The sequence below is a fragment of the Ictidomys tridecemlineatus genome, chromosome 1, assembly GCF_052094955.1.
Source record: "Ictidomys tridecemlineatus isolate mIctTri1 chromosome 1, mIctTri1.hap1, whole genome shotgun sequence".
NCBI lineage: Eukaryota > Metazoa > Chordata > Mammalia > Rodentia > Sciuridae > Ictidomys > Ictidomys tridecemlineatus.
Genome location: NC_135477.1, coordinates 201,035,098 through 201,179,276, shown reverse-complemented (window position 1 = coordinate 201,179,276; position 144,179 = coordinate 201,035,098).

Here is a 144,179-nt window from a genome sequence, read left to right as displayed (position 1 = left end):
CAGACAGGATGTATACCCTGGCAGGCCTAATGGACTCTGAAGCTCTCCCACAGAAAACTGACTGCAAATGACCCCTTTCCTCTTGCTGCTTCACCCTCTGCCCTCTGCTGGCTGCCTGAGCACTCCAAGTCATTCCACATCTCACCTATCTTAGTGTGCTCAGTGCTATAACAAGATACCTCAGGCTGGGAATTTTTATTCACAGTTGCGGTGTCTGAAAGTCCAAAAACAAAGTGTCAATAGGCTCACTGTCTGGTGAGCCCATCTCTGACTCAAAAATGGCACCTTCCAAAGATATCTTCATGTGCTTGCAGGGTGAATACACTCCCTTGGGACTGCATTACATATGCACAAATATGCTCTTGTGGCCTAATTGCCTTCTAAGTACTCTACTTCTTTGTATCACAGCAATAGGAATTAGATTTCTACAAAGGAATTTTAGAGCAACATAAATAATCAAAACATCGCATCCTCTTGACATTAAATCAGAATCTAGGTGTATTCATCAACTTTCTGTCCCTGTAGTGAAATTCTGGAGCAATTAACCTATAAAGAGAACAAAGTCATTGTGGCTCCTAGTTTGGGAGGTTCTAGTACATGGTCAGGTGGCCCCATTATTCAGTTCCTCTGGTGAGGGCGCTGATGGTAATGACAGACTTTGCAAAATCTCATGAGCCCAGAAGCAAAAAATAAGACTGTAAGAGGAAGAGATTGGGGTCCTAATTCCCTTTTTGGGCAAATCCCCAAAGACCTAACACCTCCCACTAGTCCCTACCTCCTCTAGTTTCCATCATCTCCCAATAGTGCCAAACTGGGGACCGGTTCTTTTCCACATGGGCCTTTGAGGGACACTCCTTCAATTACAGCATCAGGCACTAATCTGATGTCCCACAGACTTTCTTTGTAACTAACCTATTTTACTTGATTTACTTATATTGATTACTCTCAGGTACTTTGGAAGTTCTGGGCTCTGTGTGTGTGTTACATCACAGAAGGCACAGAAGGAGGGAGGATTCAGGTTGTGGCTACAGGCTTTGTTGCTGTGTGACTGACACTCCTGCCAGTGGGAGGAGGGGGGCCGAGGGCAGCTGTCACTAGGCACTGTCAGGATGTCAAGTCCACACATTGCCTCATGGGTCAAAATGTGGACACTTGGAACAGGAAACATGGGCCACAAAACAATGGTCAGTAGAAACAGCATGAAGCTGAGATGTGGGAAAATAGGATACAATGAGCTCTAGAAAACGGAGTTCATTCAGGAGGGTAAACCGAATTAGGTCAACTGGGGGAAATCAAATTGCAGCAGCCCTGTGGCCAGACCCTGTGCTGAATAAACCACCTACATCACATGAAATCCTCAGAAACCCAATTTGCAGATGAGGAAAGAGCATCACAGGCTTTATGTGTCTTTCCCACATCACAGAGCTTGAGCCAGGATTGCAAGTCATGTGCATCTGGGTTCATCTGCCTCATGTGTTTCTGCAAATCATGGCATGGAAAGGGGTTCTTGTTTCTGCCAGTTTCCTTTTAATCAAGGAAGATCAGGCCTTGAATCTAGCCTTCAAACACAGTGATGTTTGTTTAGCACTTACCAGTTATGACAAGCCATTATGTGTTTGTTGGTATTCTGGAAACTGTTGGCTATTCTAGCCAGTCTTCTCTGGTATACTTGTTGAAATTTCAGCCCCTATTTGCCTTTCTCACATAATAATCTGGAATTGGAGAGAAATGGAAGTCACATGATTAATGTAGGAATTCTGATCTTATAGAAGATTAGCAGCATGTCCTTGGAAAAGTCATTTTTCTGCCTAGACGAAAAGTACCCAGGCATCAAGGAGCATGCCCAAGGATGCACACAGCAGCTCTGAATGATAGCAGGAAAAACTGAAGACCATCCAGGATAACAGCAATGAACCACAGTGACCTGAGTGGTAGCCATCCTCCAAGTTGGTGCCTAGCCACCCTCACCTCTGGTATTGCCCCAGGTGGTAAACCAAGGCCAATCTAAATAATCAATAGAACATGGCAAAAGGAAAGGCAGATCACATTGTCAAGACAAGGGCTTCCATCTTGGGATATTTTTCTCCTCCTTTCTCTTTGATCACTTGCTCTGGGGAAGCTGCCTTATCATGAGCAGTACTGGAGAGAGCCCATGTGGACAGAGCAGAGTCCACCTGCCACCAGCTATGAGAATGAGCCACATGGGAGCCAAAGTTCTACACAAGCCTCACAGTGACTGGAGCCTCTTCAGAAGACTCCAGCCCCAGCCCACAGCTCAGCTGCAACCTCACCAAAGGCACTGATCCAGAACCACAGGGACAAGCTGTTTCAGGTTATGGGCTCAGACATGGTGTGAGATAATACGTTTTTGTTGTTTTCAGCTGCTAACTTTTGAGGGGAAATTTGTTACACAGTAATAGGTCGCGAATATGCCACATGCTATAGAGCATTATGTAAAAGTGAAAACAGTGGGGGTAGGTCTGGTGTGCTGATAGGGACAAATGTTTTGTTAAGAGAAAGTAATAATTGCAGAAAAGCACATATAGCCATTAGTCTTATGGCAAATAACATCACCACAGACTGTGCCTTGTATTTATTTATATATGCATGTATACCACTCATTAATAACTCATTATGATACCCTGACTATTAATATTAGGTTAACTCAGTAAGGGAGTTGAATGAGGAAAGTGCAGAAGGGGATTTTCATTTTTATTCCCTATGGGAAACACCAGCCCTGCCCCTGTCTTTGGTCCCTTCCTTGCTTGGACCTTGACACCTGGCAGTAGACATGGGACTTGCACCAACCTAGCCCTGAAGAATCCCATCCATTCCTCCCCTACTCTCTCGCCATGCATGCTGTCTCAACACCAATACAGCTGTCCCTAACCCTGAACCATTGCACTCCAGTCCCTGGTCCTGGCCTCTTGCCTCAGCCCCTGACTGCTTTCCTCATGTTGAGTGGCGTAGTGTGGCATCCCTGTGTGTCTGGTCTGACCTGAGGGCCCCTTGCTTAGGTCCCCGGGCATGCTTTCCTCGGTGACCTTTGCACCTGCCTCTGTCTCCTGCTCCTCACGCAGCCCATTTCTCCCCTTCCCCTTGACCTTTCCTCTGGCACTCACAAACCTCCTCCTCCTTGGTCCCATATCTCAGTTTGTCAGTGTGTCCCTTGCCTGGAATCCTGGCTTGGATTCTGGCACTCGCCCCTCTCTGAACCCACCGTGAACCCCGGCCATGCCCTCCCGTTGCCCTCCTCCTGGCCCCCTTTTCTTGCTAGGCCTCCTTTGCCTGATCCCTGGCCCTGGATTCTCACCTGGGCCAGTTTGCCCTGTGAAAAACAGAGCCCTGCCCTCCGCCTGCACCCTGTGCTCTCCCTGGGGCCTTGGTCCTGCACTGGGAACCTTGAAATCTAGCAGTGGTCCTTGGCCTGGAGGCTGGCTCCCCCTGCTGGATCCCCTGCCTTCCCTCTCCAGGCTTGTCCACTTTTCTGAGCCCCCATGCTCAGCCCTGACCCTTGGCTCTCCATTCCCTGGCCTCGCTCCTCACTTGAGCCTCTGGTGGACATTCTTACTCCTTGAGTCCCTGGGCTTTGATTGCAGGCCCCTTACTGAGGCTGCTTCCCTGCTCTCCTTGGCTTCCCTGGAGTGCAGAACATTAGTGCCAGGCCACCTTCCGGGCCCCACCCTTCCCTGCTCTCCTCGGGCATGGGCCCTCCTCTAGTCCCTAACCTGGGCTCCTTGCTGGGTTCCTGGCTCCCACTTCTTCCACAGGGGCCTCTGGCCTTCCTGGCTGTGCCCTTCTTGGGCCCTCCTGTGTGTCCATGTCTCTGCTGGGCCCCTTTTCCGGAACCCCTTGCCAGGATGCTTACCTGAGCCAGAGCAGTAGACCTGCGCTCTTGGCCCTGGGGGCTCCCTTTGAGAAAACATAACCCTGCACTTTTCCTGGGCCGTTTTGTCTTCCTCACCCAAGCCCTGCTCCTGAACCCTGACACCCAACAGGGGACCTGTGCTTTGAGTCTTCCTCCCTCTGAGACCACCCATTCCCCTTTCTCCTCTCTCTTTCCTCTCTCCCCTCCCCAGCTCTGGCCCTTTTCATGCACCTTGGCCCAGACCCTCATACTTGGCTCTCCATTCCTGGCCATGGCTTCTTGCTTGAGCCTCTAGCTGCCCTTCTCCAGGATTCCGTCCCTATACCTTGACTTCAGGCCCATATTTTTGGCCCCTCCTCTGCCTTCCTTCTGTTCCCCTTATACTGTGGTATCCTGGTAGTACCTGGACCCTCCACTACACCTACCTTTTCTTACCCTGGGCTTCTCCAGTGGGTTCTGGCTCCCCACCGACCTGCCCTGCCCCCACTGCATGCCACGTAGCCCCTCAAAGTGCCCTCCTTTGGTCCTCCTTTGGTATAGGCTCCTTTCTAGGACCTGCTCACCTGAGGCAGAGGAGTGGAATTAGCTGGGCTTTGGCACTCAATGTTTCCTATGGGAAACACAGCCCTGCCCCTGGCCGGGGTCCCTAGGCTGCTGGAACCTTGATGGCTGGCAGTGAAAGTGGGTCCTGGGTAGACCTAGCCCTGTGCAATCCCCTCCCTTTCATCCTGTGCCCTTTGGCCTTGCATTCTGCCCCTCTTTCAAACCAGCCTTTTCAAACCCTGACCCTACCAGCTCTAGACCCCAGGCTTCTCTGCTCACCTGAATCCCAGACCGCGTTCCCCCTGTAGCGTGGCACAGATTGGGGTTCTTTGTATTGGGATTGACCTGGGGGCACCTTTCTAGGGTCTCCTAGGACAATCCCCTTTTCTACCTTTGCACCTCCTTCTTCCTCCTGGTCCTCATGTAGCCCCTTCCTCCCCTTCCTCTTGCACTTTCCCCTGTCGCTTGCTAGTCTCCTGCTCCTTAGATCCTTACCCTAGGTAGGTGAAATGGGTCCCTTGGTTGGGTTACTGGCTTGGGTCCTGGCTCTCGCCTCTCTCTGCACCCATCCGACACCCTGCCTTGACATCCCATTGCCTTACTCCTGAGCCTCTTTTCTTGCCAGGCCTCCTTTACCAGGTCCCTGGCCCAGGATTCTCACCTGGACTGGATGCCTTGGAAGAAACAGAGCCCTTTTCTTCTACTGGGCCCCTTGCTCTCCCTGGTCCCTTGGTCCTGCACCAGGAACCCTGACACTTGGCAGTGGTCCTTGGCATTGAAGCTAGATCCCCTGCCTTCCCTCTCCAGCATGTCCACTTTGCTGAGCCCCCTGGAACAGCCCTGGCCCTTGGCTCTCAAGTCACTGGCATGGCTCCATGTTTGAGCCTCTGGTAGGCCTTTTTGCTCCTTGAGTCCCTGCAATATGACTTTGGGCCCCTTGATGAGGCTGCATCCCTGCTCCCCTTGGCTTCCCTGGAGTGCACAACACTAGTGCCAGGCCTCCATCCTGGCCCTGCCCTTCCCTGCTTTTCGCAGGCATGGGCCCTCCTCTAGGTCCCTAACCTGGGCTCCTTGCTGGGTTCCTGGCCCCCACCCCACATACAGAGGCATCTGGCCCTTCAGGCTGTGCCCTGCTTGGGCCCTCCTGTGTGTCCCTGTGTCTGCCAGGCCCATTTTCCCAAACCCTTGCCAGGATGCTTACCTGGGACAGGGTACTGGACCTGGGCTCTTGGTGCTGTGGGCTCCCTTTGAGAAAAAGGAGCCCTTCTTCTTGACTGCGCCCTTTGGCCTCCCTCAACTTAGGCCCTGCTCCCGAACTCTGACACCCAGCACTGGACCTGGCCTTTGAGTCTTCCTCTCTCTGCACCACCCACTCCCCTTTCTCCACTCTCTCCCCTCCCCAGCCCTGGCCCTTTTCATGCACCTTGGCCCAGGCCCTAATGCTTGGCTCTCCAAGCATTTCTGGGCATGGCTCCTTGCTTGAGCCCCCATCTGCCCTTCTCAATGACCCTGTCCCTGTTCTTTGATTTCAGGCTCATTTATCCTCCCCTCCTCTGCCTCTACTCATTTCTCTTTGTGCTGTGGTATCCCTGCACTGCCTGGGGCCCCCACTACCCCTGCATCTCCTTAGCCTGGGCTACTACAATGAGTTCTCTCTTCCCACCAACCCCCCCCTCACCTCTGCATGCCAGGTAGCCCCTCACAATGCTCTCTTTTGGCCCTCCTTTGGTCCAGGTTCCTCTCTGAGAACTTGGTCCCCTGGTGCAAAGGAGTGGAATTGGCTGGCCTTTGCGCCCTCCATTTTCCCAGTGAGAAACCCAGCCCTGTCCCTGGCCTGGGTCCCCTAGGCCACTGGAAACTTGAAGCCTACAAGTAGAGGTGGGACTTGTGCCAACCTAGCCCTGAGTGATCCCTTTCATTCCCTCCTCTACCATCTGGCCTTGTATGCTGCCCCTCCTTCAACCCAACTTTTCTAACCCTGACCATTTCAGCTCTAGTCCCCAGGCCTGGCCTTTTGCCTGAGGCCACGACCACAATCCTAATATCATGTAGAAGAGCATGGGGTCACATTTTCTTGGTCCTGATCTGGTTGCCCTTAGCTGGGGCCTTGTACCGCTATCCCCCCAGTGACCTTTGCACCTCCTTCTTTCTCCCAGTCCTCATCCAGCCCCCTCTTCTCCTTCCTCTCACGCTTTCACCTGGCACTCGCCAGTCTCCTGCTCCTTGGGTTCTTCATCCTAGGTGGATCACATGGATCCCTTGCCTGAGTTACTGGCTTGGGTCCTGGCTCTCACCCCTCTCTGCACCCAACCTGACCCCTTGCTGTGCCCTCCTGATGCCCTACTCCTGAACCCCTTTATCTTGCCAGTACTCATTTATTGGTCCCTGGCCCTGGATTATCACCTGCACCAGGTTGCCCTGTGAGAAATAGAGCCCTGCTGTTCACCTTGGCTCCTTGACTTCCCTGGGCCCTTGGTCCTTCACTGGAAGCCCTGTCACCTGGCCGTGGCCCTGGGCCTGGAAGCTAACTCTCCCCTGCTGGGTCCCCTACTTTCCTGTTCCAGCCTTGACCACATTTCTGGGCCCCCAGACCTAGCCCTTGGCCCTTTGATTTCAGGCTCCTTGCTGGGGCCGCATCCCTGCTCCCCTTGGCTTCCCTGGAGTGCAGAACACTAGTGTCAGGCCACAGCTGGGCACTGCCCTTCCCTGCTCTCCCCAGGCATGGGCCCTCCTCTAGGTCTCTAACCTGGGCTCCTTGCTAGGTTCCTGGCTCCCACCCCTCCCACAGGGGCCTCTGGCTTTTCTGACTGTGCCCTTCTTGGGCCCTCCTGTGTGTTCCTGTCTCTGCTGGGCCCCTTTTCTGGAACCCCTTGCCAGGATGCTTACCTTGGCCAGGGGATTGGACCTGGCCTCTTGGTCATGTTGGCTCCCTTTGAGGAAATGGAGCCCTGCCCTTTGCCTGGGCCTTTTGCCCTCTCTCAGCGTGGGCCCTGGTCCTGATCCCTGAAATCCAGCAGTGGACCTGGGCCTTGAGTCTTCCTCCCTCTGAGCCACCTGCTCTCCTTTCTCCCCTCTCTCCCCTCCCCAGCCTGTCCCTTTACATGCATCTTGGCCTAGGCCCTCACATTGGCTCTGCATTCAATTGGCTCTACATTCCTTGGCATGGCTCCTTGCTTGAGCCTCTGGCCTCCCTTCTCCAGGATCCTGTTCCTATCCCTTGATTTCAGGCCCATTTTTTTGCCCTTCCTCTGCCTCCACTCTCTTCCCCTTGTGCTGTCGTATCCTGGCATGGTCTGGACCATCTGCTACCTCTGCCTCTCCTTAGCCTGGCCTCCTCCAATGGGTTCTTGCTCCCCACTGACCTTCCGCCCCCCTGCATGCCAGGTAGCCCCTCACGGTGCCCTCTTTTGGCCCACCTTTGGTCCAGGTTCCTCTCTGAGGATCTACTCACCTGGGACAGAGGAGTGGAATTATCTGGCCTTTTCACCCTTAATGCTCCCTATCAGTAACACAGCCCTGTCCCTGGCATGTGTCCCCTAGGCCCCTGGATCCTTGATTCCTTGCAGTGGAGGTGGGACTTCTACTGACCTAGCCCTGAGCCATCCCCTCCCTTTCCTCCTCTGCCCTCTGGCCTTCCATGCTGATACTCCTTCAACCCAGCCCTTTCTAACCTTGGCCCTTCCAGCTCTTGTCCCCAGGCCTTGCCACTCTCCTGAGGCCATGACTCAGTTTTCCCTGTTGTGTGGCACATCTTGGGATGCTTTGTGTCCTGTTTGACGGGAAGCCCTTGCTTGGCTTACCTAGAGTGATCCCTCAGGTGACCTTTCGCCTCCTTTTACCTCCTGGTCCTCATGCAGCCCACTCCTCCCCTTCCTCTCCCGCTTTACCCTGGCGCTCCCCTGTCTCCTGCTCCTTGGGTCCCTCAGCTTAGATGTCTCAGATGGGTCCCTTACCTGGGCTCTTGGCTTGGGTCCTTGCTCTGGCCCATCTCTGCACCCACACCGACCCCTTGCTATGCCCTCTCATCGTCCTACTCCAGACCTTCTTTTCTGGCCAGGCCTCTTTTGCCTGTCCCTGGCCCTGGATTCTCACCTGGGCCAGATTGCCTGGTGAGAAAAAGAGCCCCGCCCTTCATCTAAGCCCTGTGCTCTCCTTGGGCCCTTGGTCCTGCAGTGGGAACCTTGTCACCTGGCAGTGGCCCTGGGCCTGGATGCTAGCTGCCCACTGCTGGACACAATGCCTTCCCTCTCTAGCCTTGACTACTTTCCTGAGCCGCTACCCCAGCCCTGGAATTTGGCTCTCCATTCCCTGGCCTGGCTTCTGGATTAAGCCTCTGTGTCCCTTCTTGCTCCTTGAGTCCCTGGGCTTTGACTGCGGGCCTCTTGCTCGGCCACTTCCCTGCTCCTCTTGGTTTTCTTGTAGTGCAGAATTCTAGTGCCAGGCCACGTTCCGGGCCCCGCCCTTCCCTGCTCTCCTCAGGCATTGGCCCTCCTCTAGGTCCCTAACCAGGGCTCCTTGCTGGGTTCCTGGCCCTCACTCCACCCACACCTGGCCTCTGACCCTACAGTCTGTGTCCTACTTGGGCCCTCCTGTGTTTTCCTGTATCTGCTGATCCCTTTTATCTGAACCCCTTCCTAGGATGCTTATCCAGGCAAGGGAACTGGACCTGGGCTTTGGCCCTGCGGGCTCCTTTTGAGAAAATGTAGCCCTGCCCCTTCCCTGGGTCCTTTGGCGTCCCTCAACCCAGGCCCTGATCCAGAACCCTAACATCTGGCTAGGAACCTGGGCTTTTAACCTTCTTCCCACTGAACCACTGGCTCCCCTTTCTCCCCTCCCTCATCTCCGTCCCCTCCCCAACCCTGTTTGTTTTTATGAGCCTAGGCCCAGGCCCTTACATTTGGCTTTCCATTCTTGAGCCTGGCTCCTTGCTGGAGCCCCCGGGCTGCCCTTCTCGAGGACCTTGTCACTGTCCATTGATTTTGGGCCCCTTGAGCCTGCCATTCCTATGCCTCCCCTCTGTTTCCATTGCACGTGTTTTTCTGGCATTGCCTGGACCCTCCCTTCCCCCTGCTTCTCCCTAGCCTGGGTTCCTTCAATGGGTGATGGTTCCACACTGACACTCCCCCAATCTTGTACCAAAGTTATCCCTCAAAGTGCCTTTCTTGGGCACTTCTTTGGTCCTTTCTCTCTCTGAGGATCTACTCACCTGTGGCAGAGGAGTGGAAGTGGCTGGATTCTGGGCCCTGAAGTCTCCCTATGGGAAACACAGCCCTGCCCCTTGACTGGGTCCAACCTTGACACCTGGCAGTGGACATGACCCTAGAGATGACCCCCTAAGCCAACCCAGCCCTCCCTCACCCTGACCCTTTGCCCTTCAATCCCCAGGCCAGGTTGCTGGCCTGAGCCCCTTGCTGCATTCCTCGTGTGGCATTGCTTTGCATGGTGTCGCATCATGTAGGGTCTGAACTGGGAGCCTTTGCTTTAGCCTGCTAGCATGCTCCGTTCTGTGCCCTTTGCGTGGACCTCTGTCTCCTCATCCTAGCTAGCTGTGTCCTTTTCTCTCCTTCCCCTAGTGCATTTTGCTGGTGCGCGTGCCTCCTGCTTATTTGGTGTCTAATATCTTTTGGAATGGTCAGTCCCTTGACTGAGCTCCTTAATTGGGTCCTGGCTCTTGCTCCTCTCTGCACCCACGATGCCCTCCTGTCACACTCCTCCTGGCCCATGTCCCTTTCCAGGCATCCTTGGCCTGGTCCCTGGCCCTTGATTCTTATTTGGGCCAGGGTACCTTATGGGAATCAGTGTCCTGCCCCTCACCTGTGCCCTTGCTGTCCCTGAACCCGGAACCCTGACACCTGGCAGTGTCTCTGGGCTTAGAGTCTGCCTCCCTCTGTCTGGATGCCCTGTCTTCCCTCCCTAACCCTGTCCACTGTCCTGAGTCCCCTTCCAAGTGCTGGCCCTTGTCTCTCCATTCCCTAGCCTGGCTCCTCGCTTGAACCTCTGGGAGCCATTCTTGCTCCTGGCTTCCATGGGCTTTGATCGTGGGGCCCTTGTTGGGGCCACTTCCCTTCTCCCCTTGGGTTTCCTGAAGTGCAGAACACTAGTGTCACCCTCCTTCCCTTTTTCAGGCCCCTTTCTTCCCTGCTCTCCTTTGGCCTGGGCCCTCCTCTAGGTTTCCAGCCTGGGCTCCCTCCTGGGGTTTTGGCTCACACCCCACCAAAACCCTTCCTGTGGCCCTTCTTGCTGTGCCCTCCTTCAGCCCTCCTGTATCCCTGTGCCTGCTGGGTCCTTTTTCCAGATCCCTTTCCCAGGATGCTCACCATAGCCAGGAGATTGGAACTGGGCATTTATCCCTGCAGGCTCCCCTTTGGAAAAGGTAGCCCTGCCCCTTAAATGGGCCCTTTAGCCTCCCTCAGCTGGGGCCCTGCTCCTTAATTCTGACACCCAGCAGTGAACCTGGGCCTTGAGCTCTTCTCTCCCTGTGCCACTTGCTCCCCTTTCTTTCCTTATACCCATCAACAACCCTGTCTCTTTTCATGGGACCCAGGAGAGGTTCCTGTCACTTGGCTCTCCATTCTTGGTCCTGGCTCCTTGCTGTAGTCCCCAGCCATCCTTCTTCAGGACCCTAACTCTGTCCCTTGATTTCAGGCCCCATGCTCAGGCCAATAGCCTAGGTTCCTCGAATGGGTCCTGGCTGAACACTCACCCCACCATCCCTGTCCTAAAATATCCCCTCACAATGCCCTCCTTTGGCCCTCATGTTGTCCACGACTCTCTCTGAGAATCTAGCCCCTGGGTCAGAGGAATGTCATTGACTTGCCTAGGTTCCCTGTAGACTTCCTATGGGAAACAAAGCCATGCCCCACACTTGGGCCCCTTGCTATCCCTGGGCCCTTGGTCCAGCACCCAGAACCCTGCCACCTGGCAGTGGTGCTGGGCCTCAAGCCTTACTCCCCCTGCTGGATCTCCTGCCTTTCCACCCCAGCCCAGTCTACTTTTCTAAACCCCTGCCCCAGCACTTGTCTTAGGCTCTCCATTCTCTAGCCTTAATCCATGCTTGAGCCTCTGGGGCCCTTTCTTGCTCTGTGCTATCTCGAGTTTGGACTGCAAGCCCCTAGCCTTAGTTACTTTTCCACTCCCCTTGGCTTCCCTGCACCTCAGAACCCTAGTGCCTCCCATGTACCGGCCCACCCTTCTTTGCTCTCCCCTCTCCTGGGCCCTCCTCTAGGTTTCTAGCCTGGGCTTCTTTCTGGGCTCCTGGCCCACACCCCACCAATACTCTTCCTGGGCCCTTCATGCTGTGCCCTCTTTTGGCCCTCCTGTCATCCCTGTCCCTGCTGAGCCCCCTTTCAAGATCCCTTTGTCAGCATGCTCACCAGGGCCAAGGGACTGGACCTGGACATTTGGCCTTATGGGCTTCCTTTGGAAAAAGGTAGCCCTGGCTCTTGCCTGGGCCATTTGGCCTTCCTCAGCCCAGGTCCTGCACTCCAAACCTGACGCCCAGCAGTGAACCTGGGCCATGAGACCTCTCCCTGCACCAACCATTCTACTTTCTCCATTCCCTTCTCTCCCCAGTCCTGTTTAATTTATGGGACCCAGGAGTCCTGGCACTTGGCTCTCCATTTTTGGGAATTGCTCCTTGCTGGAGCCCCAGGCATTCTTTCTCCAGGACCCTGTTTCTGTCCCTTGATTTCAGGCCCTTTTCTCGCCCCCCTTTCCTACTCTCTGTTTCCCTTCTACTGTGATATCATGGCACTGCCCAGACCCTCCCTTCCTCTTGCTTGTTTCTAGCCTGGGCTCCTAGATTGGGTCCTGGCTGCCCACTGACCCTTCCCAATCCAGGGCCAAAAGTATTCCCTCACAGGGCCCTCCTTTGGTCCTTCTCTCTCTCTGAGGACCTACTCATTTGGGACAGAAGACTGGAATTGGCTGGCTCTGTGCCCTGAACCCTTCCTATAGGAAACACAACTATGCCTCTGGCCTGGACCCCCTTCACTGCCCAAACTTGACACGTGGCAGTGGACATAGGCCTAGCGTCACCTTGCCCTGGGTGATCCCCTTCCTTTCCTCCCCTGTATTCTAGCCTTGCATGCTGCCCTTACCCCAACTAAGCTCTCCTGAAACCTGACTCTTCGCCCTCCAGTCCTGGGGCCTGGCTGCCCACTGGATCCCCTAGCCCAGTTCCTTGTGACGTGTGGCTTCATGTGGTGTTTCTATGTGTTGGGTCTTACCTGGGGGCCCCTTGCTTTGGCCCCCTATGTTCCTCCTCTCAGTACCCTTTATGGTACCCTCTGTCTCCTTATCCTAGCTCTGCCCCTTCCTCGCCTTGCTTTAGCACTTTCCCTGTGGGAGCGGCCACTGGTGGGCCTCATGCACTTAGGGTCACTTGCCTGGGCTCCTTGCTTGGGTCCTGGCTCCCAGCCCTCTCCACACTCACCGTGACACCGTGCCATGCCAACTCGTCCTCCTCCTCCTCCTGGTCCCCGTCCCTTGCCAGGCACCCTTTTCCAAGTCCCTTGCCAAGGATTTTCATCTGAATCAGGGTGCCTTATCAGAAATAGAGCCCTGCCCTTCGCCTGGGCCCCTTGCTCTTTCTGGGCCCTTGGTCCTTCACCCTGAACTCTGATATTTGGCAGTGGCAGTGGGTCTCAAGTTTGTCTTCTTCTTGCTGGGTCCCCTGCCTCTCTCCTCAGCCCTGTCCACTGTCCTGAGTCCTCTTCCCTAGACACACTCTTCTCTCTCCATTCTGTGGCTGGGCTTCTATCTTGAGCCTCTGGTAGCCCTTGTTGCCCAGTGCATCGTTGTGTATTGACTGCGGTCCCCTTTCTTTGGCCATTTTTCTGCTCCCCTTGGTGTCCCTGCACTGCAGTCCACTAGTGACACCAGTCTCCCCAGCCCTGCCCTTCCCTGATGTTCCTTGGCATGGTCCCTCCCCTAAGTCCCTAGCCTGGGCTCCTTGCTAGGGTCCTGGCCCCCACCCACCCAGCACCATTCCTTTGACCCTTCCCACTATGGGAAAAAGGTACACTCCTACACTGCTGATGGGACTGCAAGTTGGTGCAGCCAATATGTAAAGCAGTATGGAGATTTTTTTGGAAAATTGGGAATGGCACCACCATTTGCCCCAGCTATCCCTCTCCTCTGTCTATACCCAAAAGACTTAAAAAATAGCATACTGCTGGGACACAACCACATTAGTGTTCATAGCAGCAGAATTTACAAGAGCTAAAGTGTGGAACCAACCTAGATGTTCTTCAATAGACGAATGGATAAAACAAATGTGGCATATATACACAATGGAGTTTTACTCAGCAATAAAAGACAATAAAATCATGGCATTTGCAGGTAAATGGATGGAGTTGGAGAATATAATGCTAAGTGAAGTTAGTCAATCCCAAGAAACCAAATGCTGAATGTTTTCTTTGACATAAGAAGGCTGCTTCAGTGTGGAATAGGGAGTGGGAGCATGAGAGGAATAGACAAACTCTAGATAGGGAAGAGGGGTGGGAGGGGAAAGGAGGAGGCATGGGGTAATTAATGATGATTGAATGTGATGATCAGTATTATCCAAAGTACATGTATGAAGACAGGTGTGAGTATACTATGTATACAACCAGAGATATGAAAAATTGTGTTGTATATATTTAATAAAAATTATAATGCACTCTGCTCTTATATATAAATAACAAACAAACAACAACAACAAAAAGAAAAATTAGAGCAAAAAGGCTGTAAGGGTACAGGCCAAAGGCAAAAAGATGAGTTTCTTCAGAGAAGAGTCGAGAGAATATAATTGAGGGATTAATTAAAAGGACTTAACTTTTAGTTGTAATATTTTAATTTGATTAAATAGAGATAGATCACTAGTGAGCACTATGTGAGGAATGTATTGAAGATTCATGTGTCATTTAAAGTTAATTTAGAAATAGCCACATGTCCACATCAAGAGCTTGGCGGGATGGACACCTGCTGGCATTCTGAGGGCAGCATAGCTCAATAATAAATGGCTGTGCACTAGAATTTCCAGTGCTTCAGGTGCCAGTCTTGCCTCCAGCAGGAACTCTCATATGACTGGTGTTGTGGCACTGAACTTGGTGACTTTCTAAGGCTTTCTAGATGATTTGAGCAAACAGCTAGGGCTGAGATCCATGCTGGGACTGAACAAAACTGAAGTGATGGTCAAAATGGAGGTTGCAGAATGTTGTGGTACCCTGGGCTGGACGCTCGAACAGAATGAGTGGCCCATCCCTGCAGCAACCTCTTGGTTTGAGAAGTGTGTGGTCAGGGAAGATGTGACAAGGTTGTGGCAGCTGATGAACAACACAGGGCCTCTAACCTATTTCCACAACTTTGTTGTAGATCTTGTTATTTCCAGATGAAATGCTTCAGAGCTTTACACATTTGGGGTAATTTTCCAGGTTGTATTTGAATTATCTTGAAACAGACTTTGGAAAGTCTTTTGTGCTTTGAATTTTGTATTTTAAAATGTTGGGGTTGGATGGTGGTCCTTACTGGGAAACCTCCTGGACAGCAGGAGCTGGAGCTCACCTGGGGGTAGGAGTGCTCGGTGGAGATGGACACTCTTCATGGTCACAAGCTGGCAATACAGTACAATGAGCTAAGTTCAGACTCTAAGGAAAGCATTGCCTTCAGGCTCAGGGGTGAGAACTGGCAGAGAAGCTTGCTGTTTGTTCTGGAACCAAGGAGTAAAAGAGAAGGGCCTGTCCCTGGGAAAAGTCATGGAATCTTGGAGCTGGGGAATTCAGTGCTCATAGGTCTGGTGCACTCATTTCACAGTTTGGCAGAAAAGAGGCCAGGGAGATGGGGAGGCCAGGTTAGGCTTTACGCCCAGCTCTCTTGATCCCCAATTGTAGGACTCTTTCTTCTATTTTGCTTTATCCCTATCCTCGCCAAAGAGATGTCTGTGTTGAGGAAAATTAACCTCTGGGTTTCAGAGTGCCCAGAATTGAAATCATGGCTTCTTGAATCTCTCTTTGTCTTTGCTGTGGGAAATTTCTTATTTTCTATTAGGTAAAAGCTCTGTGAGAGGGCTTGCTCCAGTTTTCCAGCTGCTAACACTTAACAAAACAAAATCATTCTGATGAATGTATGATTTCTTTAATGCCTTCCACCCCTGAGGGCTGGTGCCCAGTCCTACCTCACTTATTGCATGTTGGTGGCTATCTCCTGCTTCTTGGGAAGGGAAGTATGGGCCACTCTCACCTTACTGGGGTGTCCAGCTGAGATGAATGGGGTGTATTGCCATGAAATTTACCTAGAGTTGGTGTCACACCCCATTCTGATGCCAGAACCTATAGGGGTCTAAGGATCGCCCTGTCCAACCATGTACATTTTGGGTTGGTCATAAAAAAAATGGCCTGCAGAAAAATGACCATGTATAAAATCCAATATGACGGTCCCTGATAAGAAGAGGAAACATGGACACATGGGCCTGTGTCCTCACAACCTAGGGAGAAGGCAGCCCATCTCAAGCTGAGTAGAGGCCTCAGGTCCCTTGACCTCAGACTTTCACCCTTCATTTCTGAAAAAAAAAAAATCCCCCTTATTTGTTTAACTCTATCTGTCTGATTATTTGTTAAGCTTCTGTGATTTAATAAACCCCACTGGTGGCACTTTGTTATGGCAACTGGAGCTTGGACACTTCCCCAGCTAGATGCTTTCTAAGGCCCTGTCACTTGATATCCTGTGATTTTTTGTGTGTGTTTGTGTCCTCTCAGTTAATTATCAAAAATAGTTTCTGGAACTTAGGAAACTCTTAAAGGGTTGGCTGGGGCTGATGTTGGGAGTCCACCTCCCCCAGGCTCAGGGCCTGGGAAGAATGGGGAAGTAGCTGCTTTTCCAGAAGTGGTGTTGGGTTGGCCTCTTCATCTCAAAGCTGTCTTGATGAGCTGGCTCTGCAAGTTAAAAAGAAATGTTTCACATCCTACAGCAGGCAGAGAGGGGATGCTGCCAGGTCATCCAGGCAGACACTGCTTCCCACCCATGGATAAAGGGTCAGACTAGCCTCTGTGATTCTGTATTACCAGCCAACTTCACCGTGTAGGTGTTTCTTCAAGTCCACTCAGCAGCATGCTGGGGGCACAGTGGGCCCTGTGCTGGCCATGTACTGGCCATGAGTTTGCATAGAGGTCAGCCCCACCATTTTTCCCCATATCCCACCAAGTGCATTTGTTGTCAGTATCCTTGCAATTGCAAATCATAGAAAATCAAACTAGCATGTCCAGTGAAAAAGGGGTATATCAATTCTCATAACTAGTGAATTAATAACTAGCTGACTCCTATAACTAGAAAGTCTGAAAGGGTACAACTGGTTGAAGACTTGATTGGATTCAAGGGTCCAAAAGACACCATCAACAACACATTTATTTATCCTTATCTCCTCCTCACCTGCTTTCCCCATCTGTGATTTTATCCTCCAGTACACTTTCCCTGACTTATGGCAAAGGGGCTATGAGGAGCTCTAGGCTGATATCTGAATAAGCTCAATGAGATGATTTGGTGTAAACAGTTTGGCTCTGCTTGGATCATGTGCCAACTTATGAACATTAGTAATATTTGTAATATTTAGAAATAATTATACTATTATCAAAATGGCAGGGAGGATACACTGGCTGGGCCAGAGTCCAGAGTTGCATGAGCCTTATAGGAGGAAGGAAGGGGATAACCATATGGAATGGACTCCCACTTTCAAGGAAGGATTTCTGTTGAGACAGACAAAATAAACAAATGAATAAATAAAAAAAAATTGTAGTGGTAGGAAGTCTTTTGTCCAGTGAAACCTCATGCTGTTTGTGTATTTAGTGTTGAGTTTTTTGAGTTCTTTACATATCCTGGAGATTATTGCTCTATCTGACATGTGTGTGGCAAAAATTGGCTCCCAAATTGTAGGTTCCCTCTTCACCTCATTGATTCTTTCTTTTGCTTTGAAGCAGCTTTTCAGTTTGAGACCCTCCCATTTATTGATCCTTGAATTTCTTTCTTTCACTTTAGAAGTCTTGTAAGAAAGTCGAGGCCTAATTGGCATGATGGAGATTTGGGCCAATTTTTTCTCTATTAGGTGGAGTGGCTCTGGTCTAATTCCTAGGTCCTTGATCCACTTTGAATTGAGTACTGTGCATGGTGAGAAAGAGGGGTTTATTTTCATTTTGTTGCATATGGATATCCAGTTCACCCAGCACCATTTGTTGAATAGGCAATCCTTTCTCCAAAGTATGTTTTTGGCACCTTTGTCTACTATGAGATTACTGTATTTATGTGGGTTTGTCTGTGTCTTCTATTTTGTACCATTGGTCTACATGTCTATTTTGGTGCGAATACCATGCCATTTTTGTTCCTGTAGCTTTGTCGTATAGTTGAAGGTCTGGTATTGTGATACCTCCTGCTTCACTCTTGTTGCTAAGGATTTCTTTTGCTATTTTGAGTCTCTTATTTATCCAAATGGATTTCATTATTGCGTTTTCTATTACTAAAATAAATGATGATGGAATTTTAATTGGATTTCCTTTGAATCTCTGTAGCACTTTAAGTAGTATCACCATTTTGACATTATTCATTTTGCCTATCCAAGAGCATGGGAGATCTGTCCATCTTCTAATGTCTTATTCAATTTATTTCTTTTGTATTCCACAGTTTTTATTTTAGAGGTCTTTCATCTCTTTTATAAAGTTGATTCCCAAGTATTTTATTTTATTTGAGGCTATTGTGAGTGGGGGAGTTTTACTAATTCTCTTTCAGAGGATTCATCATTGAGATGTAGAAATAAATTTGATTTTGATAAATTCAAGCAACAAATATTGAAGAAATGTTCAACATCTGTTGTAATTAGATAAATGGAAATCAAACATACTCTAAGATTTCATCACATGCCAGTCAGAATGGCAGTTATCAAGAATATAGACAATGTTGGTGAGGATATGTGGGGAAAGGCACACTTATTCATTACAGATGGGACTTCAAATTGGTGCAACCAATCTGGAAAGCAGTATGGAGAATTTTTAGAAAACTTAGAATAGAGCCACCCTTTGACCCAGCTATTTCATTGCTTGGTCTATACCCAAAGGACTTAAAAGTAGCATACTACAGGAACACAGCTACATTAATATTTATAGCAGCTCAATTCACAATAACTAAACTGTGGAAACAATCTGGATGTCCTTCATCATTAAAAGAGAATAAAATTATTCTCAGCATTAAAAGAGAATAAAATTATGACATGTGCAGATAAATGGATGAAATTAGAGAATATTATGCTAAGTGAAGTAAGCCCATCTCCCAACACCAAAGGTCGAATGTTCTCTCTCTTATAATTGGATACTGATCCATAATGAGGGTGGGGGGCATAGGATAATTGGAAGAACTTTAGTGGGGCAAAGTGGAGGCAGAGGTGAGGATGGGACATATTGTTAGAAATGATGGTGCAATGAGATGGAAATCATTACCATAAGGAGATGTATTACTGCACATATGGTGTGATGCTATATCCTATACAACCATAGAAATGTTAAGTTGTGCTACAATTGTGCATGATTAATTAAAATGCATTCTTCTGTCTTATATACCTAATTTAAAAAAAACAAACAAACAAAAAAAAAAAAAACTAAGGCTTGCATGATCTGCCCAAAGCTCAATAAAACTGATTAGTATGATTCTAATACCACTTCTGACCTTCTTCCATGACCCAATGAATATGATTCCTCCTTCCTGTGCTATAACAGAAATCAACATAAAAATTGATGGTAGACTATGGCCTTAACATTACTGCATCTCAGTAGAAACCCAACTGGCCGACAGAAATTTGAAAAAGAGGCTCAACATTCCTAATCATTACAGAAATGAGAATTAAACCCAAAATGAGACACCATCTCATACCTATTAGAATGGATATTATTAAATGGACAAAAGAAGCAGGCTTGGTGGCACATGCCTTTAATCCAAGTAACTCAGGAGGCTGAGGCAAAAGGATTACAAATTCAAGGAAAACCTCAGCAACTTAGTGAGACCTGGTCTCGGAATAAAAAAATAAAAAGGGTTACAGGTGTATCACAGGGGTAAAGTACCCCTGGGTTCAACACCCAGTTAATATAAAAGAAAAAGAAAGAAAGACAAAAGAATATTGAGGTCTGGTCAGGATGTGGAGGAATTGGAATTCATGTACAATGTTTGAGGGAATGTAAATTAACACAGCCATTATGAAAATCAGTATGGGAAGTTTCTTTAAAAATTACAAATAGAGCTCAGATGTTAGAGTGCTTGCCTTGCATGCACAAGGCCCTGGGTTTGATCCCTAGCACAAAAACAAAACAAAACAAAACAAAAAACAAAATAAAACAAAACAAACAAACAAAAAAAAACCCAACTACCCTATGGTGCAACAATCTCTCTACTTGGTATATATCCAAAGAAATGGAATCAGTGTGTTAAAAGACATGTGCACCCCATGTTCATTTCAACACTATTCTCATAACCAAGATATGGAAAAAGCTGTGTTGGATGAATGGACACCGAAAATATGGTTTAGAAACATAAAGGAACACTACTCAGTCTTTACACAAATAAGGAATTCCTGTCATTTGTGTTAAATGAATGAGCCCAAATGACATTTTACTAGGCGATATCAGGTAAGCACAGGAAAAATATCTCATGAACTCAGCTACATGTGGGATCTAGAAAAGTTGAACTCATAGGACTTAAAAATAAAAAAAGCATACTACAGAGTCACAGCAACATCATTGTTTACAACCGCACAATTCACAATAACTAAACTGTGAAACCAACCTAGATGCTCTTCAGAAAAGAATGGATAAAAAAATATGGCAAATATACCCAATTGAATATTACTCAGCAATAAAAGCGATTAAAATTATGGCATTTGCAGATAAATGTGTGGAATTGGAGAAGATAATGCTAAGAGAAGTGAGCCAATCCCCCCCCCCCAAAAAATAAAACAAATGCTGAATGTTTTCTCTGATATAAGGAGGCTGACTCATAGTTGCATAGGGAGGGGGAGCATGGGAGGAAGAGACAAACTTTAAATAAGGCAGAGGGGTGGGACAGGAAGGGAGTGGGCAGAAGGTGACTCGACAGGAAGGGAGTGGGCAGAAGGTTAGCAATGATGGTGGAATGTGGTGGACATCATTATCTAATGTGTATATATGAAGTCATGATTTGGTGTGAACATAGTATATATAAAACCAGAGGTATGAAAAATTGTGCTCTATATGTGTAATATAAATTATAATGCATTTTGCTATAATTTATTTAAAAAAAATAAAAAAGAAAGAAAAAAATAACAGAATAATGACTGCCAAAGGCCCAGGAGTGGCTGGCCTTGGACAGGGGAGATGCTGATCACAGGAGATAAAATTATACTTAGATGGGAAGGAGACAATTAAGGGATCTACTGTGCAATATAATGAATAACATTAATAAAAACATACAAAAATGACTACAGTTGGCAATGTTATATACACTTGAAAATGACTCAGAGACTCGATTATAAGGGTTCTCACGACAAATAATTATATGAAAGAATGAATCTGTTCAATAGCTTGACTCAGCCATTCTTCAGTGAATATGTTTCAAGATATGGTGTATGCCATAATCATGTACAAGTTACCATCATCATCATCATCATCATCAGGGATTGATCCCAGGGTTTCTTAACCATTGAGTCACATCCCGAACATATTTTATGTTTTATTTTCAGACAGAATTGTGTTATAAAGCCCACCTTGTTAATGAGGGAAACTGGGAAGTTATTTAGTTGTGTAGATTGCTACCTCCTTCCCCAAACTGGAACTCCATTAAAAGAAAGAGAAAGAAACAGAGATAGGATGAGCAGTGAGCACTGGGCCTGAGAGTGGATAACCATCACCAAACTTCTCCCCATGCCATCTCTCCAGGAACCATTGCTCTATTTCTATGCTTTTCTGAATATAACTTGGTTTCAAAGCCAAATCAGAGCATTATTACAATTAAATAATTTCTTAGAAAGTCTTTATGGGAGTATAATTGAAATACCATAAACTGCACTTAAAGTACATGTCCTCATATATATGAAACCATTATCACAAACATGGTAATGAAACGGTCCAGTCTAAAAATTTCCTCCTGCCTCTTTACAACTCCTCCTGCTCACACATCCCCTCCTCCATTCCTGTATACAGGCAGCCAGGGATCTGCTTTCTGTCAGTACAGATCAGTTTGCATTTTCTGGTATAAATGGAATTATAAATATATGCCTTTCACCTCCTCTAGCTTCTTTCACTCAGCAATTATTTTGAGATTTATCATTATTGGTGTATCAACACATTAATTCCTTTTCTTTAAAAAATAGAAAACAGGGCTGAGTTGTGGCTCAGCAGTGGAGCACTTACCTACTACGTGTGAGGCTCTGGGTTCAATCCTCAGCACCACATAAAAATAAATAAGTAAAATAAAGGTATTGTGTCCAACTACACCTAAAAAGTAAATATTAAAAAAGGGAAACAGCCCTTATTGAAATATTATTTACCTTCCATAAAATTCATCCAATTTAAGTGAATGATCCAATGGTTTTCAGTATATGTACAGAGCTATGCATACATCACTAATGTTCTAATTTTAGAACATTTCCATCATTTGCAAAGACAACTGATACCTGTTTGAAATCATACATTTCCATTCTGATCCCTAGGCAACCACTTTTGTACTGTCTGTACAGGTTTGCCTATTCTTAACTTTTAATATAGTTGAATGATACAAAATGTGTATGTACATAAAATACATAATACATATAACACAATGCATTCAACACAATATAAAACATATTTCATGTAGTTGAATGATATACAATACAATATTTCTTGAATGCTTCACTTTTTTGGTGACTGAACAGTATTCCATTATGTGGGTATACCAAATTTATCCATTTATAAAAATTTTGGTTACTTTCACAAATAAGGCCACTCTAGATATTTAAATACAAATTTTTGTGTAGACATATTTTTCATTTCTCTCAGATATATACCTGGGAATAAAATTGCTGGGCCACAGTGTAACTCCTTGCTTGATATTCCAAGAAACAGCCAAACTATTTTTCGAAGTAGCAGAACCATTTTGTATTCCCTCCAGCAAAGTGTAGCATTCCAATTTCTCTGTCTTCTTGTTAGCACGTGCTGTTGTCTGTCTTTTCTATTATAGCCATTTCAGTGAGTCTGTAGTTGTATCTCCTCATACTACTCTTTTAAATGTGTATTTTCCTAATGATCAATAATGAGTATCTTTTTGCTTATAGGCCATTCAAATATCTTTGAAGAAATGTCTGTTTAAATCCTTTGTTTCTTTTAAATTGGGCTATTTTGTTTTCCTATGATTGAGTTGTAAAAGAAACTGTGATAATAAGCATTTACTGTTTTAAGCTACTAAGGTTCAGGGAAATTATTACTGAAACTAATTATTTTTATTAATGAATTCACTATATTTATAGATGTGGATAATAAATACATACACATATAGGGGGTGAGGGGTAGTTGGCAGCTGGGACCTGGCTCAGGGATGTGCCCTACCTTCATTCTCCAGATAAGACTCTTCAGGAAACCCCATGAGACTCCTCTTCTGGGCTCTCATCCAGTCCAGTGGTCCCTTACTCCAGCAGCAAATAGTGAGAAGAGTAAAACGACTGTCTTTTTGAGAGGTCTGCAAGGGAGGCTTGGAGGGATGGAGGGAGCTGTGTCCTGTATCACCCCCTGTGGAAACCAGAGGGGCTGAGCCTCCAGGGTTCAATGGCCTCAGTGTCCCAGACATTGCAGGGGTTGTCAGGGACCACAGAGCTCCCTGCTGGGAGGCTTTGGTGGTGATCCTGGCCTGGCTCTGAGGCCTGGCTTAGCCTGGAACCCCCACAGCCCAGGTGTGCAGGATGGGAACTGAGAGGCCTACAGGCAGCTGGCACCTTAAGCTGAGGTGATCACCTGAAACTGGGGCTGCTGTCCCACTCTCCTGCTGGGCCCTGAAGGGAAGAGGGAGGGGTGGGGCTGCAGGTCAGGACACAAGAGGCTCTCAGACACTTGACTGAACTATGTAAGGGGTCATCTAGGCAACGCTGCCCCCACTCCAGGGTTAGTCTAAGCCTGGAAAAAAAAAGGATACTCTGAGCTCCATCAAGACCCAGATCCCACCTCCCAGTGTCAGTGCTGCCTGTGACAGGGGAGAGAAAGAAGAAGACCCATGTTGTATAGTAATGGAGGAACTGGGTTTCCTCAGCTCCTAGTGCCTCAGGTGAGGATGGGGACAACTGGGGCACCCACAAGAACCTCAGGTTTGTAGAACTGAATTTTCCTTCTCCTTAGAGGGAGATGGAAAACTTTACACCCTAACACAGTGTATACTTATAATTACATTTATGAAATTAAACCAACAGCCTCCTGGATGATATTTACCCTTAGTGTGATGGCCTCATCTGTCCTTCCCACCCCACCCCCATGTGTTCTGCTCTACTCTAGAGGCAAAGCAGGTGAAGCTCTGTGGGCATGTGTGAGGGGTCACCAGAGTTCTTCTAGGGTGAGTCCCAAACTGCAGCTGCTTTGGGTGTCTTCTCCTATTGCCCTGGGCTCTGGGCAGCAGAGAAAATGCCCTATTCACTCTCTATCCTGATGGATCCTGGAAGAAACTTGGAATTCTTAGAATCTGCAAAACTTGGAGAAGATCCTGGGGACAAATTCTGGTTTATGGGGAGGAAGGTTCGGCTCACATGCATCCAGCCAGCTATGGTAATTGACCTGTGGGGACTTCTCAGTGCACAAATTGGGGTCAGGGGACTATGTTCCTTCCTTACTCTGACCCTTCCAGTTTCAGCTCCCAGGGCTCCCTTTTGCTCTAGTTTAAATCACTTGCACATTTAATTCATTCCTGGTTCATGGCCCTGGGCTCTGCAGACCTGAGTTTTTGGTATTAAGTCTTAGATTCTAAAGAGCTGGCACAGAGACACAACACAGAATCTCAGACTCAGGGTCTGACCAGTCATGGGCATGAGTGTAAATGAACAGAGAAGAGGCCCACTGCCCACTCCCAATTGCCCACTGGTGAAATAAAGGGCTTTGGTGCCAGCCAGACCTTAGTGTGTTTCTGCCTTTGCCATCACAAGCTGTGATTTGGGGTATGCTCCTTTGCCACTATATACACTTTTCCTTATTTCTTTTTTTTATTTGTAGATAGACACAATATCTTTATTTATTTATCTTTATATGGAACTGAGGATCAAACTCAGGGCCTCACATGTGCTAGGCAAGTGCTCTACTACTGAGCCAAAATCCTAGTCCATGTTTCCTTATTTCTAAAATGGGGCTAATACTGCCTATTTTGTAGAGGTAGTGTGAGGAATAGGAAAAAATATATCTAATGTACAATTCTATTGAATTGATGTGAACTCAAAAATGGCACCTCCTATGATTATTGTTAATAGTAATCACAATGATTCTAACTGGTGGGTCTCAAAACAACTCTGGATAACTCTCTGTGATAGCTTTGGAGGGGATTTGGCTGCCATTTTTTGCATCATCCCAAGCAAAAAAAAAAAAAAAAAAAACTTTCGTAAAAACTTCGGGGAGGAAGCAGATTATGTTTGTGAACAGGTTGAATAATAAAAGGAGAGGAAAAACACACATGAAACCAAGCAGAGGACACAAGCCCATGCCAAGCCTTTTCTTTGGTTACAAGTGATAGCTGCATTCTTGGAAAATGAACAGAAAGACTCTGGTTCCAGCCAAAGCCCCCTGGTATGCTGAGAGGATATAATCCTGGCCTCTGAGCCACTCCCAGTCCATGCACCAGAATAAATACAGTATGTTGGGACAGAAGGATAAGAGGAATGGGAAAGGTGGGGGGAAAATCCATGCGAGTGATGGGAAGCCCTGTTCTTCCCCTCAGAGGCAAACACAGAAAATAATTTAGGAAATCATTTGGGGGGGGGCTTAGCATTTAAAACCTAGCAGTCATTTTTGTTTAAATAATTGAATATGTGAAAATATTCAGAATAAAAATGGAGTCTTTTTGTCAAGCCCTAACAATAAGAATATAACCATGCCAGGCAGTTATAAAGAAGGGGTCTCATACATGTGTGATGGTCACAAGAACTATTATTCAGAAAAGACTGTGCCAGAACCCAAATCTCACAAAAAGGCCACCACAACCTTACACAGAAAATTGTGTAAACTCTGTTTACCTTGGACTGACACCACCCTTTCATTGATCCTTGTATCTAAATATTATTGTTTCAAAATATCTTATTTATTAAAAAAAATACTTCCTCTTGCCTCAATCTTTTTGAATACACCCATATTTTCCCCTGGAATAGGTCTGCTTAACTTCAGTAAACTTTATTAATCTTTAGAGAATCTCTGATTGTTATTTAGGTTCACAAGTGAAATACCTTCATGAGCGAACATAACATAGGATTTCAATTTTCTGGATCAGAAAACACATATTTGGTGAATTACAGATTTTGAAAACAAAATTATGACATGATTGCCAATTTTACTCTAAATTTGGCATTTCTTTTTATGTTTGCTAGATGGTGGAATGGGACCACGCAGGTCTCCCAGTTCAGTGTCAGCTCTTCTCACAAAGGTTTAAAATGAGGAAATTGGGTTCCATCCAAGATTTTTCTTTTCCCTCCAGAAAGAAAGGTCAAGAATTTATGCACAGTTTTCCAAGGACCCTCTATAACACACAGAGGTTTTCCATTTCCCTGTCTGAAGGTCTGAACCTAAAGCATTTCTTATTTTGGAGAAAGGAACATTATGAGAGAAAATTGACACTAACCAGGTGCTATTCTGTGAACTTCATTTATTTATTCTGCACAGGAAACTCTAAAGTGTCACTTCTGTTTTGATTAAAAAGTATCATCATTTTGTTGCCTGGACATTCTCTAGGCATATGTATTTCAGATGTAACTACCAGGCTCAAATGAAGGATCAGCCTGGGAGAGTAAATCTAGTGACACTAGAAAGAGACCTCTTTGGAGGTGCTCAACTTTTCATTCCTGGCAGTGAGAACTAATGTGATAGAGTTCCATACTTCTTGAGCAAAGAGGCAGATAACTTCTGGATAATTGACTTAACACACAGCCTTATCCAGAAAAAAAAAGCCAGAGCTGTGGGAGCCAGGGATCACATAAGCCATTGGCCAAGGCCTTTTTCCGTCCAATCTGGTGATCTGGCTTCCAAGTAACACAGCAGCAGGAGGGCCACTAAATCAGCATCTGCCAGGTTCCTCTCCTGGATGTAAGCCTCATTGACTCCTAACAGCCATGCTTTGATGCAGGGTGCACAAGGCAATTGCACTGAATCACTGAGGTTATTTATTCAGGCCTTATCTCTGCACCAACATTCTGTTAAGGGAAGTGGAGACTAATACAGAAATATAAACCTTAGTGCTTTGCCTCTATAGAATTTGTGATAAAAAAGAACTTCCATTGCTGAATTTACCCAAACTGGTTCCAGAGAAGAAAACTAGTTTTTTCAGCATGAGTATTCAGACTTTGCAGCCGGTTGCTGATCAGTCAGGATTAAATGGGATTCAAATGCCTTCCTGTTATGTATTGAATTCAATAGAAAAAAGTCTTTCCACATGTGGAGGGATTTAAATTTATTCTGGCTGAAAGCTATTAGAACAGTCTCTGAAAGTGCCATCTCCTTACTGCGCCCCGCCCCCAACCCCCAGATCTCCATCCTGTGATTTACCCAAACCATGAATTTTTGAGCACACACAACGGAGATAAAATTGATTTTTGAATCAGAAGAGAATCTCCCTTAGGTTTTTCACTCATAAATTCATCCATTCAGGTTTAACTACTTCCTATTCCAAAACCAGGTTAAACTTGGACTTCGTGATCCTCTACAGACTTTAAATCAAATCAGGGCATTTTTCTGTTCAAACCCAAAACTTTTTAATGATTCACTATTTTGCTAAAGTCGAGTTCTCAAGAAGAAAAAAACAAAACCTATAGAATTTTTTTTGAGACAGAGAGAGAGAAAGAGAGAGAGAGAGAGAGAGAGAGAGAGAGAGAGAGAGAGAGAGAGAGAGAGAAAGAGAATTGTTTTAATATTTATTTTTTAGTTTTCGGCAGACACAACATCTTTGTTTGTATGTGGTGCTGAGGATCAAACCTGGGCCACACACATGCCAGGTGAGTGCACTACTGCTTGAACCATGTCCCCAGCCTCCCTATAGAATCTTATACAGCCCCATTTCTCATTATTTATCTCTCTAATGTCATCTAATTTCTTCCTTTTCTTTTTTCTTTTTCCAAGCATTGTTTCTGCCCTTTGCAGCACCCAAATCACTCCAACTTTCTTTCTGTTTTTTTTTTTTCCTATCATGTCTCAACAAATATAACTTTCAGATCAAATGCTGGTTTTTTATGGTACACAGCTGAAAATAGTATTTGCATTTTAAGTGGTTGAAAAATTCAGAAAATGAATACTCTTTTGTGACACATGAAAAGTAAATGAAATTTAAATTTCATTGATCATAAACAAAGTTTTATGAGAATAGCCATGGACACTGTTTCCCTGTTGTCTATGACTGATTTTTTTCTACCAGGACACAGTTGAGTAATTGTGATGAAACCATGTGATGCATAAACCTGAAGTATTTACCAGCCCTACCTGTCAAGGTGGCACACACCTGTAATCCCAGCAGCTTGGAAGGCTGAGGCAGGAGGATTGCCAATTCATAACTAGCCTAAGCAACTTAATAAGGTTTTAAGCAACTCTGTGAGACCCTGTGTCTAGATAAAAAAAAAGGGGGGGTTCTGGGGATGTGGCTTAGTAGTTAAGTGCCACTGAGTTTAATTACTGGGCATACACACACACACACACACACACACACACACACACACATACAAAAATGTATTCATGATCTGGCCCTTTTCAGAAAAATTTTTTGATCCCTGAGTAAGGTCAGTATTATATCACTGTCTTTCACATCTCTCCAATTCTACCCACCCTTGAAAATTCAGTTCCAATAATCCTCTTTCAAAAGTTACATCTTTAACAGATTCAGCCAAAATCAATACCACAGCCTTGATTTATTTCCCAACCTAGAATTACTATTAAATCAATTCACTGAATGCTTATTGCCTTTCTGCAATAAGCCCAGGCATAATAATTGGTACTTAGGATAGAAGTACTCTTGTGAATTGTGCTAAAAGTACTAGCACAATTCACAATAACTAAACTGTGGAACCAACCTAAATGCTCTTCAGTAGATGAATGGACAAAAAAAAATGTGTCTTATACACAATTGAATATTACTTAGCAATAAAAGAGAATAAAATCTTGGCATTTGAGGTAAATTAATGGAGTTGGATAAGATAATACTAAGTTAAGTAAGCCAATTCCCAAAATGCAAATGCCAAATGTTTTCTTTGATATAAGGTGACTGACTCATAGTGGGGTGCGGGTGAGAGAGCATGGGAGGAATAGACAAACTCTAGATAAGGCAGAGTAGTGGGATGGGAAGAGAAGAAGCAGAGGGTTAGAATTGATGGCGAAATGTGATGGACATCATTATCCAAAGTACATGTATGAAGATACGAATTGGTGTGAAAATACTTTCTATACAACCAGAGGTATAAAAATTGTGCTCTATATGTATAATATAATTGTAATGTATTCTGCAGTAATTTATTTAAAAAATCAGAAAAAGAAGAAGTAGCAGAGTAATGACTGCCAGGGGCCCAGGGGTGGTTGGGCTGTGGACTGGTAAGGTGCTGGTAACAGGAGACCAAATTACACTTAGATGAGAGGGTTGAGTTTAAAGGGTGTACTATCCAATGTAATGACTACAGTTAACAACATACAACAGAATGACTACAGTTGGTAATGTTATATACACGTGAAAATGAATCAGAGTTAATTTTAAGGGTTCTCATCACAAATAAGTAATGAAAGAATGTATGTGTTCAATAGCTTGACTCAGCCATTCTTCAGTGAATATGTTTCAAGATATGTTGTATGCCATAATCATGTTCAAGTTATCATCATCATCATCATCATCAACATCATCATCATCAGGGATTGGTCCCAGAATTGCTTAACCATTGAGTCACATCCTCAACATACTTTATTTTTTATTTTGATCAGAATTCTGTCATAAATCCCAACCTGTTAATGAGGGAAGCTGGGAGATTATTTAGTTGTGTAGATTGCTACCTTCTTCCCCAAACTGGAACTCTGTTAACAGAAAGAGAAACAAATAGAGATAGGATCAGCAACCTGCACTGCCTGGTTCAATTCGCACTGGGCCTGAGAGTGGATAACCATCACCAAACTTCTCCCCATGCCATCTCCCCAGGAACCATATTATATTGTCTCTGTATTAGCGTGATTTCTGTGACTCTAACAAATTACCCAAGAATGGGTACTTTATTAAGAGATGTGGTTTATTTAGCTCAGAGTCCAACATTTGGCAGCACCTGTGACTGAACTTCAGTGAGAGTGCTCACAAAATGGTGAATGGCATCATGGTGGGAGGACATGCAAGGGGTCCAGACTTCATGGCCAGAAACTGCGGAGGATGATTCTTGTTCTTTTTAGAACAAGCCTCTCTCACAGGAACTAATGGGGGCCATTAAGAATTTCATTACTCTCTTCCAAAGGCCTCATCCCCAGTGGCACAATTACTTCCCTCTAGGCCCCACCTTTTAAAGATGCTATCAGCTCAACACTGCCACACTCAGGACCAAGCCTCCAGCCTAAGAACTTTTGAGGGACAAACCACATTGCAACCTCACCAGCTACAACAAAGCCACCATTGTAAGAGTAGGATGTCCCAGTCTATAGGTGTGTATGTGAGGGCAGGGGAGGGTTGCTCTCAGAGGGCACTGGAAGCAGCCAGAGAACCCATTCTGGAACCTCTCTGATGTCACACTTGTAGTCATGGTACTCTGGGTGCCAAGCCAGGAGAAGGAGCGGTTGGCTCTCATTTGTTTGAGAGCAGGCTCAGCATGAGTATCTCAAATGCTTTCTGGTCCCCACCCAGACCCCCAGCCAGATCCTGGCTTTTCTCGAGCCTTTGGACTTGTTTGACTATGGCAGCACTGGTCTCTCTAAGCCTAGTGTTCTTCACATTTCCGTGAGTCTCCATGCCAGCAGTTGGGTTTCTCTCCAAGAGACAGATGGGAAATAGACAGGGAGAGTGCAGAGGCAGGGAAGTGGAGGGAGGCCAGGAGGGGAAGTAGGATATTTAGTGAGAAGCACAGAGATGTGGGGAGTCTATCAGGAAACTATGGGAGGCTGGTAATCGTGGTGACATTTGGTGGAGGGAATGGGGTCTGTCTCTAGCCTGGATATTCAGATCTGCCCTTAAGGTGAGTAAGTCTGATCTCAGGTGAGCTGGGCCTCATGGGGGCTCTGGATTGCCCCAGAGTAGAACAGAGTCTGGCCCTGATTTCAGATGCCAAGCACTGGCCCAAAATGGAGTGTGGGCTTTCCCATGGCCACAGGGCTTCTTCGCCTCCTCACTATGTACATCCTCATTTGTATGAATGCTTCAGACTCAGGCATCTTACACAGAGGTCAGGCCTCAGACCTGTGAGAGAGGAAGGTGGCACCCCAAGGGCTGGTGCCTACAGGGGGCATTTCTAAAGAACTGAGGCCCCCTGTGGCCTCATGATCCCTTCTTACTCTGTCATCATTATTTGGGCCCTGGCACTTCATTTCCCAAGCCACTGAATTGTGAAAAAACAGAATCCTGGAGGTTTCCCAGTTGCTTTAGAAGAGAGGCCTGAGCAGACTTGCACGGGAGGCCAATAGGCTCTTCCAAAACCACGCAGTTCACTCTTCCTCCTTCCCAATTTACACATGACTCCAAGCACTGATCACTATTCCAAAGCGGGGAGCTTTTTGGCTGGAAAGATCTCTTGTGGCTGGAAAGTCCTTCTCTGACTGCCCGTACATCTGAGTGGTCAGTTTGTTCAACAGGGTCCAGGATTTCTCTGCCCACCTCCTCCCCATCTTCTTGTTGCCCAGTGATACTATGGGTTGCCCTGAGCAGCAGAGTGATAAAAGGGCCTCTTCAACTGCCCAAAGCTCTTCCCCTGCCAGGTGCCTTCAAGCAGGACCCTGAGGCTCTCTACATGCCACATGTGAATGGCAGGTTATACAAAATGCCATGGTGACCCACCTGTTATTTTCACCGCCTGCCCCGAACCTTCCACTGCAAAAACTATGACATCTGTGTGGAGGTGAGTGCTCCTCCTTTCTGTCCACTCACCAACCTATCTCCAGGCACCTGGCCAGGACCAGAAACCTCACATCATGAGTAGGCCAGGTGGGGGTATCAGACCATGTTCCCAGAGTGCTTCAAGTGGCTCTCAGCTACTGCTGGTCACTTATATATGTCATCACCTCTGTGTGTGCACCTGTCCAGGGATGCTTGCCTTGTTTGCACAGGTGTTGATATGCAAAGGTCATCACAACTCTGCTGAGCCTGTGGAGTCAGTGGGAGGAAAATCAGTGACTGTCCCCTCCCCTGGCTTGTTGATAGTAAATCCCCAGCCCTTTAGGCTTACTGCTACCATGTCCTGGGGATCTTTGGCTATCTTGGTCTGGGTGTCCCAGTTGGAGGGTTTCCTGGATTCTGAGAACCTTTCTCTGATGTGCAAACCCTACTCGGGTTCACAAGTGCAGACGGCAGGTTGGTGAAGCGTGTTTTTTCATCCTCATTCAATGTCTGAAAAAACGGAGACTCAGAGATGTTCAATCTTGCTCCAAGTGATACCAGGCAGGTCTTGTCTCTAAAGACCTCACTCAGGACAGGTGAACTGATGAGCTATTGGGCTAACTATGCTCTAACCATGGAAATGCCAGGTTCTCCTTGAGATTGGAACCTGTGTGTAGGGCCAAGAGAAGGCAGCCTAGAGGACTGAATTGGAAGATGCCTCAGGATTAGGGGGTAATGAAGGCCAATCCAGAAAGATCTGCAGTCCTACTTCCTCTTCCCTAGGAGTTCAACCACTATTGCAGGTGGGTGAATAACTGTGTGGGGCACCGAAACATCTGGCTCTTCCTGCTACTCTTCCTGTGTCTGTGCCTCTACCTGGGTGCCATGCTGACCACCTGCGAGGGTTTCTTCATGCACAGAAGGCACATGGCATTCCTGGACTATACTATGACTTATCCACACAGTCCCAAGTGCCCACCCTAAGAAGAGCTGGTTCTGGTGGAGAGGGAGGGGCAAACAGCCAAGAAGGGACAGAGGATACCAAAGGAAGGGCTAGAGGGAGAAGTCACTTGGAGGGACATGTGAAGGAGATGTGGAAGTCCAGTGGGGTCAGTGACATGGGCTGGGTAAAATGCCTGTGGAGTTAAGAATCTAGGGGGGCCACAGAATAGGGTAATGAAATTTGAAAAGGGACATGTAGGCAGACTGTTTGATGGAGTGAGGTTTTACTTGGGTGTACTGGACTAACTGTCTGGTCCAGGGAGGGAGAGTGTTTGGGCGGTGCTAGCTGGGGTGGGAGGAGTAAGGGAGGTGTTGGGTAGAAAAGCGGAGCCAGGGAAGAGCTATTCCATGGTTTCACTTTTGAACCTGTGCATAGCATCCTAGTGGCTGTACCTTTGGGGCCCTCCTGCTACCCCTTATCCTGCAGTTGTTCATCAAGGGAGTGGCCATGGGCACTGCCAGGTGACCCTACAAGGACCAGGTAAGTGGTCTGTGTGTATGTGTCCCTGACTGTGTGGAGGCATCTTGCATCTCTGCAATTAGGCACTTTGTGTGTTTTCTCCACTGCCCTTGGCCCTGATGTTGCTTTATGAGTCCTTCCAGACACACCTCTGAAAATGCAACTCAGATATCTCTATACCCTGGAGCTTGGTGGCCATTCTCCCTCCTAGGTTCATTGCATTGAAGCCTACTGTGTGCTTGGTGGCAGTTATTTGAGGGATGGGTGTAGAGATGAGTAATTATGTCATGCACAAGTGTGTTGATCAGTAACCGGCAATCAGAATAACACCGGGAGACACCCAGGAACACTGTGAAAAGATTGGTCAGTCCAGAGTGGTGTAACAGGATGGAAAAGACTGGGAGTTTGGCAAAGCCCACGCTGTAGAATAAACATGCCACTCTCTGTGTCCTGTGTGCTTTGGAGAGGAGACAGGAGGGCATTGACTGTGAGAGGTGCAATTTTTCAGAAAGGCCCAGAAAACTGAAAGTAGGGTATTAACAGAATGATGAAGAAACGGATCTAGTTCAAGCACAAGGTGGCATGACATTGACCCCAAGGGGGTCAAGATTAAAAAGACCCAGAATGTCAAGTGTGGAATGTAGTTTTCAAGTAGTGGAAACCTGGGAGCCATGGTAAAATTTTGTAAAAATGTCAATTATTGAGGGTAATTAAAAACAGTAAAATTCACCCATTTTAATCTATAGTTAGGGATTTTGACTAATGTCATCATGTACTCTCCACCAAGATCAAGGTTAACCAGTTTCATTACCCCAGAAAATCCTTTAATCTCTTGTAGTCATGTTCTCTCCCCGAGTCCTTGTGGTGTTTCTCTTTCCAGAATCATGCATAAATAGTGTTGTGGGCTTTATAGTGTGGCTTCATTCACTGAGCACAACACATTTGAGATTCATCTATGTAGTTGCTCATATCAGTAGTTTATTTTCTTTTGTTTCTGTGTAGTATTGTGTTTCCCCACAGATTATTTATACATTTACAAATTGAAGGATTTTTTACTTTGCATCCAGTTTTTGGCAGTGTCTTTGTTTGTCTATTTTGTTTTGTTTTTGTACCAATGATTGAATCCAGATGTGCTTAACCACTGAGCAACATTCCCAGACCCCTCCACCCCCCCATGCCCCGCACCCTTATGTTTTCTTTTTGAAAAATTTTTAAAATTCTGAGAAAGGTTCTTACTATGTTGCTTAAGGCCTTGTTAAGTTACTAAGTTTCTGAGGCTTTGAACTTGCCACTCTCTTGCCTTTGCCTCCCAAGCCACTGAAACTACAGGCACAGGCCACTGTGCCCAGCCAGTTTGGGGCAGATACAAATAAAGCTGCTACAATATCTATTGGTGCACAGACATGCGGACATAAGTTTACATTTCTGTTAGATAAATTGTTAAGGGTGGCATTGCTGAGTCATAAGGTAAACATATGTGGGACTTTCTGGGAAAAACAACTGTACCATTTCTACTTTCTACCAGCAATGAATGAGAATTCCAGTTGCTCCACAACCTCACTAGCTTTTGACACTGTCATTTGTTACTATTTTATCTTGTTTTCGAATTGTAGCCTGTCTAATAAATGAGTAATGGTACCTCACTAGGGCTCCAGTCTGTATTTTCCTAATGACTAATGATGTTCAGCATATTTTCATGTTGTGTTCTTATTAGGTTTCAGGAGTTCTTTATACTGAATTCAGATCTATGTTTTGCAAATCTTTTCGTGCAATTTATGGCTTGTCATTTCATGTTCTTCATAGCATCTTCCAAAAAGCAGGAGTCCTTAGTGTTGCTGTTTTTCCAGCACTGGGGATTGAGACTGGGTGCTGGACCACTGTGATTCTTCCCCAGCATTCCTTGTTGTTCATTCTTAATGGAACCTCATGTCCTGTGTGAGGAACATTTTCATTGCTTTCTTCCCCATCTGTGTGTCTTTATTGCTTTTTCTTTGAGCTTTGACTAGGAATGATAGGAGTGGGTATCTCTGCCATGGGATTCCTTTATTATGGCAATCACTTGACTAAAGACTCTTTTAGGAAGACTGGTGGGCAGCATCAGTGAGCAAGGGGAAGCTGAAGACTCCAAGACAGCTGAACAGACAGAGGAGCTTGTCTGCTCATCACCTCCCATCCTTTTATTCAGCACCCCACCACTGCCATATGTGGTTCCCTCCCACCTGTGACTCTTGTGCTTGGCCCTTATTCCTTAGCCCTGTTGTCTGCCTTTCTTCTCCTCTCTCCAGCTTCTAGTATCACCATTGAATTTTCCTGGCAGATTTTACCCTTCCCCCATCCTGTGTTTCTTCCAGCCCCAGGTTAAGCCATACGCCATTGCCCTTCTTCTTCTTCATCTGCTCAGAGTGAGGCCCTCCAAGTCTAGGGTCCCCAAGGCTCAAGGAACCTAAATGCAGTCTGCACTCTGGGATTCTTCAGACAGGGCTTTTTTCAGTTACCTGCAGCACCCATTTCAGGCATTCAACCCATGCTCCAACTTTCACTCCCACCATACTCCATTCCCTGACTGCAACTCCTTCTGGAGTCACTTGTTTGGTGGTTGGTGGCAAAGACTCTGGCAAAGACCACATAAGTTAAAATCCCAGCTGTAGAACTGACCATCAGGGATACCTTGGGTATGCTACTTTGCCCCTAGTCACTCAATTTTCCTAGCTGTAAATTAGGAAATTGTGGATTAATTCATGAGCTGTGAGTTGGGTTGCCTACATGGTTTCCATGATACCCTCTCTCTGCTCTACCTGGCCACTCCCTATGGTGCTCAGAGCCTTGTGTTGCAGCTGCCCTCACCACTGAAAGGAGGCTGCCCATGCTGTATGCAGGGTGCTTTCCATCCCCAGTGCAGTGACTGGGTTTTATTTTTTTGCTACTAGGTAATGAACCCTGGGGCACTTTACCAATGAGCTACATCCCCAGTCCCTGCTACTTTTTATTGTAAATCAGGGTCTTGCTAATTTGCTGAGGCTGGTCTCAAACCTGCCTCAGTGTCCCAAGTCATTGGGATTACAGGTGTGTGCCACCATGCCTGGTTGGACAGAAGCATTTTTGAGGCCCTAAAATATTTCTGATGGGGGTGCATCCTAGTGGTAGAGTGTGTGCTTAGCATGTGCAAGGCCCTGAATTCTTCAATTTGCAGCACAGATTGAGAAGACCTCTGAATCAATGAGTGAAGCTACAAACATAAGAATCAATATTTGGGAATAGAAGGAAAGAGAGAAAGGAACAGAGAGAGGCCTGGTGCCCTGATCCCCCAGGATAAGGGAAAGAAGAAGAGGCAGCAGGAAGTTGGTCAGAAAATAGGGCAAGAAGATGATGCCACTGGATTTTGGTCCTGTGGAGTGTGAGGGTGTTTGAGACACGCAATTGGAGCAGGAGTCCCAGGAGTGGAGCCAACGGGAGAGGCTGGTCTGGGTGCCTCAGAGCTGTTGGATTCCAATTGTGTGTGATAGGGTTCCATGTGGGGAGAAGAATGTATTCAAATTTACTGCTCAGTTCTTAGAAATTTATTAATTATCATTCCTTAAGCATTTTGGTCTAAGGACTTTATGTTTAGGTTAGGTGCTATGACGGTATGAAGGTTAGTATGTCTTGGTTACTTTGGAAGATTGCTCTACTGAAGGGGGATATTACCAGGCTATTGGATCAGGGTTTTTGGTAATAGCTAGGTATTTAGGAGCCCTATAGACAGCCTTGAAACAATCACCTATTTGCATTTAGACAATTACAGGTAATTGGGATGAAAGTTGAAGGGAAGGGTAAAGGAAGGTGCTCTTAAAAAGAAAGAGTGTGTGAGAGAGATAGATAGAATAGAGGAGAATGGAAAGAACAATAAAACTTGAAAAGGGAAAGAAAGAAGGAAAAAAAGGGGAGAAAAACTAATAAAATAGAAATTTTAAAAGAAATGAAGTCTTAGAGATCCATTTTCTTCTCTTCCAGTAGGCGGAGCTGTGCCCTCTGAGCAGTGCTTCTTCCCTCTGTGCAGGCAGCAATCCCTGTAAGGCGGCTCCTGGGATTCTCTCAATCCTGTTAGTACAGAGCCATTTCTCTTGACCAGCCCCTCCCCCCATTCCTCCTGCCAGTCAGCCTGGCCCGGCCCGCTCACCGGAGGTGCTCTCCAAGGATCTGGTTACTCTTGCAGCCCCACTGCATGCCCTAATTCCCAAACAACTGAGGACTCTCTCTGTCATTCATCCAAGCTCTAGTGCTGTGGAGCGGTGATCTGGGAACCGACAGTTTAATTTTTCCGGACCCCTTTGGTGGACACGCCCCCTGGAACTGGTGGCTAAGACCTTGGGTGTTGCCACTGGTGGTAAGGGGAGTTGGGGATCGAGAATCCCCTCTGCTTCCCTAGGCCCCTACAGACATGCTCACGGGGCTCTGGGTTGAGTTTTTCTGGCTGTATGTATCTGGTGGGGGTGGGGGTGGGAGACACACACCTGCTAAAGCCTATTCCCCTGGGAAGGAATTCTGTCAGCTGAATTCTGATGACATCACCTCTCTGCTATGGCGGGCCCCAGGCTCCTTGCCAGAGTATCCAAAGGGAGGGGTGGGTCTGGCCTGTCTCTGGTCTGACCCAGTCTCAGTTGGTTTTGGTTCCGGTTCGCTATTTCATGAAGGCTTGGTTAGAGACCTCTTCATAGAGTCCCTGTGCCGCACCTGTTGAACTGCCCCAGAGGCTGGTCCCTGCGCAGCAGCGGTGGGTGGCAGGTATGGACCTCCACGCCGCGTTGCAGAGATTCACTCCTCTGGGGCAAACTTCACCTCTAATAATCCTACAAATTCACCAACAGATCTCACTTCATCAGAATTTTGCTAGAAGTTTCTTAGCAGGTAGAATCTGCACGTATTAATGCGACTTTCTGACATTGTTATTGAGGAGGTACTGAAAGCGCTGCCTCCCCGCCCGCCGCCATTTTGGCTCCCTTAAGCATTTTGTATGCCTTATGTACAATCAATATTTCCTATGCATGATATGTATCTAATCAAACATTCTTTCTCTAAATTTAAAAATTCTGCAACTTTTTAATACTCTGACATTAATTCATTTATTCTGGTAGTAGGGATTGAACTCAGGGGTGCTTTACCACCAAAGCTGCATCCCTAATCCTTAGTATATTTTGTTTTGAGATAGAGTGTCACTAAATTGTTTAGTGCCTTGCTAAGTTGTTGAGGCTAGCCTTGAACTTGCGATCTGATCCTTCAGCCTCAGAATCCCAAGTCTATGGGATTCTGTTTGCACCACTGCACCTGGTGGTATATTCGTTTCTTAAGTGCTGTGAACACCTTATAGGAGGCAGAACATCATAGAAGACAATGATTCATATTGCTTTTTGGACATATTCCAGAGCTATTCTGATGTGGAATCAACTTTCCTTCAGTGGAGAAGAGTGTTGGATAGAGGTGCTGGATAAAGGTGGATAGAGGTGCTGCTGGGCCACCTGCCATTATAACAGAGTATTTGCTACCTAAAGGTCATGAAGTTGGATTGAAACTCCACCTTGTATGGAAGGAGGAGGGGTCAAGGGTGATGGATGAAATCAGGGAAAAGAGAAATAGAATAAGGGAGAGAAGACAGTCAGTATCCAGGGAAGAACATGACCTTTGAGCTTGACCTTTCCTGCTTTGTGTACTGAAGGTCTTCATCTTATATTTTCCTGGAAAATTTTATTTTTGATTAGGGAAATGTCTGGGCATTCCCTTCTGCTACTAGTCTCCCAGATAGTTAAATTCAATGAAGTAGATTTTTAGAAAAAAAAATTGAGATAAAAGAGTAAATTGGGAGAAGAATGGTGACACCATCTTTGAATCAGTTGAGAAAAACAGCACTAGAAAAATCTTAAAAGGTACCTGGAAAGATGAGGTGAGAGGACAAGTGTGGCCAATGGAGACAGAGCAAGGATTCTCCAAAGGAAAGCACAAGGGGATGAGGAATCCTGAGAAGGCAGGAGAGGTGGGTGCTTGGCCACCACTGTCTGGGGAGAGCTGCTCACAAGTGCGTCGAAAGAGGTAACTCTTCCTTGGAGCCTGGAAAGGCAGGAAACCCTGGTCACTCTTGGAGCCTTGCCATGTTGAGCCCTGGTTTAACAGACCAACTTAGCGAGGGTTACTGAGAGATGGCCTCGCCCAGTCCTGCTGATTCTGAGCTGCTCTTCCTTTCCTCCAGCATGATAACCCATATGATGCGGGCTGCAGAAGAAACTGTTTCATCATTCTCTGTGCACCCTTGGGACCCAAGTGACTTGGTAATCCAAGGGCTCTAGTGGGGCTGGTGGTATGGTATGATACTGGGTCTATTTCCCTGGTCCCTGTCCCCAGCTCCCAGGCCTTAACACTTCCTGTTCCTGTGCTTTGGGCTTTTCTCCAGGGCACTCTGGGAGTTTCTGGGAATTTCATTCTTCCCTGGTGTTTAAGGTTCTTGCCCAAAGAAATGTGGTAGATGGGAATGGCAGACTGGATAAAGCTCCTGGATGAGAGCCCTGGGCTCTGTGCTTTCCCAGCTGAGGGGTGAGAGTGGTCAGCGAGACCAGACCAAGGTGGGTAGTGACTTCTTGCATTTGGCGTGTTGCTTCCCAGGTACATGTCAGAGGCTCTGTGCCTTCAGGTGGAGCAGGGCACCACCTGGGGGCCAACATTACATCTTAAAAGATTTCCTTGGGCCCAAGTCTGCAACTCAGGCACTCCAAAGGTGTGGCAGGTCTGCACCCTTACAGGAGGTAAGGAGTATCGATTGAGCTTTGAAACATGGGAGTCTGTGGTTACACATATTTTGGGGGAAGACCCCGATGTCAAGCTGGCCCTTAAGCTGAAGCCCTTGGAGACTAAGAAGTGGGATTATGGACCTGGAGGATATAGGGTCCAGGTCAAAGGGCTTCAGAGCACACCCAGTTGTCCCTGGATAGACAAAGAGAAAAGACTGCACTGCTAACTAGCTGGTTAGCCTGGGACAGTCCCTTACCCTCCTCAACCACTAATGAGGTCTGAGATTAGTCCAGTAGTTTCTAATGTTTAAAAGTAAATTTTTTTAATTGGAAATTTTTACTCAGTCCCATATGAATCAGATGGAGTAGAGTATTAGGAGTGCAGTGGGGTGGGTAACACCCAATGCCCCCCAAGGGCCCTTGCAATGACTTGTGGTGCCAGCCCTCTCCTTTTTCCTGCCTTCAGAAGATGAGGGACTTGACTGTGAGCAGTGGGGTGGAGGTTAGGGAGAGCCCCCATGTCCTGACTCTGTGTTTATCTTTTCATCAGGCCAGTGCTGCAACATCCTACCCAGTGATGCCAGGATGTGAGCCCTACATCAAGGTCTCTTTGGCCTGAGCCCTCACTAAATCCCCTGTTGGGGCTGCCATGGCCTCCACAGTTATATAATCCTTATAAAATATATTTTTGTTGGTTTTTATCACTTCTCTCTCTCTGTTTGTTCTATGTTCGGAGAAGCAAGTTTCCTGTGGGTGAGGGGAGATTATGAGGGGCTGGACAGAGCCCTCCTGGAAGGGAAGATCTTTGCTCTCTGGAGACCCAAGCTCAGGAACCAACACTGTCTTGCTTTTTGACCTTGGGAAGACACTTAGCATTTCTCTCATCCTTTAAATATGGCAACAGTAATAATCACAGTGACTAAACTGTCTGGCTTCCTGGCAAGGGCTGGAAATGAGAGGAGAGAAAACTGACTTACCTGTAAAATACCAGTTCACCACAAACTACTACTCCACAAAATAGAAATGGAACTTATCTATTAGTAGCTCCAATGTGTGTGCACATGTGTGTACTCTTTAGGAGTGTGTGTGTGTGTGTGTGTGTGTGTGTGTGTGTGTGTGTATGTGTGTTTGAGAGAGAGAGAGAGAGAGAGAGAGAGAGAGAGAGAGAGAGAGAGAGAGAGAGGAGAGAGAGAGAGAGAGAGACTGTGTGTGGCACTGGGGATCAAATCAAACCCAGGGCTTTATGCAAGGTAGGCAAGAGCTTCACTACTGAGTTACATCCCCAGCCCTTTTTCATTTTTAGACATGCTCTCACTAAATTGGCCAGGCTGGTCTCCAACTTGTGGTCCCCTGTCTCAACCTTCCCCATAGGCTCCCAAGTTACAGGAGTTACCTGCCATGAGTCTCTTAGGGTTTTCTATGTGCAAGATCTTGCCACCTGCAAACAGATAGTTTTTCTTCTATCTTTCTCACCTGGATATTAATATTTTTCTTGCCTAATTTCTGTGTCTCTATTTAATAAATATAATGAAATATTTTTCATAAATGTCCTTTATAAGTTTGAGAAAGTTACCTTTTATCTGTGTGTGTGTGTGTGTGTGTCTTTTTTAATTATGAAAAGTATTAGATTTTGTCAAATGCTTTTTCTGTACCAAATGATCATGTATGATATTTTTTCTCCACTATTAATGTGGTGTACTGCATAATTGACAATTTCTTCAAGTTTTTGTGTTTAATAATTAATAGCTTGACAGATCAGATCCAAGACACAAAGATACTATGTTCAAGAAACTGGGGGAAAATTACTCTATAAACTATCTACATAGTATGTGATAAGAATGAGCATTATAATATAAAACCTTTCAGCACATAGTAGTTAGCTGCAGGAAACCATTTTCAGCTTAGGAAAATGGTATTCTAAGTTTCAGGGTAAACTACTAGCAAACTTCAACTCTTTTGTATGAAAACTTTCTTATTTCTGTTTTCAAACTCTTCCATCCCAGCATGAGTTATAATGTCTGGAGTGCTTTTTTCCCCAATCATAAGTGTGATTACCAATATTGTCAATTTTTATAATCATCTGATAAGACATGGTCTGACATGTATCTTGCATTCATTGCAAGAGCACCACTTAGGTGATCCTTCATGATGTTGAAGTCAGGGCCATCTCCCCAGTTCCCTGTTTGGTGATGATGTCTCAGACTATCACCTATACAACAATTTTTGGGGGGTATTTACTAGGGATTTAACCAGGAGACGATTTATCACTGAGATTTGTCCCCAGTCCTATTTATTTTTCATTGAGTCTGGGTGGGTCTCATTAAGTTGCTGAGGACCTGACTAAGTTGCTGAGCCTGGGTTCCAATTATGATCTTCCTGTCTCAGCCTCCAGAGTTGCTGGAATTATAGACATGTGCCACCATGCCCAGCTATACTCCATTTCTTCCACCGGAAACACTTTGTTCGGAAACATAAAACCTACTATTCTGTTTATATCCTTTAAGGATTTCTCTGGGGATCCAGTTTCCTCTAGAAAATGATTTCAGATGAAAAAAAGGGTCCTCCCCTTACTCCCACTTCCCTGTGTGAGAGTACATGTGTGGGCCTCAGGGGGAGCATTCTGGGTCATTCTTGTTGTCTGCAGCTCTCATCTATATGCTGTTTGTCTTCTCTTCCACAAAAAGCCCAACATCCTTTCAACAATCTCCTGACTTACTCTGAGAGTGTTTATTTATGTGATTGATTTATTATACGTAAGATTATGTTGGTTTTAAATTTTGAATGAGTGACTATTAGTCCACAAGTAATTGGGGTGGGGTCCTATGTATTTTTGCAGGTACAATTCAGACATGGGAACTTAAGTGAGTAGTACCTGAGAGGAAGATAAACTTGTGTGGGCATTTGAGCATACAATATATTCAGTATTCCAAATATAGGCTGCTTCTGTCAGCACTGATATTTGAAGTGGATGGAGAAAAAGAGCAGATGAGATTTGTCCTCTATTCAACAATGAATTACATGAGTATTGATTAATGCTGGTGGTTTTATAACAAGTTGTAGATATAAATTATAAATTAGTACTCTTTATGGTTCGATGGGCAAATAATGTTTTATACTTTGAGGCAATAAACTCTACACTTTGCACTGAAAGTAAATAATACTGAGTGCTGAGCCATGCCCCTGTGTGGGATCTACAATAAAAATGGAAGTATTGAAAAATCATGTTGCGGTGCTCTATGAAAGCAATCACGCCAGGCACCTGGCACATGTCTATAATCCCAGTGACTCTGGAGGCTGAGGCAGGAGGATCTTAAGTTCAACAACAACCTCAGCAATTTAGCGAGGTCCTAAACAACTCAGTGAAACCCTATCTCTAAATAAAATATAAAAAAGAGCTGGGGATGTGGATCAGTGGTTAAGCACCTCTGGTTTCTAATAAAGCAAAATTTTCTGGGGTAGAAAGAGACATGTCTCTAACTGTACGGCAGCATATAAGTTCATTAAGATAAATTTTCTCTTAAGACACACTCTCTGATAGATAGGCTATGCTTTATGCTATGCTTTTCTCTCCTCCTACTCTTCCTGTTCTCTTTCTCCTAACTCCCCTCATGCCTGAGAGCAGCAGCAAGTGCCACTCTCGGTCCTTTTCCTGGGTCATCCAACTTTCTCCCTGGGGAAATCTTTATAGAGTGGCTTTTATTGAGTGGAGTTACTTAAAAATGTTAAGGTGGAGGATTAGGAAAAGGATACATTATGAAGAAAATGAAGACAGGTGCTAACAAAATGAGGTGGTGGTGAAGCATAAATGAATGCAAACTTTAGACAGAGAAGGAAATTATTTGACTTTAAGGATCTGGGCTCTTGACACTGCCCCACCCACTTCTCTGCCTTCCCATCTTGATGGGAACTGCAGGAGGAGCTGTGCCAGGAAGGCCAGTGAGCACCTTGGGGACTGATGGGAGCAGTTCTGTGCTCTGAACTGCCACAGGGTCCCAAACTGATGGAGGTGACATAGATAATCAGGTACCTTTGTGTTTCCATTTCTTCTGTAAAATGGGGAGATCATTTCTCCCTCATAATTTGTTGGGAGGCTTGAAGAATTACCAGGGATATGAAGTACTTGGAACAGTGCCTGGCGTGCAGTACACACGGGGAAAGAACCTGCCAAAGGAGACCTTTGTTTCCTAAGGGGCCAAGAAAAACACTGACAAGATAAGAATGGCATTTAGAATAACAAGCAGTCCCATCAGCAAGAAAACTGTCTCAAGAGCGCTGACTCAGGAGCCATAGAAAAAAGCAAGAGTCTGAACTTTCTGAGACCTGTTTTATATATCTGCACAAACTAGGTCCTAAGAATTTTAATGGGTTTTAACATAACTCCTTTAAAATACATTGACATTCTATAATCCTTTATTAAAAACTAAATATTCGGTTTTATGTCTATTTGTTCATTTGGCTGTTTCCTGTCTTTATTCCTTCACACCAATGAACAGAATTGTACACTCCTGCTTAACTCTGACCAAACACATAAACTAGTTTATGTAGCTGGGGATCTTGTCACCGAATTGACAGAGTAGGTTTTAAGTTGCCAACAGAGAGATGGCAACAGAACCCAAGTTTTCCCTTTGCCCAGCATTCACACAAAATTGCAATTTAGTCTTTGGGCTAAAATTGATCAAGAATTAATTCTTGTAGTTGTTGTTGTTGTTGTTGTTGTTGTTGTTGTTGTGTGTGTGTGTGTGTGTGTGTGTGTGTGTGAAAAATCCCTCATCTTTGCCTATGACCTCAGCCAGTCATGGCTAGTCACAGTCATCAAACACCCAAAGACAGCTATTGAGTAAAATTTTATCTTCTCTAGAGGAGCCAAGCAAATTGGAAGACTTCAAATTTGAATTAATAAATGGTATAACAACTGGATACAGAACTTTTCGACACTTAAAATGTGGTTTATAAATTTGATCTTCAGGTTGGTTGCTCCCTTCTTAGGCAGATAGGATAAGTAATTACTACTAAATAGTAGTTATTCACACTTCCCAGTATCAATGGATTTACTGAGAAATTCATGGAGTTGAAATTACAAGTTTTCCAGTCAACTCTGAATGATTTGTGACAGCAGTTTGGCTCCTGGACTGGTTTTAACAGGAACAAATTGCTTTAGTCAGAAATATATCACCACAAGAAGGTAGGGAAAAATAGAATGTAGAAACTGATATAACATAAATAATTTACAGATAATTCAATCTTTCTTTACTAGGCCATCCCTGGACAAGAACCAAGAATCACCCTACTATGGGATTTAAAAAGCAAAAGTAAAAGGCATAATGACAGATTTTTACTGTAGCTTCTTAGAGGAATTTTATCAGTTATGTTCAAAACTTAAACTCATCAGTTTTATGGGGTATTTTGAATCTTGGACTGATTATTTAGTTAGAACAGTAGTCCAGTTTCCTAATACAGATCAGACTGTGTATTCAGACTAGAATAAGAGACCTAAATTTGAGTGCATTTACATTGAGGAGCTAAAGATACATTTAAATAAGCACATTTCATTACACTTCCCTAAAAAGGAGAAATCTGGAGTCACATTGGATGATTAAATGACATAGATTTTTTTTGATAGTCATATAATATCCCCCAATTATAATCCACTAGTCATGCTTTTGGATTATATCACCTACTTATCTGGAATTTGGGGATTTACTTTTGTTTTGCCAAGTATCAAGTAAAGGATAGAACTGTGGATCTCTCTACTGGTGTTTTCTTAAAATTACAGGTCTTGACAAATTAATTGTTCATGGCATCCACATAGTGAGTTTCCCCCAGAATTGGGGGGTGGGGGAGGGATACTGGAAACTATATAGGATAAATAGTAATGATAAATATTGTTTGGTAAAACTGTTTCAGATGTAGCTATGAATGCACAATCAAGATCATCTACTAGTTAGAAGCACTCAGTAAGTACTCAGGTAGAGCTACAATAATTGGGATAGAGAGAGGGCTGTGTACATGCATAATTGGACTCTGCCTTATTTAAAATGCTGATAATTTTTACAATTAACTTCAATTAAAAGTACTATATTTAAATAATACATTGAGAATTATGTTCTTTCATGCTTTTTTATAAAAAGACTTTTTTCAAAACTTTTTTTTTTAGTTGTCAATGGATCTTTATTTTATTCATTTATGCGTGGTGCTAAGGATCAAACCCAGTGCCTCACACGTGCTAGGCAAGCACTCTACCACTGAACTACAAGTGCTTTGCTTGCCTCCTCCAGTCCTGTATCAAAACAGCATGTTTTTCAGAAAGAATGAGGGCACAGAGAATGCACAGGAGCACATGTGGGGATGAGGAGGAGATGAGTGTCCCATGTCTTCTCGCTTATCTAGGAAGCAGGAGGTGGAGTGATTAGATCCAGGGGCCAGGCCTGAGCAGGGGAGAGTCAGTGTGGCTACTGAAGAGACTGGGAGAGAAAGAAAGAACCACCTTCTTTGTTTCTATGAAACTTCTAATAAAATTGAAGAAAACCAAAGATTGTTGTTATTTTATCTAAACATAAGCATCTTCACTCTTGTGCGCATGTATTTGGCAGACAGCGCATGTAATTTTGGCAAACACTGTTCTGTCTATAAACTTTTTTACAAATAAAATGAAAAGATCTTACCTGCTAAAAATCCTGCATAGCATGTATAAAACACTGCTCCAAAAGGTAGGTTTTGCTAGCTGTGATATTGAAGGTTTTCATAATGAAAGCTTTGGTCATTTTTCAGTTTTCTCACAATGTGCAGAAATATTGAATTAAAATTTGACTTTACAGAAATGTGCATCTCCTTAGATGTGCATCTTGTAATATGGCCATTATTTTTTCTGGTCAAATATCAAGAGGAACAACAAACTCCTGGGCTCCCCAAACAAACCTGTAGGTACTAGGTGCATGGGCACTGCTTTGGTGTTGGAAATTTCAAACATCTAAAGGCAAAAATGTCTGCTCTTCCAACTACTCCATGCTCAAACACTTTCTGAGAAGATATTTAGCTTGATGTCATCACATTAAACTGGTTTGGGAAGAGCAGAGGTATAAGCCAAAGTAAATTTTATATTTGGGTGTCTTTAGCTTTACCATTACATGAAAGGAAAGAAGGATGTCCTAAAGGTTGAAGGGAGTTTTGAGAAATAATATTGGAAAAAAAAACCACAGGAAACATATAAAATATATTATTGGGTCATAAGGGACAGAAAGAAGAATGTTATTTTTAATGAACACAGGTAACTATTCAACTGGTCCAATTGTATTTATGTTCTCTTTTTCTTTTCTTTTATGTTTTTAGTTGTGCTAGAGATTAAACCCAGGGCCTTGTGAATGTGAGACAAGCACTCTACCAACTGAGCTATATTCCCACCTGCTATGTTCCCCTTTTTTAAATTCCTTCATCTTCAGAATATATTATTATGGTCAGTAACATTTAAATATCCTATTTCATACACAGAGTTAATTAGTGTATTAGAGAATAGAAATATCCTAAGAATGCTATATTATTCTCACACACATTGATTGTTACTATGAATTACTACTAATTGCCACTGTTTATCTTGTTGTTCTTTTGCTTAACTAATAACATTTTGCAACAGAAAAGCAAATAATATAGAGTATTAAATAATTTCAAATAAACATCTATTTTCTCTTTTTATATTGAAGTAATAATGTTTATATTATGTTATGTTACTTTTGTCTGGTATGACTGTGGCCTGGGTTGATTTTCTAAGAAACTGGTCACCCTAACTAATTTTCTAACACTGGCCAAGCTTGAGCAAGTTAGGGAACTCACAGGAAGCAGTCAGTTAAAACAATTGCAACTTTTTGATAAGTTTGAGTTTTTCCAGGCAAATCAAATAGGAAAAGTCATTTTGTTCAGTAAAGGGGCTTAGCATTTTCAAATACACAAATGAAAAAAAGTGCTTGGCAAACTGTACTATGGCTCTTTGAACTAATTGGCAGTCATTCTGTTTTATATATAACAGTTCAGGCAGAAAGGCCATGAATTTGGACTGGTTCTCTTTCTATCATATATCTATTTATCTACAATCTACTTATAAAATGTTTTTAAAATATGTGTGTGAACTTCTTATGTTGGGCCTTTAAAAATAATGGTAAAACTTTTTTCAAAGAATCCTGTAAAAAGTCTACATTATAAAGTTATTGGATTAGTACAGAGTTCAATTCAAAATAATGCACAATGCATTTCTTAAAAAAATATATTCTCAGATTCATGCATTCAAGAGGTCTATGTAAGTAAGGTCTCTCCACATAGTAATGTGTATGTACAAACATACAAGCATATTTTGTCAAAGGTTACATATAAATAAGACTTGGGCCCTGATGGTACAAACCATTTATTCAAGGAATGAGTTGGAGAAAAAGGAATGAGTCCAAGCCTGGGTGCTCCCTTGTTACCCCTCCGAAGAACCCCTCTACTTGGAGAGGAAGGAAGGAAGGAAATAGAAAAAAGATGTTATGACATTGAAGGGATTGTTAAAAGCAAATCTGATGATGGCTCAAAAGAAAAGTGGAGAACTGCAGAGAAGGAGTGGTCTTAGAGAATACTTAAGAAACCATGAGAAAATCTGCGCAGTAGACACCTCTGAAAAGATCTCAGATGCAAATGAGGAATATGTTATTGGAAACATGGACAGGTAATCTTGTTATACAGTGGCAATATTATAAATCATGTTTGTATCTTAGTGTTTGGTGGAAGGTAGAACTGAGAGCAATAAAGTTAGATACTTGGTTGAGAAAATTGCTAAGCAAAGTGTTGAAGGAATGGTCTGGCCCTTTTATTGGCTAATAGTAAAATGCCATGAGAAAAATAATTTAAGGGCAGAATTGTTAAACAAAAAAAGAGCAGAACTTATTAATTCACAGTCTCTCCACAAGGTGGAAAATGGAACCTTAAGGGTGTGGCCAATGTACCATTTGATAGGGAGCTTTGTTTGATGTGAATCACAAATGTATTCAGTTATCCTAGGTGGGAAACTGCTGCTTGAACTGAAGGGGAAGGAGATGGGAAGAAATGAAGGCAGTTAGTGGTCAGCTTTGGATTTTATAGAAATATTTTGATGAAGAATGTACACTATTATTCAGGAAAAAGAAAAAACAGTCTTCAAGGCAATTCAGAGACCCTCAGGGCTGCCTCCACAGTCTCAAATAGAGGGATCACTGCCTTGCTTTCAACAGGCAATTTGAATTCTGTCCAAAGCTGTGGGCTACTGTTCTGAGCTAAAGAAGCAAAACCTCATACACAGGACATTTTCACCGTTTTTTCCCCGTTGGTAAAATCAGTCTCTTAAGGTGTGGTCCTATAGTTTCTGTTTCCTTTTGGAGACAAATTTTCATTACTCCTGTTGGTAATCAGGTGAGGTTGGATGTGAGACATTTTCTTTATCCAAATGTGAAAATTAGGTCATTTCCTGGGCCTGGCAGCAGAAGAAAATGAGGCACTTGTTGAGCATCCAGCTCCCAGAGCCTCCAGTGTCTAGTAGTTTCCAACCCTGCTTTTGGAGGAAACATAACTCGGGCACCCAGGCCAGAGAAAAGTCATGTTTTTTCTTTAAAAACATCTCTCAATGAGCTTCTGATGGGCAGCAAAACTGTCTCTCACCACTTGGTTCTGCCAAATCTATTGCTCACATCATTTGGCCGAATGAACAAGGGTCTTTGTTTTTGCTTTATGCCAAGACCCTGGAGAGTTCAGACTTAGAATCATGACTGACCTCTCCTGTCACTATAAATGTCCAAATGTGATAACCCACTGGAGAAAATGACCCTTGTGGTACATATTTCTCTACTAAAGGAATCTCTGGAGGGTAAGGAGGACAGCTAATGGTTGTTAGATGCTTAACGTTTGCAAAAGGGGTGAATTGAAAATGCCTCCCTTGTGCAGTCAAAGAAACTCAATGGAGAACAGAAACAACAGTAGGTAGAATCCTTACAGGTTATAAAGGCTTTATAAGCAAACAAAGAGAACCCAGTCATTTCCTGAGGAACCACTGCAGGTAATGCCCCTCTCTCAATGGGTAGAGTTTGGTCAGAGAGGGAAGAGGAATGCTCAGAAGGAATGAATGTGGTAGAGTAGAGTTTGGTTCATTCTGAAGTGTGTCACTGGGGCTTTTTCAGAGCATCTTTTCATGCATTAGTCGCCACAGGATACCCCAAAATGGGATTGGAACCGGAGCTGGGCGAGAAACCTTTTAGTTTCACTGGGAAGTGACCCTAGCCAGAATCTCGCATTTGTCCCAACCAAAAGATACGAAAAATGACAGCCCCCAAGACAATGTGACCTGGGAGGAAAGAGGGAGGTGTTGTAGAGAGGTTGAAATAAATTACTGAATGGATCTTAAAACATCTTCATTCATCAACTGGCCGTCTGGATCTACCAGTGCTGGGTGAAAAGCCACATTGCAAATCTATACCCTTTGACCCCCTCCAGGGGTTTGAGTATACTTTTTATACCATAAATATACCAGGCCAGTACATTAATCATAAGTGGCTGTAGCTATGATTCAAAATCATAAACAAACATCATGATATCTAAAAGCATAAGTAGAAGGGGACCCTGGTTGGGTACAAGTGAAAAATGGTTACTAATGTCTAGACAAGCATTCTCTGAGAGGGTAGATTGTCCACAAAAAATGGGAACCCAAAGGAGAACAATTTGACATTGCCTAAGAACAGAAATATTTGTGTTTCTAAGCAAGATATGCTACAGGATCAAGATAGCAGAGGTGGAGTTTTCTCATGGGAGAAGCACTTCTTTCATGACATGGAGTCTCAGGGTAAAATGGAGTCTGTTTGGTCACAGCCCATATACCCTGGCCCATAACTTTGGAAGAAAGCAAAACATTCATCCCTTCCCAGTGACAATGGGTCTTTAAGAGAGGAGGTGGATATGTGACAACACTCTGGACTGCCACATTCTTGCTGGGCACAATTCAGAAGCCACTTGTCAAGCAGGAATAAACTTTATTTTTAGCACCAATGCCAAATGGGAGCTCTCCAGGAATTCCTGAGAGCCCAACCGCCACCTGCGGCACTTCCAGCAAGCACACTAAATGGGAACTCTTAGGTCATTTTCAATTTTCTCCCTCTTGAGGCAGATTGGCTGGGTCCCATGGGTGGAGCCAAAATAGTCCCCCAATGAGCAGCTCCGTGGTCTGAAAGGGCGGGGAAGATCAATGAAGATCACCTCAGAGGAGCCAATCAGCTAAGCAGGTGGAGCCTGGCCCCTCTATCTTGCCTCCTCAGAGTGATTTGCTCCTTGCTCCGCCACCTGTGGACAAGGCCCGCTCTTGCCTCAGCCCGGCCACAGAGGAGGCGTAGTGGGCAGCGTGGATTCCCGGCCTGCTGGCAGGCGGCACTGGACCGGCCAAGAAGGCCACCGCCGCTGGGGCTGCAGAGGGAAGTGGAGACAAGGCAGGCCACCGAGAGAGAAGGCAGGAACACGGAGGAGGACGTGGGAGCCCCGGAGCAGCCGCCACCAGGGTGCGCAGCCCTCAGTACTTTCACCCTTTCCTATTGCTGATGAGTCCTATTTGTGAAGGAGAAAAACAAATAGTGAAGCTCTGAGTTAACAATAGGCCTCAGAGAAATAAGCCAGATATGAATCCTTTCTCAGTGACAGTACAGTGATTCCCTGGGGGAAAAGATCAACTCTGGGCCTTCCCCCCTTGCCCAATAAAAACAAATTTCAAATTTTTTCAATCTCCTTTCTGAATGCCCAAAGTGACACATTCTGTTGAAAAGATAAGTCATTTGTCAGTGCAACATACAAAAATCCCACATTCCTTCTGTAACTGAGGTTCCATTTTCTACTCAGAAATTGGGCTTCTCTGATGCCTGACTCTGCTACTGAATAAAAGGCATAACTAATCCATGAAGTCTGTGCCTGCCCCAGTAATTTGTGCTTTAATTAAAGTGGCAAACCGTTTGGTTATTTTTGCTTACCCCAGCCCTTTGTTCAGCTCCATAAGATCCAAAAGCAGATGAGATTAGAGACACTGTATACTCATACCACACATGTTACAAGCCTGGGTACAATGATGAGAAATGGCTTTGCCATAAGCCAACATGCCTGACAGGACAGGTGGTTAGGAGCCACATAGGTCATGAATCCTTTCACCTGAGTCTGGCTTGCAATAACTGCATTTAATTAGCTGACATGTGCCTATTATTGTCTTCCAGAAAGAAAGAAAGGTGCGTCTCTGAAAAAAGTGGGGTGAGAAGGAGCTTATCCTGGTGATAATCCCTGCAGAGTGCCAATCTGAAACCAGAAAATCAGGATCAAGTTCTGTTCCTCCCAGTGTTGAAGATTAACACCCAAGAAACACTAAGGCAAGAGTAAAAAGTTTTATTTAAAGGATAGGACACACACACACACACACACACACACACACACACACACACGAGAGAGAGAGAGAGAGAGAGAGAGAGAGAGAGAGAGAGAGAGAGAGAGAGAGAGATTGAGTTTTCTGGAGAGGAGGGAATCCAGAGTTGGTACTCAAGGGAATGGGGATGTCTTGCACCTTTAATAGATTTCAGATTTTTCTTTCTTGTCAAATCCCTCTACTTCCATCCTGCCTATGTGGCCAAAAGGTGGGAAGGGAGCCATCCAGCTGGTACCTCCTAACTGTTTTACATATGTCAGGAAAGGAACAACTGAGCGGGTACTCATTAACAACTCCTTTCTGGGATAAACAATTCCCTGGATGCAGGTAACTTTGACAACAGGTTGGAGAAGAAGGAAGTGCTCTGGAGATATTTGAATTTTATTTCATTTTTAAAAGAGTCTCCATCTTTCTGACCCAATCCTTCTCTATCTACACTGACTGTACTTTTGCTCTGGTCTCAATTCCACCAGCCCTGCTCTATCTTTCATCAATTTAATTTTTCTTGGCCAGGCACTGTGGTGGCACATCGCTCTAAACCCACAGGCTTGGGAGGCTGAGGCAGGAGGATTGGAAGTTGAAAGCCAGCTTCAGCAATGTTTTGAGACCCTGTCTCAAAATATAAAGGTCTGCAGATGTAGCTCAGTGGCCCTGGGTCCAATTTTTATCCAGAAAAATGGAGTCACTACATATGGGCTTTAGACAACTGTGCAGTTGCTGCATCTCAGCACAGACTTCTCAGTCAGTTGGTGGTAGCAGTTTTAGAGTGAAATTGATGTCACCCGATCACAGGTTTCTGTAATCATTTTGAGAAGAAAACCAGAAGTATATGGCCATTTTCAGCTCCACTTTGGATGAAAAGATGATTTCTGTCCCTCACCAAGTCTTATGGTGGGAAGAATCTGCCAAACACAGAGGTTTAGGTGCTCCATGGCCAATACAATGACACATGTCAGTATAAAAGAAACACAATTATTTTCCCATAATATGCAGCTCATGAGGAGACAGTTGAGGGACAGGACAGGGACTCAACAATATCCCAAGGAGTGTCTGGGTAGCATGACTTGTTGCCTCAAGGATGGCACTCTTGGTCGCACTTCCAAGTGGCACTCCAGTCAGCCGGTCTAGCCTCAAGACAGAAGGAAAAGGGGGCACATCTCTGCCAACTGCATCATCTTCCCTTTTATTGAAAATGCAAAAGCTTCTCTAAAAGTCCTCAATAGACATTTGCACACATTCTTTTCACCAGAATTGTGAAATTCTGAAATTGTGATAGTTTTCCACCCCAGAAATGAGGGAAACTAAGATATTTACTAGGTAGATTGCTAACTCCTTCCCCAAACTGGAACTCTGTCAGAACAAAAAGGAAGAAGGGGAGATGAGATGAGCAATGAGCACTGCCTGCTTCAATTATCACTGGGCCCAAAAGGGGGATAAGAATCAGCTGACTCCTCTCCATGACATCTCCCCAGAGATTCTGTATTAGTCAGCTTTCTATTGCTCTAACAAAATAACCAGGCATGGGTATTCTGTAAAGAGATGAGGTTTATTTAGCTCAGAATCCAACATTTGGCAGCCCTTGCAACTGAACGTTGATGAGGATCATCACAACGTGGTGAATGGCAACATGGTGGGAGGACTGCATAGCCAGAAACTGGGCCAGAAACTGGGGAGGATGAGTCTGTTCTTTTTAGAAAAACTCCCTCTCACAGAAACTAATGGGGGCCCATGAGAAGTCCATTACTCCCTCCAAGGGCCTCATCCCCAGTGGCACAATTACCTCCTACTAGGCCCCACCTCTTGTAGATTCTACCCCCTCAACACTGCCACACTGAGAACCAAGCCTCTAGCCTATGAACCTTTGTGAGATAAACCACATCACATCCTCACCAGCTGCAACAAAACCACCATTGTGAGAGCAGGATGTCCAAGTCTACAAGTGTGTATGTGAGGGCAGGGGAGGGTTGATATCAGAGGGCACAGGAAGCAGCCAGAGCCCCCATTTTGGAAACTCTGTGATGTTCCTTTGATACTTTTTTCCTTTCCTGCTGTTGTCACAGTACTCTGAGTGGCAACTCAGAAGAAGTCACTGGTGGCTTTATTTTGCTGGGAAAAGGAGGCCAAGCCATGGAGTTTTCCAATTACTTGAAGTCCCCAACCCAACATCCAGTTGGATATGCTTGGTTCATACCCAGTTTTTGTGCCATGTTCAATGTGGTGCTGCTGTTGAATGTCAGTGGAGTGTTTTTTGCCTTCCTCTGAGTCTCCATGCAAGCTGTCAAGTTGCTTACAAAGACATAGAAAGGAGATAATGCAGAAGCAGGAAAGTGGACATGGTCAGGAGTGGGGAGAAGGATCTATAGTTAGAAGCACAGAGGTTTAGAGTACCTGATGCATTTATGGAACTGTGGGAGGCTGGTAAAGCTGGGGACATTTGGGGGAGTTTCTGTGTTCTGTATCTTGCCTAGATATTTAGATCTGTCCTTAAGGTCTGTGAATCTGACCTAAGGTAAGCCAGGCCTCATAGGGAGCTCTGGGTTGCTCTAGACTGAGTCTGGCTATGGTTTCATGTGCAGGTGGATGACACTGAGTGGGAAGTGGAACTTTTTCCTGGTTACTGGCCTCTTCTTTCTGGTAACCTTCAGCAACCTTGTGTCTCTGAACTTCTCTGACACTGGCATTTTACATTGAGGTGAGGCCTCAGACCACTGAGAAAAGGAGGTGGCAACCCAAGGGCTGATGCCTGCAGAAATAATTTCTAAAATGCTAACACCACCTATGGTTCAGGGTCCATTCTTCCCATGTCATCATTACTTAGGTTGTGGCATTTTGTTTTCCAAGGTACTGAGGTGTGTAAAAACAGAATCCTGGAGGGTTTCCAGTTGCTTTGGAAGGGAGGGATGGGCAGTCTGGACAGAGGGACCAGCAGGCTCTTCCAAACCACATTAGTCCTTCCACACTCACCTCTTCCCATTTCACACATGACTTCAAGCACTGATCACTATTCCAAAGGGGGAAGCTCTATACAGAGCTACTGTGGCTAGAAACCCCCTTCTCTTAGACTGCCAACCCATCAGAGTGGTTAGCTTGCTCAACCACTGGGATTTCCCTGCCCACCTCTTTCCAATCCTTCTTGTGGCCTAGAAAAGCTATGGGGCTGCCTCTAGCAGCTACATGATGGAAGGGCCTCCTGCCACTGCCCAAACCTCTTCCCATGCCAGGCTACATTGAGCAGGATCCTGAGGCAGCATACATCACTTGGATGTATCGAAGGGTATTTAAAATACACAGGTGCTCCCATTGCTTCTTCCACCACCCACCCAGGATCTTCCACTGTGAATATTGTAATATTTGTGTGGAGCTGAGCACCCCTCTTCCCTGTGCCCTCACCAATACATCACTGGGCACCTGGCCAGGACCAGGAACCTCACAGCATAAGGAGTGGGTATGAGACTATCTTCCCACACTGCTTAAAAGTGGATTTCAGCCACTCTTGATCACTTACATTTCTTATTGCCTCTGTGTCTGCACTTGTCCTGAGAGGGTGGCCCTTTACACAGGAACTGACATGCAGTGGGCATCACATCTGTGCTGAGCCAGGTGGAGTCAGAGAGAAAAGGCAGCACCTGTCCCATCCCCTAGGTTGTTGATACTAGATACCTAGACACTTAGGCCAGTGGCCCTCTTCTGGGGATCCTTTCCTGTCCTCGTCTGGGTGTCCAAGTTGGAGGGTTTCCTGGGTTCTGAGTTCTCTTCTCTCATAAGCACACCTTGCAAAGTTTTCCAAGTGCAGAAGCCTGGCTGAGGAAGAGTGTTCTTTATGTCCTTATCTTGTATCTGAGAAAACATAGGCCCAGAGTTTTTTATATCCTGTTCCAGGTGACACCAGGCAGTCTAGTCTTTAAAGACCTCACCCATGATGGGTGACCGGATGAGCCATGGCATCTTAACTGTGCTCTAACAGTGGAAATGCCAGGTTTTCCCTGAGATGGGAGCCCATATGTGAGGCCAAGAACAGGCAGCCTAGAGGGTTGGGTTGGGCAAGGCTTGATCATTTGAGGGTGATGGAGGCCAGGCTAGATAGAACCTCAAAGTCTGCCTCCTCTCCCCAGAGGAGTCTGACCACCACTGTAGGTGGGTGAACAACTGCATGTTGCATGGTAATATCAGGCAGATCCTGCTGCTGCTTGAGTCTCTTTGTCTGTACCTGGGTGTCCTGCTGGTGACATGTGTCATATTCCTTGTGCACCCCAGAGATATGCCGTTGTCCTTGGACAAGGCCATGACTTGTCCATGCACTCCCCAGGACCCACATTGGAAACAGCAGCAGTTTGTAGAGGGAGGGGCAGGAAGCCAAGGGGTGGGATAACAGAGGGCTGGACTGATGTGGGCGGGTCTAGAGGGAAAAGTCCCTTGGAAGGACTTGTCCAGGACGAGTTGAAGGTGAGTGGAGTCAGGGAGCTAGGTGGGGTAGGATATATTGTGGATTTGAGAATCTAGGTGGCCAGAGAGATCGGTAATGAAGATAAGAAAGGGAGAAGTAGGAAGACAGTGTGGTACAGTGAGGTTTCCATTGGTGTACTGGAGTAACTGTCCAGTGCAGGGAGGTAGAGTAGGTGGGTGGGGCCATATGAGGGAAGGGCCATAGAGGGCAGAGTCTCACCAAGGGGTGGGGCCAGTGAGCAACTGTCCCCAGGGTTGGCTTCTTAGCTTCTGCACAGATTTCTAGGAGCTGTACCCGCCACAGCCATCCTGCTGCCATTCATTTGGAGGCTGTTGATCCAGGCTGTAGCTGTGAGCACACCCAGGTACAGACAAAGAGACCCAAGCAGCAGCAGGATCTGCCTGATATGCCTCAGAGGGACATATAAATGGGGCACAGGGACGATGTCAGGATACCTGTCTGTGCAGAGTGAAGTTGCACTTCTGCCACCCGCTACTTTCTATGCTTTCTCAACTTCCCTTGGCCTCATTAGTTCTTCCACACCTACCTCTTCAGATGCAGCTCAGACCTCTCGTCCACTTGGAGCTCGCTGGTCCTTCTCCCTCCTGGGTGCATTGCTTCCAGAGCCTACTGTGTGCTAGGTGTGCTAGGCTGTGGGTTTTTTGAGCGATGGGTAGAGAGGTGAGTAAGTACATGGTGCACTTCTGTTGATGAGCAACCTGCAATCACAATAACACCGGAGACACCCAGGAACACTGTGAGCAGGGTTGGTCCTCAGTGGTGCAGCCGAGTGAAAGGAGCTGAGAGCGTGGCGAGGCCGTACTCCCTATCCTAGGTGTGATTGCAGAGAGGCAGAGGACAGGAGGGCATGGCCTGTGAGCGACACACCAGTGATAAGAGGCACAGAATCCCAAAAGTAGGATGTTAAGGGAATGATGAGGATATGGCTCTAATTGAAGCCCAAGGTTGCATGGGTAGTGAAGTTGACCCCCTGGGGGTCAGGATTAAAAAGGTGCAGAAAGTCAAGAGTGGAATTCAGTTTAGATTCAGTAAAATGATGGGAGCAATGGAAGAAATTTTTTTTTTAAGTTGTTACTTGAGGAATAATTTACACACAGTACAATTTACCCTTTTTCATCTATGGTTAAGGACTTTGACAAATGGATACTGTCCTGCACTCTCCACCAGGATCAAGGTTAGCCGCACTATTCACAATAGCTAAACTGTGGAACTAATCTAGATGCCCTTCAGTAGATGAATGGACAAAAAAATGTGTCATATACAAAATTGAATATTAATCAGCAATAAAAGAGAATAAAACCTTGGCATTTGAGTAAATAAATGGAGTTGGAGAAAAAGAAATAATACCAATTGAAGTAAGCCAATTCCCAAAAAACAAATGCCAAATTTTTTCTCTGATATAAGGTTACTGATTTATAGTGGGATGGGAGTGGGGGAGCATGGGAGGAATAGACAAACTCTAGGTAAGGCAGAGTAGTGAGATGGGAAAAGAGCAGGCAGGGGGTTAGAAATGATGGTGGAATGTGATGGACATCATTATCCAAAGTACATGTATGAAGATAAGAATTGGTGTGAACATATTTTCTATACAACCAGAGGTATAAAAATTGTGCTCTATATGTGTAATATAATTGTAATGTATTCTGCAGTAATTTATTTAAAAAATCAGAAAAAAAATAGCAGAATAATGACTGCCAGGGGCCCAGGGGTGGTTGGGCTATGAACTGGTAAGGTGCTGGTCACAGGAGACCAAATTACACTTAGATGGGAGGGTTGAGTTTAAACGGTCTACTACCCAATATAATGACTACAGTTAACAACATACAACAGAATGACTAGAGTTATTAATGTTTTATACACCTGAAAATGACTCAGTCTATTTTAAGGGTTCTCATCACAGATAAATAATGGAAGAGTGTATATGTTCAATAGCTCGACTGAGCCATTCTTCAGTGAATATGTTTCAAGATATGTTGTATGCCATAATCATGTACAAGTTATCATCATCATCATCATCATCATTGTCATCATCATCAGGGATTGATTCCAGGGTTGCTTAACCATTGAGTCACAACCCCAACATATTTTATTTTTTTATTTTGAGACAGAATTGTGCCATAAAGCCTGCCCTGTTAATGAGGGAAACTGGGAGATTATTTAGTTCTGTAGATTTCCCAACTCCTCCCCACCTTCCTGTTATCCAGTGACACTATTTCTTTCTCTCTCTTAACAGAAAGAGAAAGAAATAGAGATAGAATAAGCAACCAGCACTGCCTGGTTCAATTAGCACTGGGCCTGAGAGTGGATAACCATCACCAAACTTCTCCCCATGCCATCTTCCCAGGATCCATATTATATGGTCTCTGTATTAGCCTGATTTCTCTGGCTCTAACAAATTACCCAAGAATGGTTACTTTATTAAGAGATGAGGTTTACTTAGCTGAAGTCCAACATTTGGCAGTCCCTGTGACTAACCTTTGGTGAGAGTGCTCACAAAATGGTGAATGGCATCATGATGGGAGGACATGCAAGGGGTTGAGACTTATGGCCAGAAACTGAGGAGGATGAGTCTTGTTCTTCTTAGAACAAGCCTCTCTCACAGGAACTAACAGGGGCCCATGAGAATTTCATTACTCCCTTCCAAAGACCTCATCCCCAGTGGCACAATTACTTCCCTCTAGGCCCTACTTCTTGCAGGTGCTACGAGCTCAACAGTGCCACACCCAGGACCAAGCCTCCAGCCTATGAACCTTTGAGGGACGAATCATATCCCATTCTCACCATCCCCAATAAAGCCACCATTGTAAGAGCAGGATGTCCCAGTCTATTAGTGTGTATGTGAGGGCAGGGGAGGGTTGCTCTCAGAGGGCACTGGAAGCAGCTAGAGCCCCCATTCCAGATCCTCCCTTATGTCACACTTGTAGTCATGGTACTCTGGGTGCCAAGCCAGGAGAAGGAGCAGTTGGCTCTCATTTGTTTGAAAGCAGGCAGTGAAGCATGACTATCTCAAATGCTTTCTGGTCCCCACCCAGAAACCCAGCCAGATCCTGGCTTTTCTGGAGCCTTTGGGCTTGTTTGACTATGGCAGCACTGGTCTCTCTAAGCCTAGTGTTCTTTACGTTTCCGTGAGTCTCCATGCTAGCTGTCAGTTTTCTCTCCAAGAGACAGATGGGAAATAGACAGTGAGAGTGCAGAGGCAGGGAAGTGGAGGGAGGTCAAGAGGGGAAGGAGGATATTTAGTGAGAAGCACTGATATGGGAGTCTGGTAATCCTATGACATTTAGTGGAGGGAATGGGGTCTGTCTCTAGCCTGGATATTCAGATCTGCCCTTAAAGTGGGTAAGTCTTATCTCAGGTGAGCTGGGCCTCATGGGGGCTCTGGGTTGCCCCAGATGAGAACTGAGTCTGGCCCTGATTTCAGGTGCCAATCACTGGCTCAAGATGGAGAGTGGGTCTTTCCTGTGGCCATGGGGCTTCTCTGACTCTTCACTATATACAGCCTCATTTCTATGAATGCTTCAGACCCAGGCATTTTACACAGAGGCAAGGCTCAGACCTGTGGGAGAGGGAGGTGGCACCCCAAGGGCTGGTATCTACAGGGGTCATTTCTAAAGGTCTGAGCCCCCCTTGGCCTAAGGGTCCCTTCTTACCCTGTCATCATTACTTGGGCCCTGGCACTTCATTTCCCAAGCCACTGTATTGTGAAAAAAGAGAACACTGGAGGTTTCCCGGTTGCCTTAGAAGAGAGGCCTGGGCAGACTAGCACAAGAGGCCAAAAGGCTCTTTTAAAACCATGCACTTCACTCTTCCTCATTCCCATTTCACACATGACTCCAAGCACTGGTCACTATTTCAATGGGGGGAGCTCCATGTAGATATCTTGTGGCTGGAAAGTCCTTCTCTCTGACTGCCCGTTCATCTGAGTGTTCAGTTTGCTCAACAGGGACCAGGATTCTCCTGCCCACCTCCTCCCCATCTTCTTGTTGCCCAGTGATACTATGGGTTGCCCTGAGCAGCAGAGTAATAAAAGGGCCTCCTCCACTGCCCAAACCTCTTTCCCTGCCAGACGCCTTTGAGCAGAACCCTGAGGCTCCCTACATAGCACGAGTGAATGGCAGGTTATACGAAATGCCGTGGTGTCCCACCTGTTATTTTTCACATCCTGCCCACTACGAAAGCTGTGACATCTGTGTGGAGGTGATTGCTACTCCTCCCTGTCCACTCACCAACCTATCTACTGGCACCTGACCAAGACCAGGAACCTCACATCATGAGTAGGACAGGTGGGGGTATCAAACCATGTCCCCAGAGTGCTTCAAGTGGCTCTCAGCCACTGTTGGGCACTTATATATGTCATCCCCTCTGTGTCTGCACCTGTCCAGGGAGGCTGGCGTTGTTTGCACAGGTGTTGATATGCGAAGGGCATCACAACTGGGCTGGGCCTTGTGGAGTCAGGGAGAGGAAAAGCAGTGACTGTTCCCTCACCTGGCTTTTTGGTAGTAGATCTTCAGCCCTTTAGGCTGATTGCTGCCATGTCCTGGGGATCTTTGCCTGTCTTGGTCTGGGTGTCCCAGTTGGAGAGTTTCCTGGATTCTGAGTGCCTTTCTCTGATGTGCACACCCTGCTGGGCTTCACAAGTGCAGATGGCTGGTTGAGCAAGGGTGTTTTTTCATCCTCATCTACTGTCTGAGAAAACAGAGAACCAGAGATGTTCTATACTGCTCCAAGTGATACCAGGCAGGTCTTGTCTCTAAATACCTCACTCAGGACAGGTGAACAAATGAGCTATGAGGCTAACTGTGCTCTAACCATGGAAATGCCAGGTTCTCCCTGAGATTGGAACCTGTGTATAGGGCCAAGAGCAGGTGGCCTAGAGGGTTGATTTGGCATATGCCTCAAGATTAGGGGGTGATGGAGGCCAATCCAGACAAATCCTCAGTCCTGCCTCCTCTCCTCTAAAAGTTCGACCAACACTGCAGGTGGCCTAGAGGGTTGATTTGGCATATGCCTCAAGATTAGGGGGTGATGGAGGCAAATCCAGACAAATCCCAGCTGCCTCCTCTACCCTAGGAGTTCGACCACCACTGCAGGTGTGTGAATATCTGTGTGGGGCACCGAAACATCGGGCTCTTCCTACTCCTCCTCCTGTGCCTGTTCCTCTACTTTGGTGCCATGCTGACCACCTGCGTGGTTTTCATCATGCACAGGAGGCACATGGAATTCCTGGACTATACCAAGACGTATCCACACAGTCCCAAGGGCCCACCGTGAGAAGAGCTGCTTGTGGTGGAGAGGGAGGGGCAAACAGCCAAGGAGGGACAGAGGAGACCAAGGGCAGGGCTAGAGGGAGAAGTCATGTGGGAGGACTTGTGAAGGAGATGTGGAAGGCCAGTGGGGTCAGTGATATTTGCTGGGTTGGATGCCTGTGGAGGTAAGAATCTAGGGGGGTCACAGAATAGTGTAATAAAAGTTGAAAAGGGACATGTGGGTGGACAGTGTGGTGGAGTAAGGTTTTACTTAAGTTTAGCATCATTTGTTGAATAGGCTATCTTTTCTCCAGTGAATGTTTTTGGCACCCTTGTCTAGTATGTGATAACTGTATTTATGTGGAATTGTCTCTGTGTCCTCTATTGTGTACCATTGATCTACAAGTTTATTCTGGTGCTATTACCATGACATTTTAAGTACTAAAGCTCTGTAGTATAGTTTAAAGTCTGGTATTGTATGCCTCCTACTTCACTTTTATTGCTAAGGATTGCTTTATCTATTCTTTGTCTCTCATTTTTCTAAATAAATTTTATGATTGCTTTTTCTATTTCTATGAAGAATGTCATTGGGATTTTCATAGGAATTGCATTAAATCTGTATAACATTTTTGGTAGTATGGCCATTTTGACAATATTAATTCTGCCTATAAAGGAGTATGGAGGATCTTTCCATCTTCTGAGATTTTTTCAATTTCTTTCTTTAGTGTTTTGTAGTTTTCATTGTAGAGGTCTTTCACCTCTTTCGTTAGATTGATTCCCAGGTATTTTATTTTTTGAGACTATTGTGAAATGGAGTAGTTTTTTCTAATTTCTCCTTCAGTGAACTCATTGTTTACCTATAACAATGCATTTGATTTATGGGTGTTGATTTGATATCCTGCTACTTGGCTGAATTCATTTATTAGTTCTAGCAGTTGTCTGTTGGAATTTTTTGGATCTTCTAGATATAGAATCATGTTATCAGCAAATAGTGATAGTTTGAGTTTTTTTTTCTATTTGTATCCCTTCAATTTATCTCTTTTGTTAATTTCTCTGGCTAGAGTTTCAAAGATGATATTGAATAGAAGTGGTAAAATAGAACATTGTTGTTCCAGTTTTTAGCAGGAATATTTTCAATTTTTCTCCATTTAGAATGATGTTGGTCTTGGGTTTAGCATATATAGCTTTTACAATGTTGAAGTGTGTTCCTACTATCCCTGGGTTTTCTAGCATTTTGAACATGAAGGTATGCTGTATTTTGTCAAATCTTTTTTCCCATTGCATTTTTAGACAGTGCTCCTGTGAAATAATATGCATTCAATGAATGATGGGATTCTAATTTGTAATACCCATATAAGTGTATTACCCAATGCTGATAATCTCATTTGACAGTTGATCTAGATGTCTCCTCCACTAGACTGTAAATGATGAGAGACTAAACTTATTTTCAACTCACCATTTTAGTGAAATGGACCTAGCACCCTGTCTGGATCTGGTGTTTCCTTCATATTTGTTCAACAGATAATGTTGCTTAATTTTGCCTTTTATTTACATTTTAGCAATAAATGTAAAATCATGAAAATATCTGTAGACCCAGGTTAAAGATGTAATCCTCCTGTGCCTCAGCTTTCTAATTCTTACCTAGGGGATTTAAGGGTTAATCATTCATGACACTTTCACCAACTGGTTGAAATAATCTGGGGTATGTGGGCTAAGGATTTTGAAATTAAGCATGTGCTCTTAAGGAAAGAGTCAAGTGCAGAGTGGCTATATCCATACTGATCACATATACTCCCATGGTAACCCAGCTGACAGGAAGGGGGACCAAGGCAAAATCACACATCTCCAATGTTTTACATGAATGTCTTTTTTAAAGTATATCTTTGAAAGAGGGTCTCAGTGTATTGCTCAGACTTGCCTCCAACTTCTAAACTCAAGTGATCTTCCTGCCTTAACTTCCAAAGTAACTGAGACTACAGGTATGTGGACCTGCATATCCAGCTTCTCACAACTATTTTTTGAGCTCACAAGCTGTGTAAGTCCAATACAACTCACGCAATTTATTTATAAATAATTGCTTTCCTCTTGCACTTAAAGATTTTTCAATTAAATTCAGCAGCATATACAGAACACTTACAACCTTAAGAACATGCTTGTTGTGCTCAGTACACAGGTGTTTTGTTCACCACTCACTGTTTTCACTTTTGCTGCTGGGATTGAACACAGAACCTCTTGCATGATAGGCAAGCACTCTGCCACTGAGCTACATCTCTGCACACGTGCGCGCATGCACACACACACACACACACACACACAGAAACACACACAGTTTCTTTTTCTTTCTTTGGGGGGGGCTAAATTGGATCTCTACTCTTTGTCTTTACAATGGCTGTATGATCAATTAATTAATTAGTAATAGTATAATAATTAAAAACTGTTTCCACATATAAGTGTATTACTCATAGAAAAAAAAACACTAAAGTGCTAAGCTTCACAAAACATTACTGAACTGTTGAATTTTTTTAACTTCTAGCAGCTATACAGCCTCTCAAAAGTCATTAGTGTTAAGGAGGGATTACAATAAATCACTGAGTCAATCTTAAACCAGGAGATGGAAACTTTATTCACCAGCCAGCATTCCGGATCCACCATCTGGTGGGCCAAAAGGTACGCTGCATGTCTACACAATTTGACCCCTTCCCAGGGTTTTAGTACACTATTTTATAGACCAAAACCATATTAAGGCATAAGTGGCTGTTGCTATGATCCAAAACCATAAACTAATGTCATGAGATCTAAAATCACAAGCAGAAAAGGGAGTGGGCCAAAACATCCCTAGGTGAGTAAAATTTAAAGAATGGTTACTAACATCTACCCAATCAATCTCAGATATTGTCCAAGAAAAAATAGAAACCAAAGAGAGAACACTTTTACATTGTATAAGAATTTCAATTTTGTGTTGCCAAATATGCTATGCTCAGCAACTGTTGATGGGTGCAGAGGCTGCCTTTCCATGGGAAAAGCATTTCTTACATGATGTGGTGTCTCAGGGCAAGATGGAGTCTGTTTGGTCATTGCCCAGATAGCCTGGCTCATAATATTAGGAGCCAGAGTTAAATTTTGAAATCCCAAAATGGTCAATGGTAGATAAATGACTTAGTGCACAGTTGCCAAACAGAACTAGATCTTCTTTGTAGGAGACAAGTGAGGATTTTTCATGTCTTTATTATGCTCAGGTCAGTGAGGATGGGTAAAAATTACTAATGCTTATCACCAAACTAGTCAAGTATGCATGTGTGTGTGTCCAGGGGATTACATAAAATATTTCTATGAAGCCACTCCAATACCTATACTTTAGGTACAGAAATATCTGATTAACTTTAAAAAGACAAAAGTAAAACAGAAATTAAAACACCAGTGTCTGATATCAGTCAGTTCGGACCACACCTCTTTCCTGTACTGTCACCACAGACAGTTCACCAGCTAGGTAATGAAGCTGCAAAGCAGATAGTCGTGTTTTAAGCTGTGCCCTGCTGTTGTGCAGGGACTCTGACCCAGGAAACAGATTTAGGGTATAGGCTCAAGTTCATAAACATGAACTTGTGAGCATGTATGTTGGAACCTTTCACCTCCTTTGGGACTGCGGCCATTATTGGGTGTTGGCTGAGGTGGCCTCATGGGTTCCTCCAGGGCATTTCCCTATAAGTGACCTAGCTGGATTGGCAAACACAGGCTTTTACCCCGCACGTGCGGGCTTTTGACCTTAGCCCCACCTGTTTAACCTGAAATCTGCCTAGGCCTCTAGTGTTAATAACCTAACTGCCCCCTATTGGTTCTTGATACTTTCTCTCTTTACTCCCTCCTTCTATCACTATATAACCTTGTCCCTGACACAATAAAGTTGAGATTTGCTGTGCTTTCATGGCAGACATAACTCCTGGCTCAGTGTGGTTTCTTCCCAATCTTGGGGTGGGGACTGGGCTTTGACCCTTACCCTGTTGCTCAGCCCCTTGGAGATGACAGGCTGGTCTTGCCTGTCTCCCATGTACCTTTGTTGCAGGGAGCAACACATGTACCCCCAACCCCTTATGTAACCTGTTAGCAGTGTGACTACTTTGTTTGAAGTGCATATAAAAAGGGCCTATGGAAATAGTTGTGAGGAGGGGCTAAAATGGAACTGGCTTGGGGCTGAAGCTGAAGCTAGCTAATGGCTATGGCTGCCTGTGAATAAAGAATGACCAATATTCCCACCATGACTTACATCTTCTTCTACCTGCTAAACCTGTTTCCTGGATCTGAGCCCCCACATGATAATTGGCATAGTTGGCAGGATGTTTCACAGGTGAGAGATGCTTTAACCCTGCTGGACAGGAGGGACCTGTGGCTAATGAGCACCTTGTAGCACTCAGTTGCCATGGTCATATTAGCAAAAATTCCTGTGTAGATTTGAAATATGGTGAATAGGTCCCTTGCGAGCATAGAGAAGACTTCTGATTTCCCTGAAGTGAATGTGGACCTGCTAGAGCAGACTGTGAACTGAGCAGTCATACCCAGGTGCCAGCACATGGCCAAGGATAAAGATGGCAGTGGTGGTGCCAGTGAGACAGAGTAACACACTAAGGAGCTGCATGCACAGTTTATGAGGCCATGGGGTTACTGTGTCTTACAACTCTGAGAGCAAACACTCATGCAGCTTTACCAGAGACTGCCAAGAACAAGTCACAAGTTAAGGAAAAAGCCTTGAGAACCAGAGTATGGTTACCAGAAGAGGATCTGCATACCTTGAAAATACTCCTCAGCCTCCCCCATCATGCTGATGGAGTCCCAGTAAGAGGAGAAAGGTTAACCAATGCCTGCAAGCCCAGCCAGTGGTCAAGGAGAAAAATCAAACAGTGCAGCCGATGGCTCTGATAGGCAGCTGCCAGCAGGGCTGGCCTAGTAGTCAAGTTCACCTCATTCTACCAGTAGTAGAGTTGGAGATGGTGGACTTGAGAAAATAATCTGGACAGAGGCCAAGAGAGCCCCTGGCCAATTTGTTGTTATGTATGTGAGATTTAAAGGTTCTCCTGGCCAAGAGGGGCAAGACACCCCATGTGCTACATGTTATGGATCCTGCACAAACTTCTGACTTAGATGTACTGGAGGCTAGCAGGAGCCAGGAGAGTACTGTATACTAGAAGCTGACAGGCACCATAGAACCCAAAGGTGTCAGAAGCCAGCAAGTGCCAAGAGAGCCCAAGTGTATTAGGAGCTGGCATGAGCCAAAAAAGAGAGAGGTGCTAGGGCCTATTACCTATGTAGGTAAACCAGAAACAAGCCCATACCTCAGAAGTAAGGCATCCATACTCTTCAGTGTTTTTTACACTAATGATTCCAGTAGTGGACAATTGCCCATGTGGCTGGCAGTGGCTCTGAAGTCAGAAACAAGCACTGTTGGGTTTGATATAGGTATAAGACAAGAAAGCCAGTTAGCTGAACTAAATGGTGATAGCAAATGGAGAATTCCCCATAGTGATATGTTTGATAGTTGTGCTGTGTATTGGGGAAAAGTTCTGTGTCAAGAGCCTTGGGAGCTAAGCCTCCAAGAATAGGTAACTGTGGGGCATGTTATGGACCATTGCCCCCCATGACTAGCCCAGGGAATGATGAAGCAGATGCTTTGGCTAGGGTGCAGTAATCAGAGTGGGTGCCTCCCACCAAAGTGGTGGCTTAGTTGCACTGCTGCCTTCAAAATGCAGGTATGAAGATGATGTGGAATGTAGTCAAAGAGTGAGGTTTGACTTTAATATGGGATGTCCTGGTAGAGGCTTACCAGGCATGTGTGGTTTGGGCTCCAGAGTGTACACACCCACCATGCTTTGGATTTCCAGATTGCCAGGTAATGTGGAAACACATCATTTTTACACAATTGTAGGTTGACAATCACCCTGTATTGTTCACCTTGACAGCAGTGGATATGACCACAGGCTTGTTGTTTGCCTGACCTAGTGGTCAAACAACTCAAAGCACTATGATTTCACCCTGTGTTGTCAGCCTTGTATAACCAGCACATCACAATAGAAAGTGACTAAGGTACACATTTTACAGGTCAGGATGTATAGTGATCAGCAATTCAGATTCAATGGAAGCTGTGTGTTCTATGTTACCCACAGGCTGCAGGCACGATAGAGAGATATAATGGGTTGCTTAAGCAAAGACTTAGGTCTGCAGCCAACACACCTTCCACAAAGAGGGTGGGCACAGTGCCTATGGTTAGCTGTGAAAACTCTGAATATGGGTCCCCAGTGAGAAGGAACAGCTACTGTAGAAGCTTTGCTGTGTCACAGAGCAACACCAATATGCATCCAGGTGACACAAAAGGATGATGAACTTAAGACTGCGTTTGGGAAATGAGGGAATGTTTTTTTTGCCTGCTCCCACTGGAATGCCTAGGGATCAGACTGTGGATTGGACATGACTCTGGACAGAAAAGTTTTCCTACTTTCACTAGGTAGCCCTGTTAGCCCCACAGAGAATATATTTGGAGTGTGATATTTTTGTAATGCCATGGATAACTAATGAAGCCCCTCCCCCTGGATGACTGGGCCCAGGTACCACAGATGGGACACAAATTCTAAAGTGCACATTTGTTATTTCCGTTTGACCCATTGAGAGTTTCCTGGTGCTGGTGCACACTGAGCTTGCTGGGGTACACGACCAAGCTGTACAACTGTGATATCATCATAAGGGAAACTGCCACAGGCAGCCACTGTGCTTTCCCAGGACTGAAAGCTGCCATGGATTTTCCCAAATGCATGTGATTTGCCTGTGCTAATACTTGTAACTGCTTTGTTCTTTCATCTGTAGGTGTGACCTCACAAACACCATTGGGAACTGTACACACACCTATACCAGACATTCCTTCTGGGTATGCACTGAAATGCTTGTAAGCTTTGCTGAACAACCCTGGTGAATCAAGTGTATTCTTGAACAATTGAACATGGCTGGAAAGACTTTAATTGCCATCTCAGTATGGGATGAAATTGACAATTACTTTTAGTAATCATAAGGGATGGGGCTTGTCTTTAAGTTGTATATTGTTGCAGCTCATGTTGTTATGAATACAAGGCTCTTCTTTCCTTACAAAGGGATCATTGCAGAAGACTTCAGATGTGTAGATTATACTGTAAGGAATCCTAAAGAGGTAGATTTGGGGGCAAGCTCGAAATGACTATATTTAGGCTGCCTCACTGAGAATTCTGGTGGGCTATGTTATATATCCAGAGCTAGGAATTGGCTCTTACGGTCAGTCAAAGTCAGAAACACAGTAATTCACCATATAGACTCAAGGGCATAAACATGAACTTTGAAGCATCCCCTGCCCACCCCATGTAACCTGTTGGCAGTGTGCCTTCTTTGTTTCGACTGAATATAAAAAGAACCTATTGACACAATAGCAAGACTGTGGAACCAACCTAGATGCCCTTCAATAGATGAATGGATAAAAAAATGTGGCATTTATACACAATGGAGTATTACTCTGCATTCAAAAATGACAAAATCATAGAATTTGGAGGGAAATGGATGGCATTAGAGCAGATTATGCTAAGTGAAGCTAGCCAATCCCTAAAAAACAAATGCCAAATGTCTTCTTTGATATAAGGAGAGTAACTAAGAACAGAGTAGGGACGAAGAGCATGAGAAGAAGATTAACATTAAACAGGGATAAGAGGTGGGAGGGAAAGGGAGAGAGAAGGGAAAATGCATGAAAATGGAAGGAGACCCTCAGGGTTATACAAAATTACATACAAGAGGAAGTGAAGGGAAAGGGAAAAAATAATACAAGGGGGAGAAATGAATTACAGTAGAGGGGGTAGAGAGAGAAGAGAGGAGGAGAGGGGAGGGGAGGGGGGATAGTAGAGTATAGGAAAGGCAGCAGAATACAACAGACACTAGTATGGCAATATGTAAATCAATGGAAGTGTAACTGATGTGATTCTGCAATCTGTATACGTGGTAAAAATGGGAGTTTATAACCCACTTGAATCAAAGTGTGAAATATGATATATCAAAAACTATGTAATGTTTTGAACAACCAACAATAAAAAAAGAGCCTATGGAAATGGATGTGAGGAGGAGCTAAAATGAAACTGGCTAGAAGCTGAAGCTGAAGGGACAAGGAGACTGGCTAATTGCTATGGCTGCCTCTGAATATTTCCGTATTTCCACCATATTTTGAATTTTTCTCTACTTACTGAACCCTGAATCTGAGCTTAATGGGATATAGAACCAAGCTGTACAAGTTGATATCACCATTCAGGGAAGCTGCCACAGGTGACCACTGTGCTTTCCCAGGATGCAAACCTGGCAAGGAATTTCACAGCCTCTGTTCAACACTTGGTATAATTAAAACCAGGTCAGTGCACAATTTTTTTCTCTATATGAGCTTATACTAGGACCTGGATGTCTCTGAAATAGAATTAATACACACATGTAAGAATTAAAGCCTGATGTATTCTATACTCTCTGTGAATACATGGCATAAAAAAAGTTCCAGATGATATTTAAGGCAGGAATAAGCTCAAGAAAATCTTTCTCATTAAGATAAGATGGGAGGAAAGGTTTCTAAAACCCACTTTTCTGAAGGTGAAAAGATTCAGACACTTGAGCCCTGGGTCAAACTGTTGGTGTGTGTGGCTTTGCTGACCTGGCTCACATTCCCTCCGAGGCACTGCATGGAGAGAAGACCTTGAGAACAATTACTTGAGTAGGGTAAAAAGTTAAGATTGGAACTAAAGAATATGCATGCCTTAATTATATATAATTGAGGCTAGGTTCATTTTTTTAACAATTTTCTTTTATTATAAACAAAGTTACAATGAAAAAACTTGAACATGTATTTTCAAGATATTGTGTGAAGGTGACTTTAGATGAATAGACTTGCTGAATAGAAGGAAGGGCACAGGTAGCTAGTAAAAGTCTCTCAAATCATAGCCAAAAATTTCTAACAAATTCATTTCAGAATATGTGCAAGTTTTCTACATCTTACATAACAATAATTATTTTTCTACTTGAATTACACGATTAGGCAAAAGTACAAGACTGAGGCCAAAAAACATTTATTGTGTAAATTAGCTGCGTAATTGAAATCAATATTAAGATGCTGACAAGTCTTGATTGTATCCTTCTATGGCTCATTTTGGATATTTTAGTTTTTTCCATCCACACTGTTTTCATACTCTATAAAAAAATGTAGTTCTAATAGGGACTATGCCCATTAAGTTAAATTTAATCAAAAATTAAGCAAAACTTGTAGACAAATAATATGCACATTAACTAAAATAAATTTGTTATATTATAGATTAAACTTCAGAGTGAGATCAGAATAACAATGATTTTCCAAATTGTTTGAAGAAATATAAATTTAAGGCCCTTCTGGAAAAAATTATCCTTGGATCCTTTATATAAAATGAATATACAGTTTTTATATATTATTGTTTCAAATTTAATTTTACCTCATTAATATTACTAAGTTGTTTTATTCCTTTAAGCTCAGGTAGATGTTTGTAAGCTACCTGTTACACAATAACAATGCTAGTATTTCTCAGAATTTAATAATATATTTAAAAATACACAACAGGTATGGGCAGGAGGTCTGAGCAGAAAGATTATTGTAGGACAGATAAATCCTGCTTCAGGGACTAGCTTGAGGCTGGAGAAATAAAAAGAAAACAATTTTTAATAATACTACTTTCAATATAACAATTATGCACATCTTCATAAGAAAAGATATAAAAATTGTCATATGCTTACTCAGATAATGAAAATATTGGATGTGAGACAAGTAAGAATGTTAGAAGCTATTCCATATACAAAAGACAAAATATAAGGAAGGGTGCCAGTGAATGATAGAACTAAAGCTAGTATACTCAATGTATGTCTACACCATTCAAATGATTCTTAATGTGTAAGTCAGAGTTGTTATCTAGACTCAGAAAATGATAAAAATCTAATGATTTCACCTACATAAATATCAACCAGATATGGTGGTGCAGGAGGTTAAGGCAAGAGAATCCCTAGATCATGCCAGCTTTAGCAAATTAACGAGGCCATAAGCAACTTACCAAGACTGTGTCTCAAAATAAAAAAAAATAAAATAAAAAGGACTGGGAATGTGGCTCAGTAGTTAAAAGACCCTGGGTTCAATCTCTGGTACCAAAAGAAAAAAAAAAAAAAACAATTCAGCAGTATGTTCCTTTGGCAACCTCAGATATTATGATAACCATAAACTGCTCCTGCAAGTTTCTAAGCTCTCTCTGGAGGGCAGTATTGTCCCCACAGAAACACTGACCTAGAGCCCCTCTGCAGAATTAACTTGATGTCTTTGCCTCTTTACCACTCTAGGCTAGCAGGAGCAGGAAAAAGGCCTAGAGACATTGTCTTGCCTCTTTTCAGCCAGTTTTGTCTTACAGTGTTCTTGCACCTGAGGAGAAAGTCTGAGTTCAATTTCAAGATTCTAATTAGGTATATACTATAATAAAAACAAACACATTTCAACTGACCCTGGCTCTAGTACCTAAGAAGAAGAGTCATCAAATGCTTTGATTGTTTAAATAATCTACTCAAGAGCAATGAGTTGACTCTTTTATAACCTGCTAGAAAACTTTTATTTTTCCATCAATTATAGCCCAAATAAAAATAAACTGTGTCAACACTGTGGTATGCATTGTGTCCAGAGGAAAACAAGTAAATCATGTAACATTAGAAGATCATCTGTTAGAACCATATGACTTGGAATACCAAAATGGAAGTAGCATTCTGGAATTCTGTTTATCCAGTCTTTAAGGGATTGACATGCTGCTAGTCAAGTGAGTTCTTCATGGCTATGCATATAATTTTGAGGACCAGATAGTAAAAAGCCTTTCAAGCCAGTAAGTATTCCAGGCCATGAGACATTCTCTAGTACTTTTTCCTGTTCTCCTGCAAGCCTAGGGTGGTAACTCAGAATACATGTCTTTGTCATGGGTGATGCACTTTTTACTGAGGAAAAAAAGAACCTTACAACTCTTTTAGACCCTGTTTGTAGAAAACTGAGTACTGGGACTGGGGCTGTAGTTCAGTGAAAGAGCATTGTCTCACACATGTGAGGTACTGGATTTGATCCTTAACACCACATGAAAATAAGGAAATAAATTAATAAAGATAAAAAAAGAAAGAAAACTTAAAAACAAGAAAGAAAACTGAGTACATATTTGGTTCTGAAAACAACATACTGTTGATTGAACCTTGTTCATGTTTGCCTTGAGACTAAGCATATGGCATGGAAAAGACACCTTGGAGTGTAATTAGGTTCTAAAAAATCCTCTTAGAATTTGAAAGTAAAAAGTGAATTCTTTACTTTGGATTTTTGGCAGGAACCTTCACACTGTGCCATAATTAATGACCTGATTATGATTCCTGAAACATAATATAAATTTTATTAACATATGATGGTATCCCAGCTATGAGCTTATCAAAATCTCAAAAACAAAGTATAAGGAAGAATCCCATTTGAAAGAATTAGAAACTATTAGGATTTAGTACAAGTTTTGGTTCAGTAGATATTTTTGAATGAGTGAATATTTTTGCAAATGAATAAACACATGGACAGATAAATGATAGATTACTATATAATTCTTGATTAGCTAGACAAGATACTAGACTCCTCAATTCATAAAAATGAAATTCTATGAAATTGAGCCCTTTTATCATTGTCCCTTAGCCATTTAAGAAATAGAGCAGTTGTATCACTGTCAGAAGTTTCTGAGTCATAATCCTCTTGACTCTGTTATGCTGAGTAACGAGGTTTCCTAGTGCAAGTAGATAAGTCTGAAATTCATTCTAACCCTGACTTTCTGCAATCATTCCTTGTGACATAGTTTACTTCAGAACTTTTGAGTGCAGATAGCTTACATTATTTGAGAATATGGCCTCATTAGGGAACTGTTAATGTTTTCTTCTTGGAGGTGGGAGACTCAGTCTTCATTGTACAAGGATGGGATAGGTTTCTGACAACAAAATGTTAAATCACATATTTGGAAAAGATTTTCAGGGTGCATCTTCATCCACTGAGTGAGTAAAAGTTTCCATGAAAATTAAATGTGGCCTTTCTAAGATCATCCACTCTGGAGTCAGTTCTCTTTCAATGCCAGCTCTAATACATGCTTTCATAAGCCACTTAAACCTTCATTGCTCAGTGTTTAATCTGTAATATTGGGGTAATAAAGGCACCTTAATCATAAATTAAATGCTTAAGCATGTCAAAAGCCTAAGAATTATGCCTTGCACATATTGAACATCATTTTTATTATTGTTTCTTCTAAGAAATTAAACCACCTCAGGTCCTCCATCCTCTTAATTGGCATTTGATTTGTGCTCTAGAGGGTTTGAACTGACTCAATAATGCTGTTTCATCCCAGGATATTTGGGAGGAAGTTAGGGTTAGTTAGGGCTGTTTTTGCTGACCAGGAAGCTGAGAAAACTTACTGTGAAACTTGATGGATTATATCAGGTCTTACCTGTTCCCTGATGCTTTCTCTCACAGCTGACTCCTGTCAAGAGGCTCTGTATTATTCCAGGAATGATGCTGTTCCTGGGCAAAATGAACTTGACCAGCTCTTGTCTGAACTGCTATTCACGAATAAGTCATCTCACAGATAACCTGTCCTGACTATCTACGCTTGTGCTCTGTTGCTCATGTCTGTGATCTTCCCAGAGCTTGGTTATTCCATCCCAGTTCCTGATTTACCCTGTTCCTATTCCCCATTCCTACTCCTAATCTTCCTAAATACCTATTGGGTCATTGGGACTCCACTTGTAATGATTGATTCCCCAAACTCTTCCTTCCTTTATGCCTGAAACTCTGAGCACTTTGCTCATAGGTTTTAATATCACTGTGACCATCCTGTCCTTTGTACACTTTCCTTTTTCTATAAGCCTGCCTACTTTGCCTAATCTGTGGACTATCTTGTCTGTCTATGACATTGGACTTTATCTTGGTGTTTAAAGCAGTGTTTCTTTTTTCTTTTTTTTTCCTCCAGCTGCTTCCTGATACTGTTGTTTCATTTAAGTGGGTAGAGATGCTATGTGTTAAGAAAAACTCATTTCTTCTGCCTTGTGAGTGTAGAGTTAGACTACATGTTCTAACTTTCCTTACAGTTAGATTTGGTCACGTCACTGAAATCCAACTAAAGGAAGGAGGGCAGAAATGATGTCCTTCCTTTTTTTGACCCAAAACCTTCTCTCTCTTCCTCTATGGATTGTCTAGATACAGGGTTCTAACAGAGGGCTCCAAGGCCATACAAGAAGACAGAGGCAGGATGCAAGGAGCCTTGTTCTCTGAATGATGGCAGACAAGACTGCCTACTGACTAGAAATTGCCAAACTGATCTTTATGTGAATGAGAAATAAACTTTTATTTTGCCAAGTAACTTTTAATGTTTTTAGATATTCTATATAATTGAATGTTACCCTATTTTATATGGTGGGCCTGTCTGAATACAATTCTCAGCTATTCTTCAGTTTTCCTGTCTAGTTTTGCTATAACTCTCCAGGCAGACCTGACTTGGTTCTCTTCCAAAGGAAAATACTTCAAAGGCACATCTGTAGTTTCATGATCCTCAAGCTTCAGCTGACATGGGTTTATTCAACTTTTCCATACCCCTTAAATAATCTTATAATCATGAATCTTAGACCCCTTGGGAAACCCACAGGTTAACTCCCCCCCCAATAAAAAGGAAAGAAATTAAAAAAAGCCCATAAACACAAACCACATGTGTAAATTGCCTGAGAGTTCAGAGATTTCTGAAGTCTACAGAGCCCATATTCCAGGTGGAAAAAATGACAAAAGTCAGTTTTATACCAGTTCTCTCACACTGGGTTACCCTGTCTTCAGAATTAGATAAAAGCATTTGAGAGTCAGAGTCTTTATAAATTGCCCAGGCTGGGCTTGAACTTGCTATCCTCCTGCCTTAACCTCCAGAGTCACTGTTACTACAGATGTGCACCTTCATGCCCAGCTCATGTATCTATTTCATTAGTGAGGTTGAACCTTTAAAGGCTGATAATCAAGTCATTTGAATTTTCCCCCTTTTTGAATTGCCTGTTCACTTTTTGCCCATGTTTATATTCTGGTATTTGTCTTCTTTTTTTTAAAAGATCTTTAAGAAATCTTTATACATTAATGATACCAAGTATTTGCCACAAATATTGAAGATTTCATTCTCTCATATTGTTGCCATATTTTCCAAAATAAAGCTACTTATTTCTTCCTTTCTACATTCCTTGCTTTCTTTATCTTAACTTCCCTCAATAATAATCTTTTTAATATTTCTATATCAATATGCATCTTCTTGTAATTGTGATTGATGTAATGTGTTGCATATAAGTATTCAATTTATGAGCTGTTTGGAAGAAAGTGGCTAACATACTGGCAGCTGTAGGACAATTGCTGCTGCAACAGTGATAGCAATAATAGTGGCTATAAGAGTATCCAGAAAATATTTGTGACTAAGGAATATTAATTCATCATTGGGTTTAGATAAGACATTATGCTACGGACTTGTAGGAGACCTGGAATCCATCCATGAGTTCATTGTTTTAAATTTATGTTTGCAATAATATTTAAACTGATATAATGGGTAGAATAATAAGTGGCTTTATTTCCTTGAATAGTAACTTTACAGGGTCATGGTTCACGGTGAAATAATTGTCTTGTCATTTAAGGCAAGCGTCTGCATGCTTTTTTGACAAAGTGCCAGAAAATAAATATTGCTATTTCCAAGCAGGTTTCCATAAGAGGCAACTGTGCCTAATCTTCTTGGGGACCCCTGAGGGTCTGTGTAAAGCATGCACATTTCAGAGCTTGCTCACCTGAGGTGCAAGGGAGTTGGGTATTTATGCACTAACCCTGTCAGCCATGGGCTTAGGAATGCTCTGGGGAGATGCTGATTTCCTCACACTTCCAACATGCCTCACTGATGGAAAGAAGAGAGACTGGTGGCCAGAAAACCTTTCAGGTGAAGGTTTTTCTCTGAGGTGGGGAGCTGCAATTAAAAAACATGCCTAGAATGGAAAGTGCCAAGGACTATGAGTGTTCACAGCTGGCATGTTCTTCTGGTCACATGATTCCCAGGAGGAAAACATGAATATACCCCAAAAGAGCATCCAGCATTCAGCCTTGCTTTCAACAAGGGTGAGGAAATTATTGATTGGATGAAAATCTGCAGGAAGCATTACCTGGGAAGAGCTCCAGGGGATCTGGCCTTCACTGATTAGCAGGCTCACCAGTGAGGATCATAATGCATGGCAATCTTAGGGATAGAAACCCAGGTTTTGGAAAATGGAACAGAAGCCAGCTCCATATCCTGGGGAACTTCACTCTCACAGGTGGAGCATATTCAACAATGGGGCAAAACAGTCTAGGTATTGAGCCAGGGTTACTTGAGAGACCTGTTACCATGGGGGGAGGCTGAGAAGGTTCAAAGCCTGATGCTGGTCAGCAATGGCCAAGCTAGTGGTTTTGTAACACTAGGTGAGGGGGCAAACAAGACCTTGATCCTAATTGGCCATTAAAGAACATCATGAGTGAAAGTACAGACTAACCCAAGAGACATAATCCCTGACTGTCAAGTCTACTCCAAGCCCCAGGTGGTGCTTGGCCATGAATGAAAGCCAGGAAAGTAAGGGCCCTGGCTCCAAGAGCCTACCCTTGTCAGGAAGGAGATCTGTCTACTTTTCAAAGAGCATCTCACTGCTCAGTGTATGATCACTTACCCGGATGGAGGTGCAGGATACTGTCCATCAAATGGGATCAACATGGCTGAAGAGGGTTAAAAAATGAGTTTAACAGAAGAAGCTGGGGCTCAATACTGTTATAACAGCCACCCAGAGAGTGCCACCTAAGTGCCAGGCCCCCTTCTGTGTACTTTTTAAAGATTCATTCATTGTATTCATACAGCACCGCCATGATCATGAGGAGCTGCCATTGGCGGAGCATCTCTTTTCAGCAATCACCATGCATACCGCATGGCATCTACATCCATGATTCTATATTGATAAATCTAAATTGAAGATTTGACATTGATAAATCTATATCAATGCATAGTTATCAATGAATCTATATCAATGAAATGAGATATTTAACAATTGATATCCATGAATCTAAAACAATGAATATAATCAAAATGTCAATATCACTAAATGTATATAGATATGTCATATCAATGAATTTATATTAATAAATTGAAATTTATTTTATCAATATCGATGACTATATGAATGAAACTATATCAAAGAAATGATATCAATGAATCTCCATCAAAGAATAGATATCACTTAATCAATATTGATGCATCTGTATCAATGATACTGATATTAAAATATCAATATCAAATGTTATATGATTAATTGTTATGAATGAATCATTATCAATTCATTGATCTCAAAGAGTCAATATTGGGCTGGGGTTGTAGCTCAGTGGAAGAGCACTTGCGTAGCATGTGTGAAGCACTGGGTTTGATTCTCAGCACCATATATAAATAAATAAAATAAAGGTCCATCAAGAACTAAAATAAAAATATATTTTTTTAAAAAGTCAGTATTGATAAATCTTTATAATATATCTGTATCAATAATCCATATTGATGAATCTAAATCAATACATCAATATCAGTGTATTTACATCTCTAAAATATATTGATTAATATATATCAATGAATCTATATAGACAAATTGATATCAATCTACATTAATTGATATGATGAATTGTTATTGATGAATCAAATCAATGAATAGATCTAGTGGAATCTGCATTAATTTGTCTATATTGATGAAACAATATTAGGAAACTATACTATGCTGATGAATGTATATAAAAGATTATATAGAATCTATATAAAAGATTCATATAAATGAATCTATATTGAAAGGATGTATTGAAGAGTCAATATCAATGAATCTATATCAACAAATTGATATTGATAAATCAATACCAATATATTTATACTAATAAATCTGTATTGATGAATCTATATTGATGAATTAACATTAATTAATCTATATCCATAAATCTGTATCAATGAATCTAAATCATGTATCTGTTGATGAATCTGCATGGAGGATGCTATATCAATGAAACAATATTGATAAATTATGTTATATGGATCCATATTAATGAATCAGTATCAATGAATCTACATCTATGAATTTATATTTATGAATTGACAACAATGAGTCTAAATTGATGAATTGATACCAATGAATCTGTATTGACATATTACTATCAATGATTCTCTATCAATTAATTGATATCAATGAATAGATATCAATAAATTGGTATCAATGAGATGTGTTAGTCAGCTTTTTTGCTGCTGTGACTAAAGGATCACCAGAACAATTGTATAGAAGGAAAAGCTTATTTGAGGGTTCACAGTTTCAGAGGTCTTAGTCCATAGAAGGCTGTTTCCATTCCTGGGGGCTTGAGGTGGGGCTGAAGATCATGGCAGGAGAGGATAGCAGAGGGAAGAAGCTCATATTACCATGATCAGAAAGCAGATAAAGAGATACAAAATATATATCCCAAAACCACACCCCAATTCCCACCTCCTCCAGCCACACCCTACCACTTCAGTTATCATTTAGTTAATCTCTATCAGGGAATTAAATCACTGATTGTTTTAAGACCCTCACAACCCAATCATTTCTCCTCTAAACCTTCTTGCATTGTCTCACATGTGAGACTTGGGGGATACTCACATCCAAACCATAACAATGAATCAATATTGGCCTATCTATATTGATGAATATATATCAATGTAATAATATAAATATATGTATATTGATGTATACATGTTGATGTATCTAAATCAATGAATCTCTTCTGATCAATCAATACAGATGTATTGATATTGATGAAACTATATCAATCTATATTGAAAAATCTATCAATGGACCTATATGGATAAATTGTATTGATGAATACATAGTAATGAAATTGAATATGGGTGAATCTATATCAATGAATTTAACTAATATATATCAAGTCTGAATCAATCTACATCAATGAAATGATATTGATGAATCAATATCAATTAATTTATATTTATTAATCTATATCAAAGTTTATATGATAAAATGGTATCAATAAGTATATATTCATGAATTGATATAAATGTATTTTTAATTATTTAATTAATTAATTTATTTATGTGGTGCTGAAGATCAAACCCATTGCTTCACACATGGTAGACAAGCACTCTACCACTGAAACAAAACCTCAGCCCAAATATCAATGTATTTTTAATTTTTTTATGTGTTATGAGTTATACATGATAGTATAATGTATTTGTACATATTATACATATATGGAGTATAACCTCTTATTCTTCTGGTTGTACATGATGTAGAATTACATCGGTCATGTAATGACATATGCACATGTGCACATAGGATAGTAATGTACATCTACTATATTTCCTATTTCCATTCCCCCTCACTTCCCTTAATTCCCTTTGTCTAATTTCAATTACTTCTATCCCCCTCCTTATTGAGAGTTCATTAGCATATCAGAGAAAATATTTGGCCTTTGGTTTTTTTGGATGGGCTTATTTAACTTAGCATGATAGATGGATCTCTATCCTATTACTGAAAAATGCTATAATTTCATTCTTCTTTAAGGCTGAGTAACATTCCATTCTGTACATATATATATATATATATGAAATTTTCTTAACCTCTTCATCTGTTAAAGGGCACTTAGGTTGGCTTCAAAGTTTAGCTATTGTGAATTGAGCTGCTATAAACATTGATGTGGCTGCATCACTGTAGTATGCTGATTTTATGTCCTTTGTATATAAATCAAGGAGTGAGATAACTGAATCAAATGGTGATTCCATTCCAAGTTTTCTGAGGAAATCTTCATACTGCTTTTTCATAAGGGTTGCACCAGTTTTCAGTCCCATCAGCAATTGCCAAGGTCTCGGATTGGCACCAGAATCACAAGCCACCACACACCTTTGTAGGTTCAAACAGCAATTCTCTATTCCCGCTCTCACACCCCCTCCACACAGGTCCAGGGGCAATCTTGTTCTGCTGTCTGCCCGCAGGATTCACCTACTCCATGAGGCTATCTCCAAATCTCATTTTAATCTCACGAGAACTCAGCAGGAACACCCTAATCCCAGCAATAATCTTCAACCTCCAACTTCCCTAAAACCCATTGTCTTAAACTGGCAACGCCTTAAACTCAAGGAGCCAGTTACTTCCTCAAACCTAATCAGCTCTAAACCCAGATTCGCCTTGGTCCTTGAGCAAGGTCACCTTAATAAGCATGCATGCAATGTCCCATCGAATGTCCTCTTAAGCAGCATGGGGTACGCTTGGCAAGAAAATTTCAATGCGTTCCAAGGCAAGTCCATTTAACATGGGGTACACTGGCAAGGATTTTGATGCGTCATTCCTACTTGGTAATGGCCCTCAGCAAGCAATGTATGAGTGTATCATTTCCCCCACATCCTGGTCAACATTTATTTTTGCTAGTATTTTTAATAATTACGCTTCTAATGGGAGTAAAATATCTCAGTGTAGTTTTGATTTTTATTTGTCTAATTCTTAGAGATGTTTAAATTTTTTTCATGCATATGTTGTCTGAATTTCTTCTTTTGATAAGTGTCTGTTTAGTTCTTTTGCCCATTTTTTAATTGGATCTTTTTTAATATTTATTTTTTAGTTATAGATGAACACAGTATCTTTATTTTATATTTATGTGGTTCTAAGGATCGAACCCAGTGCCTCACGCATGCTAGGTGAGTGCTCTACCACTGAGATACAATTTCAGCCATGGGTCATTTGTTTTTAGCTATCAAGTTCTTTGTGTTCTATATTCTGTGCGCAGAAATATATATCCAATTACTATATATATATATATATAGTAATTGGATGAAATATCTTTATTTTATTTATTTATTTTTATGTGGTGCTGAGGATTGAACCCAGGGCCTCCCTCATGCTAGGCAAGCACTCTACAGCTGAGCGACAACACCAGCCCTGTGCAATAGCTTTTTAATTTGATGCTATCCACCTAATGAATTTAAATTTATTTCTATCTCTTTAGGAGTGTTGTTAGGAAAGTTGTATCCTGTGTTGACATATTGGAGTGTTGGGCCTATATTTTCTTCTTGCAGTTGCTGAATTTCTGTTCCCATTCCTAGGTATTTGATTAAATTTGAATTTTGTGCAGGGTAAGAGGGGTTAATTCCATTGTACTATACATGGATTTTCGGTTTTCCCGGCACCATTTGTTGAAGGGGCTATCTTTTCTCCATTGTGTGTTTTTGGCACCTTTGTCTAGAAACAGATAACTATGGATTTCTGTCGGTGTTTTTTAATTATATCCCACTGGTCTTCATGCCTATTTTGGTGCCAGTACCATGTTGTTTTTATTTTTATAGCCCTTTAGTATGATTTTAGATTCAGTATTGTGATGACTCCAACATTGCTCTTTTTGCTTCGGATACTTTTGGTATTCTGGTTTTCTTTTTTTCCGTGAATTTTAGAACTGATATTTCTAATTCTTTGAAGAATGTCACTTGTATTTTGATGGGGATTGCATTGAGCCTGAATTATGCTTTTGATAGGATGAACATTTTGATCATGTTATTCTGCCTATCTATTCAACTTTTAAGGTCTTTTTCAATTTTTTCTTCAGTCTTCTGGAGTTTTCTTTATAGAGTTTCTTCATATACTTCATTAGACTAATTCCAAAATATTTCTGATTGATAGAATGGGATATTTTTCACAGTAGTGTCCAAAAGTGATTTATTTATGTTGTTCTTGTATCCTGATACTTTACTGAATTGATCATTCTAGATATCTTCTTGTGGAATATTTTGGGTCTTCTAAATTTAGAATCATGTCATCAGCAAACAGACTATTTGATTTCTTCTTTTCCTATAATTTTCCCTTAATTTTCTTCTCTTGCCTAATTGCTCTGGATAGAGTTTTAAGCACTAAATAGTACCAATAGTACTGGTAAGTTTGGACATCTGTTTCTTGTTTCTGTTTTTACAGAAAATGCTTTCAGTTATTCTCCATTTAGTATGATGTAAGCTTTACAATTTTGAGGTAATTTCCTTATATCCTTAGTTTTCTAATGTTTTAAACATAAATGGTAGATGTACATTTTCAAAAACTTTTCCTGGATCTATTAAGACAATCAAGTGATTTTTGTTCATGAATTTATTTATGTAGTAAATTACAATTACTGATTTGTATATGTTGAACCTTCCTTGCATATCTAGACTGAAATCCACTTGATCATAATGCACTACCATTTTTAAAAAAACATATTATTGTTTAGGTCAAGGTTGTGGCTCAGTGATAGAGGGCTTCCCTAGCATGGAAGAGGCACTGGGTGTGATTCTTAGCATCACGTACAAATAAATAAAATAAAGGCATTCTGTTCATCTATAACTACAACAAAAAATAATGTTTTTTAGTTGCAGATGGACCAAATACCATTATTTCATTTATTTTTATGTGATGCTAAGGATCGAACCCAATGCCTCACACATGCTAGACAAGCACTCTGCAACTAAGCTACTGCCTCAGTCATGCACTAACATTTTGATGTGTTTTTGTATGCAGTCTGCCAATATTATATTAAGAATTTGTGCATCTATGTTAACCAAAGGTATTTACTTCAAGTTTCCTTCCCTTGCTAAGTCTTACTTGTTTTTAAGAATTTTTATTTGTTCCCTGATTTCATCTTTATTTATTATTCAAAGGTGAATTTATCTTCAAGTATTAGAGAGGCTGTTTTTTTTTTTTATCTTGTCATGGATTTCTAATTTATTGCTTATGGTCTGATAATTTGCAAGAAATTCTATTCAGTTTTATGTTTGTTATAGTTTGATTTGTGATGTAAAATATGATTAAATATTTCATGTACTATTTAGAAAGTGAATTCAATCATCAATTAATTAAATATTCCATAGATGTCTGTTAGGTTCATTTGGTTCAGAGTATTTTTTTCTCTGTACACTCTTCCCTAAGTTTATGTCTGTATTATCAATCTAGTGGTGAGAGAGTTGTGCTAACTTCACCTAGTATTATTGAATTGTGGTCTATTTGATTCTTAATATCAAGAAGAGTTTTTTATGTACATAAAATATAAATATTTATAATTGGTATATGTTGTTGTTGGATGATTCCCTCCACCAATATGAGGTGATTTTCTATGTCTCTTTGAAGAATTTTGGCTTGAATTCTATTTTTTTTTCAAATCTCTATCTCTATTGTATTGATTTGACACTTTCTGTGTTTTCTAATTTTACTCCTTACATCTTCTTTTATCTCATTGAACAAAATTAACTACGAATTTCTCAATATTTTTCTCTAAAATTTTCTCAGCCATTTTTCAATAGAGCAGTTGCTGAAGTACTATAGATCATTTGAAGTCTTCTTCATATTCCTTCCATGTCTACCATATTGAGATGGTTATTGCTCCTTCAATTAAGGAAGAGATTACTTTGTGAGCTTTATCTTTAGTGTTCTGGGTTGGACAAATAAATTCAATGTGTGATCTTTTATGATGCCTGTATTAGTACCATTTGAGGAAATTTATTGAACCCTATTTATTTCCTCCTTAATAAAAATGAAAAACTTGTTGATATTGTTCTTCAATATTTCTGTAATCCAGGTATAATCTTGCAGTAGAGTTCTGAAACAAATTAAAAGATTAGTTATTAAAAATAGTAAACTGCTAAAACATTAAACAAGGACTTAAAGGACAAAAAGAAGAATTGGATAAAAGAAAGAAAAGAAAAAAAGAAAAGAAGTAAGAAATAATATACACCAAGATGAAAGGGAAAAAAATAAGAGGTATACTTGAACTAGCAGCAGATAATGTAATGTAAAAGGGAGACTAGGAGTTAAGAAGAGAAAGTATAATCTAGGAAGGGGAAAACAAAGAGATGAAGAATGATTCTAATTGATGTTTTAGAACATTAGAATACATTCAAAAGTATTGAAGGTATAATGTTCACTATTAGTGTAACAAATAACAATGAAGAAGAGAAATAATATACATGATCAAATTTGACTTTAGATTTCCTGCAAACATTCTTTCTAAAAAACTATTTTTAGTTGTAGATAGATACATACATTTATTTATTTATTTATTTATTATGTGTAATTTTTGTGTTTATTTTTAATATGTAATTCATCACATCAATCAAATTAAAGATAACTATGCTAAGTCCTAAGTCAACATCATTCTAAATGGAGAAAAATTGAAAATATTCCCACTTAAAACTGGAACAAGACAGAAATGCCCTCTTTCAACATTTCTATTTTTCATAGTTCTTAAAACACTGTCCAGAGCAATTAAAAAAATTAAAAGGATATATATAGATGAATAAAAACTCAAATTAGCACTATTTTTTAATGATATAATTCTGTATCTAGAAAACCCAAAAATTTCCACAAGAAAATTTTAGAACTAGTAAATAAATTCTGCAAAGAAACAAAATTAACAAACATAAATCAAAGTCATTTCTGCATATCAGTGAAAAATCCTCTAAAGGGAAACGAGGAAAAATACACTATTTACAATAGCATAAAAAAATAAATAAAATACTTGGGAATCAACTTAATGAAAGAGGTAAAAGACTTCTATAATAAAAACCTCAGAATGCTAAAGAAAGAAATTAAAGAAGACCTTAGAAGATGGAAAGATATAACTTGTTCTTGGACAGGCAGAATTAAAATTGTCAAGATGACCATATTCCCAAAACACTATACAGATTTGATGCATTTTCAATCAAAATCCCTATGATATTCCCAATAGAAGTAGAAAAAGCATTCATGAAATTAATCTAAAAAATTAAGAGACCCAGAATAGTTAAAGCAATCCTTAGCAAGAAAACTGAAGCAGGTGGCAGGCATCACTATACCAGACCTTAAACTATATTACAGCCATTAGTAACAAAAAACAGCATGGTATTGGCACCAAAATAGATTTGTAGACCAATGGTAGCAAAGTCTCTTATGCCATGCCAGTCCGCAATGCATAGGTTCTAAGAGTGGCTGTCATAGTAGAGGGTTTTGTCTTCATCCTGCTATGCTGAGATAAAATTGCAGTGTTTCAGAGAGAATTCACCTCTAGTAAAATATAATATTTTGATAGCAAAAACCTGAAATTGAGCAAAAGTTTGGAATGAATTGACACAGCAATGTAAACATAATGAATAAAACGAAGAAGAATAAAAGAAACAATAAGTCACTTGAAAATTAAACGTTAACAGAAGGAATGAAATTCCAATTAAAAAATAATGTTTTGAGCTATACAAGTCTTGCAAAAAATTTAATAAAGAACTCAAAGACAAGATGGCAGATCTATGTAACAAAAAAATTAAAAAATTTCAGACTTTAGAGCTCTGATACTAAACAAGTGCATAACTGAATAAATAGCCTAATTAAAATTTGAAAGAAAGAGAAGGGAGTTCTTTTCTCCTTTGCCCTATCTAGAGGAGAAAAATGGAGGGAGGGGAAGGGAGGAGACATAGGGGTAGAAAAGACAGTGGAATGCAATGGTCATCATAACCCTAAGTACATGTATTAAGGATGTGACTCTACTTTGTGTACAACCAGAGATACAAAAAATTGCCTTCTATATGTGTAATATAAATTGTAATGCATTCTGTTTTTATATATAACAAATTAAAATAAAAATAATTTTTTAAAAATAGAAGGGAGAATAAAATTTAATATTTAGTAAATAAAGTTATAAAAATAAGATGAAAAAAAGAAAGAAAAATATAATTCAAAGAATTTTTTTCTTTCCCCCCCAGAGATTAAACTCAGAGTGCACTGAAACACATCCCAACATTTTAAATATTTTATTTAGAGACAGGGTCTCACTAAGTTGCTTAGAGCCTCCATAAGTTGCTGAGGCTTGCTTTAAACTTAGTATTGAATTTACTACTCAAACGTAACCATGCTCAACAAGAGTTAGACGTTGTCACAAAGGAATATTTTATCTATCCCTACTATAAGTAGAAGGCAAAATGGGTAGATGAATCAGACTCATTCAGTTATATAATTAAATATGCTTCTTTAATGCATATAAATTACACATCAATAAATTTCTTAAATGCATATAAGAAAAAGAGATGATGGAAAGTGAAACAGAATTTATTTTCCAAAATTGAATGATAGTATTTTAAATTACAAATTGAATTTAATAATTCTTGAATTTGTTGGAAAAAATGAAACTGGAAGAAATCTAACAATAAACACAAGTATATTAATATTTAAAATCCTTCATGTAATTAAGATGAATAGGTTTAAGATATTGAAAAGGGTGGGTTTATATAATTCAAGGAAGCATAAACTAAATCCTGAGATTTGCAATGAAGATATTAACATATCTTAACCTCCTCCTCTGTGCACACCACCAGCATTTTGTAGCTATTTTCATTTTCTAAAACCTTTGAAAATTTACATTTTCTTCTTTATTTATAATTTCCATACTCCCCTCTCATTTTTAACATATAAATGTATTTAGTGATCTTCTCAGTCCTTTACTATACTTTTATAGTAGTTTTTTAAAGTCATTTCTTAATTTATGAGATTTCATGATCAAGTTGATTATTTTAGATGTATTTTCAAATACAGTGCATAGACATTAAAGTATTGATAATTGTGTCATCTCTTAAAGTCTTATAATTATCCATGTATGGCTTTTTGGTTGGAAAAAAACTTGGAACCCAGTATCATGTGAGATCCGATATACACAGATACATTCCTCCAAATTTCTGACGAGAAACACTTTTAAGTTGAACAAGCAATTATACACTCACCCAACACAATAGTATTTGATCCCAGGATTTTATGTGAGTTTTCAACACAGGAGGAACAATAAAATAAAAGCCAAGAGACATCATGTGGATATAACATTTGAATTGGCATAGTCCTGGAGTACCCTGTAAGACAGACCAGAATGGAAGATGAGTCTGCAGGGGTCATATCTGACCAGGGCTTAAAGAACCTGAAGTTGGAACACTATTCCTAGAAAAGTATATTATAATTGGAGAAATAAACACCACCCTGTACCATTTCTACCTATATTCCATGATAATTCTAGTTCTGTTTTCTTGTAGCACTGAAAGTTGAACTCACATTCTTTCTTGACATTTCCATTTATTTTTGAGTTGCCTATATTACACAGTTTAGTTTTTAACCTATTTTGATCAAAACCAATAATTATTACTTTGTTCCATTCCTTGACTTGTGTTTTTAATTTTTTTTTCTTTTTTGGTCAGACAAAATGGTGCATGTTGGTAACCCCAACATGGGGTCCCAGAAGGCTAAGGGAGGAGGATCACATGTTGAAATTCAGACTCAGCATTTTAACAAGACCCTAAGCAATTTAGCAAGACTCTGTCTTAAAATAAAATATAAAAATTGTTGAGGATGTAGTTCTGTGTTTAAGTTCCCTTAGGTTCAATTCTTAATTCAAATATATATATATATATATATATATATATATATATATTTAAATTAATTATATTTTTGTTTCTTTTTTCACCTTACTTTATGTAAGTTTATTTACCAAATATTAGACTTTATGCTCCCTTTTATCTTTCAGATTCTAATTAGTTTTTATATTCAGTTAGGGACTTGTTTAGCAGCTCTCTTTTCCAGAGATTAAAACTCTATATTTTTTTTATATACATTGACCCATTATCTGTCTTAAAATTTTTAGTTAAATGTTTGCCTAAGTTTATACCATGAAACATTTTTTTGCAATTGTCATTTTATTCCTCTTGTTAATTTTAGTTTTTAAATTCATTCTGTTTATTTGTATTCTGCTTTTTTTATTCAATATGATTATATCATTGCTGTCGCTCATTACAAAATTTTATTAAATTTCCAGTTTTCATTTTCATATTACTATATTTGAGTATAGGTGAATTCTCTCTGAAATCCTGTGATTTTATTTTGGTATAGCAAGATAAAGAAAGAACCCTCTCTTTCAACAGTTCCCCTGGAAATTTCCACCTCCTAATTCATGAAACCTATGAATATGTGACCTTGCATGGTCAAAGAGACTTTACAGATAAGAAGTCATAAATTATAAAAGAAGATTTTCCTAGATCATCTGCATATAGCCAGGGCCATCACAATATCCTTTAAGAAAAACAGCTGAGGAGGTACAATCAGAGTGGACCTGTAACCACGGAAGCAGATATTAGACTAATGCCTGTTGAAGAACAAGAACAAGAGCTAAGTATTGCAGGCAGCTTTCAAACCTGTGGACGTGGGGTGGGGGGTGATGAAAAGCTATTCAAATTGAGACACCAGATAGAAGCAGTCCTGCTCAAACCTTGATTTTAGGCCTCAAGTCCCATACTGGGCTTTTGATCTCAGGACTAGAAGATGGTATGTTTATATTTTAAGTGATAAAATTTTGGTAAATTTCTATGAAAGCAGTAGGAAACTGACACAATTAAAATAACCATTTTCTTTGAATCTGGGGGTAGGTTATAAACAGATGAGATATTCTCAGAACCATACCATATTCCAGCATTCCTGTCACCTAGGTTTGTAAAGATTGTACTTATGAGATACAGCCTTTAGTTTTCTAACATGGGGCTAAGCCAGAGCCTCTTGTATACTGTCATATTCACACAAATGGGGAGATTGAGCAATTCAGTGTCCAAAAGATAAAAAGGATTTACTTTGTTTAATTTGTGTCACTTTTATTTTTGATATCAAGTGCAAAGTATGAAAGTTCAACTTAATGACAGGGTTTCCCCTATATAAAGTGTATCACATTAGCTGATGAGTTTTATCAATGCTGTAGTACAATGAATATTGGCTGGGTTCTTGGGCTGTGTGATGTCATCCATAGGTCACAATACATTGTTGAGGCCTTAATGATAGCTGGTTTTATAACAATCCAGATGTTGTGTCTGCTCAGTACAAAAATTTAGTGAACATATAGCATCACTCAATTTTTTTCATTCAGGTATGGATTTCATTCATAGTTACCATCAGCTAAATTTTGGAGAATTGAGCTTCTGAGAGAAATTTACCTGATCTGAGTAAACTTCCAAAGAGTTGAAGCATGAAAAGAAGGCAAAAGAGGTAACATCTGGAAATATACTCATTCCCCAGCCTGCTAATAATCAAAGGATATGTTTTGGCATATTCTCTGGACCTATGATAATCAGCAACTGCATTCTAAAAAGGAGAAAGAGTATTTTTAGTCAGTAGAAAAAGAGGAGTTGAGAGAGGGATTAAAAGAGCAAAGAAGAGACTGAAAGAGAAAAGAAAGGATAAAGTAGTGTTATTCTACTGCCTGAGATTATCCTGAGGGCCAAAGTTTTTTTTTTTCTATTTTCAAAGAATTTTTAGTTTTTAATAGATCTTTATTTAATTTATTTATATGTTTGCTGAGAATTTAACCCAGTTCCTTACACATACTAGGCAAGTGTGCTACTGCTGAGCCACAACCCCAGCCCAGGGCCAATGTTTTTGATAGTAAAGAAAACATTTCATGATCCAGACTTTGTGTCTGGGGCTTTGGATCCAGGTCACCTAACCAAAGTCAGAGTGTATTTGTCAAATGTTCTTTTGTTAGACTCTTCCTAATTAAACTGAGAAAAAATAACTTTATATATTTTCTAATAGTAATTTTTCCTTTTAGTGAAGATGAAAGTGGCTCATATGGATGAGGAAAATCCTGAAGGAAATTGAAACAATTTAAAACTGGCCATGCAGGGATTTATATGAAATTATATAGACTTCATATACTCAGGAGTAAAAACTATTTTGTTGCAGATTCTAAGATAGAAACTTGAAGAACCTATGTGAAATGTAAAGAAAAAAAAGACAAACACTGTTTATCTATGATGGATAAATTAAAATAAGATTTGGCTTTTTAAGGGAAATGAGATAATGGTGGTAATTATACAGATTAAATTTAAACAAATCACACTTATGTGATAGTATTACTCTTCAGTGGTGGTAGGAGACAGATTGGAGCCAACCACAACATACAAAATTGTAGCTCATATTTCTGAAAACAATCTGATATTTCCAACAAAAACTTCTGAGGATGATCTGATAATTTCACTGATATTTTGGACTTGTGTATTTCTTAATGGTCACTTGGAGAGGCATGGAGACCAAAGCTGTCTTCAGCACCTTCAATAAAATCAATACATATTCAAGATGCTCAAGATGCTACTGAGTATAAACTGAGACATACCAAGAACATATACCTACTCACGTCCATGTAGATACAAACATATAAAACCCTTAAGTAGGTCAGGAAAAAGATAAATATTTGCATCTACCAAAATTGTCCACCTCTTATATACCTAGTGAGATTATTTGCATCTACAAAAGAAATATACACAATGACTTCATAGCGGCAGCTGAGACAATAGTCACTAATATGAGGAATCTCTTCAGTCAAAATTTAGAACATAGAAGCAGGTACAAATGTATGTCTTTTTCATGGTTTAATTCACGATTCATAGACTGGAATGGAAGAAATTTTTCTCATCTTGAGCATCACGATATGTTGGCAACCTTGAGTTAAATCATCCCAGAAACCTATAAAATAAAATAGCATGGAAACAACGGAATTATTGTATGTACATTCTTGGCAGTGGCACATGTTACTTCCAGTCATTTCCAGTTTTAGAAAGCTTAATCTTATGATCAGAGCTAACTACAAGGCAGATTGATAAGTATAATTGAGTAGTATGCCCATAATGAAAGAATATAGCTGGCAGTCTCTGTTCCATTAACAAATGACATATTGTGCAAATAAAATCATATGAGAATACATTGATACTGAAAGGAAAGTGAGGAATGGGGAGTCAGGCTAGGAGAAATGAAAGGTGAAGATCAGGCAGAGATATACACAGATTATTTGTCAGAGCTGACAAATAAAGTCCATCTCTCCATAGAGGGAGAGAGGCAACACAGGCTTGGGGTTAGAGACTCTAAGGGGGTGGCTCAGGGGTTAGAGCCAGGTGGATTCTAATGTGGACAGTTAAGGGTAGGGTTGGTTTGAGGGAGTGGTAAGCCTTTCTCAGAAAGGTCTTTGGGTGGAAAGTGAAAATTTTTCTTTAGATGGCAGCTGTTACTTAGGATGGCCATATTAATCCTAGCAAGGACCTTACATTCTCCTCTTTTTTGTTTGTTTTTGGGCCCCGTAAGGGACAGGGTCATAGATCAACATTCTATATCGTCTTTCTGCTGAGAGGGGCCAGCATCTAGACCCTTGTTAGAGGTGCAAGGTGTCATTGAGGCAATGGTGATGGTCAGTTAGTGCTGGGCAATGCTGACACTGGACAGATCGACTTTTTTGAGGGGTTAAAGTCCTGTAAGAGAAGATGGTTCATAATTTGGTAAGAGATTCTTTGAATCTGGTTTCTAATGAATCTAATGATGCAGGGGGCAAGCATTGGTAAAAGGCCTATGACAAGGAGAGAAGTCAGCAAAGAAGTGCTCACTGGAGAAGGGGGTTACTTAGCTGCCATTCAGTTACAATAGAAGTGGGAAGCTTGGAGGCCTGAAGGAGATCAGAGATAAAGTGGCATTAGTAATTGAAGTTCCCTTGGTGGTAAAGAATCTGTGCTCCTTTCAAATAGCAATATGGCAGAAAAATATGTGGAAATTGCACTTAGAGTGAGTGTAGACAATGAGGCAGTCTCTCTTTGCCCAAGTGAAGGCTCTGATGAGGGCAACAACTTCAGCCTGCTGATTGGATGATTATTGGGGAGGGGAGCTTCTTCCACAACCAACCAAGATTAGAGAGACTATAGCACACCCTGCCCAATGAACTCTCTCCTGAAGGAAGGAGAAGCCATCTGTAAACCTAGTGTATGTTGCCTGGAGCAAGGGTCCTTCCTATATGTGGGAGAAATGTGTAAGAAACTCCTCCAGAGTTTCAATGCATGAATATGTAAGAGGAGAAGAGGTGGAAGAGTCCTGAGTAGTTGGGAAGAGAGCAGCAGAGTTTAAAGGTAAACATGTGTGGAAAGTAAGACTGGGATCTTCCACTAGGGAAACCTGTAGAGATAAAAGGCAACAGAGAATGAGGAATGTAAACCCTTGTAGGTGAGCAGTTCCTATAGGTGATGGGGAACCAGGATGGTGAGTGGGGCCTCAAAGGTAAATTTCTTTGACTTGTTAATGAGTAGAGAGGCTGTGGCCAACATTGGTAGGCAAGGATAAAGTTAAACAATTTTTTTCCCTTAGGCCTCCTATTGAGCCTACTGAGTTTGTCCTTTGTATTTCAATATTAGCTCAGTGTGCCCTTGGCCAGGGATATTGTGCCTAGGACTTTACCATGTAGGTGAATTCTAGGTCCTTTGTTTGTCTAGAAATAGGGTCTCTGGAGGAATCTAGGGTTTTAGTGGCAGGTAGAAGCTGAGGAGGGAAGCAAGAGGAGCAAAGGAAGGCTTTGAATGGAGCAAGGAGAAAGCCTGAACATAAGGGATTTTTTTCCATTTTTCTGAGTGCTAGGAAAAGTTATGAAGATTGGAAGGTTGAATTGGTCAATGGACCTTTAGATCAGAAGCCAAATGGAGTGGGGCTAAGTGGGCAAGAAAGTAGCCATGAATCAGATGGGATTTGAGAGTTCCCCATTGTTGGGTGTGTGTGGGAGGCTCTTTGCTGAAGTTAAGTTTTCTTCTAGCAAAAATGTCACAGAATCCCTTACTCCTCCCCCCCTCTCTGAAGGGCTCCAAGCCAAAGAGCATGACAAATTGAATGGTTTTTTCAACCAATCCCCTCAAGATTTAGTGTCTGGGACTGAGAGAAGGAGTCACCTGCTACTTCCCTAGTCCTGGGCTTTGCCTGTAGAGATTCTTGGTTGCCTGGCCAGGGCTTTCTTGAGCTCTGCTGAGCAGCTAAAAACCAAGACCAAAGAGTGAACTAGTAAAGGGAAAGGTGAAATTCAATTGACTCACCCGAGAGTCAACCAAGAGATTTTATTGTGGAGCTGCCTGAAGGGGAAGAAAAGGAGAGGTAGACAGCAGAGAGAGGAGAGGAGAATGGCAGAGAGAAAGAGAGTAGAGGAAGAGAGCTGAGAGAGAAAGAGAGTAGAGGGAGAATAGAAAAAAGAGGAAGACAGCAGAGTGTGAGGGCAGAGTGTGAGCTTGCAATATTCAGCTTAAGAAGGATAGCGTAGGTGGTGTGGCAGGTGCCAATTGGCAAGATGACTCAGAAACAGCAAGTGTTCACTGTGTCCTGCAGGGATTGGACAAGAAAATATTTAAATTTGGCACTCTTCAGCTTGGTGTCCTTTGGAGATGATAGGGAAAATTAAAGGATTCCATGATGTTCTCGCAAGATGGAAACTTTAGTGGGGAGTCTTCCACACACCCAACAGAAGGAATGGGCGAGAACCTTGGTGCTAGGCCAAGAGCTAAGTTTTAGAGAGAAGAGTTGTACCCAAATGAGGCTGACTTTGGGTGAAGAAACATAGTGCCAGGTGAATGGAAGAAGGGTAATTGTCCTGGGCCCTCAGTCCAGGATCCCCAAGCAGCTCATATCCCCAGAGGGGAGAGAAAGACTGATGGGAGAACATGATCAAGGATGTTCTGCAAAATGTTTTGAGATGAAGGTGAATGGGCTCATGATGTGAAGCAATAGAAGAACTTGAAACATCCCATATAAGTAGGGACCACCTCATAATTAGGTAATAGGAAGTCACTGGCAGACAAAATAGGGGATGGTCCTAAGGCAGGGGTGAGGATCAGGGGAGCAGCAGGCAAGTCTGGATGGAAGTATATATGAGGGAAGAAGGAAAACATAGAATTCAACTTTGTGAGGATGTCCCTACCCATAAGGGGAACAGGTACTGAGGAACCAAAAGGCATGGGTGAAAAGTAGAGAGCCAAAGTCATAAACAATGCTAATGTTTACAAGGGCTGAATGGCTGGGGGCCTCTATGGACTGAGGGACAGTCAATGGTGCAGTGTCTCTTCTGATGGAATTTAGGTCAAGGTCCTGGAGACTTCCAAGGCTTAGGACATGTACAAGCCAAGTGACCCATATGATCACATTTAAAACAGGGTCCAGGCAGTCCCAAGAGACTCTTCCATGGACCACATGAACCAGGACAGATGCTAAGGCTGGCTGGATGGCTTGAGCAAGCATCTGATATTTTTGCTTCCAGGCCTTCTCATCTCTCCTGTTATAAACATTAAAGGCCACTCTGAGAACCTCAGCTTGGGGAGTTAGGGACCCCTTCTTGAGTTACTTTTGTTTGGTCTTAATATTGTGGATACTCTGAGAGAAAAAGTAGGTCATTAGTAATTCTCTTCCATCTGTAGTTTTAGGGGCCAGATTAGTATATTGAAATAAAGCCTTCATCAGGTGACCTAAAATTGCCGAAGTGTTTTCATTTTTATCTCAGATGACTTCATGGAGCTTTTCATAGTTAATAGCCTTATGGGCTGCCTTTCTAAGTCCTGCCATGATGTAAGTAATGAATTGGGTTTTTACTAGTTACTACTCTAAGCAAATTATAATTCCAGTTAGGGTTTCAATCAGGTTTGGCTTCAGAGAGATCTCTTTGTACCTCATCAGCATAGTTTTTAGCTTGCTCCAAAACTTGCCTGTGCTCCTTGAACAGGAGTGTGTTAGGCAAGATCATAAGGGCATATATGCAGTGGGACTTAAAGTTTAGGACCTAAGCCTCTTTTCTATTCATGGAAGATCTAACAAAGAGAAAGGTACATAAACTCAGATTACACTATTGATCCCAGCCACCTTGAGAGGAACACCGAGATAAGAGTAGAGAAGCAGCAGCCTGTAAACATGGAGCAGGAGAAGAGAAGGGCATAGGGGCCAAGGGGACAGTGCTGTGGCCGCTTCATTAGAAAGAAAGGGGATGTGAGAGATAAGAGGACTTGTGTGGGAGATCAAGAGTTGCAGAGAGGGCTTAGAAGAGAGGAGAAGATCTGAACATATGATATCAATTTCCATTTTCCAGTGCTCACAATAGTTGAAAAGATCCCTAATAATACTGGGATCTAGAGTGCCTTTAAATGGCCATTCATAGTTATTTTCCAGAGGATATTGATACCAGGTCTTATTGCACAAATGTGTAAGTTTTTTGGGGGTTAAGTACAGGAAAAGAGACCCTGTAAGCCAGGAGGAAGCCTAGAGGATGAGAGGGAATGGATTAGAAGCCATGGTGAGATGTAGCAGATGAGGATAGAGGTGGGGCATTCCTCAGTCTCTAGTGTCACCAAGTCCAGAGAATACTTATGCTCAGGGGTCAACATCCTTCTGGGTAAGCATTGAGGCACTTGGGCATCCAGCCAGGACTACATAGAGGCAGAAGCCATAGAGGGCAGAAGTCCACTAGATGTTGGTCATAGTTCTTTTCCATGCAGATATCAGAGAGCAAACAAAGGCAGATAGGGTCCCAGATGTGGGGGACACATACCCTTCAATATGTCCACATCCTTAACTCTACTGCATTTAAAGTGAACTTTGCATTGGCAGTGTGGCCTTAGACCTTAGGCCAGGCTATGATATCTGCTTCCTCCTGTGATCAAAGTCCCACAACAAATAAGAAGCTGGGGGGCTGGGGATGTGGCTCAAGCGGTAGCGCGCTCGTCTGGCATGCGTGCGGCCCGGGTTCGATCCCCAGCACCACATACCAACAAAGATGTTATGTCCGCCGAGAACTAAAAAATAAAATATTAAAATTTCTCTCTCTCTCTCTCTCTCTCTCCCCTCTCTCTTTAAAAAAAAAAAAAAAAAAAAAAAAAGAAGCTGGGCATCCTAAAGGATGAACTCATTCTCAATTCAAAGCCAAAATACCTCCACCAGACCATAAGACTCTTGCAACTTTCTTTATATTTTTCTCATATTTGAAAAATAATGATTATTTTTAAATATCAAAATTTATGATGCATGTACAAAAAATTCCAAACCATGTATTACATATTAAAACACAGACATAACCTTTTCATATATCTGAGTCATCTCAGGGCTCCCATTCCAAGATCTAGAGAATCAGAGATCAGTTAACATCATTGGCAAACACCAGCTAGAATTCATCTCAACCCTTCTTTAAGCATAAAATTGATGCTGATATAATTTGGTTTCAAAAGAGTTTATCAATTACAGAACAAGCTGCTCTAGAGGGATGAAATAGACCACCAAGTTCCATTTTCTAAACACAGATGAACACAGGCTATAGAGGCATGTAGCAGAAAACTTCTTTATTTGAGGCATGGAGTGAAAGGAGGTCAAAAAGGACATGTAATTCTTGGCAGTACCATGAATCATTGGAGCATTGGAATCTGGAGTTTAGACAAGAAAGAGGTGATGTACTTGGGCAGGTGAATGACAAGAATGCCCATAAAGACAAAGTTGTAATCTTCTGAAAGAAAATTGTTATAGGTGTCAGATAATGTTTAAGCAGAATCTACACAGTAACTTCCAAGATGTTTTGTCAGCTATGGAGCCAACGCACCTACTTATATCAATACCTTCCATGAAGCCATTATCCAGCTATCATCTAAGAACACCCCATTTTAGACATGAGAAAAGATAGACTTGTAGATATCAATGGCTTCTCAGCAGCATGTATCAGAACTAAGAATTGTCCACAGAGAGAACTCTATGAAATTCCCCCTAGAAGCTCCTAGAAGTCAGGTTTGCTCCTGCTACGGACTCTCAGTGTGGAGAAATATTTTTATTCCCCACTTGAAAGAGAGAGCCTAGATAAGACACCCCAGGATGTTCCTTTGTACTAAGAGTCAAAATTGTTTGTCCTTTGATGTTATGGAAATTCTTCACAACCTAAGCTATGTCAATGCAGGTTCCACAAAGAAGCAAATGCTTGAAGAATACAAGGTACAAGAAAGCACATCACAGGACCCAGAATCTGAGTATGACTCAGGGAAGAAAAAAATCTAAATGGCTCAAAATCAACTGAAAGGTAACTCAAGCTTGTCAGTTGAGAAATTGAAAAAAAAAATGGCGCAAGGTGATTTTATTTGCTACATGGAAAAGAGATTAACCAAATCAAATTTTTTTAATGCTAATCTGCAGATTGCAACTGCAGAGGAAATAGCTACAATCAGATATTTCTAGTAGCAATGGAAGTTTAACAGCACTACATGATGTAATCTGACTATAACTATAAAAATATTACATGTGCATAACCCTTTGCTCAGTATTCTTTTTCCAAAAGCCTCTCTTCAGAAGAAGAAGACCATTTTATGGTATGGGCTACCTTGTGTCCCCTTCCTAAATCTTACATGTTGTTGTTCTAGATACTCAGTACCTCAGACTGAGAATCCATTTGAATATAGGTTTCTTAAACATGGGATTAATGTTAATCTAATTAATTTATGTGAGATCTAATCCAGTTAAGTTTTTCTTCTTATAAGAAGTAGAAATAACGATAAGAGAAGCACAGAAAAATGACACTCAAACATAGAGAAAAAAGAAAGCAATCTACATGCTAAAGAATAGCCACAAAAAATCATTCCAGCAAGCACTTTGATATATAGCCTCTAGATTTTTGTCCTTAAACTCCCATTTGTGGCTTTTTCTTATGACATCCCATGATAGTGATGTAGCTCACTAGGGCACAAATTCTTTATCTCTGAAGAATGGCTGAATACAGGTGCAATTTAATTGCATCATTCTACCAGCATTATGCCCAACTGCTGCAAGAAATGGCATTTGTTACTGGAATAGTATGAAAGCATGTGAGAACACAGCATGTTACCTGGTGGGGCCATAGAGATTTGTTTCATGATATGGTATATTTACAAAAATATGTAGAAGAGTTTATGTAACCATCACTCTTTTTTTTTTGAAAATTTTTTCCTGGCATTAAAGTCTTATAAAAGTATTAAAAGTACAGTGGAGTTGACTGCTCCATTGGCTCCCTTGGAAATTTATCTAAAAAAAAAAATAGCAAAAGTGAAGAAATATGCCTTACCCATTTAAATTAAAAACCATGCAAGAATATATTCTCTATTCTTTCTACAAGTATGAGATCTTGAGATTTTCACCTATTAGATTGATAGAGGAGTAATAGAGTCCAGATTCCTTTGGGAATATAAGTCATTCAGAGGTAAAGGGTTGGGACAGAGTTTAGAGAAGTTCCCAAACTTGGTATCTGTCCTGGCCCCATTCTAGATATTTCAACTTCCTACTTACAGAGTTCCTTCTGGAGACTCTTCTTAATTAAAAACAGAGATATCATTATTGGTTATATTGTGTACTTGATCTTTTCCCATTGAGGCAGATTTAATAAATAATCCCTGATGATCTACTTGGAACTCTGCAGAGAGATTGTCTGACATGTGGGACAATCTTTAGTGCTGTCTATCCCAGGTGACTCACTTTGAAAACTTGTAGTCTCAGATCAGATATACATGAATGTGCACATAGATCTCCATCCAGTGATGATACCAGATTATTGAATGAAGTCTTTGAATAAATATCTGAGTAGAAAAACTATTATCCAATATTTACATATCCATCCTGACAGCCATGTTCAGTGGTACAAATGTAACAGCTGTGTCACAATTTCAACATTGAATAACCTGTTCTAGTAATTCATTGCAGATTCTCAGGAAATTTTTATGCTACACACTTAGAAAGTTTGGAATCATCAAGAAAACATTTTGCTCTGTAAAGCATCTGCCTTCACATGAACCAGACAAGGTACTACCTCTAGAATGTGTATGACTGGTTACCAGAATTCTAGTTCTGTTAGGTTCTATTGCCAAGAAATTGAGGTCACCTCTTCAGTTACTTGAACCTCTTCTGAAGTAAGACCATGCCAAAGTGACTTTCAGCCCCTGGAATTTGTATTTTCAAAGTGGCCATACAACTAAAAGCACTATACTGATTTAATGCAATTCCTATCAAAGTTTCAATGATGTTCTTTGTAGAAATAAAAAATCAGTCATGAAACTTATTTGGAAAAATTAGAGGCCCTGAAAAGTCAAACCAAGTGACAAAAGTCAATAAGGAAGCATCACAATACTAGATCTTAAATTATACTATAGAGCTAGAGTAACAAAAATGGCATGGTATTGGTACAACAATAGACATGGCAGTTAACACTCAGTTGATACATAAATGTATTTAAGTACACATTTGGTTACATTTGACCATTTCCAGGTTGTCTCACACATGAGCTTTTGGGGGACTCCCAACATCTAAATCATAACATGCTGCTCTTGGTCCCCAACACCTCATCCCCCTCCCACAATGCAAAATATATTTAGATCATTTTCAAGAGTCTCCATGATCTTACCATCTCAAGAATTACCAAAATGTACAGTCCAAAGTCTCCTGAAAGAAGGCAAACTCTCAGCTCCATAAAAAAGGAAAATTGCATATATCCAATATATAATGGCAAAGAGTAAATATTTCAGTGTCACAAATGAGACTTATTTCTATAGAGAAGGATGGGACCAGAACAACACTAAAATCCAGCTGGGCAAGCAAGTCTGTATCTCCATATCCAGCATCTGCGGCATATATAATTGTGATGTTTCCTCCAAAGTGCTCATGTAGCTCCACTCCTATAGCCTTGCTGGTAGCAGCCCACATGACCTCAGTCTAGTCTTGTTTCTGCTCAATTACCATAGCTTTCCTCGGCAGATGTCCCTCTTTACTGGCATCTCTTAATCTCAGGTTTCTCTGCTTGAATGTTGGCTTCCTTTGTATATCTTCCTTTTCATAACTTCAGGCATCACCATATAAAGACAGCCAATCAGAACTCTGACTCTTTCATTTTGCTGGGCCTCCCAAGCCTTATTTTGAAATCTCATTGCCTACCTCCATGACTCCCAAACCACAGCCCCATGCATTCCCTTAGAACCATCACTATGTGGTTGACACCAAATTCTATCACCATTTTGAGCAATAGACAAGCCTTCTGAGATCCCTTTGGCAGCTCTTGCTGAGTGCCTGGACAGCTGAGTATGGTGAAAAAACTTTTTAACCTGCCTCTATATGCAAACAGGGTGTCTCTATTACCTATTCTAAAATAAATTTTTACCTTTACAACCTTAAGCCTGAGATGGGTGTTGTCTTAGTAATTTCTGAGAAGCCCTCAAGTCTCATCTTCCATTGTTCCTGGGTAAAATATTTAACATTTCTTAAGAGACTAAAATGTTTCATTAATAACCCAAATTTAGTCAAACTTTTATGGCCAAACTCCATGTTTTGCAAATCTTTCTGCTCTGCTTCCTGCTCCTGATTAACACAGTAAACTTGATTAAAAGTAGCCAGCAGTAACCATACCACCATCTAAATGCTGTACAGATTTGAAATTAATTACTACATCACTTTTAAATTTAGCCTGGCAAAAAGACTCAGCAAAGAAGCAAAATATAGCCAACTTCTTAACCAGAAATGACATGAATGGCCCCTAGTCAAATTTCCAATTGACTCCTCTTCCTCTGAAAACTTGTGAGCTCAGTCTTTATTTTTCAGCATTCTATTGGCATTCCAGTTTTGGATCTCCCACCACAATCACCCATTAAGATCTATTTACAACATGCTGAAACTTTTCCAGCTCTCATATCTCTAAAGTTTTCAAAATTCTTCCCAACACAAACCATCTCTAAAGGCTTTTGAACACATGATCAGGTTCTTTGCAGAAACAATCTCATTTTTCAGGAAAATTTCCACTTTAGTCAGTGTTTCCAATAGTGTAACCAAAAGATCTGACAAGAACTATGTAGAAAACAAGTTTATTTGGGGGTTCATGCTTTCAGTTGTCTCAGTCCATAGATGGCTTACTCAATAATTCTGGGGCTCCAGGAGAGGCAGAATATTATGTTGGAATTCCATGTCAGAGGAAATCTTCTCAGGCCATGATCACCAGAAAATAAAAAGAGGTCTGTGTACGAGACAAAATGTAAACCCTAAGACACACTTTCCAATTACCCACATTTTCTAGCCACGTCCTATGTTCCTACAGTCATCACCCAATTAATTCATATTAATGGATTAATCCATAATTGTGTTAAAGCTCTAAAAATCTAATCGTCTAACCTCTGAATATTCTTGAATAGATTAAATGTCCTGACTAAACTTTATGACATAGCAGCCTGAATAGCCTCTATGACCTGCATAGGCTTTATAGTCTGAGAAGACTCTGCCCTGCTTAGCCCCTATGATCTGTGTAGTCTCTATGACAGGCAAATCATCTGTTATTTTCATAGCCTCTATGACCTGAAACATTTCTATGGCTTGGGTAGTCTAAATGACCTAATAGTTTAGAAGGTTTTTGTAGGCTCTAGACCCTGAGTAGCCTCTATAGTCTGTTCTGCTTCCAAGAACCACCTTCATGACTTAGAGATCCTAAACAATATAGTAGCCAGTATGACTTAACAGCCACTATGACTTGCATTGCCTCTATGACTGAGTAGCCTCTATGAACTGTTAATCCTTCGTGTTCTGCATAGCCTTTATGGCCTGAGTAGTCTTGATGTTCTGAGAGTCTTTGACCTTTTTAGCTATTATCCATGTAGGCTCTATATCTTGAGTAGATTCTACAGCCTGTGTTATATCTATAATCTGCATCACCTCTATGAGTTGCTTAGTTTCTGTGACCTACAAAGCCTCTATGGCCTGAGTATGACCGGAGTAGTCTCTATTGCCTCTGAATCCTCAATGGATATAGCTCTATGGAACTGAGAATCTTCTATTGCTAGCCTAACTTTTATGACATGCATAATCCCTATGACCTGAGAAACCCTGTTAATCAGTGTCATCTCGATGTCTGAGTAGCTTCTACATCCCGTATAGCTTCTATGACCTCTGTAGTATCTATGACCTGAATTGCCTAAATGACCTGAATAGACTACATAACCTCAGTAGACATTATAATCTTTGTACCCACTAAGAAATACATATCCTCTAAGATCTGTGTGTCTTTCATAATGTGTGTAGCCCACGTGACCTTCCTGGCCTGTATGGCCTTATTAGACTTCATTCACTTAATAGCCCCTATGATCTTTGTACCTTGCATGTCCTTCATCAACTCTGTAATCTTAAAATCCTCCATAGCCTCTATGATAAGCATAACCTCTATGCCATTGTGCACCTCTAAGACTTGTGTAAGTTTTATATCTGTATGTCCTTAAAGACCTGAATAAACCTGTGTAGTATCTATGAGCTGAGACATCTAAGGCTTGTGTAGTCTTTATCATGTAGATTATTTTTCCTGCATTTATTCTGTGACCTTCATATACTTTATGGCCTACATGGCTTTCTCTTTGATGTGAGTATCTTCTATATTTATGATGCCTCCATGGCCTATGTAGCTTTATGATCTCAGTAACTTCTATGACCCATGAATCTTCAATGACATGCATAGCTCCTATTGTGAAGCTACTATCACCTGTGTAGTCTCTATGATGTCCATAGCCACTATGGCCTGTATAGGCTCTATGATCAAGTAATATCTATGACTTGCTTATTTTGTATGGCCTGGATAGCATTGGTGTTCTGTGTAATTCTATGACCTATGTTGCCTTTATGGCTTCAGTAGCCTAATGACCCCTTTAGCCTCTACTGATAGCCACTTTGACATGTGTAGCTTCTATGACCAAGAAAACACTTTGGCCAGCATTTCCTCTTTCACCTGTGCAGCCTAAAGAATCTTAGTAACCCTGATCACCTGTGTTCCCTTTATTTTTTGTGTAGCTTGAATGATCTGCATAGTTTCTGTGTCCTGAGTACCCTGTATAACTGTATATCATTTATCTCTTGAGTGGTCTAACACAACTGAGTCTCAAGGGACCACTTAATCTCAATTTCCTGAATGGCCTCTATGACTTGTGTAGCTTTTAGGATGTACCCATGTCTGTGGCCTGAATACTATGTTCATACCTTTCATACCCTCTATAAACTGAATCTCCCAAATATTTTACATATCTTCTGTGTCCTGAGTAGCTTCTACTACCTGTGTAGCCTCAATGCCCAAATAGCCATATAGTCCATAAACTTTGTAGACTCTATGAGCTGAGTATCCCCTATGATCTGAATAAATCTTATGGCCTGAGTAGCATCTATTACAGGGCAGCATCTCTGACCTGTGTAGACTGTAAACTAAGTGGCCTCTGTCACAAGCATAAAGTTTCCAAGACTCTTTAAAGTCTCTAAAGCTTTGTACTTTTAACTCACATTATGACCACAGCATGTTATTTTTGCTACTTCAGACACAAAATGAGTTCATTCTCCAATGTGTACACTCAGGCTTACCTTAAGAAACATAATGGCAGATCACATTAAAAGGAGAAAAGCTGTCCTGAGATTCATTAGCTGGGTGCTACTCAACTATGCTCAAATGTATGGCAAGGAGCTAGCCCTTGGTGCTCTCCTACTGAAAAATTTCACAGAACATCAACATCAGACAAGACCCTTTGTGCCAATAGTGAGTCAACATGAATACAAGACAACTGTATAATCACTTGTGAACACAGACAAAATCCTGAGTATTGTCCTAACCACAAAAAAAATGACCAAATATTCCCTACTTTGGCTATTACCAATGATTGCTGCTGCTTCTTAAAAATTTTTTGCCAGGGCTGGGATTGTGCCGCAGTGGCAGAGCACTTGCATAGTATGTGTGAGGCACTAGTTCGATTCTTGGCACCATATATAAATAAATAAATGCCTATTGACAACTAAAAATATATTTTAAAAAAATTCTTTACCAGTTGTAGCCTGTCCTTGTGATACCATCAGTTACCAGTGACAAGTTCTGCTTCCTCACATGTTGAAATTTGAACATTAGAGAAGCACATCATTTTGGGTGCGTAGGAGACTCCCTGCTGAAGTTAAGTCTCCAGAGAACATTACAGGATCCCTTAACCCTTCCCCTCCTCTCTGAAGGGTGCCAAGCTGAAGACCACCAAATTCAAAGGTTTTTCTAGACCAATCCACACTGGACACAGTGTCCACTCTTTTCCTGAGTCACCCTTCCAATCAGCACCCGCCACATCACCTAATAACCCTTCTTAAGCCAAAGCTTGCAAGCTCACACTCTCTGCCCTCTTCCTCTTTCTCTCTGCCCTCTTCCTCTTCTTTCTCTCCTATATTCTACTTTCATTCTCTCTGCCTTGTGATGCCAGATTCATGGGACCCTGATAGACCTCCAGAAGCTGAATGTGATGCAATAATACAAGAGTCTTTATTGCAAGCTTGAGCCTGGACTCAGAACCATTTCTCCAATGCAGCAATCCCAAAAAGTGAGCCCTATCCTTTGTTCAGTGAGATTTTATAGGTTTTTTTGGGGATACTCTATGTGTCACAACATCACATAGCAAATCATTCCACACCATGGGAAAGTCAAACAATAACTCTTAACATTGATTAGCACATTCACTGGCTGGAACAAGTTAGGGAAGGGTATTGTTTAGTACAAGAGGGAGATTCATTTAAACTGATTTGTTTAATATGTGAGGGTTATATATGCTAAATGAAATGTTTTCCTAACATGTTATCAACCACTGAGACTACTGGGGGGTCATCTGGCCTCCCAGGTATTTTCCCTGTCTCATGCTGATTGGTGATTGCTAGGGGTTTGCTACGGGTCCTCACCTAGCCTGAGTAAGGGACACCTGGCACCACAGATCTCAGACAAACAGACAAACAACTCAGCAGGGTGGGTATGTGCTTAGGAGCACTCTGTGGGTTTTTCCAAGGACAAGGGTCAAGCCCTCTTCCTCTGGACAGGCCTTGAGGTAGAAGCTGTTTTCAAAAATGGAGTCACATCAGTTTCTCACTATCTTCTTCTGATGCAGTCTCTGCTTTCATTCTCTGCTCTCTGCTCTCTTTCTCTCTGCCCTCCTCCTCCCCTCTCTCTGCTCTCTGCCTCTCCTTTTCTTCCTCTTCAGGCAGCTTCCTAATAAAATCTCTTGGTTGAATCTCTGTCTCCAGTGAGTCACTCGCCTTTCACATCAAGGCAAGGATATAAAGAAAGGTTTATTTAAAAATCTGTGTAACACAGATTTCCCCTTCAAGAGAGAAGGGGGCCATAGCTGGTATCCTGGTATCCAAAGGAGTTAGGTGTTCTGCCATTTTTGTATGTCCTAGGCTTCCTTTGTTCTCCTGCCTTTTTTTTTTTAAATATATTTATCTTTGAGTTGTAGCTCGAAACAATACTTTGATTTTATTTATTTATTTATTTTTATGTGGTGCTGAGGATGAAACCCAGAATCCTTAACATGCTAGCCACAACCCCAGCCCTGTTCTCCTGCCTTCGCACACCCCCCCACCCCTATTTTTCTCCTTCCTGCCTTTGTGACTAGGTCTAGGAATGTTTGATGGGATGACCCCAAAAAGGGAAACAGGTGGGCTGGAGGGGGAAGAACAGGATGGATTAGCCAAGGACACATTAACAACCTTATAGCTCCCTGTAGGGAGGAGCAATTCCTGGGACAGGTTACCTCGGCAACAGGATTGAGCAGGGGTAGGTTCTTGATAAGGGTGAAGGAAGGGCTCTGAAGGAATTAACATTTCAGTCCCTCTGGGGACAGTGTCCAACTTCTCAGACTCATTCAAAATTAGCTTCCTTGGTGTGACCTAATTCAATTTACCTATCTATACTGACTGCCTGTCTAATTCTGGCTTCACTTGGATTAGTCTTTCATGCTTCTAGAATCCATTTCACTTTTCCAAATGAAACTGAATTTATCAATCTTCCATAAACCAATCAGAGAATGCATTCTTTTTTTTTTCTTTCTTGCAGTGATGGTGTTGAACTCAGACACTCACCCATTTAAGTGCTCTTCCAATATGCTTGTTTCCCTGGCTCAAGATATTAGTTATAGTTACCCACAAATCCTCACAGCAGTCAATGCAGAGCAAATAGCCAAATCCAATTTTGTTTACAAGAAACAGGACACTGATAGTGAGAAAATGATATTGAGCCAATTAATCAAAGAAGGGCTGAAAAATGAACCAGGATCTTTAAGCTATAGTCAAGACCTCAGGACTTCCAAGCTGGGTTTGGCTCTACACTTGGGGCTGATTCAAGGAAGGTCTTAGAATTCAGACTTAAAAATCAAATGGGCTGGGGATGTGACTCAAGTGGTAACATGCTTGCCTGCATATGTGGGGCACTGGGTTAAATCCTCAGCACCACATACAAATAAAATAAATATTTTGTGTCCACCGAAAACTAAAAAATAAATATTAAAAAAATTCTCTCTCTCTGTTTTTATCTCTATCTCTCTCTCTTTTAAAAACAAATCACAAAGTGGAGGGGCAGTGGAGGAAAGCGCAGTGGTAGTCAGTGTCTAGCTCCATTGGGATCAGTAGATATCAGCTGAGGAATCATCTCCATTATTACCATGCCAACTTCTCTGCTCTTCAACAAACTGTGCACAGTGTTGAAGTTCCAGGCATTTTGCCAGATGCTGGAAATGTGGAGGTGAAAGACATCACTGCCCTTTAGGCAGATAAGTTAAGCAGGTGTGGAGACAAATGATGACATCAGAAATGACACCTGACCTATGATGTGCCCACTCCAAGATAGTGAGTAGCAAATATGGCCACCTGGAATCCATCCCCTTTAATCAGTGTTTCTATTCTTTTTGGCAAGACAATTAATTAAGAGAAATATTATATGGGCTTAAGCAGACACAAATATAAATATTTTGTGTAAAATGGAGACATTTCATATAAATAAGTGAAATAATATTGGGATTTTAAATTTTCATGTATACATTAAATTGGGAACATCTCTACCTCATACCCAAAAGTAATATAATCCATAAAATAAGGACCTAAATATGAAAATTTAAATTTCACTACAAGAAAACACAGAAGATGAAATTGCAATCACAAAGAATTTTTTTTTCTTTGTTTATACTGGGGAGTGAATCCAGGGACACTCAACCACTGAGCCACATCCCCAGCCATTTTTTGCATTTCATTTAGAGACATGGTCTCACTAAGTTGATTAGGGCCTTGCTAAATTGCTGAGCCTACCTTTGAACTCTCTATCCTCAAGCCTCAGCCTCCTGAGCTGCTGGGATTACAGGTGTGTACCACCATTCCCAGCCAGACAAAATTTCTTAAACAAATTTTGGAAATCAGATATTATAAAGTAGATGTCAATGGAAAAAATGAGGTATTTAATATTATTGAACTGTCTACATCTGTTGATGGAATACAAGAGGTAAGTTAAAACTGGCATTACTTTTGGAGAAAACATAGTAACATAAGACAAATATACAGAATACATAATAAAGCATATGTATATTTTTAAAGTTCTAAAGTTTGCAGATTAAAGAAAGAAATTGACTTTGTCTTTGTTGACCTTAATTTATTAAATGTCAGTAAATGTTTATAACAAACATTTTAAGTCAAAAGAGAGGAAATGAGCCAGGCACACTGACGAATGCCTATAATCCCAGCAGCCCAGGAGGCTATGGCAGGAGGCCATGAGCTCAAAGACAGCCTAATAAAAGTAGGTGCTAAGCAATTCAGTAAGACCTTGTCTCTAATTAAATTGCAAAATAGGGCTAAGTATGTGGCTCAATGGTGGAGTGCTTCTGAGTTCAATCCCTAGCACCAAAAATAATTAAAAAAGAAATTAAAAAAATAACCTAGTCCCACATTACTTACTCTGGGCCACCAGCCAAATCTCTTGCAACTCAACATTACCCATTAGGGCACCATTGTAGTGGCCCTGGGTAGGCACAAGAAGATCAAGTGGGCAAATCCAGAAGCAGGAAGAGACAGAAAGGAGAGCCTGAGGCACAGGGGCAATTTTTCAGGTCTTACTAAGCTCTGAGTTTTAGCCCAATGCCAACCCAGTCCTCCTACTTCCCCATCAGGTCTTTATAGTTCCTTCTTTCTATTTCCCCTCTCCCTAGCACCTTTTTGACAGCCATATCCTTCAAAATTCCCAGGTCAACTTGTGATACTCACCAGTTCAGCTAGGGGTGTATCCAGATTTTGTGGAGGAGGAAGCTCATGCAATTGGGGGAGGGTTAGAGGAATCTATTTAAGGAAGAGTGAAAAATATTAAGTATGCAAGTTACAAAAACACATGGCTAGGGGCTATCTCAAAAGCTCTGAGGGTTCATTAACTTTATTAGACTGATTAGTTTTATAGGGAACTTTTCTCCTACTGCATTCTCTAACTGTTGAACTACCTTAATGTTCATTTCCCATCCATGGTCAGAGCCATACACACTTGCATTGGAAGGATAAAGGAAATGATGGAGAGGAAGAAGGCAACTATTTTAAGATCCCTAAGAACATTGTTTCAGTTGGAAACTTTCATCAGGCTGAGCGACAATAACCCCACTTAGAAAATCCACATTCCTGGTGTGCTTTTCACCTGCTTCACAGAGCCTCTGGCCTCCCGGTGCTTTGACGTTAGCTGTCCACTAGGTGGCATCAGAAGGTCGTATACCCCGGACTGCTTTGGGAGGGGAAAGCACTAAGCGCTCCTAAAAGAGTCCTTTCTTTTTTTCTTTAGTGACTGAAGGGCGCTGCTGAATTCTCCTTGGGCCCCTGTGGAAAGAAAAACCGGTTGCATCAGGCATCAGAGTGGTCAAAAAGTAATCTGAGACAAATGAAACTGGAGAACACAGCTTAAAGAGCTGCTCTTAGGAAGGAGGCAGGTGCAGGGGCAAAGTCTGCCTTGTTGCCCAGGCTTACGCCTGAAGACCCACCCTGAGCACAGTCTCTTCTTCTCCTAGGGCCACTGTATCCAAAAGGCAAAAGGCAGGTTTCATCTTCTCTGGGATTGTTCACCTGTGGCTGTGGTCTGGCTCCCCACTCACCAGAGGCCTTCTGCTTCTTTACTTAGGCCGCCCACCTGCTTACCCAACACCTGTACTTCCAGCCACATATCCAGTAGGAGCCCCTCACATCTGATCACATTTAGCAGGCCAGAGGGAGTGAACTTCACCAGGTTCCCAGATACCAATCGCAGTCTCTCAGCTGAACCCACCTAGAATGCATGGAATCTGTGGAAGCCTTTGGATTCATCCTTTAAAAGCAAGACGAGAGAAGGTGTCACCTGAAAAACAAGGTGACATATCATCACCATTGGGGGCAAGAGGCAGATGCCAGGGTGCAGGGTCTGCTTCTCTCCAGCATATGCAGGCATATGGCAGAGCTCCAGTCTCTGGTACGTGAGCCAGTGGTAAATCTATATAATAACACAACCCTCTAGTAAGTGTTTGATTCAGGCTGCTGTGCTAGCATTCAGTTTTTCACTGAATCATAACTGAATGTGGGAACTTCCTTGCATATGCTGTTATTTAACCCTCACTCAGAAGAAATCTGTAATCCTAGTGTACCAAATGAGAAAATGTGCTCACAAGAGTTCATTAAAATTTACCCAAAATATTACAACTCTCACCCCAACCAATGTCTTAAGTTTTTACTTTTCTGGTGTATTGGGGTTGTTTGTTGTTCTTCTTCAGCTCCCCAATGATTCTGTTGATAAGAAGGGCTGAAAATACTGCTCCAGGAAAATGTAGTGAGTTCTGAGTCTCCTTACTCACACCATGTTTCCCAACTTTCTATTTTTCTACCATTGTTTTCTGTGTTCCTTTTCCTAGAAGCTCCTGCAACTCTCCTACAAGGTTAGATTCTCTTCCTATGTTCTCAAACCATCTATATTGGAGACAAGCCTGGAGCCAATACAGCAGCAGTCTCTGACTGCCTCCCCCTTCCCAGCCCCACAGATCCTCAATAGGCTTAATTAAGTTCCCCCCACTCTAATACACACACACTGTTAGGATGGCCAAGGACTGGGAGAATGGTGCTGATCACAGCTCCCAACTTTCTCTTGCATCTCAGCTCAATCCCACCCCTGCTCTTTCGTAAAGAATAAAAAAGCTGCAGCAGCTGAGTTCCATCACTAGGACCACAGCCCTAATGACCTCATTTAACTCCATTGCCTCACCTCATTCCCAGCTTTCTCCCATACCTTGAATTTTATGTTAGAAATGAGATAATGAATGGGGAGCCAGGTAGGGTAATATATAACAAGAGCCTGTGGATCTAACATCATCCTCTGATGCCAATGCAGCCACCAGAAAGAAGGACTTTGAAAGGGGATCCTTATCCCTTATAGGAAGTAAAAATTTCAAGGGATGGTGGTAGGTGACAGAGTAAGCAGCCTGAGGGCAGAACACTATGTGTGGAGTGTTCCACTTGTTCTTAGTAATTATCTCAGTACTGTTAAATGATTTGTTAGTGTATATTAATGGTGGAATACAGACAATCCTGATAAGAGAGCTAAGTGTCTAATCTCTGCCCCTCAGCTATTTGAAAAGCACATGGTAGACAAACCATGCTGAGCACTTTGGTTTTGGTTTGTTTGTGCCATAAACTTGCAGATATAAATAAAGAAGTGAGTTAGAGAAATTCCTTGGTCTGAAGTGAAAATAACAGATGTGAGTTATGTAAAAGAAATTCATATAGATGGGCACAGTGGCTCACAGGCCTGTATTTTCAGCTGCTGGAAGGAGTGAAGCAGGAGGATGGCCAGTTCTAGGTCAGCCTGGGAAACATAGGCCTTGCCTCAATATTAAAAGGGAGAAGGGGCAAGATGTGTAGCTCAGTGGTAGAGCACCACATTCCCCATTAGGACAAGTACCAAAACAAACAAACAACAATCTGACACTCATTCGTATTATTATTTTTTTTTTATTTTCACACAAGGATCTATCTGCCTCCAGTTGGCTGCACCCTAAAGGCTGGAGGAAGCCCGCCCTCAGGCCGCAGGCAGGCACTGGGCATCACAGTGGCAGGAGGTGGTCTTAGGGCTCTGTCCAAGCCACATAGTTGTGGTGGTTCATCTAGGACCACAGATTTCCCCGACTTCCACTAGGCTGGGGAAGAAGGAGCACAGCTTTCCTAGATCTTAGATGTGGTCCTGGTCTTCAGCAGCCTCAGGAACTGCGAATATGTTCTCGTCTTTGTACTTCACACAGTCTCTTGAGATTACTCTTTTTTCCAGGAGGCAAAGCTGGCTTCAATTGGCCCCAGGCTTCAGGGCAGTTTGGCAGCTCCTAAACATGGGGCTGCACTCTGGCTCCCAGAATCCTTCTGGGTGGAGCAGCAAGGATAAAGGAGGTACTGAGCCAGGTTTCCCTCACCTCGCACCGTTGGAAAATGGTTTCCGAACTTTCAGGACCCGATGTTCAGAGTGATCCTCAAACTCTAATGCAGAAAGGAATCATCAGCCCATACTTTAAAAAGAGATTGTGAATCAGTAGGTGGAAACTGAGAGTGAAGTTCTAATCAGCCCTAGGGTGAAGCCCATAGAAGGGGACCACAGCACGGAGTACTGGCAGATTAAAAACCACACCCAACACGACCAGGGCCTACAGGGCAAAGCTTTTTCTATTTTCTTTTCACAAACCAGACCCTGCAGTTGGCTGCTGCAGCACACTAACCACCACTTTAGAAAAGGGACGAGAAGATCTTTGCTTAGTGAGGTATGAAGAGCTGTGATTTCTTGTGCCATTAGGCAGGGAAGTATGAAGGAAACTCTGTGCTCTGGATTTCTGCTTTGGATCGGTCAGAAACCCTTGTTGTCAGTACCCTGGTGCTCCAACATCTGCCCTTTCAAATGCTTGGATATACTTGAGAAATAAAATATTATTTTAAGCAGTGAAAACTTACCTCTCAGTAACATCATTTAAATTTCAGTGGCCTTTAGTGATTAAAATATACCCTTTATGATTTATCACTATCTCCTACTTATTTATGGCTTAGGTATTTTTCTCTATTTTTTAAAACACCTTTTCATAAGTCTAGAACAGTAATTAGCAATGGGAGATCAAGAGTCTTTGTCTTTTCACATCTAATGGCAGGAAAAGAGTAGAGTCTATTTATCCAAATGATTCGATTGAGAATCAAAATTTTCTCCCCCCCACCTTTTTTTTTTAAAAAAAAAAAAGGAAAAGAAGGAGAAAAACAGGGGACTCCTGTCCCAAAAGCTGTAATCCTGCCCATCAGCAGGAACAGGGAGCTTTTAAAGAGGTGATTGAGAGAAAATGAGATTTGGGAGGAGAGATCAGCAAGGAGAAAATAAGGGAAAAGAAGGTAAGGGAAAAGCTTAGAGAGAAAATCAGGGAGAAGGAGGTTGGGAAAAAGAAAAAAAAAACATGTAAAGTTCAAAGCCCCAAGGGATATAGTCAAAGCATCAAATGAACCCCAGTTACATTTCCCCACTGTCAATTTCTAGTTTCCATTTCTATGGAAAGTGGGCAATGATATCTCCAAACTACTTTCTGCTGATAGGGGGAAGTAACCTGAAGTCCTTGTTCTTTATTTGGTGAGGCATGGACAGTTAAGGGCATTCAGCATCAGAACAGTCCAGAGCTCCCCAGTGGCAAATGGCAGGGGACTGGACCACACATACATAGAGCAGGGGTGCAGCCACCTTGTATCCTTGCATGGAAGTAAGATCCTTCATTCTTGAGAGGGGCTATTTGTCATGTTGCACCCTCTGCCTTTCATAATGGCCCTCTAGTTTTCTTACTCTAAATAAAACAAGGCAAGTGGGAAATCTCAATTTTTCATGACAAATTATGTTCTTTCTATGATAGGTATGGCATGAACTCACTTAAGGGATTCTGAAAGATAGGGATATGACTGAAGCCAGGGCTCAAGGCAGAAGCTAGTTCTGGTAATAGATAAGTTTAGAATGGGAAGGCAAAAGTCAAGACTTAACCTAAAGGCAAATGGACAAAAAAAGGTGTTATGTTTTTTTATTCACTGAGTGTTTTGCTTTCCTATTTAACAACTAACTGAATAAACTCATGAAATGACTACTTATTTTTTTCTTAATTTGAAATGAGGCTAAAATGTTATCAATAAATATTCCCTCACAATCCATAAAGCGAATCAAGACAAATATCATTATGTTATTATAGATCAAATAATGTTTATTTAATTTGCAAAACTTCTTAAATGTCTAGAAAAGGAAAGGCACCCAAAGGAAAATGTCTCTGTGTCAAAGCATATTCCAGACTCAAGATCTGGGCACCACTCCACCCTGTGCCTTTCCAACCCAACTGAGGAAGGTGTGAATCTGCAGGCTCCTGTGCGGAGATGACAGCATGGGACAGTGGATCAGAAACAGAAATGAGTTTCAGAGACCAAGGAAAAAAGACCATGCTGTGGGAATGACCCTGGGGACACATATGGCCTCCAACAGGTTCTTCTTTCTTTCTGTTCTTTTGCATCTACTAATCTACTGGGACAAGGACCTCATCTGCAGCAGTGTGGGGCTGCCAACACCAGACAGGTGCTTAGACAGAAGTCTCCAATCCTATCTATGTGGAAGTCATTTTTGTGCCATTAAGAATTCTGCTCAGATATGAGATGGGTGGGAAAGGGAGAGAAAAGGGAAATTGCATGGAAATGAAGGGAGACCCTCATTGCTATACAAAATTACATATAAGAGGTTGTGAGGGGAATGGGAAAATAAACAAGGAGAGAAATGAATTGCAGTAGATGGGTAGAGAGAAAAGATGTGAGGGAAGGGGAGGGGAAATAGTAGGGGATAGGAAAGGTAGCAGAATACAATAATTACTAATAGGGCATTATGTAAAATTATGGATGTGTAACCGACGTGATTCTGCAAACTGCATTTGGGGTAAAATTGGGAGTTCATAACCCACTACAATCTAATGTATGAAATATGATATGTCAAGAGCTTTGTAATGTTGTGAACAACCAATAAAAAAAGGTAAAAAAAAAAAAAAAAAGAATTCTGCTCAGCAGCCCTAGTAAATGAGATTGGGTTCTGGTCTCCTCAAGGCTTTCCAAGCTGGGGAATTTCCCCCCAACCCTGTTCTATTTCCAGGTGGAGCTCTAGAGTTGCAGAATTCTGTGCCTGCTCCTACAAGAGAGAAAAAAAATGGATTTTTTTAATCTTTGCCTATGTAGTGCTTTTAAAATTGATTTATTTATTGGCACATATTAAACTGTACATATTGAGGAGGAATTCATGTCATCTTCCCATATATACATATGGAGTGTATTGGTCACATCCATCCACTCTTGCTTCCACATTCTCTTCACACCTTCCCAAGCCCTAACAATCCCTATTCTACATTAAATTAAAATTTTTAAGATTCCACATTTGAGAGGGAACATGCCATACTTATAGCTATTTTCATAACATGTGGCAAAAGGTAAGCACTCTGTATATGCTTAAATTAGTACTAATGCAGAGTTTATGACATTGAAAGTAAAAGGATCATTAAACACAGTAGACTGTGGCCCTGTAAGATGCTAAATATATGTACTTCTGACAATTTCAAAGTGAATCTGATAGCAAGGCAACAGTGCGTCATGCATGTGATCCCATCTGTTCAGGAAACTGAGGTGGAAGGATTTCAAGTTCTAGGACAACCTGAGAAATTTAGTAAGACCCTATCTCAAAAAGAAAATAAATATCAGGTAGAACTGGTACAAGAATGTGAAAAATCCTCTTACATTAGGGAGATGTTTAAAGGGCTTGTGTTTTTAGCATAATAGTACCAACACATAAGAATAAATATAACTTTAAAAGGGTTGTTAGTTGTATTATGTCTCAGAAACTGTAACTTTATTTACATTTCCTTTTACCTTCTTTAGTACTGAAAATTGAAGCTGGATCACTTTAGAACAGAGATATATTCACAGCTATTTTTGTCATTCTGAGACAGGATATCCTTCAGCCAAGCCTTCAGCCAGGCCTCAAATTTTACTCTTTCTGCCTCAGCTACTCTAGTAGCTAGGATTACAGGTATATGAGAAAACTGTGCCTGAATGACCTATATGATTTCTTAATATATGAATTCTACTTTTTGAAATTAACAATTTTGTTCTCACTCAAGGTTAATCAACCACCACTACCTGTGGCTTAGAAAATTTAAATGTCACTTAAATCTATTATAAGTTGGACAAGAATTTGAATCTGAACCGTATTTAGTTACTTGATATTTAAGTCTATAGCTTGCCCTTCCTTCCTTTCCTTCTCTCCCATCACCTCTCTCTTCCCCTTAGTGCTTCTAATGTAGAAATTCATCTGTACAGAAACAAAACAAGCAGTTGATGATTCCAGGGAAGACTGAAGAATTTATCTTCATCTTCTCTCAAACAGTCCTCCCCAAGAGGTCCTAAATTTCATTCTCAGCTAGAACATAGCCTGTGATTCAATTTGGAATAGTGAATTAAGCCTTTGTAGAAAAAGAAGGAACATGCCCTGAAAAAATGCTATGTGACATAGGATATCACATATGTAAAGGAACACAGAGAGACGGGCATTTCACAATAAGTAACCCTTTGTAAAATATTTTAACCTTAATCTACTTAATAATGTATACTATTTGATTTATTATAATTTCATTCAAGATGATTGTTTCCTTTCTTTTTGTTTTGCTCTTTTGATTTGTTCTTCTTAGATATTCATAATAGTCAAGTGAAGATAATTATTTTTCCACTAAAGTTCATCAGACCCAACCTTCTGAAGCAATTTTCCTCCAAGAGTACCATTATCACCCAACATAATTAACTCTACATTAGGATTGTACAAGAAGGGCTGGGTTTGTGGCTCAGTGATAGAGTGCTTGCCTAGCACATATGAGGCCCTGGGTTTGATCCTCAGCACCACATACAAATAAATTAATAAAAAATAGGTATTGTGTCCAACAACACAAAAAAAAGTTAAAAGAAAAGATTGTGCAAGAGAACTATATATAAGCATGTGAATGCTTAAAAGCCACTCTTTTTTTTAATTTATTCTTTAATATTTATTTTGTTCTTTTTTTTTATTGGTTGTTCACAACATTACAAAGCTCTTGACATATCATACTTCGAACAATAGTTTCAAGTGAGTTATGAACTCCCATTTTTACCCCAAATACAGATTGCAGAATAACATAGGTTACACATTCACATTCTTACATAATGCCATACTAGTGACTGATGTATTCTGTTACCTTTCCTATCCTCTACTATCCCCCTCCCCCCATCTTCTCTTTCTATCCCATCTACTGTAATTCATTTCTCTCCTTATTTTTCTTCCAATTCCTCTCACAACCTCTTTTATGTAGTTTTTTATAACAATAAGGGTCTCTTTCCATTTCCATGCAATTCCACTTTTCTCTCTCTTTCCTTCCCATCTCGTTCCTCTTTTTAATGTCAATCTTTTCTTCCTGCTCTTCCTCCCTACTCTATTCTTAGTTGCTCTCATTATATCAAAGAAGACATTTGGTATTTGTTTTTTAGGGATTGGCTAGCTTCACTGAGCATAATCTGCTCTAATGCCATCCATTTCCCTGCAAATTCTATGATTTTGTCATTTTTTAGTGCTGTGTAATACTCCATAGTGTATAAATGCCACATTTTTTTAATCCATTCATCCATTGAAGGGCATCTGGGTTGGTTCCACAGTCTAGCTATTGTGAATTGTGCTGCTGTGAACATCGATGTGGCAGTATCCCTGTAGTACGCTCTTTTAAGGTCTTCAGGGAATAGACCAAGAAGGGCAATAACTGGGTCAAATGGTGGTTCCATTCCTAGCTTTCCCAGGAATCTCCATACTGCTTTCCAAATTGGCCGAACCAATTTGCAGTCCCACCAGCAATGTATAAGAGTACCCTTTTCCCCACATCCTCGCCAGCACTTGTTCTTATTTGACTTCATAATGGCTGCCAATCTTACTGGAGTGAGATGGTATCTTAGGGTAGTTTTGATTTGCATTTCTCTGACTGCTAGAGATGGTGAGCATTTTTTCATGTATCTGTTGATTGATTGTATGTCCTCCTCTGAGAAGTGTCTGTTCAGGTCATTGGCCCATTTGTTGATTGGGTTATTTGTTGTCTTATTGTCTAATTTTTTGAGTTCTTTGTAAACTCTGGATATTAAGGCTCTATCTGAAGTGTGGGGGGTAAAAATTTGTTCCCATGATGTAGGCTCCTGATTTACTTCTCTTATTGTTTCTCTTGCTGTGAAAAAACTTTTTAGTTTAAGTAAGTCCCATTTATTGATTCTTGCTATTAACTCTTGTGCTATGGGTGTCCTGTTAAGGAATTTGGAGCCTGATCCCACAATATGTAGATCGTAGCCAACTTTTTCTTCTATCATATGCAGAGTCTCTGATTTGATATCAAGGTCCTTGATCCATTTTGAGCTAATTTTTGTGCATGGTGAGAGGAGGGGATTCAGTTTCATTTTGTTGCATATGGATTTCCAGTTTTCCCAACACCATTTGTTGAAAATGCTATCCTTCCTCCATTGCATGCTTAAAAGCCACTCTTTTGCCACTTCTTTCAGCTCTAACACTGTTTCTCCTGATCTAGAGGCCAAAATCATGGACCATTTACTCCTGAGTGAAGCAGGTTCTGAATTCTGCAGAGATGACACTGAGATCCCAATTGCTTTTGATACTGAGCTCAGAAGATTCTAGGCCATGTCTACTCCCCTGCATTTCTACTGGGAACTGCTCTCTAGGCTATGGGGGGGGGCTGCTATCTTGGGCTTGTCCTTGACACAGTCAGTTGCCTATGGCACAGATACTAAGAAACATGCCTAGTTTCTCCTACCTGCCTGCCTGGAACCTGATGCCTATGGCACAGAAGAACTCAAATTGAGCCTCAGGAGAGTGCCATGCTGCAAAGCAACCATGAAGTCACCTGTCCTGGCAGCTTCTCTGGGTCACATTCATGTAGTCCTGAAAGAGGCTCCCCAGAAACATGCTGATCTTTAACCTTGGGCAATGATCACTGAGTCCTACAAGTACTGAGTATTCAATCTGAGGGATTCTTTTTATTCTCACCTTCAGACAAATGTAAGATTTCTCTCTTACACATGTCTCTTTGTTTACTTACTAATAGGCAAGAAATATTGTTTTTATTGGCCCTCATAAATATTTGATTCTCTTGTTCAACAGTAGACAGAATGAAGAAAGAACAGACATGGAGGAGTTCTGCATGTTGTGGGGGACAAAGCTCTGATTCTGAGCTGTGCTATGGACTTGATATCAGAGCCTTAGGGAAGGAATTCTCTTGCTTTGGTGGGCAGAGGTATGGAAGGAATCCAGGTGAACAATACAAAAGAGCCCAGCTGTTGGCCTCAAACAAATCTATCCAAGTATAAAAAAGAATGTGTGACAGGAGTTCCTTAAGTAGAAAGTGTGTCTCCTTGTTTAGTACTTTTGTTCTGTATCTACTTAAGGAAGGACCTGGAAGTCTCCAGTTTCTAATGCCTTCACACAGCTGCCCCTGCCCAGCACAGGCTCTCACAGACACTGGCCCCATTAAGATTAAAGTCACTCAGATATGGTTTAGTATCCATCAGGGATAGGAGGTTTTAGAGGGCAAAACTTCTGCTTCTGGTTTCTGGATCTCTGTGTTAATGCAGTTAATATATATAGAAAATATAAAAATGTCTGTATAGAAAATTTATTTCTTGCTTGAAAAGCTTATATGAAAGGAAAACTGTAAAAATCCATAAAATTTTGAAAGGCATTATTTTTGCTGAAATAAAAATGTTAAACTAACTTGATAAGAACATCCTGAAAACAGAATATTTTAATACTTTTTTTTATGGAGTAAATGTATATTTTATGAATGAAACCTAAGTCCATTCTTTTGTGATTGTTAAAAATAAAAGGGATTATAACAGGCTAAAGGGCAGCAAGAGGAATGTTAAGGCACAGTTGTGTTCCTTTTGCCTTTAGGAACAGAAACTGAACACACTTAGTTTAAGCAGGAGGGATGAGAATAACTCATAATCTAATCGAAAAGCAAAGATAGATTTAAGATTGAACATCAAAGATGTTTAAAAAACACACAGCAACAGACTCACAAAAAGAGACTTTAAGAAATTACAAAAAACTGGATCAGGAGGTATCAAGCCCAAAGCAAACTTCTTCAGAGCCACAAAGGCCCCAATAAATGTCAGAATACTGGGTCACTTCAAATATTTGTGGAAAATGTGTGCATGCAGTACTGCACAAAACTATTGTTGGAAAGTAAATGCTGTGTTCACCCTAAAAAACAATCTGATAATGCTCAGAAAAGTTCAGGTAATACTCTTTTGAGGAAAGAGTTATATTTATGGGCACCTGCCATAGGTAAATTCTCCCACAGGTGCATAGGGACAATTTTGTATGGTGACAGGGGACAGCAGCAATACAAATGTCCACTGCAGGACAATGGAGAGGTAGAGTGTGCTAAGGCACATCAGAGGCTACTGTGTCAGAGTTCAAAGCTGCTGGTGAAATGTACATAAAAAGATCTTAGTAACTCACAAAGAAGGGCTTTGATTGCAGATTATTAGTAGAGTTCTTGCCTTGTATGGATGAGGCCCTGGGTACACTTCCCAAAGCTACCACAATAAATAAATAAATAAATAAAAACAAAATGTTAAAAATTCTTTCTTAATAAAATTAGTTATGTCTCCTGAAACTTTTTACAAGAAATGAAAATATAATCACCTATAGAATGAATCATCCCTCTTCCTATAACTTGTCCAAGGTGATCTGTGAAAATGGTTCAATATTGTCTTGATACATAAAATCCCACAAAATCTTAAAAATAATGAGGTTCAAATCTTTGTGTTCACTATTAAAACACAAGGTAACTGACCACATATGCACACACACACACACACACACACACACACACAAACACACACACACACACACACACACACACTCACACACACGGCAACAAACACATGCACAAAAAAGAAACACAAACAAATAAACAAACAACAAAAAAAAAAGAAAAAGAAAGATGTCTCTAAATTACTGAGACTGGCCTTGAACTTTAAATCCTCCTGCAGCAGGCTCCAGAGTCACCCAGATTACATCTGTGCTGCAGCAGAGCTGGCTAAATATACATTTAAAATAAAAATAGAAATGGGATGAAATGCTATGAAAAAAAAATGGGAAAGTAGATAAAGAGGAATAACATAGGATAAAATACTCCTATTTACATTAGAAAAGGTTAGGATTCTGGGGGGAGGGAAGGAAACTATGGATAATGTGAGATTAACTCCTTTGATTTGTCCTTTAGACAGAAAAAATCATGGGAATTTAGATGCACTTTAATGCAGAAAATCTAGGCATAGAATAGAAAATTTACAATTCTAGGGATTGGGGTTGGGTCTCAGTGGTAGAGCACTCACTAGCGTATGTGAGGCATTAGATTTGATACTCACCACTACATAAAAATAAATAATAAAGAAAATGTGTCCATCTATATTTTTTAAAAAAAGAAAAATTACAATTCAAAAAAGCCATAGGACTCTCCTTTTCTCAGCACAACTTGCTCCCCTTACTCATTTCCCTACTTAGCCATGAATGCTTTAAAACAGCTTCTTCATCCAGTTCCAGGATAAATTAGCTTATGATCTTAAGACTATGATATAGCACCACTGAGTCTGGTCTCTAAAACCAGGCAATCCCTGCACATATGGGGAGAATTACCTGGGTTCAATAACCCCTTCAGGTAATCCTAGCAAATGAAAAGACTGAGGGAAGAAAAACACATGTTTGAGGCTATACTAGGCAACATGGCCAGATCTTGTCTCAAAACAGAAAATAAAAAGGACTAAGAAGAAGCTCAGTGGTTTAAAGCCTAAGACTCAATCACCAGCATGACTGGAAAAAATAAAATGGGATGCACGATTGGACACAGTCATTACTTTATGTGGTTGGTTTGTTTTTGTTTTGGATACCAAAAATTGAATTCAAGGGAACTTGAGAATGGGTCCACATCACCAGTCCTATTCTCTTTTTTTTTTTTTGTGTGTGTGTATTTTATTAGAGACAGGATCTCACTGAGTTCCTTAACACTTCATCCTTAGTGATGCTGACTTTGAACTCAAGATCCTCCTCCCTCAGTGTCCCAAGACACTGGGATTACAGGGGTGCATCACCATGCCTAGCTAATTTGTCTATGTTTATCTGAAATAGGAAGAGAATTTTGATACTGATTTGAAACTGCCAAGGACTGGAGCCTGCCTTGCCACCCACACCCACCCACATTTTCACTATCTAATTCAATCAAATCCAAGGAATTTCAACAATGCCCTCTGGATAAATCCATTTGCACCTTAATCCTATCAGGTTCTTCAATCAATTTGTGATGCAAATAAATATCCCAGGAACGTGATTGGATATGTCTTCTGAGGTCAGCTACAAGACAGACCACTATAAAAAGGTGCAGTCCATACCAGACTGAATCATTTACTCTTTTTCCTAGTCCTGGAACACACCTTAAACTGGGAGGGAAGCTGAAACTATGGTGGTTTCTCTGTTAACCTCAGGATCCCTGACAACCAAGAGGGCATGTCCAAAGTCAAACATGCCACCAGGCCTGAACCCAGAACAAGCGTGGGCCTGGGCAATGGATAATTTTCCTGCTCTGAGCGACCAATCCTGCCAGTGCCTCCAGAGCTGTGGAGATGTGAATTTTTTGGTAAGCTAACTATCTCACTGGGCCTACACAGAACAGGGAGCTGTCTTTGGAGATCTGAGAGTAGTGTACTTACAGAACATGTTGTTACACAGGAGCAAAGAGATGAGAGGGGCCAAAGACGAGGTCTAGACCTGAGCATCCAGGAGCCAATGGCTGAATCCACTCAGGAGCTCCAAATACCTCAAGAAAAGGCAAGCCCTACCATCAGTGCAGCCTAATGGGCTCTGAACCTCTCAGGAGGTGCCAGTGCCTGGGCTATTGGACAGATACACATTCAGGCTGTCTCTTGGAGCCCAGCTCATCCCTGGAAGCTGCTGAAAACTGAGCCCTACATCCCAGAGAAACCAAGAATAGAAAGGAATCCCAGCCTGGAGGATGCCTTATAGTATAATACTCATCAACCAATGCCCTGGAAGGAGCCTGAAGGACTCCAGTGGGGACCCCCATACTGTCCTTGTGGACTCATGCTCTAGGACTGTGCCCTGTATGCCTAGGAGCTTTGGCTGTGCTTCTCATTCTTATTTTGTTCTTTCTCTCCTGAATGAATTAAAGGTTCTTCAATAAGAAAAAAAACAATCTTTGTGTAATTAATTTGATAAAAAACTCTTCTTGTAGATGGACTGAGAATTCTCATAGTATCTAATCTGATTGAATTTTTCATGATAATTAAACCCATTTCTTTATTCACTTGTTGTCTATTGATTTTGAGGGGGTGAATCAGGATGGGGAGCTGTATAGGTGGGTCTGGGGCAAGAAGGAGACAATTACCCAGGTCAGAGCTGTGCGCTGAACCCAAGAGCATCTCTGAAGATATGAGGGTAGGGTGCTAACAGAGTGTGTAGTTGGGTGGCCACTTGATGGTTTTTCTTCAAAACTGAATGTGACCTTCTTAAACTCTGGAGTGAACCAGTATCAATAAGTTTTTTTTTAAATGGTCTCCAGTTACATTACCTTAAAAAAAAGACCAAATGAAATCTCTAGTCTCGGGCCTTCTGAGTTGACAACCAAAGAATCCAAGACATCAGCTGTAGGTCAGACATGTCCAGGCAGTTACAGAATCCTGCCCTGGTGGGCTCTGTTCAGTGGTGGGTGTAAGGATGGCCTTAGGCCTTAGCCTAAGCAACTTCATTTTAAAACTTCAGTTTGAAACCTGCAGTCTCACCAGGCATGTCTACCTACAGAACCCTCTAGTATGGCCCTCAGACACAAACTAGTCACTTCTCCCTACCCTGACAAGCTCAGAATTGAGTCTCTCCCATGTTGCACTTACTCTGATGAGAGCAAGAAGCAAAAAAATCAGGGTGGGGAAAAACAGACCAGATGTTTTAACCCCAGAGCAAATGATGTCACTGAGAAATCTGGTGGCAGCTGATAGGGATTGAAAGGGTGTCAGAAGCCTCCAAATTTAGTATAAATGATGGAGCAGATGAATAGACATTCAGCCAGTTGACACTGATGCACACAAGTCTGAGAGCCTGATGAAGACCTAGAATGAATCCCATCTCTTCTCATCTGCCTTATCCTCTGCCTTGTTCTCATCGGCTCAAACTCTACAGTAGCCTCTTCATTCTAGTGAGAAAAGGACTTTTCCCTATGACCACCTCCTCAGCCAGCCATCAGCTCCACCCCAGGAGAAATCTTTCTTGGTTCCTGAACTGATCACCATGGTCAAATAAGGGCATCTGCTGGACTTAGAGCCCAAGGCTTGAGACTTTTGATCTGACACTTGAGCTTAGCATGCAGAGAAAATTTCTATCATGAGCCTATCATAATTAAGTGTGATTTTAGTGCTTAGAATTAATCTAGAGTTGTTTGCTGTGAGTTGATTATGTTTATTGAGGTGCTAACATTAAAGGTTGCAAGTTCCTTGTTTAAGAACCTATAGAGTAAAATTGTATTGAATGATTTAAGTGAATAAAGCATTGAAAATGCAGAAGCACATTGACCTTATTTATATTTCCCCCTGGACTGTATAAGTTGCACCTTTTGCCCATCATGACAGTGGAGTCACATGGCAAATGTCAGTTTGCTCAGGTTGCTTTAGCCAGCTATTATCAGCAGGGTGCCATGATGTGTACCAGTAGTCCAAGCTACACAGGAGGCTCAGAAGGAGCCTTGCTTGAAGCCACCCAGAACAACAGAGCAATACCCTATCTCAAAAAATAAAAAGATAAATTACTATACACTGGCTTGAGGTTCAAAAGATGTAAATGCCTTCATTAGCATGGACATGGACTTTTAAATTTTCCTGAAATCCAGTAGGTTTTAGATGAAGGGATTTGGATTTAGAGGGGCTTAGGTGCTAGATCTTCCTGAACAGTGGAATCAGACTTGTTTGTCTTTTTTCTTACCAGCTTAATTGAGTGTTAATTTTCCATGACAGGGAATGGGAGTAGAGGGTCAAAGAGAAGTTGGAGTTTTTGTGTGGTTAGATATAGAGAGAACATTCCATGTGATCACCCTTACTTCTAAAGACTTAAAGTCTAAATCAGCTTTTCTTTTTCTCCCTCTCCTTGTTGATTTTTTGAAACTTGGGGACAATGAGAGTATTAGGCTCCACCATAAATGAAGGCAGGAGGCTAAGTGTAGTGGCCCAGTCCTGTAGTCCCAAAGACTTAGAGTTTGAGGGAGGAGGGAAACAAGTTCAAGGACAGCCACAGTAAATAAGAAAGTCCCTGTCTCAAAAAAAAAAAAAAATTAGAGATGGAGCTGAGGTAGAGGCCTTGGTGACCATGTGTGAAGCCCTTAATTCAATCACCAGCACCACCAAGGGGAAGAAAAAAAAAACACACAATGAGACATGACCACATATGCCACTGCCCAACATTTCCAGACATTGAGAAATTTTATATCTTACAAAATTAGTAGTACAAAGGGACATCTTTTCATTTTTGAGAAAGTTTTCATTGTTTTACACACACACACACACACACACACACACACGCACACACGCACACACACACACACACACACACACTGCCTAGCCAAATAATTAGCATTTTCATAATGTACTTTCTTTTGGTTAAATTGGCATAAAACAAAATTAGAACTCTCTCAGAGTCTTTATACAACTTATGCTTTCAGTATTGAAAATCATGAAAAGAAACACATAGCATAGCATATGATAAAAAATAATGCTGGCAAAATAAAATAATAAAAAAGAAAAGAAAATCTGACATTAAACTGTGTTTGTTTTTTTTCTTGGTATTTGGGTATGAACCTGGGGCACCTTAACACTGAGTTACATTCTCTGCTGTTTTTATCTTTTAAGAGACTTTCACTAAGTTGCTTGTGGCCTCATTAAATTACTGAGGCTAGACTGGAACTTGTGATTCTCTTGTCTCAACCTCCTGAGTAGCTGGAATTACAGACATTTTAGGCATTGATAATGGAAAGTTGCATAGAGGTAGTACACAAAGCTTGCTGACTTTTACAATCACTAACTCTATTTTAAAATCTTACATTAAAAGGAATTATGCTTTTTTTAAAAAATTAAAATTTAATTTTTAGTTGTAGTTGGACAGACCCACCCACTAGGCAAAGTGCTCAAGGCCTTATAATACTTTAGGGGTGTACAAAATTGTTTTCATTTCTTGTAAAACTAAAAAAAAACAATTAATTTTCATACCTAATATAACATCTGATATATAATATTAATTATCTTGTCTTAAAATCATAGTGAAAAGATTTTAAATTTAATTTAATTTTTTATTTTTCTTTGTTTAAAGAGAGAGGAGAGAGAGAGAGAGAGAGAGAGAGAGAGAGAGAGAGAGAGAGAGAGAGAGAAGAGAGAATTTTTTAATATTTATTTTTTAGTTTTTGGTGGACACAACATCTTTATTTTATTTTATGGGGTGCTTAGGATCGAACCCAGCACCCCACGCATGACAGGCAAGCGAGTTACCACATGAGCCACATCCCCAGCCCCGATACCTTTATTTTTATTTATTTATTTTTATGTGTTGATGAGGATCTAACCCAGAGCCTCACATGTGCTAGGTGAGTGCTCTATCACTGAGTCACAACCCCAGCCTCCGCCCTTTTTTAATGTTAGGGCAAGAATCTCCTTGGAGATAATGTTTACATTTATTTTCTCTATGGTATTGTTTTTCTGAAATACAATCAAGAGTCTCATGATCTTGAATTGAAAATAATACATGAAAAAATATGATACATGAAGAAATCTCTATGTTTGAGAGAAAGAAGCCAGTGTGGATTTTACTGTCACAATTTTTGTCACAAAGTTCCAAGGAAGAGTAGTTTTTATCTTTGGGAGTCTAAGATCACACACAGAAGCATAGACTCCTTCACAAAGTTTCATCTTAACCATTCAGGACCAAGTGAATTCTTCTTTGAAGTGGGTTTACAATTTGGCCTCTCTAGAGATAGAGCCACAGCTGCTGCTAACACAAATCCCTAGGATACCAGGCAGGACTCACCCACCCACTAGGCAAAGTGCCTAGGGCCTTATAATATTTTAGGGGCCTACAAAATTGTTTTCATTTCTTGTAAAATTAAAAGAAAACAATTAACTCACATACCTAATATATCATCTGATATATAATATTAACATCTTGTTTTAAAATCATAGTGAAAGGATTTTTAATTTAATGTATTGATAGCCTTTTCAGTGAAGGAATGAATCCCTGAAGTTTCAAGTGTGCCTGGGGCCAAGATTCAGGGTGGGTCCCTGCAAGGGGCAGAGGGCTAAAGGTTCCTGTTCCATTACTCAGCCTGAGGAAGGCTTAGCTTTTGACAAGTAGCACAGAGAGAGGCCAAGTACTTTAGTCTGAGTTAGGGAATGTACCAGGAAGAAAAGAAGGTCTGTCTTGAGTAGAACTCCATTTAATTGTACTATGACACTTTTACTTAACTAATCTTTAACTAACCTTAACTAATCTTTGTATGGTTTAAAAGTGTTTCTTTTAATAATCTTCAGTATCTTTTGCATCTATTTCATAATTTAATAAGCTTCTTAATTTAATTAATTTTGATATCATTTGCATCCATTTTGCAGACTAAAATCTCAATATTTTTGTAGTTTTTGTCATTCTACAAATGTTTTGATAAAAAAGCCATTACTTAAATTTTATTTCACTAGAATAATTTCCAGGAAGACACAAAAAGAAATGAAAGTGAATGATTAAAGGTCCTACACAAAAATCTGTAAAATTGTGTAGCATCATTATTTTTGTTTAGGGATTTAAAATATGCATGATTCCATGTCAATGGGAAGCCCAGTTTTCATTACTATAAACATGTACATAGATGTAGAAATCCCTAATCCTGTCTACCTCTTGGATTTATAAGTGCATTTAATATGTCCTAGAACCTCTGTACAGTCAATTCCATTTTGATTTCTAAAAGTTGCCTTGTTTCTAACTAAGTGGATCTTCTTTATCTTGTACAATGAAATAACACTGTTTTTGCTGTTGTTGCTGTTCATAGTTTCTTGTTTTCTGGGAATGAATCTATAGAATACATTTTTAAATGTGGAATTCCTGTGTCAACCAGTATATTTAAAATTGATAGTATACATGGCTATATTGTATATTCAAGTATCCTATGAAACTCATTCAAACAACCAGTATTGAGAAATGTATTTTTGCCAACTTTTTAATAACATGAGTTATAATGACAATTCCTTCTTCTTTTTTGTAAAGTAGGAATCAAATCCATGGACTCATGCATGCTAGGCAAGTGCTCCACCACTGATCGACATTCCTGGACCCTGTAATAAAAATTCTTAACACTTTCTAATATGCCATTTAAATGTGTGTTTCTTTTACTTTTCTTGTGTCTAACATTAGTGAGGCTAGCGTTATCTTTCCTACTAAAGAAACTAGTAGTATTATATATTTGTCTGAGGGAATTTGAAAAGAGTTCTGTAATTTTCAGCATTTTTCTAATTAATTTTGGGTGGATGTAATTGATTCTATCTAATTATATCAATCATTAGTATGTTCAAAAGAATTAAGTGTCCAGTCTTATGTACTTGTTTCTTCTTTGTCTCATTCACATCCATTTTTTTCTTCACTATTACTCATCCCAATCTGTTGTCTTGCTGAATCTTCAATTATGATTTCAAATTTTTGACCACACAATATCTCTTTGTGGCTCCACTTAGCACCATAACAGTCAAGAACTCTGGATTCCCAGTGTAATCTGAACTCTCCTTTCCAGATTCCAGGTACACACTGCCCCCAAGCATCATTACTTTGCTGCTTTAGGAGAAACACTCATGTAGTTTTAAGGCAAGAACATATCAGCAGTCAGAATTGGGTGAAACCTTGATGGGGGGAGGACATCACTGAACAGAGCTCTAGAGTACCGGAAGAAAATTTAGCAGAGGAAAAGATTCAGGAAGAAGAAACTACCTTGAGTCCAGGAAGAAGTCTGTGTCTGGAACTGCATTGGCAATAGAAGTCACAGTAGGAATCCTGGAGCTTGGGTTGTATCAAAGTTGTGTGCAGTTTCTGAAAAGAAAAAAAAAAGAAAGAAAGATAGAAGGAAAAAAGGGAGAGAGGGAGGGAGAGAGGGATCCCTTAGAGATGAAATAAGAAGCCAAACTATGACTATATGTAAAGAGCTCAGGGTGAAAATTCAACCCAGGAGACCAATACCTAGTGCAAATACAAACATAAATGTCAATCCAAGGGATTAGACTTTTATATCTGGACTTAAAAACCTATGAAATACCATCTCATGTGTCGATTTAAAACCAAGATATTCTATTCTCTTATACACTACATGCTGTAATGTTTCTGATGCAAATTGAAGTCATCACTTGCTTTTAGTCTTATCAAATAGATGCTATAATTATACAACTTATTGAATTCACTTTCTTTCCAGAGTTAGATACTAAAGGCCTTAGCACATTCAGCATAGCAGAATCGTTTCACATATATTCATTAGAAACACTTTACATGATTGTTTCTCCAGGAGCACGTGCTATGGTTTTTGAAGTGGTGTGCCTCAAAAGTTCACGTGTGAGACCACACAAAGTTTGGCGGAGAAAGGATTGGGCTTAATTAGCCTTGACTTAATGGGTGAATGAATTCCTGATGGGATTGACTGAGTGGTAACTGGAGGCTGGTGGGGTGTGGCCTGAGGAAGGACTCTCAGGGGACGTGGCTGTGGGATATACATCACTATCTGGCCGGTGGGGTCTCCTACATAAAACTGAAAGGATTAAAGACAACAAGAAATCATAGCTGAATAACAAAACGAAATAAACAAAGCTGAAGGGAAACTGAACCTACAAGGACTGCCATCCCTGCCTGGTTCCTAGTTCTCCTGGAAATGAGCCTTGCTGCCCCATGAAACACTGAGCCCCAAGGCCCTGCACCTATTGGCCTGGGAACAAGATCGCAGCAGCGCAGTAGACACTAGGGCTTTAGAAGAACATGGCTGTTGTCAAGAGAATGCCTCTTTGAGCTGCCTTTAGTCATTTAGTCAGGCGGTCACAGAGAAGCAAGGAGCTTGGTGAGAGGGTGCAGTAGCTTCATCCATAGACCAAGCTAGGAGAAATGCCATGGCTCCATAGGAAACTGGTGCCAGTAACAGGGCACTCTTGTGGTACTAAGAGAGTCAGAGCGGGCACAGCAGCCTCCTGCAAACCTTGGCGCAATACAGCATAAATGGGCAGGAGGCAATTTGTACAAACACTATAGTGATGCCGGCCCTCAGAGCCGGCTCTGGATTTCTTAAATTCAGTTCCCCTTCAGCTCCATTTATTTCGGTTTGTTATTCAGCTGCGTTTTCCCATCACGTAGGTTTTATGTAGGATCTAAATTTTTATCGTATTGTTTTCTCTTACTGAGCTCCTCAGTTTGCTATCTCTGCGTTTTAGCCTCTCTGGCTTGTCTCAGCCCTCTGCCTGGAAGACCATAAATACTGGGGATGGCAATGGTGCGGAGGCTCTGCCTCATCTCTCCATCAGCGCAAAGACTTCTGTCCTTCTGTCTGAGGCTCACCCGATGGAGTAGCATTTTCTGGGCCCTGTGAAACAGCCTTGGGATTCTCGGAGGTGGTGCCAGAGCCACGGCCTCCTCCTGTGCTGAGCTTAGAAGCCGGTGGACCTCGACCTCTTCCTTGCTACCCTGTCCTAGGAGAGTTCTCCGTTGACAACTGCCACTTCAGATTGGGAGCGGCTCTCCAGTCCTGTTGGCGGGGGCGCTGGGTCCACTGCAAAATGGATTTCGGATTCTGCGGGAGTCCAGAGCTCCTGAGAACTAACCGAGGCCAGGAAGCTGCAATGCGAGAAACTGGAGGCTCAGGCAGATGGGAGGAGACTGCAGAAAAACCCTAGGCCTCCTGGCGTGTGGTTTCACCCGGGTTGTCAACGCCTTGGGGGTGCTGCCCATCCTCCTCTGGCAGCGAGGCAGCCTCAGATCAGAGAAGGACTCTCAATGATCTTACTCTCTGAAAAGATCCTCGGTTACAAAACGGCTTCATGTAGGACATTAAAACGCATTGAGATTTGCCTTTAGTTGTTCCTTGTCGATTTTTTAAAATTCTCTTTCTCCTGACGATTCTCTGTAGTGTTCCCGTTCGCCTATTACTTGCTGTTTTCTTCTGTTTCAAACATTTGTATTCGTCTTATTACACATTCCCTTCCATAACTTTAGACTTCCATCCATTTCAACTTTTAGAAAAGACATGTACGATTTTTACAATTACTCTCAGAATTTTGTAGGTTTAAAGAAGGAATTGGCTTCTCGATTTTACTTCTTAATATTTAATGCTCATTAAGTTTTGTTACTTAGCGCGATTTTCAATATAAATATGCTGTGGCTTTTCTCATTTAATTTCATATCCATTTCGTGTTTTTAAAATATTTATTATTTATTTATTGAGACATCCTCTCACTCAGTTGCTTGGGAGACAGGGCTCACTAAGTTGCTGAGGCTGGCCTCGAACTTGTGATCCTCCTGCCCCAGCCTTCTGAGTCGCCGGGATTACAGTAGGCATTAGCCACCATGCCAGGCACTAACCCGTTTTTAAATACTGAGTTGGTTTACGTATTTATATATTTTGTATATTTTTGTCATTTTGTTTCAGTCCCAGTTCGTTTTATTTCTATTCTCACGCCTTGCTTTGTTTTTTTTTTTTTTTTTTTTTTTTTTTTTTAAGGAAGGCTTTTCATTGCATTTCACACTCAGTAATTTTGATTCTGTCAAAAGTCTTGCCGGAGGGTTATCCATCTTACTATTTCTGGTGGTAGGACCAGGCGTTCATGCACACTGGACAAGTGCACAGATCAGCAGTTTGTAAAGATTTCTTACTGATTTGCATGTTTAGCAGTCTTTGCACTTAGGTTTGCTGTGGAAGGCAAGGTTTAGTGACTAAGGTAAGTGCTACCATTACTTAATGTACCAGGAATCAGTATGCCATATCTGAAATTTCTTTGCCCAGGGAAGTGGGTAGGCCCCTGAGGTCTGACTTAGCCTTGTCTCAGAGTTTTCCACCTCCAACAGGTCTAGTGTAGCCTCCAATGTGAACGAATTAAGTGGAACACGTTCCTGTTTATTCCTTGCCTGTAATTTCTTAGTAGTGCTTTGAAATTTTTTTTTTCTGAGCAAGTTCTGATGATTTTTTTTTTTTTTTGTAAGAGTAAGAAGTCAAATCCAGCTAGCAATGCTTAATATTTGAAGAGCCTCCCAAGGTTGGTTTTTCAGGTCAGAACTTAGTGGAAGGAAACCAGTACTACCCAAGCAGTGCTTCAGAATTCTTAGTGGCACCTAATACCTAATTGGTGGATGACTGTAGGCATTGCCAGCTTCCTCTTACCCTGCCAAAGATTTCTTGGTCGCATGAAACCTCATTTTGCAACAATCACAGCTGCACAAGTGCACACAAGTTCTGAAATCCTTTTAATTTAGCCTACCTAGCAGCCCCAGTTAGCAACAATGCAGGCTTAGTATGCTACATGGATAATCAATACAGCCCAGACTGCACTTGGTGTTGTTTTTGGTTTTTGTTTTTGGTGTGGGAGTATTGAATCCAGGGCTTGGAGCATGCTACACTGAGTTCAACCCACAGCCATTGCCCCAAGTTTGCAGCTTCACTTTGTGGAGATGCTTGCCTGGATGTTTTGCTTTTTAAATTTTCTTTTGCAGACTTTGGCCCTGGATGAATGTGTTTGGTTTGTTTTGTTTCCTAATTGCATGGCAGAAATCTTTTTCATGACTTATTTTCTTTCTTTTTATTTAAATGCCTTCTTCTGCTGCTGATTTGAGTGTCAGGCACATGGCTTCAAGTTTCCTTAGTAACATTTGTGCAACAACAGAGCCAGGAAGTAGATGGGAGGAATGTAGCGGTTTCCACAGTGGTCCCAGGGAAAAAGCTCTAGGCAAGGGGCTGTGGGTGTGGAGTTGAGGGGATGGCAGGGACTGTGATGTTGGAAATCAGGTTCCAGTGGAACTCCTGGCAGACCCAGAACAGATCACCCAGGTCCAGAGAGAAAGCAGGTGGCCAGGTTCCACAGTATATTGCGCCCAGAAGTTCTTCTGCCTGTTCTGTTGAACCCCCAGGACCACTGCCTGCAGCCTCATACTGCTCTCTGACCTGTCCTTTCACACCAGGTTACACAGATAATGGCAGGGGATGGATGTCACAAATCACAAGCACCTGTCTGAGTATTAGTTTCTGATTACCTGGGCAGTCCTATCTAGATTGTGGAAAGCTGCTTTGGGGAGTGTAGTCTTTGGAGCAAATTACCTCCTAAAACAGAATTAATGATATTCACACAGAATCTCATCCTCCTGGATGAAATTATGGATGTTGAGAGGAGACTGGCATAAGGTTTTGAAAGAAAAATCCCCACCAGAATTGAGAGAGGAAAGCGGTTAACCTTGATCTTGTGGAGAGTACACGATGTCATTTGTCAAAATCCCTAACCATAGATTAAGAAGGGTGAATTTTATTGTTTGTAATTACTCTCAATAATTGTCATTTTTACAGAATTTTACCATGGCTCCCAGGTTTCCACTACTTGAAAACTACATTCCACACTTGACGTTCTGGGTTTTTCTAATCTTGACACCCTTGGGGCCAACGTCATGCCACCTTTTGCTTGAACTAGATCCGTTTCTTCATCATTCTGTTAACACCCTACTTTCAGGTTTCTGGGCCTTTCTGCAAAATTGTACCTCTCACAGTCAATGCCCTCCTGTCTCCTCTCCAAAAGCACACGGGACACAGAGAGTACCATGTTTTACTGTACAGCGTGGGCTTCACCAATCTCCCAGTCTCTTCCAGTCTCTTACACCACTCAGGATGGACCACTCTTCTCACAATGTTCCTGGGTGTCTCCCCGTGTTATTCTGATTGCAGGTTGCTGATCAACACAAGGGAATGACATACTTACTCATCTCTACACCCATCCCTCAAATAACTGCCACCTAGCACACAGTAGGCTTTCAATGCAATGCACCCAGGAGGGAGAATAGCCACCAATTTCCAGGGTATAGAGATATCTCAGTTGCATCTTCAGAGGTGGGTCTGAAAGGACTCATGAAGCAACATCAGGGCCAAGGGAGGTGGAGAAAGCACACAAAGTGCCTAATTGCAGAGGTGCAAGACGCCTCCACACAGTCAAGGACACACACACTCAGACCACTTACCTGGTCCTCTTAGGGTCGCCTGGTGGCACTCACAGCCACTCCCTTGATGAACAACTGCAGGATGAGGGGAATCAGGAGGGCTCCAGCAGGTACAGCCACTAGGATGCTGTGCACAGGCTAAGAATTGAAGCCATGGAATAGCTCTTTCCTGGCCCCGCTTTTCTACCCAACTCCTCCCTCACTCCCTCCCACCCCAGCTAGCACTGCCCACCCACTCTCCCTTCTTGGACTGGACAATTAGTCCAGTACACCCAAGTGAAACCTCACTCCACCACATTATCCGCCCACATGTCCCTTTTCAATGTTTATTACCCTATTCTGTGCCCCCCTAGATTCCTAACTCCACAGGCATCCTACCTGGCCCATGTCACTGACCCCACTGGACTTCCACATCTCCTTAACAAGTCCTCCCCAAGTGACTTCTCCCTCTAGTTCTGTTCTGGGTCTCCTCTGTCCCTACTTGGCTGTTTGCCCCTCTCTCCCCACCACAAGCAGCTTTTCTCAGGGTGGGCCCTTGGGACTGTGTGGATACGTCATGGTATAGTCCAGGAATTTAGTGTGCCTCCTCTGCATGATGAAAACCACACATGTGATCAGCACAGCACCCAGGTAGAGGCAAAGGCACAGGAGGAGTAGCAGGTAGAGCCGCATGTTTTGGTGCCCCACGCAGTTATTCACACACCTGCAATGGTTGTCATACTCATAGGAAAGAGGAGGCAGGACTGAGGATCTGTCTGGATTTGCCTCCATCACCCCCTAATCTTGAGGCATCCCCAAATTCAGCCCTCTAGGCCGAGTGCTCTTGACCATACACACAGGTTCCAATCTCAGGAAGAACCTGGCATTTCCATGGTTAGAGCACAGTTAGCCCCATAGTTCATCAGTTCACCTGTCCTGAGTAATGTCTTTAGAGACAAGACCTGCCTGGTATCACTTGGAGCAGGATAGAACATCTCTGTGTCTCCGTTTTCTCAGACAGTGGATGAGGATGAAAAAACACGCTTGCCCAACCAGCCATCTGCACTTGTGAACCCGAGAAGGGTGTGCACACCAGAGAAAGGCACTCAGAATCCAGGAAACCCTCCAACTGGGACATCCAGACCAACACCAGCAATGATCACCAGGACATGACAGCAGTCACTTTAAGGGCTTGGGATCTACTATCATCAAGCCAGGGGAGGGGTCAGTCACTGCTTTTCCTCCTGTTTACTCCTCAAGCCTCACTACAGTTGTGATGGCCTTTGCATATTAACATCTGTGCAAACAAGGCCAGCCTCCCTGGACAGGAGCAAACACAGAGGTGATGACATGTATAAGTGACCAACAGTGTCCTAGAGCAACTTGAAGTACTCTGGAAACATGGTCTGATACCCCCACCTGGCCCACTCATGATGTGAGGTTCCTGTTCCTGGCCAGGTGCCCGGAGGTAGGTTGGTGAGTGGACAGGGAGGAGGAGAACTCACCTCCACACAGATGTCACAGCTTTTGCAGTGGAAGGTTCAGGGCAGTCAGTGAAAATAACAGGTGGGACACCACAGCATTTGGTGTAACCTGCCATTCACTCGTGCCATGTAGGGAGCCTCAGGGTCCTGCTCGAAGGCACCTGGCAGGGGAAGAGGTTTGGGCAGTGGAGGAGGCCCTTGTATCACTCTGCTGCTCAGGGCAACCCATAGTATGACTGGGCAACAGAAAGGTGAGGAGGAGCTGTTCAGGGGAATCCCAGTCCCTGTTGAGCAAACTGACCACTCAGATGAACGGGCAGTCAGAGAGAAGGACTTTCCAGCCACAAAAGATCTACATGGAGCCCCCCCTTTGGAATAGTGATCAGTGCTTGGAGTCATGTGTGAAATGGGAAGGAGGAAGAGTGAAGTGTGTGGTTTTTGAAGAGCCTGTTGGCCTTTTATGCCAGTCTGCCCAGGCCTCTCTTCTAAAGCAACTGGGAAACCTCCAGGATTCTGTTTTTTCACAATTCAGTGGCTTGGGAAATGAAGTGCCAGGGCCCAAGTCATTACTTGACTTGGGTAAGAAGGGATCCTGAGGCCACAGGGGGGCTCAGCCCTTTAGAAATAACCCCTTTAGGAACCAGCCTTTGGGGTGCCACCTCCCTCTCCCATGAATATGAGGCCTTACCTCTGTGTAAGATGCCTGGGTCTGAAGCATTCATAGAAATGAAGCTGTACATAGTGAGGAGGCAGAGAAGCCCCGTGGCCACGAGAAAGCCCCACTCGCCATCTTGGGCCATTGCTCGGCATCTGAAATCAGAGCCAGACTCAGTTCTAGTCTGGGGCAACCCAGAGCCCCCAGGCAGCTTGGCTCACCTGAGATCAGACTCACACACCTTAAGGGCAGATCTAAATATCCAGGCTTGAGACAGACACCATACCCTCCACCAAATGTCACCAGGATTACCAGCCTTCTTTAGTTCCCCGATAGGCTCCCCACATCTCTGTGCTTCTCACTAAATATCCTCCTTCCCTCCTGGCTTCCCTCCACTTCTCTGCCTCTGCACTCTCACTGTCTATTTCCCATCTGTCTCTTGGTGAGAAATCCGACAGCTGGCATGGAGACTCAGAAAAACCTGAAGAACACTAGGGAGAGAGAGACCAGTGCTGCCATAGAGAGACCAGTGCTGCCATAGAGAGACCAGTGCTGCCATAGTCAAACAAGCCCAAAGGCTCGAGAAAAGCCAGGATCTTGCTGGGGGTGCAGGTGGGAACCAGAAACCATTTGAGATAGTCATGCTTCGCTGCCTGCTCTCAAACAAATGAGAGCCAACCACTCCTTCTCCTGGCTTGACATCCAGAGTACCATAACTACAAGTGTGACATCAGAGAGGTTCTGGAATGGGGACTCTGGCTGCTTCCAGTGCTCTCTGAGAGCAACCCTCCCCTGCCCTCACATACACACCTGTAGACTGGGACATACTGCTCTTACAATGGTGGCTTTGTTAGAGCTGGTGAGGATGGGATGTGGTTTGTCTCTCAAAGGTTCATAGGCTGGAGGCTTGATCCTGGGTGTGGCAGTGTTGAACTTGTAGCATCTGCAAGAAGTGGGGCCTAGAGGGAAGTAATTGTGCCAGTGGGGATGAGGCCCTTGGAATGGAGTAATGAAATTCTCATGGGCCCCCATTAGTTCCTGTGAGAGGAGCTTGTTATAAAAAGAACAAGACTCATGCTCCCCAGTTTCTGGTGATAAAGTCTCGACCCCTTGCATCTCCTCTCACCATGATGCCATTCACCATGTTGTGAGCACTCTCACCAAAAGTTAGTCACAGGGGCTGCCAAATGTTGGACTCTGAGCTAAATAAACCTCATCTCTTAAAAAAGTACCCATTCTTGGGTAATTTGTTAGAGCCAGAGAAAGCAGGCTAATACAGAGACCATATAATATGGTTCCTGGGGAGATGGCATGGGGAGAAGTTTGGTGATGGTTATCCACTCTCAGGCCCAGTTCTAATTGAACCAGCCAGTGCTGGTTGCTCGTCTATTTCTATTTGTTTCTCTTTCTGTTAACAGAGTTCCAGTTTGGGAAAGGAGGTAGCAATCTACACAACTAAATAAACTTCAAGTTTCCCTCACTAACAGGGCAGGCTTTATGACACAATTCTCTCTCAAAACAAAAAAAAAATATTTTAAGGATGTGACTCAGTGTTTAAACAACCCTGGGATCAATCCCTAATGATGATGATGATGATGATGATGATGATGATGATGATGATAACTTGTACATGATTATGGCATACAACATATCTTGAAACATATTCACTGAAGAATGGCTGAGTCAAGCTATTAAACATATACACTCTTTCATTACTTATTTGTGATGATAACCCTCAAAATCGACTCTCTGAGTCATTTTCAAGTTTATATAACATTACCAACTGTAGTCATTCTGTTGTATATTGTTAACTGTAGTCATTATATTGGATAGTAGACCCTTTAAACTCAACCCTCCCATCTATGTGTAATTTGGTCTCCTGTGACCAGCACCTTACCGGTCCACAGCCCAACTACCCCTGGGTCACTGGTAGTCATTATTCTGCTATTTCTTTCTTTTTTCTGATTTTTAAAATAAATTACTGTAGAATACATTACAATTATATTACACATATAGAGCACAATTTCATAATTTTGGTTGTATAAAATGTATGTTCACACCAATTCTTGTCTTCATACCTGTACTTTGGATAATGAGGTCCATCACATTCTACCATCATTGCTAATCCCCTGCCTCCTCTCTTCCCATCCCACTACTATGCCTTATCTAGAGTTTCTCTATTCCTTTCATGCTCCTCCACCCCCATCCCACTATATATCAGTCACCTTATCTCAGAGAAAACATTTGGCATTTGTTTTTTGGGAATTGGCTTACTTCACTTAGTATTATCTTCTCCAACTCCATTCATTTACCTCAAATGCCAAGATTATATTCTGTTTTATTGCTGAGAAATATTCAATTGTGTATAAGCCACATTTTTTTCATTCATCTACTGAAGTTCATCTAGGTTGGTTCCACAGTTTAGCTATTGTGAATTGTGCTCCTAACCTTGATCCCAGTGGAGAGTGCAGGACAGTATCCATGTGTCAAAATCTTTAACCATAGATGAAAAAGGGTGAATTTTACTGTGTGTAAATTATTCCTCAAGAAACAACTTTAAAAAAAAACACAGGGAAGCAGGGTGGAAAGGGAGGACCCTTTGCCCATCTGGAAAAATTTTCTAGAGGAAACTGGATCCCCTGGAAAAGCCTTAGAGAATATAAACAGAGTAGTAGGTTTTATGGTTCAGAACAAAGTGTTTCTGTTGGAGGAAAAGTGCACAAAGATTTTAAAATAGATTGGAAATAAACACAGAGCTCAGTGATGATGGAATTTGACTGAAATAAAAAATAGCAGACTTGATAGCAGCTGCTTAAAAGGAAGTAAAATAGGGATTTCATTTACAGAGCAAAAGATAACTCTGGAAACTGGTAGAACAAAAAAACTGTAATATTGAGATGGGCTAGACAATGAGAGTAGCTGCGGTTTTCATGTTAGTATGATTAGGGATAGTGAACAGGGAGAACAGGAGAGAAGTGGACTTTTGGGGAACACACAGTGAGGAGGATAAGTGTTATTAATCATGGAAAGAGATAACCAAACCCTGAAAGCAAAAGAGCACAGGCATATTCATGAAGCAGGTTTGACAACAGATTTGTTTAATGGCTAATACAAGTGAAACATGTCACTATGGTAGCAGGGTCCACTAGTACAATTTAATTTGCTGCCTTGATACCTGTCAGCTCAGGCCCTGTGCAGTACTTGTCCTATGGATTCAGATCACAGGCCTTGGTTTTCTTCAAGGCCAGGCCCATTAGAGACATGCTGGCAGGATTCTGACTTAGCTTCCTACGTGGGATCTCAGCTAGTTCCCCAACTTCCGTGTGCTCCAGTCCTGCAGGGCGAGTGAGGGCTGTGTACAATCCCAATGACGTGTGTGGAGCGCTATGCACAGTGACTGGGGCTGTCATAATGGGCAGGATGCACAGTCAACATCCTCATGCCACCACAGGCTGCAGAAAGTGCCTCTCACCTGGAGAGAATGAAGAGGAGGCTTCGTTGTTCCAGTAGGTCTTTCAGCATTTCTTTCCTTCTTCCCACTGGCAGATTACACATTTCATACTTCCAGGGGCATGCAGAGTCCTGTGCTAATCCCTGGAGGTTTCCTCTAGGTCACTTCCATCCTACACAGGAGGGCACATCCAGCTTGAGTGAACAGTGATTTTTTTATATACTAGGTATTGAACTCAGGATCACTTTGCCACTCAGCTACATCCCCAGTCCTTTTTATTTTTCTTTATTTTGAGACAAGATCTCACTAAAGAATTTAGACTGGTCTCAAACTTGCAATCCTACTGCCTCAGCCTTAGCCTGTTTCTGGAATTATGATTATAAGTGTGAGCCATCAAATCTAGCATAAGTGAGATTGTTTTAGGGTCAGTTATGAGTGCTGTTTGATTAACACTAATATTTTAAAAGACAGTTGGCACCCATCCTTGCCATAACTATCTAAACTGAGCAAAATGATTTGAGTCCTGTGATGAGGTGGAACAAAGGAAAAAACACAGCCCATGGAGATATTAAAAAAATAGTTATTGATTATGGTATATGGGCTATGTGATGGCCCAAAGGCAACCATTTGTACTAGGAATTCTGCATTTAACTTTGATGTGCTGATATTTAAAGTGCAACTAAAATATAATTTCATTTCCATTCCCTTAATTGATAATTATTATAAGTGTTCATTGCCCACTTTATGGATCATCTGGGGCTCTGTTTCCACCCAAACTATTTCCAAAATTATAATTCCAAAGTTATAAAATTGCCCTGAAGGGGAAGGGAAGAATAGAAGTTCAGTAGATTAGAAAAAAGGGAATGAAAGGAAGGAAGGGGGGATAAGAAAAGGAAAGCCAGTAGAATGAATATGACAATTTTCCTATGTACATATATGAAAACACCCTAGTGAATCCCACCGTCATGTACATGCACAAAAATGAGATCATAATTAGAATAAGATATAGTCCATGCTTGTATGAATATATCAAAATGGATTCTACTGCCATGTATAACTAAAAAGAATGAATAAAATAAAATAAAAGTGCCCTGAATATTTTTTTAAAGTAAGAGAGGTATAGATAGAATCTTTGAAATATGTTTGCACATTGAGATATCTCTTATTCTAATATTTGGAAAAGATAACTACCAAAGTCCTTGACAAACACAAGCAACCAGAAACAATACAATTTCTGTAAATCCATCTTGGTTTATCTAATAGTCTAAAGTACAACATCAACACCTTATGGACCTGCAGATTTAAAACACAGAAATGTTAGAAATGTTAGAAACTCTTAAGATACATTTTATTTAATAAATTTATCTTAGAAGTAAAGGGATTAGTAGAATAGCAATATATCTGCTAAATAGGTAAAGATGGACCAAAGATGGCAGAGAAACATGGCAGCAGAGCAAGTTTACATGACTGAACAATTCACATCACTCTTTCTTCCATATATTTCTAGAAAGATATATCACTGTAAAGCTCTATGAATTTTTTTGAGAGAGAATTTTAAATTTTTTAATGAACTCTATTTACTTATATATGGTGCTGAGAATCAAACCCAGTGCTTTACACATGCTAGGCAAATGCTCTACAACTGTGCTATGACTCTAGCACCTTAATAGAGGATTTTTTAAAACTCAATATATGTGGTAGTGATATTTGATGAAAGTATGAAATATTTTTTTTGTGATAATAATTAATCATAAGCAATTTTACTTCTTTTTACATATAATATGTTGAATTCATTTTTCCTTTCAGGTCTAAGTGTTGCCTTAAAAGAATTTCTAACAATAATTCCAATTGCTATAGGCATTAGCAGAATTGAGTTTTTCCAACTAAAATTATTAAAATGCCACCTGAAGACTGAAATAATTCAACAAATTTTGCTTATTTAACATTCCTATGTCTGCTGGTTTGTGTATCAATGTGGTCTATCTGGAAACTACATTTCTAAGACTCCTCTTTCTTATATGATACCAGGAGCTGATCTAATGAGAAACTGCACAGGATGCAGGGGTTGGAAGGCATTTTCATCAGCTTCCCTTACAGTCCACGGATGGAAATGCCTTTCCCAGCAAGTTCTGACTGGTCCGTTCACCCCAGGTTGCTAAGAGGATGGAAAGTAACTTTTCTCTCTGCTTCTACACCTTCTTGTAGCCCATCCATTCCCAGAGGATTCCATGCTTGCCAAAGCTCTAATTCCCAACAAGATCCTTAATTCCCATAACACTCAAGGTGACTCTGCTTCCATAGCACAAGTCTGACTGTGCTCTATGTCAATATTCCAAAAACTGTGGTGCGGCCGTGGTTCTTACAACATAAGCAGTGATTGTTTAAAAAATGAAATCAATGAAGATAACTCATGAAATATATATTTTTTTCTTGTTCTCATATTTTGGGTTTTTTAATTGTTTTTATTAATTATACATGAGAGTAGAATATATTTTGAAATATTGTATATTTATGGAGTGTAACTTCTCATTCTTCTAGTTGTACATGATGTAGAATTACATTGGTCATATAATCATATATGCATATAGGAAAGTATGTCCAGTTCATTCTACTATCTTTCCTATTTCCATTCTCCCTCCAGAAATCGATATTATTTTAAAAATAAATACAAATGAAAGCATCTTCTCAACCTTTTTGACTTTTGAATACTGAATAGTCACATTTTTTCCCCTTGAGAATTTTCAGAAGACATGCTTTTGTTTCTATATAATCCAGTGTGTAATCCAGATGAAAAGATATTGATAATTTCAGAATGTTTTTCTTTACTAATATTTATTTAGCTTTTGTTTTGGGTTTTTGTTTGTTTGTTTTGTTTTGTTTTCTATTTCTGCTGGAATCATTTACCAGCATAATTCTTTCCCATATATTGAAGCAATTATTTATTTGTTTATTTATTTATTTAGGTACTGGAGATTGAACCAAGAGGCATTTTACTAACCACTGAGCCACATCTCCAGTCCTTTTTTATTTTGAGAAAAAATCTCGCTAAATTACTGAGGATTGCCTTGAACTTGCAATCCTCCTGTCTCAGACTCCCAAATTGCTGGGATTACAGGCATAGGCCACCGTGCCCACCTTAATAATTTCTTTCCTATTTCAGGAATCTCTGTGGTGGACCAGAATCTCTCAGGTAGTATCTGGCTGTGTCTGGATTATGGATGTGCTGTCCATGGTGACCCTGAGACTCAAGCCATGTTTCCTGAATCCAAAGTGTAAACCCCTGAGACCTGGATGCAATCTCCTTTATCCAGCATACTTCCCTGTGTCTCTCTACCCACAAGCCCTGTCATATATAAAACTGTGCTGCAGACTCAAAAAATGGCTACTCTTTCATCCTTAACTCATCCAATGCCCAAATAATCTCTGACCATGAACCAGGAGACCTGTACTTGACCTCTGAGCCAGCAGTTCAACCTCAGCCACTTCTCATAACTAGTCTGAATCCTAATTTCGTTGGTATGTTGACGGATGTTTAAAAACTAGCTGTCAGAGGGTGCTGATTTGTAGTGTTTGCCGATTCCTATGGTGCAAATACTCCCACCATGGCCAATTTCAAATTGCCAAGATGAAGTCCCTTAAAGGGCATGAAGCTAAAAGAAAGATGGGCTCCTGGCTCCCTGAGCAGGTCCTCGTGACTCCAGCACAACACCTTTCTTCCTCATTGAAATACAAATAATAACTAGCACATATTTTGTTCACAGACTTTTGTTTCTTACTTAACTTGATCAATCGTTCTTTTAACCAATCTCTGAGACTCTAACTAGTTTGAAGGTGCTATGCTAGGTGCTGAAAATGAAAGAGTAGTCAGAGGTTTTGTGGCACAAATAAAATAAGACACATTAACAGAATAAAATCCTCTTTAATCTTTAAAATACAATTAAAAGACACAGTCTAGTAGAATGGATCACAAAACAAGATCCACCAATATGCTGCCTACAGGAGATGCATTTGATAGGAAAAGACTTACATAGACTGAAGGTGAAAGGTTGGGAAAAATCCTATCATTCATATGGACTTCGGAAACAAGCAGGAGTGTCCATACTCATATCAAATAAAATAGATTTCAAGCCAAAGTTAATCAAAAGGGATAAAGAGGGACACTACATACTGCTCAAGGGAACCATACACCAACAAGACATAACAATCATAAATATATATGCCCCAAACAATGGTGAAGCTATGTTAATCAAACAAACTCTTCTCAAGTTCAAGAGTCTAATAGACCACCATACAATAATCATGGGAGACTTCAACACACTTCTCTCACCACTGGACAGATCTTCCAAACAAAAGTTGAATAAGGAAACTATAGATCTCAATAACACAATTAATAACCTAGACTTAATTGACATATATAGAATATACCAACCAACATCAAGCAGTTACACTTTTTTCTCAGCAGCACATGGATCCTTCTCAAAAATAGATCATA